General features: G+C 37.9%; 1 pseudogene; it reads right to left on the bottom strand.

Moving 5' to 3' along the window:
- Positions 1-59,348: 59,348 nt before the first annotated feature.
- LOC142855364 (small ribosomal subunit protein mS33 pseudogene) lies at positions 59,349-59,742 on the bottom strand (annotated as a pseudogene).
- Between the last annotated feature and the right edge of the window lie 84,437 nt (positions 59,743-144,179).

Below are 144,179 nucleotides of genomic sequence, written 5' to 3'. Positions count from 1 at the left end.
AAGTTTAAAAACACAGGTCTTTGTGTTTCCATTTTCTCCAACACCCAAACACAGAGGCCAGAGCATTACTAGAAAATATTGCTAGAGAAGAACTGTGTACAGAGAGAAAAATGACTCTTGAGATAAGAACCACATAGGGGTTGGAGTTCGGCCTTCCACTGATATCCCCACCTCTGCTACTGCATGTCTGTAGTACCTGGGCTGAGCAGGTACAGATGAAGCAGCCTATTCTTGATCACAGTATTTGGCTAAAAAGAAGGAATAATGCCCTCCCAGAAGAAAATATAACATGATGGAAACATGACAGGTAAAGTACCTACCTGCCCCTTGAATGTGGCACTTAACTTATTGAACTATAATTGCAGGATTTACTTATCTGTGTTGCCTGCCAGATCATGAGTTCACCAAGGGCAAGAGCTGTATATTTTTTTGTGTTTATAGACACAGCATCTTGTAAGGTGTCTGGAGCAATAAATATTTGCAGAATGTAAAAGGTAACAAATAACTGGGTAAAAGTAAGAGTGTGGACAAAGCAAAACCACTGCTCCTCTGTTAAGTGTCACATCTACATTATTTCAATTAATCAACCCCAGGGTAGGATGTTAACATAGACATTTCTATCCTTGTCTCATAAATAAGGAAGCAAAATTTCAAAAGAATAAAAAGCATGGACAAGTCCACATAGCCATCATTCAAAAGTACTAACTGCCTGGTTCTTAGTCTCAAATCCATCCCCTGTTACCAGAAATTCTTGGGAGGTCTAGTAGAGTGGCCATGGACACTGTGGCAATCGAGGTCTTTTATCGGTTATTTTAGTTTAATTAATGAAATAATTTAAGAACTGGCACAAACCAAAGCTTCAGGGTAATTCCACTAAAGTTTAAAAGAAAAGCCTCAGAGTAGAGATGTAAATCTCTGCAGATACTTCCAGAAGAAAGATGGAGAGGAGAGAGAGGAAAGGCCATGTTTTTTGAGTTAAATCTGCAAGGAGGTCCACCCAATGGTGAACAATCACTATACTGCAGGAACTTTGGGTAAAGAGTAAAGAAACCCAAGGAACAATAATACCATACTTAGGTTCTGGCCAGCAGATCATGGTGCCTTGTGAGAAATGTAGTAAGAGGTGGTAATCTGTAAAGGGAAAATATATTTTCTCATTAAAAGGTTAATTGTCCCTCATATCTCATTAACAGAGCTTAAAATGAGTTTTTCTTCCTAGGGCTTCTCCTACTTTGAGCAGTTATCTCTTAGACAAGTCATCAACTTGCCCAACTGGAAACCTAGGTCTCTAACAAAGTTAGATATAGTGCCTGCAGCATCATTAAAGGCATTTACATGTCCAGACCAAGATTTCCAGAAGGTAATGAGAGTCTACAGACTTGAAAGAAAGGAAAAGAAGACAAAACAATTTGATCCAAAACCTACTGAGAAAAGACTGTAGAAAGAGCTGTGTGCCTCTCCACCCCTAGGCACCATCACTGCCATCAATAAGGAGAAAGAACTGTCTAAAGAACAGGCTTAAGATCATGGTACTTAATCTCCCAGGTTTATGCCAATACTTTGGAGAAAGTCTGTTGTTGGAGAAATACGATATCCAAAGGAGAGGTAAAGTGTCAGAGATCTAATTAACCCAAACATAGCTACAAACCAAGGGGAAACAGCCTGATGAGAGAGGACTTAGAGGTCTCAATGAGTAACCCAGGCTGAGGCACGCTCACACCAAGTCCTTGGATCTGAGTATATCAGCAGCCATCCTATAGGACACACTTTTAGGTTCCAGACTCAGATTTGAATTAGCAGCCAGAAGTGATTAACCAGGGTTCAGAATGGAATAAAAGCTGAGAACCAACCTGAAAGTCAGCCACATTGCCATGAGTTTCCTAAAGTTTAAAGCATAATGGAACAAATAATATATACAAAATATTGACTGTAAAGAGGTACTGAGCCCTGTTTTCCATCTTCCTATGCCTGTGATATTGAAAATATGTGAAAATAATATTGTCTACCATAACAAGGTCAAAGTATTTGGAGTTATACTGAAATATATATTAATTAAATTGATTTGGAAAAGCATTTTAAAGTGCTGCCCACTAAAGTAATAGAAAATAATTTATATATTGGTTTAGAATAATGAAAGAAGTTTACAACCTTTAAAATGTGGAAGGAGGAAGAGAGGGAGGAAGCAAGGGAGAGAGAAAGAGAGAGAAGGGTACTGTGGGATTGTGTCAGTTGTATTTTAATAAAACGCTGATTGGCCAGTAGCCAGGCAGGAAGTATAGGCAGGACAACCAGGCAGGAAGTAGAGGTGGGTCAATGAGAACAGGAGAGTTCTGGAAAGAGGAAATCTTATTCTGCAGTTGTGACCTAGCCACAGAAGAAGCAAGCTGTGACTGCATTGTCAAATAAGTTACCAAGCCACATGGCTAAGACAGAAGAGAATAATGGGCTAATATAAGTTGTAAGAGTTAATAAGAAGTCTGAGCTACAAGGCCAATCAGTTTATAACTAATGTAGAACTCTGTGTGATTTCTTTGGGACTTAACAACTGTGGGAACCGGGCAGGACAGAAACCCCTCAGTCAATAGAATGGGGGAGAGAGAGAGAGAGAGAGAGAGAGAGAGAGAGAGAGAGAGAGAGAGAGAGAGAGATGAATTTTGAATGCAAGTGGAGGAACTGGGCATGTAAAGAAGTGGGAAATGATCAGTGGCCAAACCGGCAGAGCAGCATATGCTGCCTTTCCCAGGGAGGTGTCATTGTTGAAATCTGTGAGTGTCTCTGTGCCAGGAGGAAATGGCTAAAAAGGACAACTTATGAAATGGCCAACCACCCAACATTGAGAGTAGCTGTTCTCAGGAGCCAGCCTCATATGGAATTACATCATTCTGAGATATTTAGTTGTACAAGACAGTGGAGACAAGGATACCATAAAGAAGTAAAGACAAACACTTTGAATAACAGGCAAGGAATGAGAGACAACCAGTCAGACAGAAAAATAAGGGAAATAAAAATGCCTCTGTGTATCCACTGATTGCCTTGCTTCAAAGTATTCAGATGTGTATGAAGAATGATAGTGACTCAACGGAATGTTAAGTTTGATGTTTGTTAGAAAATGCTGGCCAGTTCAAAGCCTCACTGTCTGAATATTTAACACCATCCTTGTCCTAGAGTAAGTGCTGATTAAATATTAGCTTCCCTTCATTTTTCCGCTCCTTTACAACTGGGTACCTCCTCCCTCTTTTCTGAATGTTCACTGAAACTTCTGTACTGCAATATAGTGCCTGCAGCATCATTAAAAGCATTTACATGTCCAGACCAAGATTTCCTGAAGGTAATGAGAGTCTACAGACTTGAAACATCTTGATTATGAAGCATATAATTTATTGCATCCACTTAGGAGAAAAGCAGATGGGGGAGGTGGTCATGCCTTCAGATAGCAAGCAATAGGAAGTAAAAGTGAAGAAACCCTAGAGACTTAACTAAAACTTTAAGGAAATGATGTAAGAGCAGTCAACTGAATGTCCACTTGCATACGAACTACCAAGATATTCATTGAAAGTTTGACCACTTCTAAATGTTCACTATATGTAATTAGACCATCAGACATTAGGAGTAGCATGAGAGGGTTACACAATCTGTGTGTGTATCATTGTCACTGTCAGTCTATTGAGCACACAGACACCTTGAGCTGTAGACGTCTGTCCCATAAACCACAGCTTATTGGTAAGGGGTAAGGGATATATTTAGGCATGAGTTAGTGTCACGTGAACAACATGAGACCTCTACTATTTGTGCTGTCCAAAAGGTTCTGAAGGAAGAAGTGACATTATGTTCATTGGAGCTTTGCATGTCTTGTGTTCCCTCATTAAGTCTCAAGCCTGTTTCACTTGGTGTGGAGGAGATGCTCTCAGTGGCTTTATTCTTTTAAAGGAGCTATGCACCATGAAAGATGAGAGAAAAGAATAACCATGAACTCAGAGCTGTGTGGTTCTCTGCTTCCTCTTTTTCCAGGTAGGATGTTTGCCAATTGTTTTGGTAGTAGTCAAAAAACTTGTTTATAGATAGAGTTGTGTTCTAGGCTCTATTCTTCAGTGTTACCAGGCAAAGCAACCTCATACCCTGGATCACTATTGATATGCCAAAACCCTTCCCCAGAGCATCTGCCTCCATGACTGACCACATAAAATACATTAGAACAGGACAGCAGGAGCATGGGGGCAGGAGTTATATTGTCTCCCCAATCTCTATGAAAAACACCCATTGGCAATAATGGTCGTGTTGTGCGCAACCGAAAGAAATACACTTCTTTATTAAGAGGAAATGATATTTACAGTTACTTATGGTATAAAATCAAAGAGAAGAATTGCTATTTGTCTCTGGACAAACTCTTTTAACAGTCTCATAAATGCGTAAGTAGATACTTAAGGAGATTGATAATATATAGCATCCTATGTGATTGATGAAAATGCAACTTCAAAAAGAAGAATAACTATTTACTACACTTTGTACTCCCGATGCTAGAACACTGGTTCTATTCTTCAGTAAAGAGGATAGAGTGCTTTCTGTTTCCATCCATTTGCATGCAAAATTCAAGAAGTCAATGCTTTTTACTGCTGAGTAGTACACTAATATGTATATATTCCATACTTTCTTCATCCATTCTTCCATTGAAGGGCATCTAGGTTGTTTCCAGGTTCTGGCTATTACAAACAATGCTGCTATGAACATAGTTGAGCATATACTTTTGTTGTATGATAGGGCCTCTCTTGGGTATATTCCCAAGAGTATTATTGCTGGGTCCAGGGGTAGGTGGATCCAGAATTTCCTGATAAACCGCCACACTGCTTTCCAAAGTGGTTGCACAAGTTTGTATTCCCACCAGCAATGGATGAGTGTACCCCTTTCTCCACAACCTCTCCAGCAAAGGCTATCATTGGTGTTTTTTATTTTAGCCATTCTGACAGGTGCAAGATGGTATCTTAATGTTGTCTTGATTTGCATTTCCCTGATCTCTAAGGAAGTTGAGCATGACCTTAAGTGTCTTTTGGCCATTTGAACTTCATCTGTTCAGAATTCTCTGTTCAGCTCAGTGCCCCATTTTATAGGTGGGTTCTTTAGCCTTTTACAGTCTAGTTTCTTGAGTTCTTTATATATTTTGGGGATCAGACCTTTGTCAATTGCGGGGCTGGTGAAGATAAATGGATGGAAATAGAAAACACTATCCTGAGTGAGGTAAGCCAGACCCAAAAAGAGGAACATTGGATGTCCTCACTCACATTTGGTTTCTAGCCATAAATAAAGGACATTGAGCCTATAATTCATGATCCTAGAGAAGCTAAATAAGGAGAACCCAAAGAAAAACATATAGGCATCCTCCTGAATATTAACCTTCATCGGGCGATGAAAGGAGACAGAGACAGAGACCCACATTGGAGCACCAGACAGAAATTTCAAGGTCCAAATCAGGAGCAGGAGAGAGAGCACGAGCAAGGAACTCAGGATCGTGAGGGGTGCACCCACACACTGAGACAGTGGGGATGTTCTATCGGGAACTCACCAAGGCCAGCTGGCCTGGGTCTGAAAAAGCATGGGATAAAACCAGACTTGCTGAACATAGCGGACAATGAAGACTACTGAGAACTCAAGAATAATGACAATGAGTTTTTGATCCTACTGCACGTACTGGCTTTGTGGGAGCCTAGGCAGTTTGGATGCTCACCTTACTAGACCTGGATGGAGGTGGGTGGTTCTTGGACTTCCCAAAGGGCAGGGAACCCTGACTGCCCTTTGGGCTGACAAGGGAGGGGGACTTGATTGGCGGAGTGGGAGGGAAATGGGAGGCAGTGGCGGGGAAGAGACAGAAATCTTTAATAAATAAATAAATTACTTAATTAAAAAAAGGAAAATAAAAAAAGACAAAAAAAGAGGATAGAGTGCCACTTTGCTGCTCAGAAACAAATTTGGAAGGCAAACAGAAAAATATCATAAGGTAAGCATGTTTTCTACCACCTCTACCCTCTCAACTGAGCAAAGTAAGCTAATGAATCAGTGTGTTTCCAACCTTCTTGTTATATGCCAATTGCTAAAATCAGATGAGAAGTCCTTTCTAGGTCCAGACCCAGAACTGAGGCAAAACTTGTCAGTTTTGATAATGTGGATTCGTTCTAGAAGGAAACATTACGTTTCTATGTTGCAGGGCACAGCTGTTTGCCAGTATACATTTCCTGGCTAACACCAGTTTGTCGACAGCATTTACAATGAACTTTAATTGTGTACTTTACCTGACAGTCTTAATTGTAGTCTGACTTCCTTCGGGTAGCAATCAGCCAAGTGAAGTAATCATATCTCCCTGAAGGCCATAAACACAGCCACCTGTGCTTCTTCTATTTCGTTTCCTCCTTTTAACTCCAGCATCACGGGAGAGGGCACACTGAGCCTGAAAGGGTACAGAGCTCTCAAAATAGCTGCTGTTTCCCCCTCATTACCATGCTATGTAATTAAACATGGACAGAGTAACTGAGGCCAAAAATAATCCTATAATTTAAAATTGTAACAGTAAAGATGCAGTATTAGCAAAGATGGACATTTCTTTTTTTTTTTTTTTGAAGAAAGAAAATATTTTGCATGCATCCTTGTGCCGGCCTTTGCATGTCTATGCTGGATCTCAGGATGTAGTTTCCTGTGTAACCATCCGATGTCTTCTCTTTCATTCTCCTGTCTGGACTCTCTAATCAGTCTTCCCGATCTCTTTTCTAAAGGCTCACATCCCTGCTACTCCTTTTGTCCCATAGATCTCCGAAAATGTCTGTATTTGGTTTCTATGTGTCCAAATTCTCTCTGACAAAATGTCACCACGGTGGTAAGTAGGTAACCTATCTAACATGATGATCAGTACAGATCAAGACCAAGATGGCCTTCCAAAAGCTTTCATAAAGAAAGAAAAAGAAATAAATGTCCATAAAAATTTTTATCAATATTAAAACTGACTAACAAACTCATGCTAATTCAAACACTTAAGTGACTCTCACTTCCATGATATAAATGCAAATCTAAAATGTATATATTATGATTTTGGAAAAGGACACCATGATAATTAGCATCAAGAATTTATTTGTGTGGATCATAATTTCCTTACTAAATATTTATCTACAATTAATGACATTCACTGTGGAATGTAATTTAATTGCCTTTCAGAGCAATTTACATATCCAGTTTTCTTTCCTCAAAACTTAATTCCCCCCTAATGTTTAGAAATAATTGAGATAGCAATGTGCGATTAAAAGTTGTTAAACACAAGCAACTATGTCTTGGGAGAGAAATTGCATGGTCTAACCAAAGGCCATGCACATTGTAGAACAGATGAGAGCCTCTATAAACTGTTCTCAGTAAACTGTCCTTCTCCTGATGTCAACCTGTGCGCTATTTTCCTTAGATCAGGATAGAGTTGATAGGTCATTTCACGGAATAACTGACCACCTATATTTCAGGTGGGTGTGCCCATTACAAGTAAATGTCTTTTCATATTTTCATTAGCTTTTAATTCTGTTTCTTTATGTGTGCATTTAATTACAGCCTCCTATCTGTAGTGTACTTTGCACAATTCCAGTAACCCATAGTCAGACATCACCTGGAAATATATAGGAAGTTACAAAACAAGTATTTCGTAAGGTTATGTCTGAATTATGTGAAGAAATCATGAAAAATCCCATTGTGTCCTGCCCTTTATATAAGTCATTTTTATATAGCTCATTGATGCCACACACACACACACACACACACACACACACATTGTGAATCACTTCAGGGCTATCTTCCCTATCACAACAATATTATGGTTTCACAATACTTAAACTCAAGAAATACTTTTGATGCCTGACTTGGCATCAGAGAACCTATGTCATTTAGCCCAACCTATCCACTATAGAAGGTGCAGTTCAACAAGATATAATAATAAATAATAATAATAAATTAATAATAATAATAAAGTAAAACATTGAAGTTATTTGAGAAATCATGTTATTGCTTTGCTATGGCATACAGCTATATGTTTTTTTATTTTACTGTTCTTGCTGCTAATCCCTTACTCTATCCAGTTTGTAATGGAACTTTGTCATATGCATTATTCATAAGGAAAAGCTCTGCACAGGGATGTGCAGTGCTCACAGTGCCAGCCAGCCATTAGAGATCTTGAAGTAAATCCCAACGCAAAGGAGAGAGGTACCTTGCAGCTCTCTTGTTCTGTATGGTTTCTAAAATCCCTTGTAGATATTTTCAGAAATTTTTCCTTATATGGACTTTGCCAAACTTCCTAAGTTAATATTGGTGGGGACACCTTCACCTCTACTCCATACTATATTGAAGCAAATAGAACTTCCTGATTTGTCAGCTTCACACCTACCCTCTCCATATAAACACCTCAATCTCTTAGCTACCATCAGTGCTTCTGTGTGCTAGTCTAAAATCCCTCAGAAATAATCAAAGACTGAACAGCATCCCTGTTCTCCTACCTCCCTTTTATAAACCAGTCCTGGTTTGTTTCCTTCTACAACAACACTTAATTTTGCCGTCTTTTTGCATGCACGTATGTGCGTAGACACATACACACAACATATTGAGTGCCTTACTCTGTGTGTACCTGTTTAGAGGTAACCACTTGAGAATGGATAACCTATCAGAGGACTTTCCCAGTAACATAAACTTATAGAGTGAATTGTGTTTGCTCTCCACTTCCCATTCCCACTTCTCCTTTCTACGCGCCTTCATTTCGCACACTTCTAAAGAAGTCTCCTACAACTTCCATGAATTCTTTCTGTATATGGCTCACTGAGTTTAAATAGAATTTTTGCAGGAGTAGAGGTGGGAAGTGGCTAATTGCAGCAAGAACAACTTGTTGATGACTTTATACATCTGAAGAAAATAACCCTTCAATCCCAGCAACTATTAACTATTTACTGGCAGGGAAATGTATCAAGAAACTCTCCAAAATCCCAATGGTTAGGCATCTCATAGGCTCTGAGATTTAGGGTTTTTTAATTTACCCAGACTAATCATCTCTGATCATGCCTCCTCATTCAATAACATGCATTTGGCTAATATGTCCTTCTTATGCATAGAATGATCCCCTCTGGATAGACACAGTTTAGATTTCAATTTTACCTCTCAGGTTAAGATGTTCTATGATGCATAATACCCACTTTTGCCTTGAATTTCCATCTTACTTTTTTTGCTATATTTTTTCTTCTAGGGCTGATACTGAATTGTATGTTATTATTTTAATCAATTATTTTTGCCACTATTTGAACTTTCCAAACTAGACTGTCATCTCCATGAAAGAATAGAGTTTTCTCAAAGTTAGTCAGTAACTCTTACCCTCACACCTGGAAAATTAATTCTTAGAATATAGGACTTTTTCCAATATGTTTTTGTAGAGTGGACAATCAATGGGGAAGTTAAATATGTAAATAATATAACTGAACTGCTATATATTGACCACAGTCCATACTCACAAATGCTTTACTGAATTATCAAGAAACAAAACAGGTATGCGTGAATATCTGGATGCTACAAGGAAGAGAATATGAGTCTTCAAAGATCAGTAGCTAGATTGATACAGGGCTGACATCCTACAGTACAGTGGATACCAGGACTGGAAGGCAAAAATCTGCAAACAACTGTGGGGGAAAACAATCAGCTTTAAAATCCTTAATTAGTTAAACTACCATTTGTAAGCATGAGACGGAAATCAAGATATTTCCGACATAAAAATGTCAATAGAGAAAATATAATCAACATCTATATAAATGTTGTGATTCCTTTAGGGAATATAATTAACAATGTTGTTTCAGAATAGTAAGAAAAAATAAGGCCCAAATCACAAAAAGTGACTGAAAAAGTAGTTGTAGGTAATATTAGTTCTAGTTAATTTATAGCAAAGTGTTCATTTCAATTATTAAAGAAATATTATTAGACATAAGAATGAAGACTCCAACTGTGATTCTGCTGTTTTCTAATCGTGTAACACTTTCCAGGTTACTTAACATCCTACCAGCTACCTCTTAGTAAGTAGATAATTGGATTACTGTTACATGGGCTTCTGGTGAGAACGCTGAGAAAACGAACACTATTCTATTCACATAATATCATTATTTTCACAAATATTTTATTATTATTAGAAAACATGCAAATCTGCTTCTTTTTAAAGGTTTATAATCATATTTAGATTGGCCAGTAAAATGATATAATATATTAATTTTACATCTCACTCTAGATGAGAAAGCATAGATAAAAATCTTATATCTAGGCACACCAGTGTGCCATTACCAAGTAGGCTATATCTTGGAAATACAATGTACAAATGATTTAACATCAGGAAATCTATAAAGGTAATTTAGTATATTAAAATACGAAAACTGAGTAACTGTGGTAGTTAATATTGACTGTGAACTTGAAAGAATCTAGATTTACCCGAAGAGACAAACCTCTGGATACATCTGGATAGGGCTTAGCCATATTAGAGCAACTGATTTAGGAAGGACACACTGTGAATGTGAGTGATAGCAACCCGTGATCTGTTTAACAAAGGAGAAAGCAAAATGAACACAAGAACTCGTGGAGCTGTTTCCTGACTAGAGGTGTACGGTGCTTGGAGGTCTCTGGCACCTGCCCTCCTGTCCCCACACACTGAAACTGTGACACAATAAACCACTCCCTTCTTTAAGTTGCTTTTGTTAAGTTTTTTTTTTTTTTTTTTTTTGGACACAGCAACATAACAAGTAGAAAATCCAGCAACATTATGTGGATTTCTGATGTGGGAGTGATTTCTTCTTAATAAAGAAACTGCCTAGACCCATTTGATAGGCCAACCCTTAGGTAGGCGGAGTAAACAGAATGGAATGCTGGGAGAAAGAAGCTAAGTGAAGGAGTCGCCATGGTTCTCCCACTCCAGTCAGACGCAGGTTAAGATCATTCCTGGTAAGCCAGCTTGTGGGCTACACAGATTAATAGAAATGGGTTAGATCAATATGTAAAAGCTAGCCAATAAGAAACTGAAACTAATGGGTCAGGCAGTGTTTAAAAGAATACAGTTTCCGTGTAATTATTCTGGGCATAAGCTAGCTGGGTGGCGGGACACAGCCCAGCCCCGCCGCTCCTTAACACAACAGATTTCCACAAGTGTTGATGAAACTCGGCATTTATTTTCGATAACAACCTCTCAACACTATTAGAAGATTAGAAGTTTCCAAACCTGATCAACTTTTCCAACAGGTACATAGGTCACAGAGGAAGATAGTCTAAAAAAAATAAATTTTATTATGAATGCTGTGTGACAAGCAAGTTATTGAATTCTGAACACTCAGGTGATAGAATCATTGAGTTGTTACCAAATTAAATTAGAACATTGTAAGTATATTTTCAATGATGACTTCAAAATTCCTTTAAACTGTGATCAAAGAGTCATAATGTAAGCCTCTACTTTAAAATTTTGTTGATTCATAGTAAGGTAAAATAAACTAAGAAAATAAGGGGGTAGTGGTGAAAATATTGTAAACGAATATTCACATGTTCACTTATTGAATTTATTATAAATACTTATATCAATAATCCTAAATGAGTAATAAATTTTTAGAGCTAATTTAAGGATAGAGTCAAATATCTGAGCATTAAGACAAATACAGAACACTGAACAATTAAATTGCTAATGATTTCAAGAACGTAATTGTAAAAATATCATTAGAGTCTCAGATTAAAAATAGCTACTTCTTTTCAGTAGTCCAGAAACAAGCCGAGAACAGGACATTGTACATGCATATTTGAAGAAAGTATACACACAAATTTCTTATTAGGAAGAAAACATTGTATATATGTGAATTGTTCATATTACCTCATTAAAATAAATCCCAATGCTCTTACAATATTTTTTTTATGTTTGTTCTACAGGTGACAAAAAAATCCAAGATTTCAAAGAAGGCAGCATTTAGAAATAAAGAGGCAAACTGAGCAATTAAAACTTGAAAGTAACTAGATTGCCCTGTGTCAAAAATCTAAGGATATGTATAAACTTTCATTACAAAAAAAAAAAAAAAAAAAAAAAACAACAAACAAATGAAAAGGATAGGCAACTTGGCAACTTGCTGCTTTTTCAGAGAATGGCATTCTTACGGATATAGTGGAAAGCTTCTGAGTGTGTGCATTTTGAAATTCACACATAAGCATAACATCCTTCTCAAATGGAGATCTGGCCATGGAACACATATAGAAGGAAATCTGAGGCAGAGATGGTTTCCATCAACTCCGGAAGAGGCAGCATCCTGACACCTTTCCCACACCATTTTGTATGTCCTGACTCTGATGCCTCTTCACTATCCCCTTCCCTTTCTGCCTTCCCTCTGTTCCTCTACCTGAACATTATTCTGCCAGAGTTCTTACAGGGCTCACTCCTTTCTTCCTGATTTACACACTAGCTCACTTTCACAGAGAATTCTTTGAGAACATCACTTAACCCAGTCATCTCTTCTGCCTGATTAATTTTCCTGATTCCGCTCTTCACTTCCTAGTGTGGCACCATGAGCTCTTGTGTATTCACCCGCTTGTTTAATTGCTTCTCCAACCAGAGGGAGTTGCATGAGATCACAGACCTTGAATTGCTCACTCTTGCAATCTGAGGGTTAGAACAGTTGCTGACACACCATATGCCTTTAGCAAATAACTGAAGAAATAAATTGCCTTCTACCATATCGTTTTTAAAAATCTCTATTAAAATGGATTGCAGATTTAAATGCAAAAAATATATAAAACCATCAGTACAGAGTGCAAGAGAGAGTTTCATCTCATACTGAGTAAGAACTTCCACAAAAGATGCAAAGTTCAGCAAAGGGAAATAGATTTTTATCTAAGAAAAAATTAGCAAATGGATGAATTCAATAAAACCTTATAGATTTAGATAACAAAATTTATACGACAAGGAGGAAAGCAAAGTAAAGACTGGGAAAAGCAGTATAAGGACATTTATACCGTGAATACATTCATAGATGGGCATCATTCAAGACAGCTCACACTTCAGAAATAAACATGTAAAAATCAGATAAAAATTTAGCAAAATAAGAGTTAATCAAAAAGAATGATATTAAAGGGCCTCCAAATATATTAGATCTCATTGATAAACATGAAAGTACAAACTGGCCATTCAGCATCACAAAAATCACCAAGATGATTTTCAAATATGGTAAGAAGATTGCAATAAATTAATTCACACAGAATTCATAAAAACATAAACTTTGAAATTATTTTGGGAAGAATATTTCTGTAAGCTTTTCAAAATAAATATGGAAAAATTTAAGCATCCCTCAAAGAGAATAACTGATTTCAACATATTTATGTTATTGTCTATTGTCATTATTAAAAGAACAGAGAGACCTTTCACATCAAATAAATCACCAAAATATAAATAATATTCATATATAATTATATGGAAATTATGCATTCTAATATACAGGCAGCTATAGCCTGTAAGCAGAAATAGAAGTCATTACAAACATTGTACAAATGACATCTTTAACAATTCTTACCACTCAGTGAGACAAAATGCGGATTAACAAAAATCTGTTACATTTTATTCTATATTTTTACAAATTATAGTCATATAATGTGTAATTTTCTGGTATGTTAAAAACATTTCAAATGAAGGACAATGATATTTAATGCAAGAAAAACACAAGGAAAATTGGAAAGGAGTATCATGTAATTGCCTGCTTTTAGACCACATTGCATGCTAGACACTATAGGACATTTGTGACAGAACTCAATACTCCCATACCTATCTTCTGAGTTAATATTTTTCACTGCTATATTACAGTTTGATGGTAATATATCTATACTTCTAGATATCTAATAATTTCTATTTCCTTGTTAAAATTATTTTCATTAATGACACATGTCTGTAGAAGTGAAAGAATTGTACTAATGTGATATTGGGAGACAGGAAAAAGAAAGGGACAAGGACAAAACCATCAGAAATATCAGGACAGAGCTAACTTAAAGCTCTGCTTTAGTTAGCCAAGCTTGATTCCTGTCCTAGGTACTGACAAAGATCTCCAAATCCTGCACAGTCAATTCACACCCAAAAGTTCTGGACTTTCTAGACATCCCACCTGCATCGGAAAAATGCTTGCCGCCATACACTACCTAGGCCATGGTGCTGTGGAATTAAATTGTCTATAAAAGGTAGAAAAGCCATTTTCCCCCATTCTCTATGATCCAACAGATTGATGTTTTAAAAGCTATTGTCACTGTATCCAAAGGTGCTTCCTAGAAAAAGGGACATCTCAATATAAAATCATCTTACATAGCATTTTTGTCTTACCACCAAAGAGCATACAACTCCACAAGGAATGACTTAACAGATTAGTATTTCTTCAATAATTACACCATGTTTTTAAACATCAATGAAAGATAATCTGTCAGAGAGAGGCTTGTATCACTGCTCAAGTCCACTGCGCTTCCTTTCAGAGAAAAAGATCTCTGACAATCACTATGCCAGTGAAGGGACAAGGAAAATTCATTTAATGGCTTTAAAGGCGCTTAGTGAAAATAATGAAATAGACGAAAGTCAGTTTGCTCTCTATTCTACAAATAGTTACTGAATTCCTGTGATGTGCCAGATACTGGACTAAGAAAAAATAGAAAGCATTAAGCAAATTAGCAGCACAGTATTCCTGATAATGCTTTTGTTCAAGGTAACATGCAATTTCAGTAAACTATAGGATAATATTTTCACTGAGAAATATAGAATACTAAGCAAAATATCAACCAAAATAAAGAATATAAGAAAACGATATTGTAACACGCGAATAGCCCGTGGCTATAATTCTAGCTCTGAAGAACTGAGGCAGAAGAATTGCCATGAATTTGAGCCCAGCCTGAGTTATTCAGTGAGTACCAGGTCAGCCTGGCTTACAGAATGAAATCATATGTCAAAACAGAATAAAACAAAAAGTTAAATAAATCAAACAATACTCCAGAATAATCTGTCAATTGGGGCATAACATAAAATAAAGAATATGGTAAGAAGAAGTGGTTAATTATATTTTAATGTATAAGACTCTAAAATTATCTGACCATCTCACTGAATATCATATACTTATATATTAATCTATTATGTAGAAGATACGTGCTACAGTGACTTGTGTAGTTCAGAAAGAATTATGGAGTTGGATTCCATTCTCTCCTCCCATGATGTAGGTTTTTGAGTCTGAATTCAGGTCATCAGTCTTGATGGCCAATGCCTTTATAAACTTAGCCCACTCATCAGTCCTAGCCGATACTTCAGTAAGAAAACTGTTGTCATTAATTGTAGTCAGGGCTTCTCACACCACCTTTGATTTGACTTCCTATACACCATTATTTTATACTCTGTACAGCTGGCTAAGTCTTATTTTGTTTCGGTATTTCTTCAACAAAATGTATATTTTTGAAACCTTGATGAATGTCTGATTACCCCTCGTCCTGCAAATATTTGTTAAATTTCTGGAATTGGGAAAAGCTGGACTCAAGGGTACGTTGTAAGTGTATAAAGCAAATGAGAAACTAAGCAGGCCTGGCTAGTCGTTTCTTTCAAGATGAAGTGTACATTCAGGAAACTGTAGAACTGCGGCCAGAAAGATGCCTCAGTGAGTAAACACGCTTCCCTCCAAGCTGAGTGAGAGCTACTGGGAAAAGTAGTCTTTTAATAAATATAGTTTCTGTGTGGTTATTTTGGTTCTGGGTGGCCGGGACGAACAAGTAGCCTCCTCCAACAGAGACTGATGCCTCAAAGACAAATAGCAAAGACCCATACAAAGTGGTTGGAAAATTAACATGCTGGTTTTTTTTCTAATTTAATGATGACTAAGTACTCAAAACAATAAAAATTCAACCTAAATTCTACGTACAAGAACATTGAAATGTTTTAAAAGTATTTCCCCACCTCTCACATTTCTTATTACGTTTCTTCTTTTGATCTCACGGATTTCTGTACTTTCCCGTCTGTCATTTCGGTAATTACAGATGATACTTTGCTATGTATATGCAATCCTACCACTGCTTTCTTCTCACAGTTACCTTTTGAATTCTATATTTTATGCTTATATATAATACATATAAAATAAACAAAGTATACTATATAACATATATAATACATAATATTATATATAAAGTGTTTATATTACCCTCTCATTATTGAATATGGTTTACCTCTCTTCTAAACTAAATCTATTAGTTACTTTGTTTCACTACTACACTGATCTATTCTTAATCTACAAAAGTTAACCATGGGTCTATTTGTAAGGGCTTTGTAACATTTCCTTTCAGGAAATCATTATTTTATTCTTCCATGTTGTGTATTATTTTAATTCAATCATATGGATATCTATAGTTTTCATGATTAAGATTATGTGTATCGGTGAATTAGAAAAGTCACACTTTTATTAATATGGCAAGCTTTTGAGTACCATACTGCTTCTCCTCTGTTCGCTTTCTTCCTTTTTATTCAAAGCACCCAAACTTCATTTTGACCTCTATATATCAAAAACATCTTTTTCTGTTCTCGTTATTTTCATTATAGCAAGTGATTCTTTTCTTCTCTCATTTTCCAAGTAAACCATTCACTCTTTGTATTAAATCTCCCTCATCAACCTGCAAAAAGAAGGCTTAGGATTCTTTCAATTCTGGGCTTTTGTTTTCAAACAGCTACCCTGTTGATTCTCAACAGTTTATCTTTCTGTATCAAATTGTCCTATTATTACAATTTACCTGTTGATAATTTTAAAATTCATTTATCTTAATTTCACTGATAAATTAGTTGTTTCCAGTTTTCATCTGTTTTGTTCTCTGTCTCTCTGTCTCTGTCTCTGTCTGTCTCTGTCTCTCTCTCTCTCTCTGTCTCTCTTTCCTCCCTTCCTCACCAATTCATTACCTATAGCCTCATCTCTGTGTACACCAAATATGTGACGACATGTGTGGTTTGTAATTTTTAAACATATTTTTCTCCCCATCAGAGGCTATATTTCGTGGGAGTTCTCTAGTGGCTTATATTGTGAGACTGTCATTTCAGCAATACTTATGTATAATTGGCCTTTTTGTTTTAAACTGTGGAGCCTATAGGTAGATTGAGTCCAGAATTCACAGAAAAGGACCTGGGTTATCACATTGCCTTTTGATCTATTGTTCTATGATTTCAGGCAGGCTGTAAGGTTTTGAGCTACTACAAGGAGAGCTGAGAGTGTGTACATTTTCATTTACAAATGGTCAGACCTTATGAACTCTGACTTCATGTGACAGTTGATTTCTAATTCTCAGCACAGACTCAAGGCCCAGCCAATCATTATTCCCAGCAGATTTAATTGCTTCTCTAACTTGATGCTCTTTAATGTGTATTTGGAGCCAACCTACAGATTTACATCAACAACTGTCATATTCTAAATAGCATTTCTATATGTTGAAATGAGGAAACATAATATCTGAGATGACTTAAGTCCAACTTTGCATTGACAAGAAAAAAATTGTAATTATCAGTTAAACTTCAGTCTTCCACGCAAAGTAGTTTTCTTCAGGGCAAGATTGCAGTCTATTGATCTGCTCTTCTCTTTGTTGAATGGATGAACTTATTATCTGTGTTCTCATCTTACTCTAGTCATTTTTTTAAAAGTAGAGTTTTTGCAGTGTGTGGTTGCTACAACACAAACACGGGACAAGCATTGTGACCTTTCCTGTGTGGTGGGGTTTAATGAAGCTTTGCCTGAATGATGGCTTGAAATCCAATGTAAGAAAAACAGTCCTTCCCTGGTCTGCATTATTAGGAGGAAATGAAAACAGAAGCATAATTATAATGTATGCCTTTAGTAAAGCTGTCGCCTGGGATTAGAGGTAGGCTTCTGTTTATTGAAAATGTTAAATAATTGCTTGCAAAGTTCAATGAATCAATTAACATTTCTCCTTCATATTTAAGCCTACATTTTGGGGAGGGGGAGAAACTTGAAAGTACATTCTATCTACTCTGTTCTTAGGAAGATGCACATTTTGAGTCATAGAACAAAACTGAACAATCTAGTTTTGTCAAATATATTCAATGTCTCAATTCAATAGAGTGATGTTTTAATCTGTCAACTATTACAGGCATTTCTGTTTTTATGGTCGTCTATCAGAAACTTTATTAAAGGTTCAATAGACGTCAGTAGGGCCACAGCTTGTGGCTCAATGTGGTTATATCTACATGAGAGAAAAAGTAATAGAACAACGTTTCCAGGATGTGATGGACTCCAATGACTATCCACTCTCTAGAGCAATAGAGTTAAATCAGGATATTTTACTACTTTCTTATTTCCTACTCCACATGATATTTTCTGAATTACTGGGTATTCTCACCCTCCCCCACCAAAAGCATTAAGATTTCATTTCGAAGGGATATTTTGAAAATACTTTAAAAATCATTCTTCCTTAAATTATGTCTCTATATCCCAAAATGTGTTTCACCAAATTCACTGTCACATATTATAACAATTCCAGTCAATCTCATTCCAGAAGCATTACCCAAATATTTTTCCACAAGGGTTATCCATTAGCAAGACTTGTTTACAAATTAGCAGTTTAAACTCCTGATCCAGGGAATGGTGAGATGGATAAGCTGGTAAAGAAGACAGACATGGAGCTTAATGGCCTGTGTTTGATACCCAAGACCTACACTCTGGAGTGATCCGACTGTAGAGAATTGTCCTCTATCTCCGCTCATGCACCTTGGCATATGTGCCCACCCACAGATGCCCAAACTGAAAGTCTGCAATGTAACATCAATACACAGAGATCAAGGCCAATCCTAGAAGAGAATGCAGAAAGACTCTAAGAGTTGAGTGATCAGGTTGCCTGATGCCTGTTAGTAGCTTTTGTACATGACAGGGAAGCTACAGCCATGAAATCTCAGTGATATTGTCGGCTAAACCAGACCCACATAATGACAATACCTGTTGATTTGCTTGTGTGGATGGGGGACTTTTACAAGGCCTCACGCTTAGATGAGGAGTTATAGGTGATGTTTTCTTTGTGGCCAGCTGGACTGGGACTGAAAATGCATGGGATAAAACCGGACTCTCTGAACATGGTAGACAATGAAGGCTGCTGAGAAGCCAAGGACAATGGCACTGGGTTTTGATCCTTCTGCATGTTCTGGCTTTGTGGGAGTCTAGACTGTTTGGATGCTCACCTTCCTAGACCTGGATGGAGCAGGGAGGACCTTGGACTTCCCACAGGGCAGGGAACCCTGACTGCTCTTTGGACTGGAGAGGGAAGGAGAGGGGAGTGTAGAGTGGGGGGAGAGGGAGGGAAAAGGGAGGCGGGGAGGAGGCAGAAATTTAAAAAAAAAAAAAAGAGTTATAGTTGATAATGACTGCTTAGATAGAATCTTTTTACTCCAGGGACAAGTCCCTGATGACTTATCTAGCCCCAAGTAGTCAGCCCTAAGCACATGTATATAGGACCAACCAACACTAAATGAGTTCAGGAGGTTTATATATGTGTATGTGCATGAATATGATGGGTATGTATATATTACACATAAGAAGAGGTCACAAATTTGAGAAGACTGTGGTGAACAGGAGGGATTTGGAGGGCAGAGAGAAATATGTAAAAATGTATAAATATAGCACTTACTTATGAATTTTCAACAACATATTAATTCAAAAAACTAGACTTTATACCCTTATTTCCTTTGTTAAACACTTACTACATATTAACTGTGCTCATGGATCATGAAACATACATTAATTGTTGAGTAATTAAGGTACTTTAAATATTTATCTTAGGGTAGAAGACTTATAGCACTCCGAGGCATGTTGCAAACAATATCCAGATGTCGTAACCAGGCAAGGACTAACCCATGCCAGTGTAAGCAGACAGTCATCCAAACAAATTCAACGCGTGTTTTGCTTTAGTCCATACAATTGTGGAATGCAGAAGTCTACCTTTGCTCCAATAATAACTAGCAATACTTTTCTGGCTACGTTAGCGGTGTTGAGAAACTGCAAATGAGGCTATACGGCCCGCAAAGAGGAAGATAGCCGCTATCTGGCTCGTTACAGAAAGAATTTCAGCCTCGTGCTCGAAATTACTATGGCTGCATTACAGTCCAATAATGCAGGGTAATTAATTCTTAAAGGGTTTACCACACGCATGGCTTTCTTATTCTAGGGCCACAAATTAGCAAACTGCTTGAAAAGATAAAATTATCATACTAAGTATGTGCTATACATTTCTAGGGGGAGATAATATTTATTTTCTGGCTTTTTCCCCCCAACGAGCTTGGTCCTATAACTTCTTTGTTCAGTGAACTGTGAATTGAATAATTTGTTTCACCTCCAGGAGAAAGCGGGGAAACGCGATGCATGGTTTGTAATTCACCAGTTTCTCTCTCAAGGCGACTGGCTATCTTACTGCTTCCCCTCTCACTCGGGACCCTGAATAAGTAAACAAGGACCAGAACCTCAGCTAACCTGCAGTGGACAAATATCAGCAGAAGTGAGAACGAAGGCTTTGCTTGGTGAGACTACAGAACCATGGTGGCTGCCGCTCAAGCAATAGTTAAGCTTCAGCTGTCTAATAAGAATTTTTCTCACATAAATGACATTTTAGGTCATTCCTCAAAAGATTTGGAAATTAGGAGGAATACCAGATAAGAAATCAGCAACAAATGAATAAATAATTTTTTTAAGTACACCACCCCTAAGTGTACTTTAAAAATAGTATGTTTTAATGAGTCAATATCACATCTTATAATGAATATCAGGGCACACTGAACAGGGAAGACAACACGTGCCCCCATGTATGGTTGGTGTATGTGCGTGTGGTGTTTATATGTGTGTGTGGTGCATGTGTGGTGTGTGTAATGAGTGGTGTCTGTGTGTAGTTAATGTGCACATATACAAACATATAGGATCAGAATCTGGGAAATTTTTATATCATAAAAGGAATGTATTTAGTCCATTTTCATGAACCACAGATGTGTGTGTGTACCTGTGTGTTTGGGTGCACTTCTGTGTGTGTGTGGGGGGGGTGGAGGCCTGGCTTCAGTTTTGGGTATTGGCCTCTATCCATCTCCTCTTTAATTTTGGAGACAGATTTTCTCAGTAAATCTGTCGAAAACTCATTGTCTCACATAAACGGGCAAGGCATCGAGGGCTAGGAATGGGCTTGTCCCCCCAGTTCAGGCTCTGAATTTACAGATCCCCCTTGTACCCCACCCAAGTCTGGCTCCTTCCTGGATGTTAGAGCTCTAAACTCAGCTCCTTGATTGTACAGCCAGGATTTTAGCCACAGAGCTGTCTTCCAGGCCCCTATTGTGTTCTCAGTGATCTCATGTTTATGTAACTTGTGCTTATAAGCACATTATATTTAATGCAAAATACCTCCACTGTTTAACAGTAAAATTTTAATTACTCCTACACTGTCTTCCAAAGTCTTAACTTGTATAAATGAATATATTAATGGAATTGTTGAGACAAAGTAATGAGTATTTGCTAATACTTGTCAAATTTATTTACATCAAGATTGTTCAGTTGAGAGAATGAAACATTCCATGCTCACTAAACGGAAGGACTCTCAAAATAGAGCACAGAATTGCCCTGGGGGCCAGGATTTACTGCATGGGTGTAGTAAGAGCACACAGCCTGATACCGAGAGCAGGAGAGGCAGGCAGGCAGTTTAAGGACTTCCACATGGGGGCTGGCTACACTTGATAATGCACAGCCTGGAATTGATGCATTTTACAATGTACTGCTGCTTTATGCTTGCTAAGCACAGGCACATGTGCATACCCCTGAGTATTTAAAAGATTCATTTTTTAGGCCTATTAAACCACTATTCAAAGACTTATAGTCTAACAATTATATTTTGCATTACACTTGCATCCTTGTGTATTAATATTTTTATCAAATTTGGGGATGAATAAGGCAATATTTAATTTTCCTGATTTTGAACTAATGATTCCAGGATTCATCATCAACTTAATAAGCTTGTTAATAAATAACAATCAGGTGCAATATACACGTGGAATTTGAAACATACCCTAATTTTTGAATATTTAAATTATTTTAAATATTTATTTAGGGATTAAAGATTTATAGCCCTCCACATGCTGAAAGCAGTGACATTCACAAAGGTATTCATGGCAGAATTATTTAAAATAGCAAACTACTATCAGATAAATATTAAAAATTAGAAAAAGGCCTGAGTGACGTAAATAGAATTTAAATCTTATGCAGCTACATAAAATAAATATGGACATATGACTATTTATTTAAAACTATTCAAAGAACAAGATTAATTTTTAAAATGTCATACCTATGCTACAGATGAAACTCTCTAAAGGCATACTTGCATGTAGAAAAACAAAGGAAGACTGCATGGGAAAATATATATATATATATATATATATATATATATATATATATATGGACTATTTTAAATGCTTCTAGCAATGAGAACGGGGAAATGCTTTTTAGTTAATGTCTTTCAATCAACTTTTGTTTTAAGACTATATATGAAATAAAGTGTTGGGGCTGTAACTTGTTTTATAGAGAGCTTGACTAGCATGTTCAAAGATCTGGGGTTGTCCTTTATTGTTAAGTAGACTAGGTAAGTTATCCCAGAAGTTTTCTATAATCCTGTAATTTGGAGGTGAAACAGGAGTTTCAAAACTTTCTTGACAACCTAGAGAGTTGAGAGCTGGTCTGGGATACATAAAACCTTGCCTCAAACAGAGTCGGGGTGGAGAATATATCCATAAAATAGAGAGAACTGTTGGCTTCAGAACTATAATATAAGCAGCAAGTGCTGGCCTTAAATGCTGGGCCTTTATGCCCAGAAGGCTGAGGAAAAGGCAGAAGACACAGGATCTAGAAGGGCATCTTCCCCCTCTTCCCATCTGATAGGTTTGACATCAAGATCTGCCCACCGGTAGATCTAAGTTAAGCTGTGGACGTGCAATAAAAGATCAGAGGAGCTCAGGAGAGCAGATTAAAACTGTGATTGTTTTGAAATAATATCAATCTGATGATCCAGTTTAACATTTCTATGCTGAAGATTAAAGACACATGTAATAAAACCTAAGAATGGTCATAATATTACCCAAAATGACAAAACAAGTTTTTCCTACCATTGTCTTTTCTTGGAAACATAGCAATTTATCTCATATCTCCATTTCTCTGTTTTATGTTGATAATATTGTTTCCTCCCCACAAATTCATAATCAGGAAGATACTCACATTTTAATTTAAAAACAACAACAACAACAACAAAAACCCAGCTACTCAGTAGTTCTCAACCTGTGGGTCACCAACCCTTTTCAAGTTAACTGGCCCTTTTACAGGGGTCTTATAAGACAAATGGAAAATACCGATAACACAGATATTTATATTAAAATTCACAACAGTAGCAGAATTACAGTTATGAATTAGTAATAAACTTCCTTTCCTGGTCCCTCTATGCACGTGTATGCAAAAGCTGAGCAAAAAATCTCCATAGTATAAAACCAGTACTTAGAAGATTTCTGTTCTTGTTTGAGTTTACTTGTGATGTAATCACAAAATGCTACTCTGACAGCAATAAGCAGCAGAATCAGGTACTTATATGGAGAGGCATCAGGAAAGGAAGATCAAAGACTATGCCTAGATTATGTGTGAAAGCAAAATAATCTACAACATTTGACAAAACCCTTGGCATATTACACATAATTTTTATTTTTTCTAGCTTTGCTGTAATTTTTTTATTTTGATAATTTCATACATGAAATTTGTGTTTATATATAGTTATTTCTACCCTTCCCTTCTTCCCTCCAATTCTTCCTGTGTCTCCCTAACACCCTTTAAAATCTTGACCTTTTTTCTTATTATTGTTACATACATTCTCTGCTTCTCTGTCTCTGTGTTTCTGTCTCTCTCTGTCTCCGCCCCCCCCCCCCCCCCCCCCGTAAATCTCCATTCTACTGAACTCATTCAGTGTTGCTCAAATGTGCATGTGTTTGGGATGACCACTTGTGATTAGCAGACAATATTAATTTCCACTGCTACTGAAGAACATTTCTATTCCTTTTCTGCTGGCTAATTCTATTCTTATAAAACTATAAAATAGCCTACACGGTAGTAACAGTAGTGAATAACAAATCAAACAAAGTGATTTAAAAGTCAACAAAATTGAGAGGTTCCCTTTCCCTTGGCAGGGCTGTTTCTGCCTAGGACATTGGAAGAACTCAGACTTTTTCTGCATTTGGATTAACTTACCCTCACTGTCTGAATTTCTGAATGATTATCAATTCTTCACCATTGAAATGAAATAACTGTAAACCTACATTCTAAACCAAAATAACAGAGGCATAGAGACTCATGCCTGGCTAATGTACATGTACTTTTTGACTCTTTGAGCCTTTATTCAGATATCTGGCACAGAATAATATGGAATAGACCACCAAGCATCTTTCCTCTAAGGACAGTTCATTTATTGCTTGTACCCTTTTCCTAGTACATGACTTTTTTCTAGATATAAGAGCTAATTTGTGAAGATGAAGGCAGAAACAACTACAATGAAGTCTATCAGTGTTCCATAAGGTGCTATGCACCCACCTCATCAAAGAGATATCTGCTGTAAGCATTGTGATGGCATAAACTCCACCTGAATTTTTGTTACTGAAATCATATTATTTATGGACTGCACAATCTATCCAAAATAAGCCTTTATACCACAATTTCAAGCATAAAAGTCTTTTAAATAAGGATGATACAATTCTCTGATTCACTAATGTACAAGATGTAAAAAGAAGAGAAACTGACCAGACAATGCGGGGTCACTATGCAAAGTACACAATACTGCACTGAGCTGTCACTCCACAAAGACCCAGAAACTAATGATTCAAATATTCATACATATAGCCATGTAGTAACTAATTGTAGCCTACTATACTTTCAAATTGCTGTCTTTGGCTTATGTTATTTTGCATCTTCTCTACTGCTGCCCAATTAACATTTTCCTATCCATACTGATAAAATTCCTTGTAGCAATGTATTGGTTTATACAAATGATGCAAATTGGAAACTCTTGGGATATTCTTTTTTTAATTGTGCAATAAGTCATGCCAATGTCATACAAGAATGTTCTTTGGCTTTCCCATCATAAAAATGGGTGTGATGCAAGATAATGCTGCCAATACACTGTTCACATGTAGATCTTCACAGAGCCAGAAGAACCACCTGCAGACCAAAGCCTTGAGCACTATGGAGCAGGCACAATGCTATTCTGGCTCTGTAAGGGATAATTGAATAGTTAATCTTGTTCTATAATACTTTGAAAAAGTTTTCAACACCTCATTGTGTTCAATTATTCTCCCAATTGCTTGAATGGAGAGAATTTGGGAATCCTTTGAGATGCTTAACCATAAATTGCTAATGAAGTGTTTTCTTCTTGTCCTTGTTCTTAAAAGGGCAGGATCGAGTTCTTGGGTCCTCGCACAAGCATGTGTGAATTTTAGTTACTGTATTAACAGAATGTAAACTTCATCAAGGATACAAAGGCTGGTTTTTATTCAGGAATACTGACAATGATCCCCCCAATGGCCCTTCCTTCACTTTGTACTTGAATTAAGGACATTGTGTTGTGGGTCAGCCTCTTAAGATGGACAGATGTACTCCATAAAATTTTTGCACCCATTTATAAAGTTTTCCTTATCTCTTTCATCATATCATAAAACCTATAGATTCTATGGTCTTTACTAAATTGGGCCTTTCCAGTAAAGTATGTATGACCCAGAATTTGATTTCCTAATTCCTACTTCTCTTTGAATCCTAGAATATAACTAGGGATGAACCTACTTAAGTTTGTAAAAACATAACAAAAAAGTAAAAGTCACGCAGCCCAGCAAGGCATGCAAATACAAACTTTGGGTTTGTGATCAGAATTTCTGCCTGCTAAACAAAACTTGGGCTGGGGATATTAACGTTGTTTTCTTTTTCAGAGACACAAAAGAAGACTCAAAAACAAGACAATACCTGTTTGCGTTATTTAGACAGAAAGGACCCAGACCTTGCTTCAATCACTTCATGCACCATCAGGAAAGATGCTGGGCAAAGTGAGTCATTTACTATAGTTGCTGCTTTTGTAGTGATGGCCCTGGAAAAATGTGTCTGTGGATGATGAAGATGGGTGCACAGCTTCAAAGGAAGACAAAAGTTTCTCACGGGGAGAAATAGTATGTGCAATGAGATACCATAAATTTGACTGTGAGGAATAAGAACCTGGGAAGGGGCTTGTCTCTGGTACTCCCAGGAGTATGTATACCCAAAATCACAGCAGCTACAAAATAAATGGCAGTTCTAGGATTCCTAAGAGGAATCTCCTATGGACCAAGCCAGCAGAGGCTTTCAGAACTGAACCTATGAGAGTAAGAGGAGCAGGCTCCTAGGGACCAGAATAAATCTCAGTAAGTCATAGGAAGGAGCCATGGTGTAAGGCACAGCTAAACTCTTACAGAGTCAGCACAAAGCACAAAGCTGTCCATCAGGCACACAGTCAGGGAGAAAATCGCCCCTGCCAGGCTTCTTGCTGTCACGTGCTGCTTCTGAAGCCCTGGGCTGGGAATCCAGGTCTCTTCTCAATGCTTCTTGAAGTGACAGGTGCCTAGGGCAAGCTATGGAAGTGGTGCCTGACATCTATATGCTATGCCTTAGTTACCTGTCTCATATTTACAAAGCAAAAATTTCTGTGGGCAGAGTGGCCACTTATCTATCCACAAGTGCATAGTTTATTCCTAATAAACATTTAATCAAATCAAGTACTTCAAAAGCATGATTCTTGCTTCATTAGGAATAAGCTCCCATGGATAGTAAATTCACATTACTTTTTTATCAACCTGACTTCTTCACAAATCTTTGGACATAAAATCAACACGCTAAGAGGTTAACACATACTTTTTGTTGTTTTGCTTTTTTCTCTCAGGCGTAAGTCTTTGGTAATTCATTTCCTGTATTTTTTTCTCTTTTTCATTTCCTGAAATTATACCTTTTTTTAAAAAAAATTTCCATCCCTACAGATTACAAAATCATATAGAGAATTAGGTCACTATATGTTCTACCCAAAGAAATATTCTGAAATTGTAGAAAGGAAAATTAGTTCACCTCCAGGAAGTAATTTTAACTTGACTTTAAAATAAAACCTCCAAACTTTACTGGAACAAAAGAGGACAGAGGAGAAAAAAAAAGACAAAGAGTTCTCTCTTATCTCAGTTTTTCTTTGTCTGTCCACGTTTCAAGCCAGAGGCTCCAGCCACGGGCCCTGATTTTCAAGTTCTTCAGATGCTGTATGCATAAGTGTGAATATGAATCAGCCCCGCCCTTACATCTTCCCACTTCCAACCATGACCCTTTATCTCATTACTTTCTGATTTCCCCAACATCTAGATAGCTAAAGGTATTCAGTAATTAAATGATATTGGGTGAATAAATGGGTGATACCTTATAATAGCTATACATGCTACTTATAAACTTTCAGAGAGAGAGAGAGAGAGAGAGAGAGAGGGAGGGAGGGAGGGAGGGAGGGAGGGAGAGAGAGAGAGAGAGAGAGAGAGAGAGAGAGAGAGAGAGATTATCCTTAGATATGGTGAATGTGTTTTAAAATTTTCTGCTAAGGTTTTTGAGGCTCCTGAAGAGACCCTAATGGTAAAATCCTAGATAAGTTCGTTACACAGTCCACAGGGCCTGGGAAAAGGCAATGAGGTGTGATTTCTGAGAGAACCCAGAGGGCACATCGGGAGGAATCTCTTCAAATAAGCCCAAACTGCAGTAGAATCATTTGCTCTAGAAAATCATAGAGTGGTGCCTTCAGGAACACAGTTCAAAGGCACGAAAGATTGTCTATCACTGCATGCAGAAAAGGGCTACAGGTCCTGAGGTTTCTGTTTATGCCAGACAATATATAGCACTTGACCTCCGTCACCCTGTAATCTATGAATCTCTATTATTTCCCTTGATACATCCGGGCCTCAGATTTAATTCTGCCTTGACTGGCAGGGGGAGTTGTTCACACTCCAATATTTACAGAAAGCATCAATTTCCATAAGCCTAGATATTTATGAATAACATTAGAATTATTCTTGTGATATATGGCAGATATATTGCTGACCTTGTAAGAATTCTTCCAAAAGTGCTTTGTTAGTATATTTTAGAAGTTTATGGTGTAGGGCGGCCTGATTACAACAGGTTCTACTTAATTCATCATGGCTAACTCCATTGACAGTTACTTAAATTTTGGCTCAAGAACAAGCTCATTCAATCCTAAAGATTTGTATATTCTCTCCCTAAGGCAAAATCTCTAAGACACATAGCAGTAGATGCCAACTCTGTCATGGTAGGGTCCTTCTCTGAGTCCCCTTGACCAACTGCATGTCCACATCGCATTCCTAACAATCCCAAAGTGTTCTCAATTTTAAGTAAAAGGCTTTAATTGTTTTGTACACCTATTCAAGATCTCCTATCAGGGACTTTCTTGGTGTTGTTAGATTTTCACTCTTTGTCTCTTTTGGGGGCTTGCCACCCAGCTCCCAAATAAATACATGAAGACTTAATTCTTTCTTAAGAATGCCCAACCTCAGTTTGACTTGTTTCTTGCCAACTTCTCTTAAATTATTTCGTCTGTCTTCTACCTCTGGGCTTTTACCTCTCTCTTTTCTCTACTTCTCTATTTTACCTCTCTGTTTCTGTATAGTGATCTTTGCTTCTTACTCCATGTCTTGCTGTGTAGCTGGGTGGTTAGGTCCTCAAGCCATATCTTCTACTTCTTCTCCTTCGTTTGCTCCTAGATCTCTAGCCAGATTTGTCTTCATATTTATCTCTTTGCCTAGCAGCCCTGACTATTCTTTCTCCTTCTTTGCTATTGGCCATTCAGCTCTTTATTAGACCAATCAGAAATTTGGTACAGGCAAAGTAACACAGCTTCAGAGAATTAAACAAATTCAACATATCTTTGCATCATAAAACAATATTCCATAGTATAAACATATGTGACACATTTTTATCTCATATTCTACAATACTTTCCAAAATTAAGCCTTCTCAGAGAATGATTATAACTCATGTTGAGGATAAAGGTGAAATTAGTAGACAAATTGGCATTCCTGATTTGGGGACTCTTTTAGCATGGTAGGCAGAGATCAGATAATCTCAAGAAAAATTAAAATGATAAAATATTTGACAGTTGAGATGCATTGATGCCTAAGGAGCATTTGATTGGGAAATGTAACACAGGCAATGGGCCTTGGAGAACATCTCCCAAATAAAATCACCAAGGAAGGAGCTAAAAGGGAGAGGTTTTGCTAAGGATAGGATCTGGGAAAAGCATTGCTTATGAAAGCAAAGGAAGAAAGGCTGGTGTGGCTGTATTGTTTGCCTTATAAAAGAAGAGCCTTTTAATCACACATCAAATGACAAGGTTCAATTATTACCTTGAATGATGTCAGTTCTTTCCATATACATACTATGTATATATATATATATATATATTATCATATATATATGATAAAACTATTTATTGAAGAGCATGCTCAAGCAGAATTGAGATAAGCTGTTTGGCATGCCAAGGCACAGTTCTAAAGTGGGTAGTTCAAACCCCTTGCCTTGCACCTCCTTTCCACTAATTTCTATTCCAACAATGTTTTATATGGTCAATTTAGCATACATTCCCTCCCCTTTTACCCTGTGACTACAGTGTCCTCTGTGATTCCAACACGCCTCTACATGCCATACCAGGGAGTTAGCTGAGGAGTGGCTCTTTGAATTAATTTATGCCTCTAATTTGTTGATTGTGATCTAAGAACTTGAGACAATTATAGAGATGTTCTGTCATGTTTATTTTCCTGAGTGTAGATTACAGTGAAGGTGTAGGCTTGTTGGAGCATGTCGTTAATCCCAGATATCCAGAGGCAAAGGAGGTAGATTTCTGTGAGTTTGAGACTAGCCTGCTGTTATATTTACAAGTTCTCTCTCTTTGCCCCCCTCTTTCTTTCTCTTTGTCTCTTTGCCTCTTTCTCTCTCTCTCTCTCTCTCTGTCTCTGTCTCTCTCTCTCTCTCTCTCTCACACACACACACACACATACAATGCTTCAGAAGTTACATCAAGGAGAATAAAATTTAAAACTTGTTTTCACCTACTTTCTGAAAAGGACAGAAAAAGGGTAAAGCAATCTCCAGTATCCAAATTAAATTGAACATGGCAGCAAGAGCCTGAGGGAGTTAATGCCAGACATTTGCAAGAGTTAATCCTGGGAAAAGTGAAAATACTGTCTGGGCTAAACAACTATTCATTCTACTCAAGCTCTGCTCTTCCAAGAGAACAGAATGGCAGAGAGTATTTCCCAACGTGACAGAAAGGGAAACAGCAATGGATATTACAACAGCTTTGCCTTGGAAATCAAGGCAATCACATGGGTGTCTTCATAGGGCCAAAGAGTGCTGTGGGCCTCTGCAGAGAGCCCCACAAAGAGGGGAGAGTTAGCATATGTGGGAAAGCAGGAGCTGCAAAGTAACAGCATAGGGCAGACCTGGGACATAGGAAGAGAAAACCTCTGTACTTTTTTTTTTTTATTGAGAAAAAGAAAAAAAGAGAAAAAAAAGTTTCCGCCTCCTCCCAACCTCCCATTTCCCTCCCCCTCCTCCCACCGTTCTTCCCCTCCCTCCACTCCTCTCCCCCTCCCTCTCCAGTCCAAAGAGCAGTCAGGGTTACCTGCCCTGTGGAAAGTCAAGGTCCTCCCCCCTCCGTCCATGTCTAGGAAGGTGAACATCCAAACTGGCTAGGCTCCCACAAAGCCAGAACATGAAGTAGGATCAAAACCTTGTGCCATTGTCCTTGGCTTCTCATCAGCCCTCATTGTTCGCCATGTTCAGAGAGTCCGGTTTTATCCCATGCTTTTTCAGTCACGGTCCAGCTGGCCTTGCTGAGCTCCCAATAGATCAGCCCCACTGTCTCAGTGGGTGGGTGCACCCCTCTTGGTCCTGACTTCCTTGCTCATGTTCTCCCTCCTTCTGCTCCTCATTGGGACCTTGGGATCTCAGTCCATTGCTCCAGTGTGGGTCTCTGTCTCTATCTCCATCCATCACCAGATGAAGGTTCTATGGTGATGTGCAAGTTATTCATCAGTATTGCTATAGGATAGGGTCATTTCAGGTTCCCTATCCTCAGCTGCCCAAGGAACTAACTAGGGACATCGCCTTGGGCTCCTGGGAGCCACTCTAGGTTCAAGTCTCTTGCCAACCCTTAGTGGCTCCCTTAACTAAGATTTGTGCTTCCCTGCTCCCCTATCCAACCTTCCTTTATCCCAATCATCCTGCTTCCCCAAGTTCCCCCCATCCTCCCCTTCTCACTTTTCTCTCCCCATCTCCCCTTACCCCCATCCCACCCCACCCCCAAGATCCAAATTTTTGGCCCAGCAATTTTGTCTACTTCCCATAGCCAGGAGGATAACTATATGTTTTTCTTTGGGTTCACCTTCTTATTTAGCTTCTTTAGGATCACCAATTATAGACTCCGTGACCTTTATTTATGGCTAGAAACCAATTATGAGTGAGTACATCCCATGTCATTTTGTCTTGTTGACAGTGTCGTTTGCTTGGCAGAAGCTTCTCAGTTTCAGGAGGTCCCATTTAATAATTGTTGCTCTCAGTGTCTGTACTACTGGGGTTATATTTAGGAAGTGGTCTCCTGTGCCAATGCATTGAAGTGTGCTTCCCACTTTCTCTTCTGTGAGGTTCAGTATGGCTGGCTTTATATTGAGGTCTTTGATCCATTTGGACTTGAGTTTTGTGCTTGGTGATAGATATGAATCTATTTTCATTCTTCTACAGGTTGATATCCAGTTATGTCAGCACCATTTGTTGAATAAGCTTTCTTTTTTCCAGTTTATATATTTTGATTCTTTATCAAAAAATCAGGTATTCTTGGGTGTTTGGATTGATATCCAGGTCTTCAATTCATTTCCATTGGTCCTCTTGTCTGTTTTTATGCCAATATCAGGGTGTTTTCAGTACTGGAGCTCTGAGGTAGAGTTTGAAGTCAGGGATTGTGATGCTTCCAGAAGTTCCTCTTTGTGTACAGGATCGTTTTAAATATCCTGGGTTTTTGGCTTTTTCATATGAAGTTGAATATTGTTCTTTTGAGGTCTGTGAAGAATTTTGCTGGGATTTTGATGGACAATGATTTGAATATGTAGATTGCTTTCGACAAGATTGCCATTTTTACTGTTAATTCTACCTAACAAAGAATATGGAGGATCTTTCCATTTTCTGGTATCTTCTTCAATTTCTTTTTTCAAAGACTTAATGTTCTTTACATATAGGTCTTTTATCTGTTTAGAGTTACTCTAAACATATACAAGTTACATGAAAAATGGTGTTTCTCTAATTTCTTTCTCAGTCCATTTATACTCTGTATAAAGGAGGGCTACTGAATTTTTGCATTGGTCTTGTATCCTGCTACATTACTGAAGGTGTTTATGAGTTGTAGAAGTTCTTTAGTAGAATTTTTGGGGTCACTTATATGAACTAGCATATTATCAGCAAACAGTGAGAGTTCAACTTCTTCTTTTATGATTTATATTCCCTTGATACCTCTTTGTTGTCTTACTGCTCTAGCTAAAACCTCAACAATTATATTAAATAAATATGAAGAACATGGACAACCTAGGTCCTGATTTCAGTGGAATCATTTTGAGTTTCTCTCCATTTAGATTGATATTGGCTGTTGTATTGCTGTTTATTGTCTTTATTATGTTTAAGTATGCTTCTTGTATCCCTACTCTCTCCAAGACCTTTATCATGAAGGGATATTGTATATTGTCAAAGGTTTTTTAGCATCTAATGAAATGATCATGATTTTTTTTTTCAGTTTGTTTATATAGTAGATTACATTGACCAATTTTCGTATGTTGAACCATCTCTGCATCTCTGGGATAAAGCCTACTTGGTCCTTGTGGATGATTTTTTTCTGATGTATTCTTAAATTTGGTTTGCCAGTATTTTATTGAGCATTTTTACATTAATGTTCATGAGCAAGATTGGTCTGTAATTCTCTTTCTTAGTAATGTCTTTGTGTGGTTTGGGTATCATTATAATTGTAGCCTCATAGAAAGAGTTTGGCAATGTTCCTCTGTCTCTGTTGTGTTGAACAATTTGAGAAGTATTAGTTCTTCTCTGAAAATCTTGTGAATTTCAGTGCTGAAACCATCTGGTCCTGGAAATTTTTGATTGGGAGACTTTTGATGATTATTTTTATTTCTTTAGCAGTTATAGGTCTATTTAATTTGCTTATTGGTCTTGATTTAATTTTAGTAAATGACATTTATCCAGAAAATTATCTATTTCCTTTAAGTTGTCTAATTTTGTGGAATATAGGTTTTTCAAGTATGACTTGATGATTCTCTGGATTTTCTCCATGTCTGTTGTTATGTCCTACTTCTTGTTTCTGATTTTGTTAATTTGAATATTTTCTCTCTACCTTTTAGTTAGTTTGGATAAAGGTTTGTCTATTTTGTTGATTTTCTCAAAGAACCAACTCTTTGTCTCATTCATTCTTTGTATTGTTTTCTTTGTGGTGTAGGAGGCCCTTGTATATTTGTGTTGCTTTCATTCGTTATTAAAGAAACTGCCTTGGCCTAGTTGATAGGGCAAAACTCAGGTAGGTGGGAAGGACAGAACAGAATTCTGGGAGTACGAAAAGCAGAGACAGGTAGACACCATGGTTCTCTTGCCCAAGATGGATGCTGGTTAGATTCATGTTAGTAAGCCACAGTCAAGTGGCGATACACCTTAATGGAGATGGGTTAAATTAATATGTTAGAGTTAGCCAATAACAGGCTAGAGATAATGGGCCAGGCAATAATTTAATTAATACAATTTCTGTGTGGTTATTTCTGGGGTTAAGCTAGCCTAGCGGTGAGACATGGCTAGTGTTCCTTCTCCATCTTTGTTTTTATTTTGTTGATTTCAGCTCTCAATTTGATTATTTCCTACCTCCTAGACCTCTTGGGTGAGTTTGCTTCTTTTTGTTCTAGATTTTTCAGGTGTTCTGTTAACTCACAAGTGTGGGATTTTTCCAGCTTCTTTAAGTAGTCATTTAGTGCTATGAACATTCCTCTTAACATTGCTTTCATTGTGTCCCATAAATTTGGCTATATTGTGTGATCATTTTCTTTTAAATTTAGGAAGTATTTAATTTCTTCCATGACACATTGGTGATTCAGGTGAACATTGTTTAATTTATATGTGTTTGGGGGCTTTCTGAAATTAGTGCTGCTGTTGAATTCTAATTTTAAGCCACAGTGATACAGTAAGATACATGGGGTTATTTCATTTTTTTTGTTTGTATCTGTTGAGATTTGCTTTGTTATCTAGTATATGGTCAGTTTTTGAGAAGATTCCATGAGGTGCTGAGAAGAAGGTATTTTTTTTATGTTTAAATAGAATGTTCTATAGATGTCTGTTAAGTCAATTTGAATCATAACATCTGTTAGTTCCCTTATTTCTCTGTTAAGTTTTTGTCTGGAAGACCTGTCCGTGGTGAGAGTGGGGTGTTAAAGTCTCCCACTATTAGTGTGTGGGGCTTAATGTGTTATTTAAACTTTAGTGGTATTTCTTTTACATATGATGGTACCCTTGTATTTGGGGAACTAGTGTTCAGCTTTGAGATATTCTTTTGATGGATATTTCCTGTGATGAATAGAAACATCCTTCTTTGTCTCTTTTGACTGATTTTAGGTTGAAGTATATTTTGTGAGATATTAGGACAGCTACATCAGCCTGTTTCTTCTGTCCATTTGATTGGAAATTTTTTCCCAACCCTTTACTCTGAGGTGATGTCTGTTTTTGAGGTTGAGGTGTGTTTCTTAAATTCAGCAGAAGGATGGATTCCATTTTCACATCCAATGTGTTAGCCCCTGTCTATTTATATGTTTATAGTTTTCATTGTTGGTGATCTTATGTGTGTTTTTACCTTCTTTTGGATTTGCTGCTGTGAGATCATCTATTGTTTGTTTTATTGTGAATATAGCTACCTTTCTTGGGTTGGAGTTTTTCCTTCTAGTATTTTGTGTAGGCCTGGGTTTTGTGGCTGGGTATTGGTTAAATGTGGTTCTGTCATGGAATATATTGTTTTGTCCATCTGTGGTAATTGAAACTTTTTCTGGGTATATTAGTCTGGACTGGCATCTGTGGTCTTTTAATGTCTGCATAGCACTTGATCAGGACCTTCTGGCTTTCATTGTTTCCATTGAGAAGTCAGGTGTAATTCTGATAGGTCTGCCTTTATATGTTACTTGATCTCTTTCCTTTGCAGGTCTTAATATTCTTCCTTTATTCTGTATGTTTACTGTTTTTATTATTATGTGGCAAGGGACCTTTTTTTTTGGTCCAATCTATTTAGTGTTTTGTAACCTTGTATCTTCATAGGCATATCATTCTTTAGGTTGAGAAATTTTTCTTCTATAATTTTATTAAATCTATTTTCTGTGCTTTTGAGTTGGACTTCTTCTCCTTCTTCTATACCTATTTTTCTTAGGTTTGGGATTTTATGGTACTCCATATTTCCTGGGCATTTTGTGTTAAGCTACTGTTAGATTTAATATTTTCTTTGACTGATGAGTCTAATTCCTCTATTTTATCTTCAGTGCTTGAGGTTCTCTTATCCATCTCTTGTATTCTACTGTTTATGCTTACACTTGTTGTTCCTGATAATTTTTCCATATTTTCAATTTTAAGAATTCCCTCAGTTTGTGTTTTTTTATTGTCTCTATTTCAGTTTTCAAGTCTTTTTTCTTTCATCTGTTTGATTGCTTTTTCTTGGTTTTCTTTAAAGGATTTGTTGATTTTTTTCCAATATTTGTTTCTTTTTTCTTCCATTTCTTTGAGAGAATTTTTCATTTTTTCAAGGGCCTCAAACATTCTTCTAAAGTTATTTGTTAGATAATTTTCCACTGCTTCATTTGTATTGTTGGGCTGTTCAAGTCTTGTTTCTTTAGAGAAACCAATTTTTGTTGGTGTTGTGTTGCTCTTTGTGGTGTTGAGTGTGTTCTTACTTTGTCTACCTATCTTTTCCTCTAATTGGTATATTTGGGGTCATCTCTTTGGTGATCACTCTTCCAGGTGCCAGTGTATCCAAGGCTCAAATGATTGATTCTCATGGTTGAGTCAGGGCCATGGTTCCAGTCAAGCCGGAGGTCACTCAGCATTCCTGAACGTTGCTCGGCACTTCCAGAGGTCACTTTGCAATCTCAGAGGTCGGTTAGGCCTGCTCTCATGGAGATAGCTTCTTTGGGCCTGCTTCTGTGAAGGTCACTGGCTCAGGGCTTCTCTGGTAGGGAGGTTGCTGGCTAGGGCCTGGTCCCCAGGATGTCCCTGTCTCAGGCATGCTTCTGGGAGGAGGTTGCTGGCCTGAGCCTGGTCCCTCAAAGGTTGCAGGCTCAGTCCTGCACCTGTGGAAGTCCCTCCCTTTGTCCTGCTCTCACAGAGCCAGTCTACAGTATTTTTCAAAAACACTTGATATAATATTGCTCATGTTTTTGGAAAAAAAACACTTGTTATAATAGTGTTCATATTTTGGGATACGTACCTACCTGTAAGTATCTGAGAATCCATATACATTCAATGTAATAAAAGTAAATTAATGGTTCAAAGGTCATCATCATAGAATTTTCCAATGCTATGGAGTATTCCATGCTAAAGATATCAAGATACCATAACATGACAAAACTTCCTTTGTTAATTTTGGACTTATCTGTAGACCCTCTTCTGCATCTATCTGAAAGCTATCCTCCTGCTAACTTTGATGTAAGGATTAAGTGATTGGGAAGTCACTCCCTGTGCTGGAAGGCTTAGCAAAGGTTAGAGGGAGCATTGTTTAGGTACCAGTTGGGCTCATCTGGCTTTGAGCATCATTTGTAGCATCATTTTTAGTCATCGTGTGAGAAAGGACAGTGAGGGCAATTAGACTTCAATAGGTTCTATGAGGAACATTTCTTCCTTGTCTCACTGAGTTATCCAAAGACAAAGGTTTTGCCTCTTTGGATAATTAGTTAAAAAGTCATCTTACATATTTCATTAATGTGTTCTCTATCTCTCATAATTCTCTCTTAGAGGGGAGGAACTGTAATTATTGTTCTATTTGACACACACAAAACAACTTACTATTTATGTGATTACAAACTTCATTAAACTGTGTTCCTTAGAAAAGTAGATCTAATCTTTTAGTTACCCAACAGGTAATTCTACTTTATAACTATAACAACAAAACTGTGTTGTGTAACTAACATTGCTAAATTAATTTTACTTGTAATTGAAAAATAATAGTTTTATGTATTTGCCATTAATGTATGACATTTATACATATATCATGGAATGATTAAATCAAGACTACTTGTACATCCATTGGCTAGCATATTTTTTTTCTCTTTAGTGAAATTATTTGAAATACATTTTTAGGAATTTTGAAATATACATCACAACATTAACTATAGTCATCACACTATAGAATGGATTACTGAATTTTATTCCTTGTGTCGATCTGAAAACTTATCATTATGGCCCTTTTACTTCTCCATCCTACGACCACTCTTGCTCCAAGAAAACTGCTTTTCTCTTAACTAACTCAGTTCTTTGTGTGTCTGTCCAGCTTATTATGCTTAGCTTATATCATCAGGGTTTCTCCACTGAGTTATACCTGGTAGAAGGACAGTGAAACGCTATTTTGCCATTTATCTTTTGATGGATACTGAGGTTGCTTTTATATTTGGGCTATTTTGAACAATGCTACAATGGCAAGAGAGTAAGGGGCCTCTTGGAACTTCATTTATATCCCGCCAAGGGTATAGCAGTGTCGTCATGGCTCTACAGACTCATTGTACTCCACATTATTTTTCTCACATTTTATCATCTCTTTGAAAATTTTTACAATTCATTAGGATTATATCCACTCTGCCCTTCCACTCCTCCCAGATCAACCCCCTTCCCTGCACACCCAACTTTGTGTCCTCTCTTTTAAACCCATCAAATACAGTTCGGGGTTTCAATACACTCTTAAATGTGTGGCCTGGAGGGTAATCAACCCACAGAAATTATACCCTTAAAAAAACTGACTCTTCCTGTTCAAGCAGTTATCAACTGCCAAGAGTTTCTTAAACGGGGGGGAGGGTACTTTGGGCCGTCTTCCACATTCCAGAGTGGAATTTGTCTGGCCTGAATTTATACAATCCTTGCATATTCTATCTGCATTGCAGGACTCATACGTGCAAGCACCCTGTTTTCCTCATAGTCATCTCACCGATGGTTGTTACAATCTTTCTTCCCCTTTTCCCACAAAGACCCCTGAGCCTTGTGAGTAGGGGTATGAAACTGTTTAGGGCTGAGCATCATACAGCCTATTATACTCTACACTTGGCCAGTTGAATGCCTCTGCACCCATCTCAATCTACTGCAAAGGGAAGCTTCTGGTTGGGTGTTGAGAAATACACTATACTGTGGGTTTAAGTCATTAATACTATTTCCAGTTAGTGGAATAGTAATAGTATGCCCTCCCCTGGGTACTATCACCTGTCTACACATGGTTTGTTAGTACTGATAACAATCCCAGGTATGGGTTTCAAACTGTGGAGTGGGCCTTAAATCCTTTGAGAAAGTGATTGGTTGCTCCTATGACACTATTGTATCAGTGGGCATGTCTTCCTAGGACTGTCATTGATGAATCTCAATGGGCTAGCAGCTGGGTACAACTATGATTCCTTTCCTTCTCTGGCAGTGTGCATAGCACCTTCCAGGAGCTGGAAATCCTTCTAGTAGGGATGAAGTGTCCAGATGACAGCTAACTTGATTTCTCTAACTTCTTTGATTATAATCATTCTGAAAGTTATGAGACAATATTGTGCTTTCCAATTGCATTTCTCTGATGATTATGATTAGTGATGTTGATTATTTTTTCACTTATCTATTGGTTTTCTTTTGACAAACGTTTATTCAGTTCAGGGCCCATTTTCATCAGGTTATTTTTTTTCCTGGTATTGAGTTGATTGGATTTTAATTTGGTTATTAATTATTTATCAGCTGTATAGTTTACAAATATTTTTCACATTCTGTGGATTATCTTTTCACTTCATTATTCTTTGATGATTATTTTTTCTTAGTTTGATGCACAAATTGATAAACAAGTATCTACTTTTGCACCCATGCCCTATGCTTTTAAGTTCATATATATATTTATAAAGCATTACTCACATCTGAAGCATTGAGCTTTCTTCTAGTTTGCTTCAGAAGTGACAGTTTGAGAATTTTCCAGAGGTCCACTAGCACTCTACAGTGCTTGCTATATACTGAGCACTGGTCCAAAATCTCCATATATATTAACTTCTTGAACAACAGTCTGCAAAATAGATGCTGGCTATATTTTATGTAGAGAGAAAGATTAAAGCAGAGGGAATGCTACTGCATTGCCAGAGGCACAACCCTAGTAAGTTGTGATGCTAGAACCTTTTTCTTAACAATGAGGCTTTAAAAGTTCATATGCTTTCACGTTATAGCGCATCCCTCCTCCCCCTTTACACTTGTGTTCTGTCTCAGTGTTTAGAATTGTCCTTGGCAAAGAGTACCAAGGAAGTAATGGTGGTCACTGTGCTAAGACAATAAGAAATTATTGACGGTAATGATTTCTCTTCATCAGACTACTTTCCATTCTGTGTTTCATAAAGTGTAAACATTGTATCATTTGGTGTCCTCAACAACCAGGTGTATGTCTTTACCAGCTTCACTTGACTGATGATACCTGACATTTAGAATAATGAGACCACATTAACATTACACGGTTTGTAAGCTACTTCACTAGAATCTGAACCCTGATCTTGCTAACTATAGTACTGATGTTTATCCACTATAACAAAAAGTTATCAATTCTATGATTACTTCCATTATTTATATGCTAAATACTTTGATACTAATTATCTTGCTTTTCTTTATCCAATTTTTATAAGTAAAGGTGAAGTATATTTTCCTCTGTTGGACTGAAAACAGGAAACCCTTGAATACCAATGTAAAAGTCAGTCTGTATCTACACACACATATACACACAATTAGACAGACAGACACCACACACACACACACACACACACACACACACACACACACACACAAACACATGCACACAAGCACCTCTACTACACAGGCTAGCAAGTTGAATGTCACCATACATCAACCGTAAACACTGGTGGATTTAATGGAAAGCGTCTGAGTAACTAAAATTAACATAGTGTGTGCACTGGATAGAATATAATTTGTGATTTAAAATCCACAAAACAGCTCTAAGGGTATTATGATTTACTCTATATTAAACCCATTTCCCAATCCTAATATTCATGCCCACATGTTTTTAATATGCTCCTTAACCACACATTTTACAGATATAAACATCACCATATGAGCTTTCAATTAGCATTGATTTTCATCCTGCAGAAGTGCCTATTGGAAAGAGATGGTAGGAATGGCTGGGAGCTGATGTATGTGGAGTTAAAGTGCTGTTAATTCAATTGCTTTATCTGATCCAAAGTCACTTAGATTATATTAAATTAGCCATCTGCTTGGCTTTCACCTTGGAATGTCTGCCAGATGCTGAATGTGTTTACAGAGTTCATTAGCAGCCCCAACCTGAACAACAACTTTCTTGTGGCACAACATGAGTGACCAGAAGATTTTTGAAAAGAGATCATAGAAATGACGAATAAAGGTACACTAAAATAAGTGTTTTCAGAACAGTGGGCTTCAATATACTATCAGATCCAAAACAACAACCAAACACTAACAAAAAAAGAAACCATTTGTGAGCTAGGGATGTGTCTGAGCACTTAACCAGTATACACATAGCCCTGGATCCAACCCCCAGCACCAAATAACCCAAACATGGCTTGTTATAGCTATCATACCTTAGCATTTGGGAAACTGAGTCAAGAAGATCAGAAATTTATAGAGACATATGCCCACATAACAAAGCATGGGTAGGCTACTCTAGACCTTGGCTTTAAAAATATAAAATAATAAAATTAAATTTAAATTAAAAATATTTCCATTGGAAGAGAATTTAAATCAAGTGTTTGCTCCTACTAGATAGAGAACCATTTTTTAATTAATTTTATATAATGAAACTGATAATATTCTAAAATTAGGAAAGTGCTAATTTCCATAAATTCACATATTTATTATAGTAGAACCATTCATGCAATATATACCGAAAGGAATCTATTTTATCACATAAACCTTTTAGCTTAAATTTGTTGAGCGAATGCACATGAGTGTGTTTCATCTTATCTTGTAGAATATTAATGTACCATAGTCTATGGATGGTGGTATATATGTAAAAATTAATTTCATCACCATCAAAGGGAAACGAATAAGATGAAGATCGTTACACTGTGTGAGAAGGAATTGTAAACAGGTCCATTTGGACTGGATCTTGGAAACTGGCAGTGTTAGAATACCTACCCACAGTGTCCCAGACAGAGGTGATACTCTAGGAAAAGAAAGAATAAAAGAAAGACTTTAAAATGAGAAACTAAACATATAAAGTGGCAAAGGATGAGAGATGAGACTAAAAACCATCATGGAAGCTAAGAGATCAAGATCCTTGATTGTTATATGGGAAATTTTTGTCTATATCTATCTATGTATGTGTGTGTGTGTGTGTGTGTGTGTGTGTGTGTGTGTGTGTGTGTGTGTGTGTATGTACAGACGCACATATACATACACATATGGTACTGGTTACAGTGTTCACAAAACAGCCAAAATATCACAGGACAGAGCATACAATTCAGAATATGAGGAAAAGTTGACTTGCAGGAAGAAATCACTTGAATTAGTTACTTCAGCTAAGAGACTATCCTAATGGTTCTGATGGGTGGGGGCATGTATACATTGTAACAGAAACCTTACTCAAAACAAAGAAAGTAGATATGTAGTGGGGGTGGATTTAATAGCTATTTGGAAGGAAATTCAGTGATGTGTGCTTTACAATTATCAATCAGTATGTAAAGATAGGGTGATGATTCATATAACTTGAATTTCAGGTTTGCATAACAGAATCATATGGATTGAAAGTGGAGATGAAGTTTCTAGAAATTAATTAGAGGCAATATAGTTCCAGGAATTCATTATGGATATTTTGAATTCAATTTGCCTTTTCGATATTCAGCAGGAAATACTCCTAATTAGCTTCGTGTGTCAGAAATTCAAGACAGAGATGCGGGCTACAGAGAGAAATTTGAGACTGATTGGTATGTTCCATAAACTTGGTACCAGGGAAATTGAATGAAGTTATCCAAGAGTCTATGTGATGAGAAAGATGCTAAACTGGTACTCATAGTGGCATTATTATCCGAGGACCAAAACTACTGGTCAAAGAGAAGGAAAGAGATTAGGATGTAGACGTTGGCAGAAAGCATGGAAAAGAACTTCCTCTCTGCTAGAAAGTTGCTGGGAACTTAGCCTGGTTAAAATCTGTATTTCTCAACTGAAAAAAAAATAAGAAAAAGCCTCTCTCCTACTCTCATACATAAGGCCTAACATGTTAAATTAATGTACCCACAAAGCATTGGGGATGAATATGAGGGAAAAGAGGAGGAGATAAGCCATCAATTTGTACAGAGAAGAGTATGGACAAAACAAGCTTCAACATTACATAAGATAGGGTTCCATGGTTTAAGCTTTAATTTATCCTTCTAGAAAATTAGAGGTAAGAAATAATTGATAGAATTAATAAAATAAGAAAAATATATCAAATTTACTAGTATTTTAAAAGGTCTAGTATTGTTCACTGTTATTAAAACATGCCCAACATTATGAGATATTTTGGAGAAATATTATGATACTATCATATCTTTTACAGCCTAATAACCAACAGTGTTTTAAGCAGTTGCTGGCAAACAGTTGCTGGAGCACAGCTGTCTCCCTATCTCTTGGAAGATCTCTGCATGTTCAAGACCAGTCTGGACTACATAGCAAGCTTTGAGGTAGTCAAGGTAACATAAGAAGACTCCGTGTAAGAAAGACAAAAGGAATATTTAAAGTTAAAGAATGGGCTCATTTTCCCGCTGCCTGTGAAGGACAAACTTGGGGCCGAAAGCCAAACAGCTTGACTTTGCATCTGGCTAAAAGCGCAGTGCTTTCAGTGTCTGGTGACAGTGCGTACAGCCGTGGTGATGTCATCTGATCGCCTTCTGAGACTGAAGGACAGATTTAAACCAGATCAATCTGTATTCCTTAAATGTTCTCAAGGCGATACAATTGCGAATGTCCCCTGGTATTAACGAATAGTTACCCAAACTTACAAAAATACTACTTTAAATCCAATTAACTTTCCAAAGAACTAAAGTTTATGTCTTGGAGCAAAGTATTTCGTTTTGATTAATTATCATTCAATATTTATAAAAGTCCATGTTTCGGCTAAGTTAGAGCCCTGGCTCCCATCACAGGTTATAATAAATGATGAAAGATAATTATAATTTCAATTACCTTGCTTTTTTTTCTCAAAGGATTTCACGTGCACTAGAAGTTAAACACCGCACAAACAGCTTTCATGGCTTGATTCCAGAATGACTTGTAAACACTTGTTGATAATGCATGGTGCTTTGCATAAGTAAGATGCACAAAACCTTGAATGGTAAGATACCTGAGTGAGAAAGTCTTCACAACTGGATTGATGAACATTGACTCAAACATCTCTATAAGTTCTTCAACTTGAATATTAGTTTCAAAGAAACTTTAGATTCATAGAAAACCTGAGCAGGCAATAAAAGGAGTTCTTATATAAACCTTTATCATAGTTTTGGAACTCAACAGTCTCTCAAAAGCTCATGTGTTAGAAGTTTGGTCCCTAGCTAAGGGCACTGTAGGGCAGTGGTTGAAACCGCTGGAAATGGGGCCTGGTTAGGGTAATTAGGTCACCAAGATTGTTACATTTGAGGAATATTGGTTCTACAACCCCTTCGTACCCTCCTCGTTTCATGGCAGCCGTAGGTGAGAGCGTTGTCCCACACTTGTCCTGTCCTATAATGTCATTTGTTTTCTTTTTCTTCTAAAGAAGCCAGGCCTTCTTTCCATGAGCTAAAAATTCTGAAACGAGAGTTCTAAATGGCTTTTTACTCCTGATAATTAGGTTACCTTCATCATTGCAACAAAAAGGCCACTAACACATCATACACAGACACATTACCTTTGGTGTAACTAGTAAACCAATATCAGTCTATGACAACGAGCTTAAAGATCACAGGACGCTAAGTCCCAATATTGACCAGTTTTATAAATCAACTCAAGCGCCATTCAGAGATAATTAGTGCTTTTGTTTTCTGTTTTTCCTATTGTTATTTTTGCATTCCCACATCCCATCTGGAATGCCACGTTACCTTTAGCTGCCGTGTCCACTCATGACTGTGACCCTTTTTTAAAGTTTTCGTATTTATGATGGCTTTGACAGTTTTGAGATGTTCTGGTCAGGGAAATGATAGGCTGTCTGTCCCTTCATTGGTATTTGTCCGATGTTTCTGTGATGGCTAGACTGGGATTAGGGTTGTAGGGAGCGCGAATAGAGGTGACGAGCCATTTCCACAGCCTCACATCAAAGGTAAATGCTAGCAATGTAACCATGACTCGAGCAGCCTGAAGTTGAGCTCAATCAGCTGCTCACTGGGGTCATGTTTGATCCAATTCTCTGCAGTAAAGCTACTCTCCCTCTCTCTTTCCCACACTCTGGAACCAAGTTGTTAAAGTTTAAGGAGTTCAGGCTCCTACTCTTTGAAGATGGAATAGTTACATATATTATTTTGGATTCTTCTAAATAGAAGATTTGTCTCTTCTTGTCCACAGTTAAAATTAATTAATTCCTTTAAATTTATAGCAATATTGCAACAATATTATAACAGTACTTAATTTACCTTATTGTTCAAACTAATCCTGCTTTACTCCTGAGGCATTTTCTTTTCTTTTTTCTTTTTATTGAGAAAAGGAAGAAAAAAAGTTTCCACCTCCTCCCAGCCTTCCATTTCCCTCCCCCTCCTCCCACCCTTCTCCCCCTCCTCCCAATCCTCTTCCCCTCCCTCTCCAGTCCAAAGAGTAGTCAGGGTTCCCTGCCCTGTGGTAAGTCCTAGGTCCTCCCCCCTCTGTCCATATCTAGGAAGGTGAACATCCAAACTGGCTAGGCTCCCACAAAGCCAGCACATTGCATAGGATCAAAACCCCGTGCCATTGTCCTTGGCTTCTCATCAGCCCTCATTGTTCGCCATGTTCAGAGAGTCCAGTTTTAACCCATGCTTTTTCAGTCACAGTCCAGCTGGCCTTGGTGAGCTCCCAGTAGATCAGCTCCACTGTCTCAGTGGGTGGGTGCACCCCTCATGGTCCCGACTTCTTTGCTCATGTTCTCCCTCCTTCTGCTCCTCATTGGGACCTTGGGCATTTTCTTTTCAGTTGGCTCACTTGCTTTGTTTTATTTGTTTTTGAATCAGCATCTCTCTGCATATTACAGGATAGCCTCAACCTCCCTTTGAAGTCCAGTCTGGCCTCAAACTCTCAGCTCTCCTGCCTGAGACTCCCAGGTATTAGATTATAAATTTGCATCCCCCATATACTCAGGTAAAAAAACACTTGGTCTCCACTTGGTAGCCAGGAATTTTAGGCAAAAGTTATGGAATCTTTATGAAATGGAGCCTTGCTAGAAGAAATACATCCTTGGGGACAGGCCTGGAGATTGTATAGCCTGGCCCTACTTCTTTTCTACCTATTTTGTATGGGTTGACAAACTGTGACCACTTGACTCTCTGACTTCCAAGGAGGCCTTGCCACCATGCTTTCCTTGAATGATGAGCTGTACCACCTCTGACTGGGTAATAAAAATAAATCTACTCTTCCCTGTTGTGTTTTGTAAGAGCAATGGAAAAGTAACTAATACGTTTGCCTAGCTACTTGATTTATTTCTTATAACTACCAGTGCTTTGACAAAAAGAGGACAATGGTAAAAAGATAATAGGGAGAAAAAAATAAGGGTTTCAACAATACCAAGTATTTGACAATATTAGGCACATTTTCTAGTTAATAAGCAAAATGTATACAAGTTAAATTTTTATGTCAAAATAGCTCAAAACTACAAAAATGTGAGGTAACATTTAAATTAGTGATGATAAGAACAGTCCCATTCTTAAAATGTTCTAAACAAATAATGTTAATGTACTAGAATGAAATAATTTAATTAAATGTAAGATACTAAGCAAATTTAAGCAACTTTGTTATGTATAAGTAATAGATGAAACAAAAATTACAGTGAAAAATAACCCCGAGTCACAATGCATTTTTTATTAGGAATTAATTCAAATTATTTTCCTTCAGCAGCATATTAACAGACCAACTGTAACAATGAAATATATAAAAGAATATGAGTTAATTTGTTCCTTTTTTCTTGTGGACTTTAAATATAGATCAAGATTCTTAGAAATTCACTTATGGACATTAAACTACGGAGAATCACTTTCTAAAAACAAGAAGAGTGAAACAAGCCTATTTTGGTATGTACAAAATTTTGGTTGTCAAGGCAAGTAGGTTTATATTTCTAGCTTCATGGTAGACTGATACCCTGCTAGCCAATTAGTGGTGATTAAAAAATAGTAATATTTATCAGGCAGGAAGGAAGCAATCATAAGAAATTATGACGACTACCTTGATGACTAGGTACAAATTGAAGATAACACAGAGATCAAATTAAAACAATACAACAGCCATTTAACTAGTTTAACACAATAGTCTTCATCCTAATGATGTCTGAATCTTAGACCTAGATATGAATCCTACGCCCTGCAGTACTAGGGACTAAATTCTTTAAGATTTCTTTTTTCCTTGTTTTATTTATATTTCTTCATGCAACCTTTGGGAGCTTCATGTAATGTGCCTCATATTCCCAGCCCTCCATATTCCCACCTCATCTCTGTTACATCCCATTTCCATGAAAGAAAACAAAATAAAGTAAGTAAACTACCAAAACAGAAGAAGAAATCCAATAAACCCCAAATTAACTAAAACCACACCAGAAAACAGAAAAATCTCAGCTTCTTTCTCTCTCCTGACTCTCTGTCACCTCTTTTTCTGTCCTGGTGGCATTGGAGGCTTCATTGTGTCATATGGTATACACCTTTGTCCCCCACGATTGACTGGGAATAGTTCATTGCAAAGAGTCATTGGTATGGTTCAAGGACTCTGGTTTTTGGTATACCATCCTTGTTGGTTCCTCACTGAAGCTCTTCTGGAGTATCTTCAAGATTTCTTACCTTGCAACTTTCTAACTTGTAACTTTGGGGGTTGGAGGTGAAGGGTGGGCTAATATACAAAAGAAGCTATTGAGAAAGGTTGACATAAACCTAGGTCCAGGAGTTATAGCTTGAGTGAAGTAGAAGCAACTCATAACCTGTTACAGAAACATAACTAGCAGGGAAATGTTACACCCAGATGTACAGAATGGGGTTAACTATCATAGAGAGAACTATTTGCCTTTAATCCCAGTCCTCGGGAGTCAGAGGCAATTGGATCTCTGTGAGTTCGAGGCCAGCCTGATCTACCGAGCTAGCTCCAGGACATGCTCCAAAGATACGCAGCGAAACTTTGTCTTGAAAAAATAATTAAAAAGTCAATGGTTCGATAATATAATTTATCTACAACTGGTAGTCACATTAAAAGATACATTAATAATCAAGAAAGGACAGATTTATTTTAGCTTTATATTTCAGAAGTCTCCCTGTAAGGTCTCATGGCTCCACGTTATGAGCCATAGATGGAGCAAAGACTGACGAGGGAAGGAACAGAGCAGTCAGAAAGCACAAGGAGACTAAAGGAACTAAGTAAAGGATGCAGATCCTCTGGGATGGCTAATCGTGATTGTCCACTTGAGGTTCGGACCCTACTAAAAGACGCTGCACTGGGAGCAGGGACTCTGAGGGCTTTCCCAGGAAAGATTAACTGTGGGGAGAAGCCACTCTCCAACACTGGACACACAATGACACCAAAGAAAATAATCAAAGCTTGCCTGCCAGCCTCCACTTCTTGCTAGTAAGTGCAACCATTCTTTCTACTAGTATTACTGTTGCTTCCATGCTTAGCTAAGACTAGACTCCAGCTTCTTTAGTCTTCTTCTGCAAAGTGAAGATTAGTAACTCTCTTAGACTCTCTTAGGCCTTCAGCACCATAGTAACCCTGATGAGGAATCTAGATTTAAAGACGAGGCACCTGTCTGGGACTCAATCTTCCCAGAAGACATTTTTCTACTGTTAATTACTCAGCCTGTATCAAGTAAAAGAGTTCAGTAAATCCAATCTTATACATATTCTATAAATTCTACTCTTTCAGAGACTGCTAAGTAATGCACCCTCTGAGGCTGAACTCCCAGTAACATGGGTTTTTTTGTTTTGTTTTGTTTTATTTTTTCTGTATCCAGATCCTACATTCCAATAGACCTTTGAACTGTGAATTTAGTGATGTACAAACTCATTAATGAATTAAAGGTTGATTGTCAAAATGCCTCACTTTGACAATCAAATCTTTAACATATGAAACTTTAGGATTATTTATAGCAAAATATAAGAATATCCAATAACATCACTGAAAGAAATCTCTAATTGATGGTATAGATAAGTTACTGCATACAGAAAAGACAAGTGTTCCTTGGAAGAATACAATTTGTAACTCAATGGTCAATATTTTTATCAGAAAGTTTTAGGGAAAAAATCCATTGTTGTTTAAAAATTGAAAAATAAAACACATATTACTTGCTTAGTGTATAGGTCATACGCAAAAATTGGAAGAAAGAATATGTCTTTGAGATTATAAGAGACAGAGTTAGGGAATCACAGGAAACCCCACAGAAATGGTTAGCCTGGGTCTTGCGAATTCACAGGGTCTGTATCACCAACCAAGCACCCAGCATGGGAACAATCTAGGCCCTCTGCATATATGATAGTTGTGCAACTTGGTCAATAGTGGGACTCCTGGCAATGAGAGCAGGAGCTGTCCCTGGTGCTTTGACTGGCTCTTATGAACCTGTTTCTCATGCTGGATTGTCTTGCCCAGGCTGAATACAGAGTGAAGGACTTGGTCTTATGGCAGCTTGATATGTCATGCTTTGCTGAAGCCCATGGGAGGCCTGTCCTTTTGTAGGTTATTAAGGAGGAGAGCTGGATTGAGAAGGGTGGTGTGGAAAAGAGGAGGAAGGGGTGGCTGTGGTTAGGATGTAAAACAAATAAATTGTGTAGGTAAGTAAATGTAGAACTAAAAAAGTATGTATCTTGTAATGAGATGCTAATTTTTAAATAACATTATGAGCTAGGATATAGAAAATATAAGTGATTATTATAGTGATTGGGGAGAGTATAAAATTTTCTATACATTTAACTGATAGCAGATTCTTGGTATAAACTGGAAAAAAAAATTTGAATATAACTAAAGAGAGAATTGGTAAACTAGATGGCACAATAGATATAATTATACATGATATCTGGTGGTAAAACTGAGCTATGAAAACTTGAAGCATAGAACAATAAATACATATCTGAGATAACTTTCATAAGTTCCCTAATGAGATCATGAAAAATGTGTACATGAATAAACAAATAATTAAAATTGTCTGTCCATAAAATATACCTCTATTAACAATAAAGAAAAGAAAGTCATTTAAGTGTCAGAGAATTCTTCTATGACAGGATAAAGAACATATACCATTTTTAAAAGTCCTACACTGCCAGAAGGAAATGATGGGTAATCCAATTATTGTTCAAAGGAAATATGTCATTTTGCAAATAGACATTAAATTCCACATTGGTAGATGTAAAGGCATTTATTCTGATTAAATAAAAATAATAAAAATAGAATAACAAGTTATAAAACCTTACCTGTCAAAAATAAATAAAAATAAAGAGCTCACTTATAATGAAAGCAAGGCACAATGGAAACTTTCAGAAATTACACATGACAGTGTAAAATCCTCCACCACTTGAAAATATGGCAAACCCTACACAGTCTAAAATATGCATAGTTTATGTTGTCACATTTTTACTCATATTTATCTACGCAAATGCAAACATTTGTGCTATTTGACATAGAGCCTGAAGTTCTGGATAGAGCAATAAGACAAAAAAGGAGATCAAGGGGATTCAAATTGGTAAGAAAAAGAGGCAAACTTTCACTATTTGCAGATGATATATTAGTATACATGAGGGACCCCGAAAACTCTACTAGAGAATTCCTACAGCTAATAAATACCTTGAGTTGCTATAAGATCAACTCAAAAAAATCAGTAGCCCTCCTATAAACAAATAATGAAGCTGAGAAAGAAATAATAGAAATATCACCTTTCACAATAACCACAAATAACATAAAACATCTTGGGATAGCACTAACCAAAGAAGTAAAAGATCTGTTCAATAAGAACTTTAAGGCTTTGAAAAAAGAAATTAAAGAAGATACCAGAAAATGGAAACATCTCCCCTGCTTTTGTATCGGTAGGATCAACATAATAAAAATGACAATCCTACTGAAGGAAATCTATAGATTCAATGCAATCCCCATCAAAATCCCAAGACAATTCTTCACTGACCTTGAAAGGACAATATTCAACTTTATATCAGAAAAAAAAACAGCATAGGCAAAACAATCTTGTACAATAAAAGAACTTCTGGAGGCATCACCATCCCTGAAATCAATAAAGAGTTACAGTTTAAAAAAAAAAAACAGCTTGGAATTGGCTTAAAAACAGAGGTTGACCAATGGAATCAAATCAAAGACCCAGATGTTAATTCATACACCTATGAACACCTGATTTTTTACAAAGAAGCTAAAATTATACAATGGAAAAAACAAAAGCATCTTCAGCAAATGTTGCTGGCATAACGAGATGCCAAGATGTAAGAGAATGAAAATAGACCCATATCTATCACCACGCTCAAAACTCAAATCCAAATGGACTAAAGACCTCAATATAAATCCAGCCACACTGAACCTAATAGATGAGAAAGTAGGAAGTAGCCTCCATTGCATGGGCACAGGAGACCACTTCTTAAATATAACCGCAGTAGCACACACACTGAGAGCAACAACAAATAAATTGGACGTTTTGAAACTGAGAAGCTTCTGTAAAGCAAAGGACACAGTCAATAAGATAAAAATGCAGCCTACTGAATGGGAAAAGATCTTCACCAACCCCATATTAGACAGAGAACTGATCTCTAAAATATATAAAGAACTCAAGAAATAAGACATCAAAATTCCAGACAATTCAATTTTAAAAATTGAGTACAGAACTAAACAAACAGTTCTCGACAGAAGAATCTCAAATGGCCAAAAGACATTTAAGGAAATGTTCAACAACCTTAGGTATCAGGGAAATGCAAATCAAAGAACTCTGAGATACCATCTTCCACCTGTCAGAATAGCTAAGATCATAAACACCAATGATAACTTATGCTAGAGAGAATGTGGAGTGAGGTGAATACTTCTCCACTGCTGGTGGGAGTGCAAAATTGTACCAACACCCTACACAAATCAGTATGGCAGTTTCTCAGAAAATTGTAAATCAACCTACCTCAGGACCCAGCAATATCACTTTTGGGCATATACCCAAAAGATACCCAATCATACCACAAGGACATTTGTTCAGCTATGTTCAAAGCAGCAGTATTTGCAATAGCTAGAACCTGGAAACAGCCTAGATGCCCCTACACCAAAGAATAGATAAAGAAAATGTGGCATATTTACACATTAGAATATTACTCTCAGAAAAAAAAAAAGACATTTTGAAATTTGCATGCAAATAAATGGAACTAGAAAAAAAATCCATCCTGAGTGAGGTAACCTAGACCAAGAAAGATAAACATGATATGTACTCACTCATAAGTGGATACTGACTGTAAAGCAATGGATACTGAGTCTATAGTTCTAATCCTAGAGAAGCTAAGTAACAAGGTGAAACCTAAGAAAAACATATAGATCCACCTGGAAAGAGGAAATAGACAAGATTGCCTGATAACACTGGGAGCATGGTGGGAGGGAGAAAAGAGAGTGGAAGGGGAAGAAGAGTGGAGAAGGAGAGGGGGAAGGAGAACTTGAGGGAATGGGATAGTCGAGATGGAGGAAGGAGAGATATGAGAACAAGGAAAGAGATATTTTGATTGAGGGAGCCATTATGGGGCTAGCAAGAAACCTGGGGCTAGAAAAATTTCAAGGAATTCACAAGGATGACCACAACTAAGACCCTAAGCAATGGAGGAGAGGGTGCCCAAACTGGCCTGTAGTCAGACTGATTAATATCTTAAATATCACCATAGAACCTAATCCAGCAACTGACAGAAACAGAGGCAGAGACTCACAGCAGAGCACTGGGCTAAGCTCCCAAAGTACAGTTAAATAGTGGGAGGAGTAAGAATATGAGCAAAGAGATCAAGTTCATGACAGGCACTCCCACTGAAACAGTTTTCCTTAGCTAATGGGAGCTCACCAACTCCAGCTGGACAGGGAAGGAATCAGCATAGGTCCCAACTAGTCCCTCTGAATGTGTCAGTTGTAAGGCTGGGGCAGACTGCAGGGCCACTGGCAGTGGCACCAGGATTTATCCCTACTGCTTGGACTGGCTTTTTGGAACCCATTCTCTTTGGAGGGATACCTTGCTCAGAATAGATATAGCAGGCGGTGCCTTGGACCTTCCCCAAAGCAATCTGCCTTACCCTGGCTAAAGAGCGGATGGGGTGGGGTAGGGAGTAGGTGGAGAGAATTGGAGGAGGGGAGGGAGTGGGAACTGGAATTGGTATAGAAAATGAAAAAAGGAAATTTGTTTTCTTTTTTACAAAAAAAACAAAATAAAATAAATTTTAAAAAATAAAACAGTAGATTCAGAATGTCATTGTTTCTAATAAACCAAACTGCAAAAAGTCAAATGTCTATCAATCTGGATCATTATATCAATAGAATGGGAGCTATATAAATTCAGAAATCATTTAGGTATCAATCTCATCATCACAAATAGGCCACTCAGTAAATTAGAAGCCAAATAAACAATCAATACAAAGTATGAGATCAGTGGTAAATGTATAACATATCGTATATACATACACACATATATACGTATATGTGTGTGTGTTTGTGTGGTACATCTATGAATATCTTTATTATATATATATATATATATATATATATATATATATATATATATATATATATAATCGGAGCAAAAGAGGCCGTTAGTTTAGAAGGAGAAGGAGGAGTATGGGATGAGTTGAAGGGAGAAAAGTCAAGGGTAGAAGTTAAGTATTTATATTGTAATTTAAAATATGTAAGTACAAACAATATTTGGTGTTTTACACAGAAAAGGCAATGAAGAAGCAATTGGAGAATCAGATCTTTGGGATTAAAAAAAGAATAATGCTTTTAAAAATCAGAATATTGTATTTTTATTTGGAAATTTTTATAATAAAGTTTTCAAAACATAAAAATATAAAATTAAAAAGAAAGATGATACAATAACCTTAAAATTATACTGTTACATGAAATATTTTAGAAGGAATGTAAAAAAATAATATTTGAAGATTTATAAGACTTAAAAATTTCCCATTCAATAGAACAGAAAGATCAAATATAATAAAGTAGCAAATATTTTTTTGATATTTATATTTGGATCCAAAAATTCTAAACTGAATATTATTCACAGAAATAATATGGCAATTTTAATTTTACATGAATAAATTGTCCTGTTCTAAAATTCCAAGACTAACCATACACAAAGCAGTGCTCAGTTTTTGTCATATACATATACATATGCAAGTTACAGCTGATCTGGCCCTCCAAACCCAAAGAGAAAGGGTCCTATGTGCAATTGTTCTTCAATAATAGGCTATCCTTCAAAATAATTCTTATTTTCTCTCACCCCTATGGACAATAATGTTAAATGAAACAAATACTTAATTTTGAAAACAGATCATGAAACTTTCAGGAAGTAATGAAACTTACATTTATTTTCTTACCAGATGTTAAGAAAGTTTTTTTTAACGTGCAAGTGTAATTAAACATCTATTGCTTTGATAAATCAATTTTAAAAGGCAGGTTTTAGACCAAGAAAGGCATTTGAAGATAATTAAAAATTCATATTACATATATTTTCTTAACTCAAAAACTCCAAAATTTTCCCAATGAAATGGAAACAAAAAATCTGAAGAGGGAGTAAGAATGAACTATTACAATGTAGAGATAGAGTTTATATAATTGGTTATAAAAATATTTAAGTTAAATTGAGAGGTGGTAAAAATTAGGTACCATTTTACATTCCTATGATCCATAAACACTAAAAATTAAAACAGTACAGATGGAGCAAATGCAAAAACAAACTCCATCATGTATGGTTGTACTGTTTATTGTTCACAGACACATACAGTTTAGAAAAATTTCTCCAAGTGAAGTTGACCAGATACATACCCATCCATTCTCCTCTCAGGAATGCCACATCTGGCTCAAGAAAGGATGATTATTCCTTCATTTTCACACAATGGCTAAAACTGCACACTAGTTTGTTACCCCTGTGGACAAATAGCTGAAGCATCATCTTGCTGCAGAAGCAAGTCAAAGAAGCAAGGGTACCCTACCATTTTTGAGGTGTGCATGGACAGATAGATGATCAACCATGTCTAATAAAAGCAGGGGACTGCTGTTCAGAGCTCCGAACAGTGGGTACGTAGGTGGAGAGCATGCAGTGTGCAGATAGCTTAAGGGACATGGTGACACTCTTCCAAAGGCTCACAGCAATCTCGATCTTATCCCTGGTCTTAACTACCTGGCTAATCATCTTATTACCATATGTATTTCCTAAACTTTTATGAGTATGGTATATTATATCATAACAGATTTAAATTAGTATGATTTAAATATAGTATGGGGCTATTTTCAAAATTTGAATAAAGTCTTTTGAATCTCTCAGATGTAAAAAGAATAACTTAAAAGACTTTTTTGAGATATGTCTAGAAACTCAAATGCCAGAAAATTTTTATTGGGAGAGTGGTGAAATCAATGACACAGTGAAACTATATATGCAGTTTACAATGCCAAATATATTCCTTTTGAAATTTCTGTGTACTTTTTAAATTATTATTATTGGGCAAAGTCTTAGTATCTAGACCAGTCTGAACTTTAACATACAAAGATCTGCCTGCCTCTACCTCCACGTCTTGTGCCACCATGCCCAATGTCCTGACTGTTTTGTTGTTGTTCATTTTGTTTTCTTTTCTTTTCTTTTATGACAACTTGACATACGCTACCATCGCCTGGGAAGAAAGAATCATAATCAAGAAAATGTCTTCATAGGGCTGCCTGGTAGGCAAGTCTGTAAGACATTTTCTTAATTGATGTTTGATGGAGGATGGCCCAGTTCACTTTGGACATCCTTTGGAAGGCAGCCCTGGATGTATACAAAGCAGAGTGAGCAAGCCAGTAAAAGGTACTGCTTCATAGTAGTCTCTGCTTCAGTTCCTGCCTTGAGTTCCTGTCCCAACTTTCTGCACTGCATGCCATGTAAGACTAAATAAACCTCATCTTCCAAAGTTGTCTTTGTTCCCTGTGTTTTGTCACTGCCACAGAAACCCTAAGGCACGAAGGACCCTTCTGTGTTTCTAAGGTAGCATCTCACCTATTGTCCAAGCAAATCTCAAACTTAGTATCTACCAGCCCTAACTCCACAGTATTCCTTGGAGCCAGAACCTTGGTTTATTTCCTTGTGTGCTCCTACAGAAGTAAGTTTAAAGATCTCAGCTGAAACTTGAATCCTGTTATCAGCAAAGCAGCTGCTTCTTACTTTTCCCCACCGCTTGACTTGTCCCAGTTTAGGGCACACCCGTGTGTAACACTATTAAATTTACAGACAAAAAGAAATACTCCCTCCACTACGTACATCTAGCACATTACTGTCTGTGGACACTTCCACACCCAAGACTGGCGTGTTTAGCTAAGAATATACCTCCAAGCCTTGTTCTGGGGAAGTTGTTTTCTAATGTATGTGCCGTGTTGAGCAGTGTGCCTTTCCCGAGCGTCTGATAGTTATTCTTCTCTGTAAGGCAACTGTAAGTCTGCCTTGTAGAAGAGGCAGCAGGCTGCATTCCAGCCCGGATCCCAGCTAGCTTACCCCCAAAATAACAACACACAAACTGTATTCATTAAAACACTGTCTGGCCCATTAGCTCTAGCCTCTGATTGGCTAACTCTCATATCTTGCTTAACCCATTTCTAATAATCTGTGTCGCACCATGAGGTGGTGTCTTACTGGGAAAGATTCAGCATGTCTGACTTGGCAGCTGGCTCCATCACATCTGACCTCACTTCCCTTCTTCCCAGCATTCTATTCTGTCTACTCCACCCACCTAAGAGCTGGCCTATCAAATGGGCCAAGGCAGTTTCTTTATTAACCAATGACCTTCCTCCATCACTACCTCTTTTGAGAACTTTTAGACGATGGTACCAGAGCAGAAAGAAGCAGATTTTATTTTCAATCATAAGGCTCCATCAAAGATAGAAACTCAGAGTGTTATAGAGTCAGGGAAGAAGAGCTGTCGGGATCAGGATCCAGCTGCATCACCATGTTGTGCCTGTATCTCTATATTTTGAGGACGTTGTTAGGCCTGTGCTGGTCTAACAAACTTGCCTCCCAGGGATGTTCTTCTGGAGTGCCTTTGCTCCTTATACACATTGGCTTTCCATGTCTCCAGCCTTCCTCATACATCTGTGGCAAACTACTAAGATATGGAAAGATTATTAAAGAGCAGATTCCAGGCAATGTTTTGTGCACATTAACTTAGGAAGATTAAAAAATATTTAGCCAATCCAAAAAAATAGGCTCACCAATAAATTAATTACAACAGTATTTTAAATTCATACTTTAGAAAACAAAAATATCATGATATGCTATACAAAGACTTGTAAAAGAAAACTGTAGCATCATCAATATATAAATGTGAAAATTTTTTCAAGGTCATTTTCTATATTCTATAAAGGTAATTTAGTCTATCAAAGCCAAAGAACCCAAATCCTATGCATAGCCAGCACTACCACCAGCAGCAACAACAAAAACAGAGAAGTAAATGTTGTTTAGTATTAAAAAATAATAAAATTAAGAAAGTAAATTGTGTTTGACAACAAAATGTTTAATAAACTGGAGCATATCAGCAAATGAAATGCAATTTTAAGGTTGTGGTACTCAGAAAAAAAATGTTTATCATATAAAATATGGATTATATACAGAAACTATCAATTTCACAGAAATTGTAATATATTATGAATCAATACATTAAAAGACCTGCATATTGAATCTGATATACATTTCTGGAAGGATACTTTGTTTTGGAGCATAGTTAGAATTCACTTCGGAAGTTATTTGCTTACACAATATGAAATTCTCACATTTGAAGTTTTCCTGACCTCATAAAGGCAAATAGCATTTAGTTATAGCTAATATATCGAGAAGGCTGCTTTTAAAGAAAATTGGCATTCAGCTTTCCTCTCGGGGAATTGAGTGTGAGCACTTATAAAGGGAGAGAATTAGGCATCTCAGGCTTCTCCGTCCTTCTTCTGTTTCATCATAAACCCTTTGACATTTTAAGATGGACCAGGAAAGTTTTTGAAATTCATATTCTGTTTATTTACTATACCATGCTAAATATTTCCCAACCTTTCCCTCACAGATAGCACCAGGTACTTGTGCCCATGAAGAACATAGGGCACCTAAAGATAGACAAACCCAGATTTTTAATAAACTTTCATGGTATTCCCCCCAACAAAGTGCCTCAGACCCAACATGCTGGGCATTGAGCTCCTCCTGCCTATGCTAACCCGTTTGGCTGAGACAACCTGAGAAAACTAAAATTATTTTCAGAATTCACTGCAAGTGAGTTCAAGCATGGAGGACTCATTATTCATAATTTGCTGCCTATGGAAAATATCAGCACCAGTCTGTTCATTTCCACTTACTTATTCACTTAATAAATCATCCAGGAGACATGATTTTCAACCTCCCCCAAGAAAGACGAAATTCCTTCAGAAAATAATCACTCAATGATTTAAGCTCAAAATATAAATGTAGTGCACAGGGTACATAGAAATCGCTGTCAGCTATATAAATCTCACACACATCTTGCTTGTCTCCTGGTGTATGACAATACTAAAAGTCCACAGAATATTTATAATCAAGACCATTTTCTGAAATTCACAATGGTAAAGTATTCTCACGGACGTTAGAAAAACAAACAACAACAAAAATATCAAGTTAGGTACAAGTTCCTATCCCACTCCTTCATCAATTGTGTCAAATTGGAAGAATACTTTTTTTTTTAAAACTCAGAATGTAACCAAATTCTTTATAGAGATTTTTGGATTGAGAATATCAAGTAGTCAGATACAGATGAGCAGAAAATTCAGATGATAAAAGAAAGGAATAAAGGAAGGAGGGAGATTACGCATCACATATTTTGCAAACACTGAAAGAAGATATTGATGCAATTGACAAAAGATGGCAAATTAGTTTGAGTGTGAACGCTGTCCAATATCTGCATAGCCTTCTTGTGCTATGGCACTGTCATAGTAACAAATCACTGACAATCTTAATACTGGCTTTGGGAGAAGATTTATTTCTCACTCTCCCTAACTATAGTCCAGATTAAAGTGGAACCTTGCTGCCTTTGGAGTGTAGGCACTCACAGAGAGAGCATACTTTCACTGATATTGTGTCAACTGAAGCAAGCCACAGGGTCAATGGAAGGAGATGCTCACTTCCCCCACAGGCAGAGGACCTGCAAACAGATTTGGTAGAGGATCGCAAATGTATAAAATATTACACCATGATTTTCTAAAGTACCTAGACATGCTTAGTTTCAAAGATCCGGTGTGCCAGTGGATACTCAGTTGAGGAACTGATCAGAGTAGAAGGTGTTGTGAAGAGGCCAGAATCATCTACCATGAAGTAGACCTATTTTTTTTAAACAAACTACAAAACAATGAATAGTTTATTCATTCCATTAGAGAATTAGGTAAACTTCATATTACAAAACCAAAGTAAGTATAATTTTGAAGAATTAGAATATCTTCAAAAAAACCAGTGACAGTTTAACTGAAGTGGATGTGAACACAGGGTTGGTGTCTACTGAGGAAGGTCATGTTCCTCAAATATATGAAAAGATAACGAGCTATACTTTCTTAGTCATCAAGGAAGAAATTTTCTTTCTTGACAAGCTGGTACTATTTCTATTTTGTAGCTCTTTTCACTTCTCCTTTCTTTGGTTTCACCTTCCCACGGAGCTTCTTTAGACGTCTTTGCTCTTCCTTAAAATCTTGATGCTCATCTCCGTATAGGCCAAGGAAAGGAGTGTGCCCATGACTGCAAAACACATGTTGTGATTTGGATACCAGTCGTAAGTCTCTTTCTTTTTGGCCAAGGGCTGCTCCCTGAACATATTCACCACTTTCATGTACTTTGAATCGGTAGGCCTGGCCACTTCGCCAAAGATCCGGGCACTTAGACGAGACATACGCAGTGCATATTCTGAAAGCAAAGCCGTGAGGTACAAGATTCCCTGCATCTGACCTTGCTCGCGCACGTCCCGGAAAGCCCCAAGTAGACCTATTTTTATGATCATACTTAATATCAGAGTCACAGCACATATTGGAAATGATTATCATGTTCCAAGTTATAGCCTTATCATCATATGAACTATGCTTAGGGGTTTAAAAAATACCAAGAATGGCTCACTCTCTTCCCTGAGATTGAAACTGGTTATGAAATAGACACAGAAGAAACAGAGATGGAAATGCAGAAAAATTTATGGGGCAACCATCATATCAAGGAAATATAACTTTGAATTTGCCAATAAAAGAGTTTTATATCATTTATCCATTTTTATCAAACAAAAGTAATCACCTCTCATTTGTAAAACTGGGTATGTTCACGCATTAGACCAGGAAGCAGTGTTAGACCAGATGGGCTACTCAGAACCAATTCACCCCATTCTCCTTAAGGACCAATTTAAAAAAGGGGAGGGGGACAGGAAATGGAATGGGCGTTAATGTTCCATTCTCAACCACTTCTTCCAAAGTCATAAATCAATTCAAGGGAATCTAGGATTGGAAATTGAGGGTTAAAAAAGGGTGGGGAATAGAGACTGCATAAAAACTCTACAAATATTTCCTCTTTCTCCATCTCTCCCTACTACCTTCCTCCCTACTCCATCTTTCTCTCAATTCTCCCCAGCCCAATATAGGATCTTATTATGTAGCCCAGTACAGTCTCAAACCCGGATTCTTCTGCTTCAGGTTCCAAAGCACAGGGGTTACAAATACTACACCTGGCTTCAATTTTTTTAGCTGTCAATATTCAACATTAAATCTGTGGTCAAGCAGGGGATGAGTCATTCTCTGGTTCTCCTTCATTCGGATATTCCCACAGAACTAAACTTTTTTGGCACAATTTCTGGAGAGCTTCCATTTTTACCTAAAGTGAGCCCATATAGTCCATGCAGTGATTCTAAGGTCTTTCTACACATAAGGAAAAGAATTACTTTCAGCTCCATTTATGCCAGTGTTCAGTTGCCGCACCCTAGGCTGTTTTACACAAGAAAGAATACTATGCCTTCAGGATCGCATAAGTTGCAGAGGTTCGGTGATGTCGCTTTTCTTATGCCTTTCACATTCAAGAGAATTTAAGATAGTCACACCACACACAGCAAACAGCTCAATCCTAATTCTAAAGGATTTATCCAAAGGCAAATTATGTCCCCAGAATACATTACTTAGAGATACCAAAGAGCCTTTTACAGAGATGATGAAAGTTTCATGATGTATCATTTTCAGCTGGGGATCCAAAGGAAACTGATATACTAGGAGGAGCCTCCTAAATTCTTCCTCCTAAATTCATCAGCCAAGTAATTCACTCCTCCTCTTTGCCATACAGGAGAGAAAAGCCAGGCTTGCTTGTCTATCTGAAACACTTGTCATACCATGTTCATGTGAGAAGTGAGGAATGTGTACTCTGTCACAGTGCCATTGGCACACTGCGCTCCTTACCAGGATAGTCAGAGATAAGGCATTTTGTTTTGTTTTTATTACAACTTCGGTAAGCTCTATACTTCCTAGGTATTGAAAATTGTAAGATGCTTCCTCTATTTTCATCAATCAATAGATAGCACAAATAGATAAATGATAATACAAATTAGTCTCTAATTAATTAAGGCCTCCAATTGCTGAGAAAGTAATTCTTTCTAGATGCAATAAAGACTACTAAGTTAACCAAACAGTTCCTCAAAAAAAACTCCTAAGCTAGCTAATCTGTTTCTCAAAGAGAAATCAGAAACACCACACACACACACACACACACACACACACACACACATTATTGCTTAATAAGTGAAGTATAGGAGAAATATATGGTAGATAATTGTGTTAAATACAAGAGTGAAAAATTATTTTCATTCACATGTGTGAGAGTAACTTTGAAAAACGCACCTAATAGGAAAGAGATTCAAGTAGTGCTTACTTTACCTGCAGTGGTTCATTCATATTCGAATTCTTTCTCTCTACTCATATCTAAATATATGGATCAATTATCTCAGAACAAAAGTATATAAATGTTTAGATTCATATTCTACACCGCTAAGTTTTGTATGAAAGTTCCAATAAAAGAAAAACAAAACAAAACACTCTGCTACTACGCCATAAAAGAAAGCCAGTAGATGTGAGCTCAAATGCTCGGAGGTATGAAAGTCACTAAAGAAGCTTGCTTCAAGATGCCTATCTTCTATATTTTAGAAAAGTCTCCTGAAGCCTCCCAATTCATGAACAGATAGGCCTGGAAGGAAAACATATGAATACGTAGCATTATAAACACACTTGTGTGTGTGTGTGTGTGTGTGTGTGTGTGTGTGTGTGTGTGTGTTCTCACAGCATATTCTAGAACCATAAGTGAGCACACCCTGATGTAACATGCAAGGTGGCTATCCCCAAGATGCTCTGGGGTCATTTATTAAATCATTTCAGGTGGTCGAATTCCAAAAACAGACATATTAGAATATATTTGGAATCATGATCATAACAATCAAGGAAAGATCAAGGCAACATCCTAGAGGAACCTTAGATGTTTGTGTATCTGAACAGAGGGGGAAAAAAAGGCCAGATGGCAAACCTGACATTCAATATGCAAATGGAAAGGCCTGCCTCGCTTCCTGGATAGCAATGCTGCTGTACTAGCCCCACACTGTGCTCCTGGAAGCACATTTGTTTTTCTCTAAAGTTGCTCCTATGTTCTTCCTCACGGGCAGAAGCAGGATAACAAGGGTCTGAGCATTTTCAAGTCAAGAAAACTGTCTCAGAATGGCTCTTGTGGAGCATATGAATTTTGACTATGTCTATTTTTCCAAAATGACTCACTGTAAACAAAGTCCCTAGTAAATATTTGGCAGAACTTGATGTTTGCTCATTTCTATGCTGGGGAATGAACGTTGCAAACCAGGTTTGTGATTTGGCTGTAGCTATTGCTAAAAACAATGTCTCTTTCCAAGGATGACAGATAAGTCCTAAAAATGCAATTAATAATTTATCGGGTAAAGCAATATTTGCTAGTATGTAGAGATTCTATGCTAGCAATTATATATATAAAATAAAATAGATTAAAACTATGTGCATTAATAAAGGAAGCCTAATATCACAACCTAAGATGTTCAATGTTTAAGTAATGGTCCTGTTACAGAGGAGGGTTCATAGGGGGAGTCTTTATATGTTTTTGTTAATAATATTCAACCATGTTTGAAAACTGAACTCTATCGTTTAAACATAGATAAATGTGGTAAAAGTATGGGCTAAAATCTGACTATATTACTTTTTAACTCTACTTATATAACCAATGCCCCTTCTTTCTGAGAGTCATTCTGGTAGCTGTAATAGTCATACCACTTGAAAAGGCATGCTGATATCATGGGAGAAGCAATACACACCTATAATAAATTCATATCCTTGAACCTTACTGCAAGCTAGGCACAATATCAATAATCAATATTTAGAAAATATGTATTATGTTCACATGAGATACACAGCAAAAATACATACATGTATCAAATATTGATTATGTCCTGAATGACCTTTCTGTAGCATTTGGATATTAACTATAGTTTTCATTACTTTTGTTTTTTATTCACCTTCAAGTTTACACAAGAAATGCTGTGACAATCAGGAGCTCATTAACAGATTGAATATGGATTATGTAACTTACAATGAAGAATATTAATCAGATTTTTTTTTAGGAGATTTGCCTTTTAAAAAGTTCTGGAATCACTTAGAGGATTCTGCATGATGTCTGCTCAATTTCAAAGTGTCCTTCTACAACAATAAGAGAACCTTCAAACTAATCCTGTACAGGATTATGCATTGTTTGGTGTCACCCACTGGTTTGAATTGTCACATTAACTCTTGGGCATTTAGCCCCACCCCAGCTTCAATCCATAACTCATTAAGAAAAGGTTCATTATGCAAAAGAAGGGCATTATTGTCCTTAAGTCACCTAAGACTCCCTTCTATATCCCCATAGCTTTACAGAATTATAAACTGGAAAACTCAGAGTCATAGCCTTAGCATCAGCCCTGAGCATCTTAGTTAATGTCTTCTGCAGGCTTGGCTCTATACTAGCCAAGAAATGGATGAGATACATCTTGGTGCCTGTGTCCATTGAATTTGTTCTTTGTCTCTCTTATTCTTTTTCGCCATTCTCAGAAGGGTTTGATGGATGACCTCTTCAAAAGGGATTCTATCATTCAAATATCTGTTCCCTACAACATCATCCATATGAAGTACATTGGATCACAATTAAAATTCATCTACATTAAAATGTAAATGAATTCAACTACAGTGAAATACTGGCATGTCTGTTTCCCTCAATTTTTCAAGCTACAGAAAGGACCCACCTTGACATCTGAAACATCCTACACACAATTTACTTAGGTAAACACCTAATTATCAAAGAAGAACAAAATGCTTCGTAAATTTACCAAGTTGATGTTAGCATGGATTGGTCTTCAGCCAGGAAGCATTTCCCAGTGGGTGGTTATAAAATGATCTTCTCTGTGTCTGGATGACATGGCAATCGATTAGATGCTTAAAGCTATTCTGGTGTGCTGGCAAAAAGTGCTACACATCACCTGCTCGATCTGAGATGCAACGAGTGATAATGATCTAAGGCTCTCTTCCATCCTCACATTCAATTTGGGGATCTTCCCGGATAAAAAGGCTATTACGCCCTGAAACGTCACTGTCATCGCAGTAGTCAATAGAAAAGTCATCTATTTTTAAGGAGCTTTCTACTTTAATGTTAACCTTTCTGGACTGGGGCTCTAAATTCTGCAGGATCAATTAGGATTAATCCAAAACACAATATTAGACTCTGCTTCCTTTTTATTTATTTATTTTTTAATTCTACAGCCAGAAATAGACAATTGATGCCAAGTTTGCTTTTGAATAGTTCCTGATAAAGAAAGCATTTTCTGCCTGTGTTCATTACACAATCCAAATATTTTCCTGAGAATCTCATAATTCATCATGCTTAATAGGAAAATAATGTGGCTTACATGCTGTCAACACTAAGTACCATAAAGGAAGCTCATGGGCATCCTGTTGAATCAGGACCCATGATGAGCTGGTTGGGAGTTACTTTCTCCATCACCACCTGCTGTTACCTCACTCCAGTAAGAATTAACTGACTTGAACTGAATTAACTGAGACTCTGCGCAATTGCCTGATGAGTTGATGATGATCTCAACTCTACCACTGATTAATCCCTTGGAATGCCCAGGTGAAAGGATAATGGATTCAAAAGAAATTTGAATTTAAGATAAAAAATAAAATCTAAACTTTTGCTGACAAAATGGAAGTGTAAGATCACAATCAGGGAAATCCCAAGCTCATAATTTACTGAGACAGATACAGAGTTCAAAATATCAGTTCTATGCTTAGTGTGCCTTAGGCACCAAAGGTATTTCTGTCGTCCATGTTTTTGCTTTGTTTTGTTTTCTCCAACAACTAGAAATGGTTAAAATATTGTGAAAGGATGTACATATGACCATGATCAGTGAATCAACACCTGTGAGGAAGTGGTATGAGGAGCCATATTAAAGATGTACCAGCTGAGAAACTGGCAACAAGTAATTATGAAGCTTATGTATACTCAAGGTTTGTAAAATGTTCTTAAAATAGAATTAATCCTAACTAGCCACAAATGTTCCTGTACTAGATTAATGCAACTATTCACAGGGGCTGATCATCTCCAAGGATGTTCACAGTACATCAAACTAATACTGTTCACTAAAGGGCAATTATATTTGGTAGAAATAATCCCCTTGCAAGCAGAAAAGGAAAAGAGAATCAATCACTTAGTGATTTAATGGACTACCCAAAAGCAATGCTGGCCTTTCCCAAGTATGAACTGCTAATAATTAGGACATATCTTGTTAGAGAAAGAAATTTCAGAGTTTGTATTATTTTAAATTAAAAACTCATTAAAATTTAATTCACATGGTCTCCACAATAAAAATTCAGCAATTCCGAAAGTTCCCAAATTCTATATTTCCATTAATGACCTGAAATTTTATCATTCATTTAAGAACTACTTAATGACTTTAGTAAGTGCTTAGTCTCTTATACACATAAGGGAAGTTATCTCTTAATAGGGGCACATATCCTTCTGATCAACTTTGGGCTGAACAGTAACAATTAAATTTTATGTTAACATGCAACAATGTATTCAATGGGATGGAGGACTTCTATCTAATCACCTCTTCTCTGCCTGGCTCATTGTAGTGTTACCTTCCATTGGTCTCTCCGTGTACCTTTTCCATGAGTGTTTACCAGATATATTCCATGCTAACGCATGGGATCCATCCCTTTCTTTCACATTCTTATTTACACTTGTCTTCTGCCTATCCAACCCAACATTTTCATTTACTATCTGTCAAAGTCTGTTCTTCCATCTAGGCCCTACAACGTATCCAAACAGACTTGTAAATATTGTCGGTCACTGCTACTATCTCTTTTTCTACCTTTTCTAGTCACTGAATGGATACCTCTTAATTGGAAAGCTCAAAGTGTCTCATAGTGGCTTAATTCACCAAAGTTTCTTCCCTCTTGCCTACCATTATGTCTAGATCAAACCCTGAAATTCTAAGTTAGAATAATGAGTACAGAGAGCTATGAATGCCTCAGAAAGAACCCATAATCCCTCAACATTGCATGGAGTACCCTGGTTTTTAAGAATTTAAAGCTAACAGTCACAAAACATAATACAAATACAAATCAAAATATTATCTCTACTATGTCCATATGCTACAATCATTTATTTGTATGAAAGTTGATGAAATATAATTAGAGACAAATTAATGCCTTCCATCAATATGGATCTGAAGTCTGGGCTGTATCATTTACATTGAGAAGAGGCAATTTTTTTTAACTTTTTAAGTCTCAAGAAATGTGGAAATATTAATGAGGAGACTGTTATTTAATAAAACTTTTGTAACAACTTAGTGATCTTGGTACACAAGGAACAGTGGATCAGTGCTAGGTTCAACATACAGTTGCTCAACTAGGCTCATGAGCAGAGTTCCCATGAATGCAACTAGCATGCATTTCATGGGTGATCACACAGAACATAAGAGAATATGCAGATATGTCAATAGAATTGATGCAGTCATCAAAGAAATCTTTGGGAACTATTTTTACTACCTTAGAGATCTGTATTATATCTTTCCTCAAAAACTGATGCCCAGTCAGAGATCATATACTCCATGGCATGTTTTCTATCATTTTCTCTCGATTATTCACATCATAGACAGTCTACAGATTAATAGGTGTAATGTTAGAAGCTTATTAGCCTAGACAATATAGTTACAGTTTTTTATGCAAACAGAACACTGGATTTATGTAGACACTGGAATAGTTTGCCATCTCTCCAAACTCAGACACCTAAGTTCCTCCAGGAATCTGAAGATATTTTAGTCAATATGAGAATATTAATTGTTCACTATTATTAACAGAAAGACAGTAATTTCATTTAGCTTTATTACTAAATTTTATAGGCATTATTGATGTAAATTAACCAGAGGGCTACTTTCAGAACATGGCAAACATAAAGATTATATTATCATGGAATTAGAAAAATCAAGAAAAATACTTCCATGCATATTTTTTCTCTTTTGTATTAAATCTTTGTTTCAGTATTTCCATAGTTACAGGAAGCATGGGTCATCTTGGGAAGAACTGTATGCGCAAAGAACTGTTTACTTTATACTAGGGGCCATTTTTCTAGTTCAAGCAGAAGAATTGTCTTCAGCACTAAGGACCTTGATTTATGCCTGTGAATAAATCCCCTCCTTCATTTTCCTAATGAGCAAAGCCTGGTAGGAAATAAAACACATTTTGATTAATAGTGCTTTGATAGTTATCACTTCTTTGTTTATGAGAAAGCTTGCTAGTTGCCTCTTAGTTGCAAATTAGAAAATGATACTTTAGTCTTCAGATCTTTTGTAAGACTTTTGAGTTCAACCAGTTATAGGTAATTGGCCATTAAAGGGCTCCTTTCTGGGCTCCTTATTTATTGAGTATAGAACCATGAAAGACCAAGGTACCTGTCTTCCAAGAGCTTACAGTTTAGTCATGGAGACAGACATGTGAGCGCTAGACCCTCAAATGCCTAATCTCAGGGAAATGGTGGAGTACAAAAGCAGAGAGCTCTATCTTGAAGTGGTAATGTCTCCCATCTAGAACTTTCCTACTTGCACTTAGGGAAGACACCCCATTCTGTTGATAGTTGCAGGAATGCTTTTAATATGTTATGAGCAGTTTCTGAAGAATTCCTCTTCTCTAAGCCAGCACACTTCTTTTACTCGCTCTTGTTTTCTGTACCATCGTATACTGTTGTGTGAAAATCTGTAGTTTCCTCCTTACTGATGGGTAAGAGGTTTCCTCCACAGGATGCTTTGTTACAGACTACACAAGGCTCCTTGCAGCAACACCCCCCTTCCACATGCCATGGGAGACACACTGTGTCTTGTGTCCCATTCTATTATCTGTCATGGATTAACAGCAGCTCCAGTATAAAGACTGCTTAGGTATGCTTTGCACCATGTCCTACATGACTTCTTTAGCCTTAATATCCAACTACGGCTGCCTCCTCTTTTAGATTCAATAGCAAACAGTAGCTGCAACACACAGTCAGAAACGGAACAATCAAAAACTTTCTATGAATTCTTTTCCTGAACCACAATCATGAATGACTGTAACTAGTGTAACATGTGAAATACATGACTACCAGCTAATGAAACATACACACAAGATAGAGATAGATGATAGATAGATAGATAGATAGATAGATAGATAGATAGATAGATAGATAGATAGGGTAGATAGAGAGATCAACTGACTGTCCTAATAGACTGACCCCAGGTCTCACTTAGACTTGATCTCTGTCATAGCTCTAATAAATAATCAAGCCTGGATTTAAATATATGTGAAATATAGATATGACATTCAGGTAGAAGAATCATGTGGGCCCAACACAGAATCGCAGACAGTGCAGTGTTAAGGAAGTATGAGACATTTAACAGGACACGAGAAATAATGCCTCAGAATAGTAATGTTTGGTTGTTTTCCCTAGAATTACAATACTTTTAGAGGTTATATGAGGCAGTCATTACTCCATTTCATCTGCAAGAAATAATAGTGATCATTCTAATCTGCCAAAATATGAAGACTGAAGGGCTAGGGAAAGGCTAGACAACTTGCTGCTTTTGCAAAGGACCTGGATTCAGTTTCCTGCACCCATATAGATGTTTACAAACATCTTTAACTCCAGTGCCAGTAGATCCAGTGTCCTCTCTTGACCTCTAAGAGCTCTGTACACACATGGTATGCATAGATATTACATATAGGCTAAACACTGATAGAAAAATAAATATTAATTAAATATGAAGGGTAAAATGGAGACTGAAAACAAACACTCTTGAAAAATAGAATTGTATTTGGGAGATAATGGCAATAATTCATGAGTTTACAAAAACAAAAATATAGCTTTGACTGTATGATCATCAAGAGGTCTACTAGGGAAGAGTAATAATTATCATCCCAGTGTTTCTAGATTGGTTGACATCATGTTGACAATCAGTAACAAAACCAAAACAAAGAAGTTGGAGCTGAAGTATGTATGGGAGAGGGGAAAAAAGACAAACATAGCAACAGTCATAAGAACTTATGAAACTATTGGAAGTGCTAGAGAATGTTTGAATAATGATAACCTGGATCCTAAGAGGAGGGTGGTTGGTATCATCAAGAGATGTAAGTTTTCACTATATCATTTCATCAGAGTAGTGTATCAAATTGAAAAGTGCTTGTCACAGTTTGAATGTGAAATTACACATCCTTCCCCCAATTTCATTCATTTGGGTACATGGTCCCCAGTTGGTGGTGTCTTCCCAGGTTCATGCATTTGATTACATGGTCCCAGTTCTTGGTGTCTCCCCAAGTTCAAGCATTTGATCTCATGTTAGCATGGGCTATGTTAGCAGAGCAAGCCAGAGGGCAAATGAGCAATTTCCCTCCCTGAGTTCTGCTTGAAATTTCTGTTTAAGTTCTTGACCTGAATTTCCTCAATGATGAACTGTGCCCTACAAGTTTGAGCCAAAGAAACGCATCCTCAGTTTGTGGTGTCTTCCTAAGTTCATGCATTTGATTCATATGGTCCCCAGTTAGTAGTGTCTCCCCAAGTTCATGCATTTGATCACACAGTCGTCAGTTGGTGGTGTCTCCCCAAGTTCATCCATTTGATCACATGGTCCTCAGTTGGCAGTGTTCCTTTGAGACCTTTTTGGAAACTGAGTCCTAGTTGGTAGAATTATACCCCTGGACAGCACAGTCTAGCTCTACCTCCTGATGGGCCCAGAGATAAACAAGCTTAACTTAATCTTGTAACACTACATATTAAGCACTAGGCTGTCTTGCTTAGATTTATTGTCATCTTGACACAACCTAGAATCACCGGAGAAACAAGAACTTCATTTGAACAATCATCCCATCATCTTGGTTTGTGGGGATGCCTGTGACAGTATTACCTTGAATATTAATTGATGGGGTAAGACACAATCCTCTGTAGGTAGTAACATTCTTAGGCAGGTGTTTCTGGGCTCTGTTAGCAGAGCAGGTCAGAGGGCAAACCATTGAGCAATGTTCCCCCCTGAGTTCTGCTTTGAACTTCTGCTTAAGTTCTTGACCTGAATTCCATCAATGATGAACTGTGACCTACAAGTCTGAGCAAAAAAACCTCATCTACAGTCTTTTGATTAGAATGTTTTATCAAAAAGTAACAGAATGAAGCTATGACATCATTCCTACCATAATAAAATATAGCCTTTAAAAATGTGATCCAAACAACTTCTCTCCTTCAAGTTGCTCTGTCAGGCATTTTTGTCACAATGATTGGAGAAACATCTGATAAGTGAGAGGGGATAAGGCCAAAGAAAAGAATTCTTAGGAACATCAAAAGTATAAAATGAAAAAAAATTAGATTAATGCATGATCCCCAAAGTGATTTATCCTATTTTTTATGGTACTTGGAATTGAAAGTATAACATCACACAGGCTAGGCAAGGTATCCTGATCCATATTCTTACCCTTTTGGCCCTAGTCACATAATTGACTAGTATATCCAATTGTTTCCAATCTTATAATATTTTCTATATTTTAAAACCTCTATTTGTTCAGTGTTTTATTTTTGTTTCTTTAAAAAATAGGTCAAGTACATGCTATATGGTTGCTTATTTTTTAAAAGAATGGTTAAGAAATCAGACTAAACTCTCTCCCACAGCTTTTGTGTTCTGGTAATTCATCCCATGTTTCATGACACGATTCAAAGACAAGGCTAAATTTCCATACAGTTATGCTCTGTGCTGCTCCCTTTATCAACACGTGGGATGTGATTAACGAGGGAAAGTCACAAGGCAGAGGTATACAGACTTTTCAGAGCATAATATCTCAGACTAAGCCGTTCTTTGCAACACTTTTACTATGGCGATAATTACACAGTAGAATTACAAGCAAGTAATGTCCCCAAGTTGTTCAGCCAAGATAGGATGTGAATTCACATCCTTGATCAAAGTGTCACATGCACTGATTGATGATGCCACTTTTGACAGTGGGTCCCCAAAATTTGTTCCAAATCATTGGCAAGGCTTATCATAGCAGCAAGGTTGACAGGTTCTCTGTATATCTCATTTGGACCCTAGGGGCTCTTCACTGAGATGACTACACGAAAGAAAATACACTTTGTAAAACTCCCTCTGGACGGCTGCTTTTTGAGCTTTTTGGTTCTGCCGTGCTTCTTGCACACTATCAGATGGTCCCTGAACCAAGAGAGGAAGTGTGGACCCTATGACCCAGAGGAGAGAACAATAGGAGACATGCAAGTATCTCTAGGCTCTACAACCTGCCAATCCAGCTGCACTGCATGCTCTTGTTGCTTGTGAAGCTCATCGTCATCCTCCAATAAACCACACACCTGCATGTGCCATCATGTTGATTACTGAGTCTTCTGCAGAAACTAAGCCCCATCTGGCTCCCACCATCATTGCAAGGCCTCACAGGCAAGTTAATGAAGAGTTTAAGTCCAAGTAGCTGAATAAGTAACAACAACTTCTTGTCACTGGAAATATATATACTCAATATGCAGATATTGAAGGAACAATTAGAAATGTGTTGTTTTCTTTTTAATTCCTTTTGGTCTTCATTGATTTTTTTTTTAAAGCTTAGCATGTAAGATCATTCCTATTGGAGCACACAATGTACTTTGAACACAGGCCCTCACTCCCCAATCCTCTCTCTTTTCTCACTCTTTTCCATTCCTAATAGCTCCCTTTTCCCAAGTTTCCCTTCTACTTACTTTCATCAATACATATATGAGACTTTGTATCTATAATATCTATTATTTACAAGTGAGAGAAAACAGTATTTGTCCTTCTGAAATTGACTCAATTCATTTAATATATTTATCTCTAGCTGAATCCATTTTTCTGCAAGCAGTTTGACTTTTTTCTTCTTTACAAATTGAAAAAAATTAATTTTTAAAGTAACCCCAAAGACTAGCATATGGAACATGAGCCCTTAGGGATCCTGTCCATCTCCTCAGACCTTAGACTTAGATTGGACATGATATACTCACACACATAATTCCCTGACTGCATTACTATCTTGTTTCTTTTTCAAAGTAGCACTCCTCCAAAGGCTCAGTTGTGTGTCGGTGTCATAACTGAAAGCAGCTCAGTCTAACATAAAGTATGGGGTGCCTTGAGATGGGTCATGGGGCATTATCTAGGCTCAGTTGTGTATCTATGACTAGCTGAAAGTAGCTCAATCTAACATGAAAGTGTGGGGTGCCTTAAGGAAGGACACTGAACAATATCTAGGCTCAATTGTATATCCACAACATAGCTGAAAGTAGCTCAATCTAATATGAATGTGTAGGATGATTTGAGACAATGTCTAAGTGTTGGGATTTCCTCAAATGCTTAAACATTCTCATAATGCTCAAGTGAACTTGTTGTAGCTCATGGGACACTTCAACAGACATCTTTTAGACATGATAGAATAAAGAAGCGACTATATAGTACATAGACTTTTTCTATAACAGTCAACTTAGGGTTTGGAATGACACTATGGTAGAATGGAATAAACAGGGGAAAACAGCATTTACAGTTTTAAAGAGGATTGATAATTCGTTTTCAAGGAAAGTGGAAAAATAAAACAAAACAGTGGCTCAAACCAGAAACTTAGATGACCCTGAAAAAGAACCTTTCCCAGAAACAAGCAGTTTGTCATGGAAATGAAGCAATGTTTTCATTTGTACCTGTTGCTCTGGAAAGCTTGTGGGTTATCTCTTCACAAAGCCTTTGTAGGGAAAAGAAGCCAAATCTGTGAGAACAGGTGTTTCCAGCAGGGGATAATCAAACTCTAGCAGAGACAGGAGTTTTCTCTTTGTCAAAATTTACCTTTGAAAGATGGAAGAGGTAATTACAGGCACAGATTTCTGAGCGTTGAAAATCCAATGGAGAAACTTGCTGAACCCTGCTCTTTGTCATGCAGCACATGTCTGGTCCCTGTCCTTCCCCTGCTCCTAAGGACAGCTATCAACTTCTACTTCCCTTTCCATTCACTCACTCAGTCGTTAAACATTCATTGATTCTCAGCTCTAAGCCAGGTGTGCTATTTTAGACTTTGTAGGAAATGAAAGAATGGGACGTTGGGATGAGATACCCTAGGAACTCAAAGATTGGGTCATCTTCCACTTTTAAAATATTATCTTTGATTCTATAACTCAAAAAGCCCTTAAGAGTTTAGTGAATTCCAGCAGGGGGTGAAACAAATAAATTGAACAGTTCAAATGCTCTTTGTTCATGGAGATGTGTGTAGATACACATTCTCCTGGGCTTGGTTCCTATACAGTGATCTTCCCCTTGGGTACCAAAGATGAGTGCCAGCCACCTGTTCTCTGGATATCATAAGGCCCATAATGGAAAAAAAGGGGGCTCAGGTGATGGTACCTTTTCATCTTCGCTTTCTGTACAGCAGCATCATTTTTAACTTTTCTACCTTTTGGACATAAATAAAAGATTTCAAGCGGAAGGTTTCTCTGGATGAAAGATTTGACAAATAAATAAAATAGAAAGCTCTTGCTCTCCACCCTTCTACTTCCCCTTCATTCAGAACAAAAAGGGCTCCAGTAGGGTAGTTTAAAACAAATCATGTACTTAGGTTTCCACATTCTTGTTTGTTTGCCCTCATCTGTGGCCATCCTCACACATGACTCAATCACAGTGCAATCACGTAGATGGGGCGAATTACTATGAGATTCTTAACTAAAGCAAAGGAGCTCAATGGAGTGAGCAGGGGAAGTATGGAAAGTCCAACAATGTACAGACAAGAACTTAAGTCACAGTGGTTTAAGGGCAGCTATCATAACAAACTACACTCTGACAACCCCTGTGCTTGTGCCATTACAGTGAGAGAGAAGTGACATAGAAAGAAATGATCACTATGTCATATCTGGTACTGATGAGGCTAGGTTAGAGAACTCAGTTTAGTCTGGTTAACAAAGTGGACTTGTTACTGCTACATCCTTAGACTGAAATTACTCACGGTGTCATACTCATTGCTATATAGGCCCTACTTGCAGGTCAGCACACTATCTAGCCAAAGGCAGAAGGTAGCTGAAATGCTCTTCAGTCTGACAGACCTCATAGAAATTCGAGTATGTTGAGTTATTCTTTCCAAAGCATGAATTGGTGTTTTCTCCCTCTCGAAACATGGCTATGAAGTTATGGACAATAGGGTGGGAACTAAAAGGGGGGAAGTTGCCTCAGTAGAATCAGAGAAATATAAAGCAGCAATCTGCATCATTATCACATAGCATCATCTTAAGGGAGGGATCAGAATGTGCAGTTTTGGTTAGTAGTGGAGAGTAGGGTTAGCAGGGCTGGGTGAACTGCCAACAGGCAGACAGCTGTAAGACTACTGTAACACTGACTATCACACACAGTTTAGTCCAAAAACTGCAAGAAACTAGATCAGTTGACCTTTTATAAGGGAAAACAAATTAATAGTCAACTGGATTTTTGGTAATGGACAAGCACAGAGGAGTTCCATAAATATTAAGAGTATCACATCTCAATGATGCCTAACACTATCTCCAGGGAGAATTTGTACCTGAACATGATGAACTAAAAAGCATGTTGAATACATTCCAGTGATTACAATAAAGTATAATAACAACTAAAGCTTCCTGAGATGTAAAAGAGGACTTCCTGGAAGAGCAAAGAGGAGGAAGAAGATTGGACACAATGATAATAGAAAGGCTTCACTTGATGTTAGTCATCTTTAAACCTTTGAGGAGATTCAAGAATTCCTTTACAATTTTTTTTTTTTTGGTTTTTTGAGACAGGGTTTCTCTGTGGCTTTGGAGCCTGTCCTGGAACTAGCTCTGTAGACCAGGCTGGTCTCAAACTCACAGAGATCCGCCTGCCTCTGCCTCCCGAGCTTTGCCTCTCTCCTCCTCTCTCTCTCCTCCTCCTCCTCCTCCTCCTCCTCCTCCTCCTCCTCCTCCTCCTCCTCCTCCTCCTCCTTCTTCTTCTTCTTCTCTCTCTCTCTCTCTCTCTCTCTCTCTCTCTCTCTCTCTCTCTCTCTCTCTCCCTCCCTCCCCCTTTTTATTTTTTTATTTTTTTTTTCTTTTTTTTTTTTTTTTAAATTTATTTATTTATTTATTAAGGATTTCTGCCTCCTCCCCGCAACCGCCTCCCATTTCCCTCCCCCTCCCCCGATCAAGTCACCCTCCCTAATCTGCTCGAAGAGCAATCAGGGTTCCCTGACCTGTGGGAAGCCCAAGGACTGCCCACCTCTATCCAGGTCTCCTAAGGTGAGCATCCAAACTGCCTAGGCTCCCCCAAAGCCAGTACGTGCAGTAGGATCAAAAACCCTCTGCGATTGTTCTTGAGTTCTCAGTATTCCTCATTGTCCTCTATGTTCAGCCAGTCCGGATTTATCCCATGCTTTTTCAGACCCAGGCCAGCTGGCCTTGGTGAGTTCCCGATATAACATCCCCATTGTCTCAGTATGTGGGTGCACCCCTCCCCCTTTTTAATAAACATTTATGGCAAAAAAAAAAACAAATTCAAAAGTGATTTTGACAAGAGAGAATTAGGAAATAGAATCATCATCTAATCTTCCTCATCACCAGCCCCTAAAAACAATGTTTGTTTTGATTTAGGGAAGTGATAGCCTGTAAAAGGAATCTGAGCCAATTTTCCATTCTTCTCTAATACCTGGAGAAGTTTCGCTCTTATCTGGAGAGTAATGGGCTGCAAAAACACAGGAGGAGCCTGCCTGTTGGTGCTGGATGCTGAGTGCTCTGATGGTCCCGGAAGAGCCTTTCTTTTTAAGTCTGGTTTTGGCCAATGGCATTAATGATCAGGTGATCTTAGTGAGAAATGCCTATTTCTTTGTCAAGTTCAGGTTTCACAGCAGTAAGCAATCAGTATTTGAAAAACAGGAAACTGGCTATTCACCTGCAATTGGGATAAATGCACAGGTTTGTTAAACAATCAAACATACATTTTTAAAAAGTAGATTTAATTTTTACTTCATAAGTGTATATGCTTCTATGGATATAAGTACACTATGCATGTGTCTGGTGTTTTTGGAAGACAGAATACGGTGGAGAAAGTCATTGGAGTGATAGTTAGTTATAAGCTGCCATGTGGGTGTTAGATACCAAAGGCCCAGATTCTCTAGAAAAGCAACAAGTGCTGAGCCATCTCTTCATCCCCCAAACCATGGCTCTTTTTTAGAAAAGGATTCTAACACCCCAAATACTCATCTCACATAGTTTTTTTGTGATAATTTTTCTCTTTATTTTTGAGCCAATGCATACCAAATTAATTTTTGGATATACATTTCAGATATGGGGTGGTTGTAAAAGTGCTATTCTACTTTCCACAAAAGCCATAATATGACTGACATGAGGAAAATATACAAGAAAAGTCTATATTTCAAGTAGACCAAAGTTCACAGAGATAAAGTGAACAAGTTAAATGACAAAACTTAAATATTTATAACATAGTAGGAATAATTTATGAAGGCAGCTTACCTTGATTATATACATAAATGAATAAGAAAATATTTTTAGAGTATGTCTTTGAGGACAAAAATACACTAGTTATATAATCTCAGCGACAGAGACTTTTCTTTATGAACAATGATTTGGACAAATTTTATGTTAATTGACTTCTCCCTGTCACAGTTCAGCAAACAGAATTCCCTCAAAGGGTTCAATGAACTCTCTCCCACTTAGCTTTCTAAATAACCTGGCTTATATGAACAACCTCATTTACTAAACAAAAATCTCTTATTGTTTTTATTTCAATTATGTATACAAAGAAATATGATCACATCTACTCTAGTTACTATTTTCCTCTTCCATCTTTCTCCATATTTCTCTCCAATCTTCATATATTGTGTGTGATAACCCAAGTCCAGGTAGAGCTGCCAATAGGAGGAGGGGTCCATCTGCTGCAGCATGGAAACCTACGGTAATGATAGCCTCAATAGTGATTCTCCATTCCTCAGCAGCAATCTACTGTCATAGCTCCTTAGAGATCCCGAGGAAGCAGATCATCTACCCATCTATGCTGCGCTGAGACTGTGGGAGTCTTGTTCAGGTAACCATAGGACCCGTGGGACTGTGATCAATAGCTACATCATCTCTAGAGGACAGCATTTCACAGTGCCTTCCCCATCCTTTATTACTTAAGCTTTTGACTTCCTCTTCCGCAATGTTCCCTAAGAGTGGCGTGATAGTGGTGTAAATATGTTTGCCCCTATTAGGGCTGAGCATGGAGTGTTTAACTTTTACCAGTTATGTATCACTCCACTAACTGCTGCCCAATGAAAAAAGAAACTTCTCTGACCAAGGCTGAGACTATTTCAGGTCTCTGGGTATAAACATAATTATTTAGAAAGGAATTTGATGCAATTCTTTCCTGTAATCAATTCCAACATATAATTTGAAGGCGATCACTTGATGACTGTCTTAGAGTTTTATGAAGAGGGAACTTAGACATGAATGAAATAAACATGAAAAGTTCATCACAATGCTGTCCTATTTCACGTCATTCAGCATCTCTCCGTTGCCTGAAGAACAATGTAGGTCTTTTTACTTTGACACCAGACCCCTCCCTACACAGCTCCCGCTTCATCCCTCACCAGTCCTCTGTACAGCATGGACCCTCAGTTACAGTCATTTAATCCCTGCTCTGAAAACCCATCATGCAACTTCATTACTTAAATCTTAGCAGAGAATGTTCCCTCTGTCTGGAATGACAGTTATTTCATTTGATTTCTGGCAAGTGCTAATTCATTATTCAAAACTCCTTAATGAATGAAATAGAGGTAGAAGCAACTAAGGAAAGAAATATAGAGGGAAATGCATATGTTCTCCTTCTAAAATATCTTTAAAGTTTTGATTCCCATCAAGATAGTGGGCATCCCATTCCCTCATTAAACCAAAAACATTTATTAAAAGCAACTAACCAAAGATTGACTTAAAGACAAGTCTACTGGAATTTTTCCCATACCAGAGGCAGCTGGACATTTCTTCATTCTAGAAATGGACTATTTTCCCCACTTGGATCTCATCTAACTTGGTAACTTATTCTGATGAGCAGAATGCAGCAAAGGCGATGCTGTTCCAGGCCTGGGCCCAGCCTTTGAAAATCCTGGCAGCTTGTGTGTCATGCTCTTGGAAAGCAGCCTTCTTACTCCAGGGAAGCCTGTCTACATCGCTGGCAGGAGAGAGAGCATGTGGAGGACCAAAGTGCCCAGCCAACAGCCAACACTGTCTGACATAGCTGTGAATGAGGCCTTCTTGGACTCTTGAGGTCTGGCCCAGCTCATGGTGCATAGCAGAAGGAGACTGCCCATCAACTCCTAAAATTTTGAGAAATGAGACATGTGTTTTAAGCTACTAAATTTGGGGACATTTTGTAAGGCAGCAATAGATAATTGGAACATTAAGCAACTGATGATATGCCAGCCACTAAAGATAAAGGTATAAGTATACATTTTCAAAGAAGTCAGTAACTAGCAAAGAGATGGGGGAACATAAATATTTAATGACAAACACCAAACATGCATCCGTGTGATGGAAACTGTCATATTAGTAACTTATTTTTGGTGCAAAATATTAAGATGTACCTCCATTTGTAAATGATAAAGAATTAGTCAAACAAGGAGTAGGTGGCATGCAGTTTACAAGTTTCACGATGGAATCATATAGGTTCTTTGGTTTTCAGTTCAGTATTTTTCTGTAATTATTAAAAAAATCATAAAGTTATATTTCTGAAAATCCCATTTGACAATCTGAGAAGGAAAACAGGAATTGTGACAGAATTTATTTTATATTTTGTCTCCCATCTTTTACAGAGTCCTCCAAATTCCTGTTTCTTTAAATGATTATTAATAATTTCCAGTTTACGCTTCTGGAGTTCTATTTGGATTATTGTGTAAAAATCTAGAATGTGCAACTTATTTTCATGTCTTAGTTAGAATTATCCTTCCCAGAGAATGCTGTCCTCGGGCTTTAATGTTAGGCAGACTCTTAGACCGCCATATGTGGCTGGACATAAGCAGGGAGTAGGAGGGAAGACTCAGAAGCTAGGATGAAATGCATGGGCAGGTACGTAGGTCAACAGGTAAGCTGTGGAGATGTTGGCTTATCTTATCTCACAGAAAGGGGTTGCGATACCTGTGTGATGGGCATAATTGCTACTGAAGGACAGGACGAGGAATGAAAGGATCTGCAGTGGTTTCAATAATGAGACTGTCTCCCATAGACTCAGATGTCAGAAAACTTGGTTCTAGTTGGTGGTGCTCTCTCTCTCTCCTATCTCCTTCCTTCTCCCCACCCTCTTGATCTCTCCATTTCACCCTTTCTTTGTCTTTCCATCTCTTCCTCGCTACTTCTCTCTCCCTCCCTGCCTCACCCTTTCTCTCTCCCTGCCTTACCCTCTCACTCTCCTCTTCCATCTCCCTCCCTCTCTGTCTCACTCCCCATCTCTCTTTCCCTTTCCTTCTCTCTCTCTGTTTCTCTCTGTCTCTCTCTGCCTGTCTCTGTCTCTATTTTTCCCTGTCTTTGTCTCTGTCTTTTTTCTCTTTCTAACTCTGTCTCTCCCTCTCCCTGTCTCTCTCTTCATCACTATCTCTCAATTTCTGTTTCTCTCTGTCTCTGCCTCTCTGTCTCTCTTGTCTCTACTTTCTCCTTGAAATTCCAAATATGAGCTCTGAAATTCAAATTCTAGTCATCATGTCTGGTACCTGCTGCCCTGCTATCTTTGCCATTGTGCCTAAACTGCAACTATAAGCCAAGGTAAACTTGTTCTTCCATAAGTTGCTTTTGTCATGGTTTTCTGCCACAGCAATAGAAAGGTAAGTTGTACAGAAATCCGAGGTTTAGGCCCAGGCTTGTTCTTCTTTGAAGTTATTTTCTAGGGGAGGTGGAGGAATGATATGCATATGTAAATAATTCCATGCAGTGCTATTACCAGTAGCAGTAAAAAATAATTCCATAACAATAAGAATGGCTCTCTGTAAATATATTTTACATTTTAAATCAGAGTAAGTAGTGCAGCCAACTCTGTAGCAAATAAAATTTATATCAAGGTAGAGGAAACTGACTCTAATTGTGGGGAATATTTTTCTACATCCACATCTGCAAGTGCTGAACTATAGAACTTTAAGTAAATATGATACATTAATGTTAGTTCCTAACACATCACAAAAGAGACATTGTGTTCCTGCTGTTTTATGGCACTGCTTGAGGGCTGAGGGTTAATATTCATTTTAAAAGCAATGCTTTCAACAAGCATCTCTTGTATCTTTGTGATGTCCAGCTTGCCTGAGAGGGTATCACACAATGCTTCAACTCTCCAAGGACTTCAAAGATATTCTGGAAAAGATTGATTTGAGTTCACAAGGTTTAGACTTCCTAACCTGGTATTGGAAGAATGGGGCCAAGAGTTTGCTGTGCACATATAAACATCCTTCTGGGATCTCTGTGTACAGCAAATTCATGTCTCTGTACTTTTGATATTAGAAGTTATTTTGGACTATTCTTCCTGGTTCATATGTTTGAGTTTTATTGACACTAAGCTTAAATCATCTTTAATTACTTAAAAATAAGCAATGAAGCAAGTTTCTATAAGACAACTCTTACATTCTAATGTAGCAACTTGATTCTTTCTATGTCCAATATATTCTTTCTAAAACTTTAGTAAAAGTATAGCAATATTAATGAAAGCCACCATTTAGAATGTACTTTTATTATTGAAAACATTTCTAACTTTCAAGTTATAACTCATAAGGAATTATAATGTGTTAATCCCTCAAAGGAGAAAGTTTGAAATGCTTTCAAAATCTTGCTAAAGAATTTAATATACTTAAATTAGGATTTTACACATGTTCAGCTTTAATGACAATAAAAATAAAGCCAATAAATAGAGATAAATATCCCTTCATATTAGCAAAAGGGTCATTCAAAAGAGCCACAAGGAAATAGCATACACACAGAGCTTCACCAATAGCTTTTCTGCAGAACAAGAAAGAGCTGGTGCTAGCCCAAAACCTTGAGTCTTAAAACAGCATGTCGATAATTACATGAATCAGAACCATGTGCAAGACTCAGCCAGGCAGAATGTGCATCCTTTTTGAGGTTGACTGACAAAATTTCAGTCAGGAGACTAGTTCTTCGAGCACTAGTTAGTCTGAGACATCCTAATACACATTATTGACATTCGGCAAGGTTTCAAATGGGGACAGCATCTCTGTCCTTTATTCAATAGTGGTTTCCTATCACCTGGGTGATAACTTTAGAGACCTAAGGATTCCTGCACAGAGAGACGGCAAAAATACTTTTCAAGTTTTTGCTTGCACCTTGTTCATTAATTTTTCATTGGTTGAAATAATTCATGGGCTAAGATCATATGCAAAAAGAATAGGGCAGAGTTCTTTCTAATAGACCAGTATCAAAAATTTGTGACCATTTCCTGTATTTGAAGAGAATATTCATAGCCTTTGTATTTTATTTTCCTGTCTGACTATAAAAATATAAACACGCAAGATTGCTTTGTATACAGAAATTTCTGTCTTATATACAAACAATGTTATACACATGACCCTATGTCATTTTCACATTCAGGCATTAAATAAAAGGTATAAACTATTAAACTAAAAGGCAGATGAAACATTGTCTAATATCATAAAACTTGCCTACAGTGGGACCCACCCTAAGATTTATATTCCTAACCAAGGTTCTAAAAACTGAGATAGATTGTTTCTTTACTTCATAAGATAAAATTTTAAGATTGGTAATCTAACTAAAGAAATAAATATGACCATTTAGTCAATTCAGAGATGATATTTTTCACATTACAAAATGCCTGGAATTAAATTGATCTTATACATGCTGGCATGTCATCACATGGTTAGTAGTACTTTTTATTTCATGAAAACCTGAGAGTAATGGGCACCTTGCAATTTATAGCATCTTATATGCTATATCCATGAGGGGGAATCATCATGTGCCACTTAATAAACTTATGGTGTCAATATATTCAGCATCAGAGGCATTAAGAGCTCTGTATAAGCCAAGTGGCTTGGATATTTCTTCGTTTATGGTAAATGATAAATGAAATTCTTGTATGTTGCAGTATTGGCATTTCTTTGCATTTTATTATAAATGATGTCATTTTAAATGAAAATAATAGTTTTATGGTATGCTGCTATATGAAGCCAGGAAAAGCTCCATAAGAGCCATTTTAATGAAAATATCATAGCATTTGCATTTCATATATTTCAGTAGCTTATGTAATAAACAATTTGCCCATTTTAAATATCAGTGAAAATCCAATATATAAAACTAATGAATCCAGAGTGGCTTTGTGCAATGATGATTAGGTGACGACTAAGGAGGTAAATAAGCAACATTGTACCTGCAATTCAAAGGATATAGTTTCGAGAGGGGAATCTGGAGCCCAATTTCCTTAGTTTGTGGGTTTATTTACTTACTGCTCTTGAAGATGCCATCTTTCTTTATGGCCAGGTGTGCCTCAGTCTTATGGAGATCATTCAGTTTCAGCCTCACAAGTCCGTGGAATTCATGCATGTGTCACCACCGTTGGCCCAAGACTGAAATCTTATGTCATCTCACCATCATGTAGCAATATTTTTTGGCATGAAATTTTGCACAGTGCATAGAAATCATCAATAAATACAAACTATTATTAGAAATAGTAGTAATACTATGCTTTCTTTTACATGAAAGCTGGGGTAGGGATGTAGGAGAGTTTATCAACAATAGGACAACACCTTCCAAAGCTAAGATCTTTGGCAAGCAATATGAGTGTTACTATGCAGATGTGACCCATGATACAAATAATAGCTCCTTGTTACAAAGAAGAAAATAGGAGCAAAGAATATTTGGTTTATAATAGCCTCAGTGGTAGGCAGGGAGTCTCAGAACAAATTATCCAGTGCCTAACTTGCAAGTTACCGAAAGTCACAGGACACAAAAGAGAAAGGAGAGACGACAGTGTGTGGCAGCTGTAGAATTGCCAGAGTCAGCAGATTCGCCATCCTTCTCCTTTCTCCATCATAGATTTCTGTCCTTTCTGTATGTGATGCTGCTGAGCAGAAAGAAAAGACTAACATAATGAACGCCTTCCTCTTGCAACTTTCAATCTGTGAGTCAAACGGGGTTTCAGGAAGAAATAATCTTTGCCAAGGTTATACAGCATATTCATCAAAAAAGGTTTCAGGTAAGTCAGCTAATGGCAGGGACTGAGATCAAAACTTTGGGGTTGGTTCTGGGGAATGGTCCTTCATGAAAATCTTGTTTTGTCTTAGTGGCCATTAACTTAGAAGAGCACATTAATGAAGGAGCAAGCAAGGTCAGTCTCTAGTTGGCTTTCTCCTCCATTAAATGACACATGGTACCTATATTTTTAAATTATGCATGGTAGGTAGTAGGTTCCTGAACACATTCCAAAATGTATCACAGAGCAGGTGTTAAAGCACATTGCCATTAAGCTCAATGCATGAGCCGAAATCACAGTACATTAAAGTCAGAGACTTCTATAGCTGTGCAATACGTGGTGTAATTTTATTTTTCTAACACTACATAGACAAAAGCAACCACCCTCCCAGGGTAGTCTGTGAATGGTAGCTGATGGGGTAGCAATTACAAGTAAGGTAATTTCCCTAAGCAGACAAGGTTTGAAACATATGAACCCACAGAGAAAGTTGTTGGGGTGACCTTTGCAGAAGCAGCAGGCTGAGAAAGCACACACACCCCATTTTAGCTACTATCTATTATGCATGCACCTACCTGAGCACTGCTTTCCAAGGAGGTCTGAGAACCAGGTTAACAGGATGCCCTGAAGAAAGGTCTTAGTACAGACTACTGGGCCTCACCCTGGAGTCTCTGTTTCAAGATATCTGAGAGAGGCTAAGAAAATCTAAGTTTGCAAAAAATACCTTGAATAAGTTCAATTGAGATCTACATTGGGAAGCCAAATAGAAACATTTTTTTATATCTATAGCAGGCTTAACATTTTTTCCAGACATCTTCCTAGACTCAGAGAGTTCTGGAGGCCAAGACTTAAGTGATTCTCTTGAGAGTTCATCACAGTAGCTGGTACAAAGCAGGCATTTGGGGATGTCTGCTGAGTGAATGGAGGGCTGTGTAAAGTAGACTCCTTGGCCTTATACCAACCAGAGTCATCTATTCTCCCTCCTTGCCTTTTTGGCTCCTACAGTTCTGAGTTGGGAGGTAAATGCATTGGAGAGAAAGAAGGAAGAATAACGGTGGAGAGGACAAAGCTCTGGATGAAGACACTAACAGTAGTGAAGAAGATATAAGAAGGTCTTCACTGAGAATCAGTACTGGTCCTTGTTCACCATCCGACTGCTTACAGAGTCAACCAAGTTTGCAAAGAGGATCAATCCACTGTGTGATTCCTGTGTGATCAGCTATGGATCGTCTGAGCACTTGTCTTTCTTTGTACCAATGCCAGGGACACATGATGGTGACATACTTATCTTTAGAAAATGGAAAGGAGACTAAAGAAAACAAAAAGACTTGGGAATATATACAAATTCTTTCATCTCAAGAATGTTTTTAAACTGTGCATGGCAGCTCATGCTTGCTTATAATTCACGCAGGAGGTTGGAGCAGGGGGATTATGAGAATGAGATGAGCCTAAGTGAAGGTATAGCAAGACTTTGTCTCAAAACCATTCTCTCACTAAGTTGCTAGTACTGAGTACTCAGTCCTCTGGCACTGAGTCTCAATACTCCACCAATTATAAACAAATCTGGCTATAATGTCTTTTCATTTCAAAATATCTATGAAAGATGTTTTTGTATCTTATCTACACATTTGTAAAATGTTGTCTTGTAAACAGATTATCTGTATGCTTGTGGATAGAGATGCTTAAAAAATAAAAAAAAAATTATACACATTAGTCGTCTCCAAAGGACCTTGGTTATTCTGCATTTCCCATGGACCTACAGGGAATTCAGGGCCCATTCATTCTCTTTATTTTCTTCACAAGAGCCCTGTGTACATTGACTGATATGAATAACTCCTGATTGTCGGCCCTCTGCAATAATCCTATCAGATGTTTAAGAAACTTCTGATAATGGAACATTACCCAAGTTCAAGTGCATTTAACCTGATTTTTATACTCTTCACTGATATGCATGGCTGCCTGCCTTAAGATTCCTTTTGAAAACACGATACTGTGCCTTACTCAAACTACTGATTTCAAAACTTCATCTATGTTTCCAATTCCTAAAGGGGGCAAAGGCATTAAGGTGGCAGATGTGGAAAGAATAATTAGTGCTTCATTTTATGGCTACATGCTGTATTTATGTAATTTGAAACCTTGTTGCTGCCAATTGTAGTGAATTGGTTCTTCGTGACCCAATAATTCCAGATAGGAAGGTATTAGGTAATCAAGATATTAGGAATATATCGTTTAAGTTTCTGATCTCCTCCATCAATTCATTCTGAGAAAGATTATACCCGTATCTAGACAATAGTGGTGCCTGAATAAATGGAACCACACATACCGCTGGCCATCTTTGCTCTGCAAGGAGAGAGTGACTGTAGGTATAGAGAGCTGTTCCTGTATTTCATTATAACCACTTCCCTCAAAGAGAGTACATTTCATCCAGCACCTCTTCCTCTTGTCCCACTTCCTAATATCAGAGACCATTGAATATCAGTACAATTCCTTCCCAATATGAGCACTCTTACATGGCTCAGGTTAAAGCAGATACTCAGCTAATACACAAATGCCTCGTGTATATTAAGAACTTCTTCATTACTAGAAGACTAAGAAAAGAAAGTAAAATTGCCCCAGTGTGAAAAATGAATCAGTTCTTAAATACCTATTGAATATGTCAATATTCAAGCCAACCTCTGCTTTGTAGGACTTAGATATAGGTATGAGGAGGCAGAGCAGACAAAGTTATAATCAAGTAAACACACAAGCAAGCAAGCCAACCTCAAGTTACAAAAGCAAAATGGCATGAAGGTTTAAAAATATTTGGTTATTACATGCGGGTGTTTCTCTCTCTCTCTCTCTCTCTCTCTCTCTCTCTCTCTCTCTCTCTCTCTCTCTCTCTGTGTGTGTGTGTTTATGTTGTGTGCACGTGCGCATGGGCATGTATGTGTATGTAATGCGGGGTGGGACATACATGCCAGAACTAAACGGTATAACAGAGGACACCATTGTGAAGTTAATGTTATTGTTCCTCCTTTACATGGGTTCCTGGGATCAAACTCAGTCAGCCAGAATTGTGCATAAGCACCTTTACTCAATAAACCATCTGTACAGCACGCAAAATGAATTGAATGCTTTGTAATCAAGAGGCTGGGAAGATGAGGAAAGCTGCATATAGAATAGTCAAAGAAGGACTTGTTACTCGGAAGTGATCAGAAAAAGAACTCTCCCAATAAAGGACCAAGACACAGTGAGGCTCCAACACATAAGCTTAGAGTTGTATCACAGGTCACACAGTCTCTGCTCACTCCTGGTCCTCTATATTCCCCACTCTCTGTGCCTGGGCTTCCTTTCAACAGATTGCTAAAGGAACCACAGGCTTTACCAGGCTGCCAGGTTTCTTTATACATATATATATATATGTATATATATATATATTACATTATATATATATTATATATATATTACATTATATATTATATATATATACTACATTATATAATCATATAAGCAAAATTATACATATATTTTTTTCAGGGAAAGTATGCCTGATTTTATCTATTGTTGGTAAAGTGACATTTCTGACTAGGTAGTGAGTCATTGTGAAGGGTTTTTTGGGTCTTTGACGTGCACCCCTAGGAAGCAGTCAGCCGTTCTTTTGCCCTCACTGTTAGTTAAAAGCTGAGATAAAATGACACGCTGCTCTGTAATCATTCACATATCTTCCTTGGCATTTGTATAGTGCCACGAATGAAATCTGGGGCATGGAAAATGCAGAGATAAGCTGAATGGAGGAGCCTTTGTCTCGCAGAGATACAAAGACAACCTTGGAGCCGGCAGGTGGGTAAGCTGAAATTACTGCAGCATGCTTTGGTACCTCCAAGGTCTGCAGAGGTTCCTGGAGGAGGACAGCAGCATGTGTACATAATTCGTTCTGGGAAGGTCAAGGCTAATTCCTGCATAAGGTGATGCTTGCTTGACACGGCTCTGGAAAGCTAAATAGACGTTGGCTAGGAAAGCAAAGATGCAGCGAGGTCTGGGCTTTGTAGATAGGTAAGGCGCACCATGTGGACAAGCCTCATAGCTGGCAAACTTGAAGCCAACCTGGTACATCAGGATCCAGTGACTCAAATGCCAGTTATCTGTCACTACGATGTTTCTTCTGTTTTCCTTAATAAGATAAATATACCCAAAGATAGTCATTTCTTTCCTCTTTGGGTCTCTTTATAGCACAGCACCCTTTCCTTAAAGGCACTCACCAAAAATTTTAGGTTTTCTTTTTTTTCTCCCATGAGTCAGAAAGAGGTTTTCAGTGTTTCCTGAAACATGGAAGGTACTTGGGAGCCATTGCCTCATATTCCAACTGGGAAAAGACATTGCTGTTCATCATTCAGGGCACTAAGGAAACTGAGGCACAGGAGAGATGCCACAAGGAGACAAGGTGTTTAGGTTCTACTTCAAATCCAGTGCTCATTTCACAATGCTGGGGCAGAGCTGGCTGTCAATCGGGCTGACAGACCACTGAGTGTTTTTTTGGCTGGTGTGAGGACATTGAAGAAAGGTTTGTATTAAGATGCTCTATGATTTTGGCATAAGAGCTGTGGAAACATATGGGCCCCTGGAGAGGTTAGCAATATGAGCGAGAAATAAGAGGATGAGATTCAACTGGAAAAATGCTAACGAATACATCTGGAGACAAACAAGCAGAAGCAGGCATGGTTAATGGGGAGCAGAGCAGCAGGGACTGTGAGAGTTTGAAGAAAGTGGACATTTTATCATGAAGACATTGCCAAGAAAAGATGGGAGCAGATGAGCAGGAATCACTTGAGTTATGGATGTAAAAAGGAGGAGAGACCAAAAAGAAAAAGAAACAGCCTTTGCATGTCTGATGCTTGAGATCTGCAATGGCATTTTCGCTTTGAGTCTCTGCATTTTAAACAGAGGCCAGACAGGGCTGGGGAATTCAGGGAGAGAGAATGACACACATAATTTAATACCAAAGGAGAGGAACTCAAGGGGAACAAACAAACAAGCAAATAAACTCTTACATCACTACAATTCTGAAATTGTAGCAAAAGCAAAAAGGGATAAAAAGAAAACAATCAAGTATGGAGAAGCGAAGGGTTAATGTGGCTCTTATCAGTGCAATGTAGGGCCCTGGCCACCCATCATTATTTTCTCAGCCTGTGCCACCATCAAGAAACATGTCTCTTAAAACACAGGGCTGAGATCCTGTCCAGTTAAAGAGTTCTGAGCTTCCAAGATAACTGAATGCATCTCTAACTGGCTGTTCTTACTTGATGATCAGTCATGAATGAAGCCTGGGCATGTCATGTGGTGTCCGTTCTCTGTAAAGTGTAGCAGACCTCAATTCCAGAGCGAAACCTACAGAGCAGGAAAATAACACCATTTCCCAAATTCCACTGTATTTTTATCTCCGTTTGTCATTGGTTACCGGGTGGACTGTAAGTGACCCAGGTATGTCTTAGCAATTTCTCAACCAAATGCTGTTTCCCGATAACCATCTATCAGGGAAACAGTCTCTCCCATTATCTTTTTTCTAACTGCTTGAAACAGATGGTACTTTATACCTTAAATTTATGTCCAACTCATTTCAGCTACCGCTGCCCTGTGATTTGGGACTTGAGGTCGGAGAGGAAAAAGCACGTTCACATCGTGAAGTGTGCAAAAATGTGTTTGATTTCATCCAGGAGCAGGTGAGGGTGATTTGATAGGTTACATGCTTCTCTGTGCAATAAAGTTGGATGTCCTTGGTGGAAATACAGAAAGTGAACCTAGCAGGCCTACATTGTGGCATGAGGTTCTCAAATGGACCACAGGAAAGCTGCTACAGCCTCTAAGTGACAGGAACAGAATTAACTCACCACCCTGCTATAGGTATACAACAATTTTATTCAATCCCTATTGTTGCAACAGAATGCATGATTCTGAGTACTTTTTAAAGAATGAAAGGTTTGAGAGATGCTCTCATATGAGTATAGTAATGAGTTACTGGTCATTACTACACTCTATGTCTGTTAAGCATCATAAAAATGTGTTCTCCCGTGTGGGTCTCGGTTTCTGTCTCTATCTCCATCCATCACCAGATGAAAGTTCTAAGATGATATGCAATATATTCGTCAGTATTGCGCTAGGATGGGGTCATTTCAGGTTCCCTATCCTCCGCTGCCCAAGGAACTAACTGGGGACCTCAGCTTGGGCACCTGGGAGCCCCTCTAGGGTCAATTCTCCTGCCCACCCTAAAGTGGGTCCCTTAACTAAGAATTGTGGTTCCGTGCTCCCCTATCCAACCTTCCTTTATCCCGATCCTCCTATTTCCCCAAGTCCCCCCTCCTTCCCTTCTACCTTTTCTCTCCCCATCTCCCCTTACCCCCTTCCCACCCCACCCCCAAGATCCCACTTTTCTCCCCGGCAATTTTGTCTACTTCCCTTATCCAAGAGGATAACGATATGTTTTTCCTTGTGTTCACCTTCTTACTTAGCTTCTTTAGGTTCGCCAATTGTAGATTCTGTGACCCCTATTTATGGCTAGAAACCAATTATGAGTGAGTACATCCCATGTTCTTCTTTTTGGGTCTGGGATACCTCACTCAGGATAGTGTTTTCTATTTCCATCCATTTGCATGCAAAATTCGAGAAGTCATTGTTTTTTACCGCAGCGTAGTACTCTAGTGTGTATATATTCCATACTTTCTTCATCCATTCTTCCATTGACTGAGCTCCCAAGGTCCCAATGAGGAGCAGAAGGAGGGAGAACATGAGCAAAGAAGTCGGGACCGCGAGGGGTGCACCCACCCACTGAGACAGTGGAGCTGATCTACTGGGAGCTCACCAAGGCCAGCTGGACTATTACCAAAAAAAGCATGGGATAAAACTGAACTCTCTGATCATGACGAACAATGAGGGCTGATGAGACGCCAAGGACAATGGCACGCAGTTTTGATCCTACGCAATGTGCTGGCTTGGTGGGAGCCTAGCCAGTTTGGATGTTCACCTTCCTAGATATGGACGGAGGGGGGAGGACCTAGGACTTACCACAGGGCAGGGAACCCTGACTGCTCTTTGGACTGGAGAGGGAGGAGGAGAGGAGTGGGGAGAAGGGGAGAGGGGTGGGAGGAGGGGGAGAAGAGTGGGAGGAGTGGGAGGGAAATGGGAGGCTGGGAGGAGGTGGAAATTTGTTTTTTTTTTTTCCTTTATTCTTTTATCAATAAAAAAAAAAAGTAAAAAAAAAAAAATGTGTTCTCCCTAGGGACTATCACCTGCATCACTGGTTCTCAACCTTTCTAATGCTGCAACCCTTTAATACAGTTTCTTATGTTGCAGTGACCTCCAACCATAAAATTATTTCATGGCTACTTTCTAACTTTAAATTTACTACTGTTATGAAGTGTCATGTAAGCATCTAATATGCAGGATATCAAATTTGCAACCCCTGTGAAATGCTCATTCAGGACCCAGAGGGGTTGCAACCCACACATTGAGAACTGTTAGCCACAGGTTCTTAGTTTCTTCAACAGCACTGGGTATGAATTTTATCTCATGGCATGGACATCAAACTTCGTATTAGAAGTTTTTTCTTGCAGCAGTTTGCAGTTAATGTAGAAACCCACACACCGAGACAATAAGAGATTGGAGTCCTCAGCCTTAAACTGGACATTCATATCACAGCCCTCTCTGCAAGCCTCATGGATCTTTCAACAATCGAGTGAAGAGAAATTTTAAAAGACACAGGTGGTCAATAGAATCAAGGAAATAGCGTTTCTCAGACACAATAGGGCAGAAGCATATATGAACTCCCAGCAATTGCGTCAACATGAACAAGACCTTCAGAAAAGACCAGACAAAATCTCAGCATGGAGACAGGAAGGTGGGAATGATATCCCATCACCACCTGAGGAATTATTGGCATTTGATAGCTGCCGTAAGATCTAGAGTCAGTTTCCTCTGATAAGGTGATCCTTGGTAGGTCTACCACATGCTAGGGTTGACTCTATTCCCAGGCAACACAACTGGTTTGTTGTTGCCATTTTCACAATAGCCAAGAGAAAGAAACAGCTTGAATGTCCTTCAACAAATTAACGGATAAAGAATATTCATTGAACTCTTATTTCTAAGATCATTCATTCATATATATATATGTATGTATATATACATATATATACATATATATATATATATATATATATATATATATATATCAGTACTGCATCTACAAGTTGGAAATATGTGCTTTCCAAGAGCTTCGTCTTCACTCCATGCTGACTCCACAGGAGGCAGATACAGCTAAGCTCCTTCTGGACACAATTTCACATTTGATCCTCTAACTTGGAGATTTTCATCTGGCACTAAGGACATAAAAGAGAGTCTACTGCCTTTCCAAATTAGTTTTATGTATCAAATGAGATAACATATCTAAAACTCATTATAATTCTTGAATCTTTTATAAATGTATGGGATTATTCTCTATCAATTATCTTATTTGTTAGTTAAGTACAATAGTAGTAGACAGAATGAAGCTTTGATTTTGGAGAACCAAACTATAAGGGAAGCAACACCGAGACTTGAAAGCTTAGTAGATGACATTAATTTCAATAGTAGCATCTGACTTTATTATGTTCATATATATTTTTTATTTCTCCTGCTTAATGTGATATTTTTGTGGAGTATTTCTACAAGAAATACTGGTGTGTGGTGTGTATGTGTGTGCAATCATGATCCTTCATTTTCCAAAGCACATGATACTTATCTCTATTGATGGACTTATTATATTTTATTGAAAAGATCCAGGAAAGCCTCTCAGCTGTAGGCTTGATATAACATTTATGAAAACATACACACAAAAATGTTTCCAAGTTGAAACAGCATCACTGGAAACTTGAAATTTCTCAATGCACTGTCAAAACCCTGGAGGAATTTCTATTACCCCAAATCTCAGATAAAGTCTTGAGGAAATAACAATGTCTAGGTGAAATGGTGAGATCTGAAGATCTGGAAAACTGATTGCTTCCTGAGTTGTAGTTTCAGTACCTGGTTCACAGTAGAAAACTACTATAGGATGCATCTAATCTTTCAGAATTAAAGGAGTGTTTCCTGTACCACAAGCGGATCAAACACGAGAAGATGATTCCAGTAGATATTCATCGTGGAATACAATAGACCCACGCTTGTGCAGCAACCCTCCACCTAAGAGCAAAGTGGCTTCAATATGTTTACTAAATATTTCTAAGCCTTGATGTTATATCTTTAAGGGAAAGGTAATCTTAATGTCTCTTTTGTGTGGATTCTATTAAAATACATCTGAATTCCTTTACATAGGGAAATAGAAAAATATTTTGCCACTTATTTATATACTAACTTTATATGCTGAAGATGATATATTGAATATCAGCTCTGAGTCCTGCAAAATACAACACCACACACACACACACACACACACACACACACACATGCACACTTTCCTAAGCCTTACAAGGTCTATAAGCCTGGAAATTTCTTTTCTGGTATTTGAGTTTGGGCATAGACTCTATTCATGAAACTCTCCTAGATGAAATAGGGCAGGCAAATCAGAAGGGGATTATTTTTTCCTTCAATGGAAGGCAGATCAGCAGGAAACAGACAGTGTTAGAGTTCGGAGAACTCTCTGGACATGCTCATCTGAATACTATTCTGAAGCTAGGGATCTTGGAGATTATCTGTAGAAATTCCTCTAATTCCTACACTCTCCAATTCCTATAAAACCAGCTGCTTTAAGTGATTTCCCTAAGGTTTTATAAACAGCAAATCCCTTGTATAAAATCCTCCCTGTGTGAAGATTCAGACTTGCACCCACCTGATATCATCCTGAAAGTTTTGCTCATCCTACAAGCGTGATTGTTGTTTGACAACAGGGTCTAGAAGATGATGAATGAACAGGAGATGTCAATTTGCCCATTGTCTATGGATTTTAGCCAGCCCTCCATCTCAGTCTCCAAGTGAGAAAGTCTCTCTCACCTTGGAGATTTATTTTTCACTACACAGAGCACAGAAGGATTTGAAAATCTGTCCTCATTAAGGAATGAGTAATGAGAAAAATCACCACCACAATTTCAACAAATTTAGTGACTAAAATGTACAGCAACCTTGCAATCAAGGAGCAGAGGAAAACAAATTATGAATTTTACAAAGTGTTCTTTTACCTATGAAATAAAGTAACAATGTTTCCAAACAAATAATATCTCAGGAAAATCCAATTACAATATGAAGTTGGTATTTTTATTTTTACTCTTTGTATTCCTCTGAGCAGTTTGATAGAAAACTCATATCTAATCTATACTTACATCTCAAATATGAGGCATGAATTGTGGCATATACACACTTTGTGAACTGAAGAAAAATGTCACAAATTCAGAGTTGGCCTATATTAGGTTTGGATCATCAGTGTGCTCTAAAACCTTTTGTCTTTAGTTACCAGCTTGTTTCTTTTCCCACAGGAAGGGAGGAAGTTTATTGAGAGCATGTAGTGAGGACATTATCTTCGGGAGACAGGATTACTGTGTATACAAGCCTGTACCCTTTTTTCTTTGCTGCATTAGTCTTGACCATCTTCTCTGGTGTCCACCTTGGCAACATGGAGTCTGTTCTTTGAGTATTCAGCAGCACAGGCTCTTGATTCCCTCTTACGATCAGGAACTCAGCTTCTCTATCTGTATCACATATAAACAAGCCAGGCTTAATGGGAAGAGTCTTCTGTACTGGCACTCATTGCTTTTGATGCTCTTGGCTTCCTAAAATAAAAGTTTTTTTAAAATATTGAAGAAAGTTTAATTATTTAAAAGATGTGCTTTAATTTAACGAGAAGGTTACAATAATGTTTCCTCCCTCCCGGAGCTGACAGGCAAGCTAGAAGTCATCTAGAGTGTTATACAGTTTGTGATGAGATAAGTCTTTCTTCTCAGAGTCATAATTAACTTCTTTGAGAAGGCACACTAAGTATAAATGCAAGGACATTTATTTGAAAACTTCTGAAGGTCTGGGATTCTGCACCATTAAATCTAGGCAATGAATTTTATCTTCTATTACAGTATTTCAATCCTTACCTCTTCCTTCCCATGCATTTTTGGTTTCAATAGTCGTTGAAGTTACCTTTAAGTAACTGCAGCAGGGGAATGGAAAGATGGTTCAGAGGTCAAGAGCACGGGCTGCTCTTTCATAGGACTCAGGTTCAACTTCCACCACCCACAGAGTAGCTCACAACCACCTACAAACCCACATCAGGGGAATTCAACACCCTCTTCTGGCCTCTTTGAAAACCAGGCACTCATATAATTCACAAATAAGAATCCAGGCAAAACAACTATCCACATAAACTGCAAAAGAGCAGAGAATAGAGACAATGGTCTTTGAAGCATCTTTTTACCTGGCTGTGTTAACACAGAGGACCACATCTTCTGACCCTCCTCGGGAAATGGCAGGGATAGTGGTGCTATCAGCAAAGTTGTGCCTGTCAAACGCTTCTGATCCATAACTAATTAGTAAACTTCCAGAGTTCCTAGGGAGAGCGCATTTCTGTCTTCATCTGCCTTTTTAATATTTCTTTTTCTATCTTGTGGTCCAGAAGCCCAGCCCTTACTCTGGCTCTTATTTCTGATACACAGTTCAATTGGAATATCCATTCTCTGTAGAGGCTGGCAGAGCAGCTACTGCCGTAAAGCTTAGCTTCTATATTTTAAGAAAAATGTATTTTACAGATGAGTGTTTACATAAAAGAAGAATCTAGAGGATAAGGATTTCAAGATGATGGATCATCCAAAAATTATGGCAGTCAAAGCTACTAATGACCCACCCCCCAAAAGCTTGTGGATAGAGTGTTGGTTTTATGTAACCACACTGAATTTCGAATGAGACACAGTTATCATAGGGAAACAGAAGGTTAATGTGGCGTTCTTCTGTCTCTGTGACAAAAGGATTGAAAGCATCAGTCAAGAAAGAAATGTAGGATATATAATAGATGCAACCTGTCTGCAACTGCAGACGTCAGGATTGCCGAAAAGGGGCCATTCTTCATGCACGTACAAGTACACTGTAAACAGAAGCATTAGTGCTTTTTGGATTCAGGTGAGAGCTAGAATTCTGCACGTCTGTGTTGCAATAATCCATCACTGTCTGCAGCATGATTCTCTGGTAGTTTTGTGTATGAAATATAACAATTAGAACTAATGATTTTTTTTTGGTGTTCACAATTTCAGAATGCTTTATAATTAATTGTTTCAGACTGATAATTCTGATCTTAAGCAGGAGGGATATAAATCAATACTTGTGTCCTTTTAGAAGGAAGTTTTATATTTCCTTTGACTAATAAAAAATGTAGATTAGATAAATCAAGACTAGGTAGAACAGGGCTACTCTTAGCTAAAGAAATCTAAAATATATTTGGCGTTTATTAGGTCAGAGCCTCACCACACTCTTTACCCCTTGCCCCTCCACAAAATCTGGAGATCCCTGAAAGAAATTTGAAAATCCCTCTCCTGTTTCCCCAGTGAAGCTTGATTTACCCATGAAGATAACTATTGAAATTTCTGTGCCCGAGCAGTCACTGAGTCCAATAAGACTATACCGATAGTCTAGACTCTGACAGGATAATATGTTTTGCCTTCTGTTCTTGATACTGTAAAACCTTAACAATGACTTAGGACAGCCTGGAGATTCTCAGTACTGTCAATGACTGTCCCCGTCACTAATCCGAGTCTTGTAGCTCCCGATATCCATGTGGAAACTCATTCAACGTTCCTTTGGATCTTGGTGGCGGGAAGATGCACACAGAAGTCTTGTGACTAACGAAAGCCTGAGGTCTCTGTGATCACATCAAGAGTGGTACCACTTTAGCACGGCAGAGGGAACGGTAGTGTATCCCATATTTCCCATCATAATGTAAATTCTTTTGAAAGTAAAAGCTGCATGAACCATCCAACTCTGAGCAGTCTCTAATACTTAGAACAGGAAGCTTCACTCCCATTAAGCATAAAGAAATTACTCTGGTCCCTCACTAAAGTGTTATTTTTGATTATTATAATCTTTACGCCACATCTGAAAGTGTGACTAAATGTGATATTATTCACCAGACTTACCATGTGCAATATTTGAATTTATTTGGACTAGACACTCTGGCTTTCTTCCTCTTCCTTTATTAGAGGGCTAACGCAAAAACTTTATAAACCATTTTCTATGTTCCAATGTTGGCATTTTTTCCTCACACATAAATAGGTATCTAGGATAAAATTTAACTCTGATCCTGAATCTTCAAAACAACAATAACTTGATCACTATCTTAGAATTAAAAATTACAATGTCAGAACTGAGGTAGTATTGAGGATCTCAAGTCTTTGAAAGCACATATTATTTCAAGATATTATATATCTTGAAGCAAATGCTAGGGCTAGAAGGAAAGACACATCATGCAGTGCATAAAGGGGTATTTTGGAAGTAGGAAGCAGTAGCTATTGGTGTGTGTCACTACTTCATGCCAGCCTATGACTCATGGTCAGTGTGCTTCACCGTGAGGGATGCAAGGCAATAGGTGGAGGGTAAAATATGTATTTTTACGACAAATAACCCAAGCTCCTCTTAAAGAAAAAAATCACTGCTATCAGATAATGTAGTCTATAAGTCACTAGAGACTGGGAGAGCAAATATTTGTAGCCAAACACCCAAGAAAGCCAAGCATAGCAGGCTAGGTAAAGGACAGCAGCCAGAGCTGAGGTATGCTGCAGTCCACATGAGAAGTTAGTGAAGGGATGGGTGCGGATCAGTATGGACAAGAAGGCAAGGAGTAGCCTTGAAGTTTCCAAACTACATTAGACTCCTTTCGGCAATGAGACTTCTTAGCTGTGCAATGGAAGAAAATTGACATTCAACTCACCAAGCCTCTGTTTTCTCAGTTGTTACGTAAAACCTCCTTTAGGATTGTGATGTTGTGGAGTTAAAACAACACATACAAATTACTCGTGTACTCAATACCATCAAGGCCCACTTTCAACCCCACGCTGATCTAACCTGTGGGGTAGATAGCAGCATAGATTCAAAGAGTAAAAAGCTTCTTGTTCAAGGGTAATAATCCAAGAAGCAAAGATTGAATGATCTAATCTGTGTTTGTAAGACAATACGACATAAGATACAGTAATATTGGAAAAGCAGAAAATAAATACATAAACATTTAATGCTACCAGAGCCCTAACGAGGAAATATGCCAACACATCACATAATAGCTAACAGGAATCTCAGTTTTTTGAGGAAAAATAATCAACTTGGATGTAACCCTAATCAGACGAGGTGTTGAGAAAATAACCACCTGTCAGATCTGTCAGCTACCTCTGATGGGGATTCTTGGGAATGGTTGTGCAGCTGAGCTTGCAGTCTTTGGTGCTCTGGTCCCAGAACATGCTTTATTGGTGGTGCAGAAGACTCAATGCAGTTATCACTGCAGAGGCACAGGGCTAAAGCTCTGTGAGCAACGGGAAAGCTCTGTTTCCTCTCCGTTTACAGCACCAGGGACAGCTGCTAATGGGCTTGATCGGTTAGGTACAAATCTACCATCCCTCTTATTTGTTCAAGCATGAGGAAAGAAGCCCGACACATAGTTTCAAATTAAAAGTTCAATTCATGTGTTTAAAAAAAATAACAACAGGGTTACAAAAGAGCAAAACTTTATATAAAATATCAGCAACGTTTTAAAAAATACGAATGCTTCTGGGATACAAAAGGTTGAGATTCTCTGCTTCCTCAGTTATCCAGTCAAACCATGATGATGGTGACTCTGTTAACTGATGGCAGAACCACTCAGAAATGATTTTAGGGGAGCTTTGTGAATGAAATCGCATTGTAAAGGGCCCCTGATAAATGACAGACACCTCATGATGTTACCCAGGAAGTAGTCCACAGTAACTCTATGGTATACACTTCTGGGAAACTCTGTCCTTTAGGAAATCAGATGTTTCAGGGGAGAGTGGGGAATAGAAGCCAAGATAGTGGGATTGAAAATGTAGTACATTAAAAATCATGTTATGGTTTATCATCTCATTTTACAAGTGATGGGAATGAATTGTAAGAAATTTTAATATAGAAAAACGTAACAAAGAAAATAAAGGCTTGGCTTAACAAATGACTCCACATTAAATACATATGTGTGTGTATGTGTGTAGATAAATAGATATATTTATATACACAATTGCATGTATATACTTTAAAGTAGGAGTATACTATGAATATTGGCATACTACTTTTTTTTTTTACATTTCTTTTATACAATAGATGCTTTTCTATCTGAAGCATTCACGGCCAATAACTGGCCAATTAATCAAGCAAGGCTGCAAAACAGAGAATCACTTAAAAACACATTCATTCTCCCAAACACTTTATTTTCACTTAAAACTTATCACAGTGTGCATTCATTAACTTTGCTTGTCATACAAAGACAAAGCCTTTCTCAACATTCAGTGTTGGAAACGATCATACTGTACATGGCATATAATGAATTTTTTTTCTTTCTTTCCTCTCTCCCTCCCTTCCTGTTTTCCACCCTTCCTCCTTTCCTTCTCTACTTTTCTCCTCCCTTTCATTTTCTTTTTTTCTTTGATGTCTTCAAACGAGAAAGAAAGTTATGTAGAGACAATATGAGCCTAGAAGGCTGGAATTCCTCAGTGTCTTCTCCGTCATTATATTTATCTAACAACAAGTATTGTGCAATTTTTTTGCACTGAATGTTCCTAGGAAAAATATCTAAAATGTTTTTCTATGCACTGATAGTTAATTGATTTGCATAATATTTAACTGAGCCATCCATTTGGATGGTAAGGATGACTAGCCTAAAAGTGTTTACTGTCTTATACCTGGGTCATTTTTCAGATGTAGATGCAAACAAGCAAAAGGAGAGGACTGTAAGGTCCATGGACAGTACTCATGTGTTTATGGAGAGAGTCAACTGTGTTATCTAGTGACTCGGTTACACAGAACCTGGTTGTACTACCTTCTTTAACTGTCAGCTTCATTGTTTTCCAGCAATGAAAATGTTCCCTGACATTTAACTGAAAGAAAATGATATATAGGTGTCAGAAAAGACAGGCAATTCTCCACTCCTGCTAAAAAATACCTTTAAAGTAGCACAATTACAATTTTAATAATAGTCTTCATAAACCTAGTAGCAGCTACCTGTGAGCCTGAGTTTCCAGAAGAAAGGTAGGGTTGAAACTATGGATTACAATAAAGTAGGGATTTGTATTTATGGTAACAGAAGAGGGTCTTTCCTAACTGAAACCAATCCTTCTGCTGAGAATGCATTTTAATATACAATGGTCCACTGCCATCTATGGATTCTTCATGAAAGGTCAGAAAGACAGCTCAGGGCTTAAAGGCACCTGCTGATGAATCTGATGACCTGAGTTTGCCTCCAGAACCCACACAGTGGAAAGAGAAAAACTATTGCATGTTGCCCTCTGCATAAGCCACACTCTATGATCACTTTCACACACACACACACACACACACACACACACACACACACACACACACACACCACACCACATCACATGTACATAGCTCAGGAGGAACTTTTAATGCATGTTAATGTCCTGATTGCAGGTCTATATTTACCATGAGCTTTCTACACTTTTACTACCAACGTATCTTCTCAGGAGTCAGCAGGGTTCTCAGAAATACACATGGCTAAACAGTGCTCAATGATGTATTCATTAGGAAGGGCATTAACACACCCAATGACCCTTAACAGAGTGTTCACTATGAAGATTTTGCTCCACAACCTTTACCATGTTATTTACTTTCAATTATTTACTGAGGAACAGCAATCATTACCTCTTAGTCAAAGGCTGCTATAAAATTGCCAAAGAGCTACACTATTGATAATCTTGCATTTGTTTTCCGACCCGTGTGCTCAGAACCATAGCCATATAATTTCTTTTTCAACATAGTATCATTGTCTATTTCTCTTCTTTCTTCCATTTTTTTAAACATATGGTCCATTTCTTACATGTGTCTATTGTCTACTGAAAGCAAAACTGCTTCAGGGCATCTCAGCATGGAATTAGCCTCTGTTAAACACTCTAGGTCTCAAACACTCTGGCTGCTCCTCCAAACACTGCAGATGTTCTATATAGTGATATAGTTTAATGGTGTGCATGTGTGTGTGTGTGTGTGTGTGTGTGTATACATTGGCATGTATACAAGATGGAACATTTGCATTAGAATATATAGAGAGACATATAGATGGACATACATTCAGGTAAGATTTTAACAGGGACATTTTTCTTTTTGTTTCATCTTCCTTTGTAGTTCTATCCTACAAAGAAGTAGATATACTTCTAGAATAACATTGGCAATTCTCTTTCTTTTATCTACTATATTTAATAGGTCTTCATATCATTAAGAATTTACTTTTGAAATGCCTCTCACTTCTCTATCCATTTCCTACTTTCATGGCTTTAATCTGCTGCTGTATTTTTTCTTGGGCAGTTGCTCATAGTTTCAAGTTTTCTTTTTATTTATTCATTTGGATTTTTTTTGTTTTTTATTAAATTTTTAAAATTTTATTTTACATACCAACCACAGTTTCCCCTTATCCTCTCCTTCCATTCCATTCCCCAACCTCCTTTATGTCCCCTGCCAATATACTCCTCAGAAAGGGTAAGGCCTCGTATGTGGAGTCTACAAGGCACGACATATCGAGCTGAGGACAGACCAAGCTCCTCATCCCTGCATCAAGGCTGAACAAGGCATCCCACCATAAGGGACTCAAAAAACCCTGCTCAAGTACCAGCGACCGATCCTGGTACCACTGTCAGAGGCCCCACAAACAGACCAAGTTACACAACTGTCACCCACATGCAGAGAACCTAGGTTAGTCCCATGCAGGCTCCCTATCTATCAGTCTAGAATCTGTGAGCTCCTATGAGCTCAGGTCAGCCTTCTCTGTGGGTTTCCCTATAAAGGGGGGTGTCAAGTTTCCTTAACTTACCTAAGTTCTCTTCTTCCTTCATAACATAATCTTATCATTTCCATTTCATATGGTTTTGACTCAGATGAGAAGAATTGGAGTAGTCTGGGCATGAGGACGGTGCTTGTGAAACAGGAGGCAGGCAATGTTAGTTATATCTTCACAACCAGATGTACAAAGGTATGAGCAAGTCCAGCTTTCTATAGAAATCCAATTATTAAGTTGTGGATAAAACAAATCTAGCTCTGACAGATACTATGTTTTCTTACAGGTGGAGTTCCACCTGTCTCTGAAAGTCACGTGTTAAAGTCTTGATGCTGAGTAGAACAGAGTATAACTGTACAAAGATAGATCTCTTAGAGACGATCAGATCAAAATCAAGCTGTTAAAGTTGGTTCTATCCCAATATGCCCAGTGACTTCAAAAATAACATTGAATACCTAAGATAGCCATGGAAGAGTCTCCAGGAGAAGCCGCCATCCCTGCCAACACCTCCCAGAACTGTGATGAGATGTAATTCTGTTATTTAAGTCACCTGGTCTATACTATTTTGTTAAGGCAGAGGCAGAAAACCAATACAACCTTTCTTCCTCAGTCCTAGGAAGAAATAATGTTTTTTTTATTTGATCATACCCTACTTAAAACCCTGTGGAGAAAATCATTTTCAAACTCCAAAGGACTTAAGGCTGTGTGAACGTCAAAGGAGAGCATGTTAACAGGAGGTTTGCAGCAATTAAACATTAACAAGCCTCTCAAGATCTCTTCCATTTAATGTGCCCCTTTTCCTAAAGCCAAGTACCAACAAACATATCCCCTGCAGAACACACACCTTCTTTGCTCCCTCTTGATACTAATAATTTACTTGATAACCTCTTATCTCAACTGGAATCCCAAGGCAGAACCTTGTAGTGGCTGAGGTGAGACTATAATGAGCTACGTTGGAGGTATAAATCTAAATAATAACAATAATAATAAACCTAGGTGGCCCAAAACGACAATTCATTAGCATATTTAAAATAAAATATAATAAAATAGAGTCAGACCCAGAATGTTTTAATCCCAAGACATTCTTTCAAGAATCTAAATTCAAAGTTCAATTGTTTGTTGGGCTGTATGACAGACTAAGGAGTGGATTCTGTACTGGCCTTGTGTCTTCACCACCCCTATCCAAGGCCATCTCTCCTTCCTGATGGCCAAAGGCCCAGAAACTTGTATAGTCTCCTGTGGTGCCTATTTCTAATCCCTGGCTGTTCACATCAGGGCCATTGTAGTTGATATCCCTTCAATGGACAGTACTGTCCATTAATCCATAATATGCACTGGGCTGAAAAATCACGGTGAAGAGATTCATCTGTGACTTTTTCACCTTCTAAAAATTGTTTGCCACTTACAAATTTAATCAAATTTTCCACTATAAGTAATGTTCCCCTATTTCTGAAAGCTTTTGTTTGGATGGTATAGCATCTTGTTAAAATATACCTGCATGTATAAGTTGAAGTGCTTACATGTGGAATGGGTGTACCCTCACTTTCTGTACTCTTCAATGGCCCTCACCTACCCCTGTGTTCTCTTGATGTGCCTGAGGGAACCCTGAAGAATTCTCAGTTTTTAAGGTCCTTGATAAGGACTGAATTCTCTAACCCAGTCAACAAAGAGGCTGTGGATACCACTTGGTCATCCAAAGCAGCTACATTCTTCTCAACTTTGCCATTACCTCACCAGCACACTAACTCCAATGTGACTTCCCACAAAGTCTCTTTCAAAATGTAAATATGTAGGCTGAAAAAGGATAATAAATCAATTTATGAGATTGGGGATCTATGCTATTTCCCAGAAGTAAAAAAAAAAAATCTGCATATCATTTTCTTCTAATGTAAGATAGGGAAATACTGAATGAGAATCGAAGAAGCCAGGCTGGGAATAAGGATTGCAGGGAAGGGGCTGCCAGTGGTCAATGTTAAATAACCATCATAGAAGGTCATTGTTTTGACTAAGTTTCTGACCCAATATCAAATCTGCCTAAATATCAAAATTGAGTCATCAAGGCTTAAACTCTGCCATTAAATCCAAACCACATTATCTGACCTAGGGAAGCAGGAGGAGAATTATAGACAAACCAGTGACAAAGAATTCATCTCCATTTCAGTCCTTATGACAGAGCAATGGGAAACCTGGAGCCAGGCAGTTTCAGCATGCTGTCCTCACTCCATGGTCTCATCCTACAAAAAATTAAAAAATAAATAACATCCAAATGATCGGTCCCCTCTCTGGCTCTTGTTTCAGTCCTTCTCTATCTCTAAGTCCTCCTATTTCATTTTATGACAAAAGCATTTCTGTTTTCTCAAACCACCAAGCTAATTAAGATGTTCAAACTATGGTTCATGTAATTTTACCCTTTGATATCCAAAATGAAGAGTTCGTGAAAACAATCCATCCAACTTCTATACTAAACAGTAAATTAATTCTTCTTTGATAAATGCAGGGATCTAAGAACCTGAGTTTTCCTGTGTTATTTTAGTCTTAGACACTGTTCTAGATTGCTTTTAAGACTATTATATTGCTAGTTAAACATATATATGTGTGTGTATGTGTGTGTGTGTGTGTGTGTGTGCGCGCGCATTCAATTTAAATTGTATGTCTGAGACTTTTCATATAAATTACTGTGCCAAGAAATAATACTTGGAAAAGTTAGAGAATTTTATTCATAAAATGTGTTCAACATATTCCTATCTAGAAAACAACCTAAAACATTATGTCCTTCTTTGTGCATTCCAGATACAGTGAGGTTTCTAGCTTGCTTTCTCTAGATTCTAAGTGTAGAATTCCCAACTTGAATTGTGAAATGTCAATTGATAATATGTCAAAGATTAATTATGAAAAGAAACATCAACAAAACTTTATGCAGGATTGGGTGGGATTGTAACACATAAGTCAACCGTGTGTCCCAGGGTAGCATTTCCGTAAACACAGCTTAGACCTGTCTGTGACACACCAGGATAAGTAAAATCATTCTTTTTCTTGGCAGCATTAAGCATAGGTATAATAATATCACATCTACCATAAACCATATATTCAAAAGAATTTGAAAAACAATAGTTACATAGTCCTTAGCAAATAAATACCCTAGCCCTCAGCTCCTACCTTATATATAATACAACATCTATCTTCTGCACATGTGAACTGCAAGACAGAGCTCGGACCTTCAGCAATTTTCTTGAGACACCCAACCACAGACATCACTGTTAGAATCTTACAGCTATCCATGGAGTCCTGGGAGGGGTGTTCACCAACCGCTCCTTACTCATGTCCCATTTCTAACATGAGATCTCTCTTTTTGGCTTCACAACTGTGGTGCTGGGTGTCTCCATTTCATTTATGTGCTTCCCCATGATACCTCTCTCAATTTTTATTTGTATATTCCCTTCAATATTATAGAATTTTTTGACTTGTTCTCTTTTTTTTCTGGACAGTGATTCATTAATTTATGTCTGAACATAAACCTGTGGGTTTCTCCTTGCCTCAGAAATGAGCAAACTCGTGCTCCCCATTTATGAGTTGTAGTCTTAGAAACAACCAACCTTCCAAATTCCTCTCACAACCTGTACCTGTGTTAGATATCCCTCCTATTTTAGTTGGGTATCATTTTCAAATTCTTATAATGCTCTTCCTAAGAGGAATCAAATTAATGATATGTTCTTTATCTAAATATTTTAAACTGCAGAAACCCTACACGCTGACAGGTGGATAGCAATGGGGCATGATGGAAAGTCCAGCCCTCATCTGGACATGGTTCTCACTCTTGATGTCTTGCACTCCTTAGAATTATAGAGTTAGTATTGAATATAACAACATAGAAAATATGCCTGAGTGAAACTGGAGACTTCTATGAAGCAGGGCTTATGTCAATATAGAAAAGTAGTAATGTTCAGAGTTCATTCTGAGACCAGCACTGGGAAATCAAGAGGATAAAGAGCCAGCTCAGTTCCATCATGGATCATTCCAGAAGCAGAGCCTCTATGCATCAAGGCTTCCCAAGACATTTACTCTCTGATGTTCAATCTCAGTCTGCACTGTCACTCACATGAGTCCTCAGCAGAGAGTCCTGTAGAATTCTACTTCCTAACTCCTAATAGCACAGCATGAAAGTACACCTTTGAACCACACAAACCCACTGCTTCAAAATGCCAATTTCATATTCTCCCTCTTTACTGATGAGAACAGAGAAAGCACAACCTCAGCGTGGGGGTCTTTTAAAAATTAGCACTGACTCCCAGAGGCTGGTACAGACTCGTCCCTGCAAACCCTCATACAGTCACAGAGCCTATAGTAATAGTGTTGTCATGGCAACCAAGGGACCTGCAAGAGCAGAATGGATCTTATCACCCCACAAGTGGTGCTTCACGTCTTCCATCTCATCGCTCTTTCCGTGTAGCAAACTACATCTTTAAGAAGTCCCAGATAGTAATTAATTACCAAGTGTGTTTCCCACAATCTCCAAATATGGGCATGCCAGAATCATTTTGAAGGCACAGGTAAAACAAGTTTTATCTACATACATGGTCTAAAACTTCAAATGAGCATGCAAAGGAGGAGCCTAGGGAGGATGAAGTCTGGGAGTTCTCTCCCTCACTGCCCTATTCAGCCCTTGTGTGAGCATAAAGATGAAAAACTGGGGAGTGGAACATATGACTGGCCTTTCCAAATTCCCAGAACAAGATGCTATGAATCAGCAATGCCCCTGAAGTCCATCAGAAAAGCCCCTGAGACAACAGTGGAAGACTGGCCATGAACTCTGGTTATCTGTTTTCCCTGGTTCAGTCAAAGTAGCCCTGGGATGAGAAAACTGGAATAGCTAATCCTTTAGGGGCAAGTTATTTTAATATTGAGTCTATTTTGTATACTTTAATAAAATTCAGATATATGTGGTGTGCTTTTCTCCCCTTTCTATTTATTTCCTTCATAGTCTCATGACTTTTATTTTTAGTCTCCTTATTTTTAGAGGGCAAGTGGAAAGGTCTGTCTTGCTATGACTCATCCAAGATACCCTGAAAAAAAAATCCTGATGTTTATAAAGGTCAGGACTTACTGCATCATGGACAGAGAGCATGCTGGGTGAGGGATGAGAGAAGAGATAGCCACCACTCCTCCCTCCAGAGTGACCAAAGAACTTATTAGCACCCTGGAAGAGAGTGAGTGAGAAATAGGGGAAGGTCACCTTAATCTAAATCGTGGGAACAGCAGAAGAAGAATACATATAAGCAGCAAGAACAAATGGCTAAGTGGGCAGAGTCTGGTCATGACTAGTTTTATCTAGCTATATAAAAAGTTTTGATTTTGTTTTCGTAGAATGGGCAGACATTGATCAAATTTAGTCTTGGCATCAATTACTTCAGGTAGGAGTTAGGTCTTAAAGAAAGAATAAAACCAGAGAGATAGCACAAATGCCTAGCGGAGAACAGAAATGCCCTATATTATTGTATGAAAGAGTTGACTTTCCTTATGACTGATGGCTATAGAATCATTGCTTGTTTAGCTGTGAATGAGCAAATTCCAAGTTTACTGTAAGGAGAGGGTGGAGTGGACCATTCATGGTATAGCCATAGGCTTGTGCTGGTGGGGACGGAGTACACCCAGAACCTATTAATTTCCTTCTTTTTTTTTTTTTGCCTCAAAGCAAAGCACCAAATCTGGCCCAAAGGGTTGGCCTACAGATGGTCGAATAGGACAGCATATGCTCTGCAAGCATTTCCAAAAATCACCTATATCTTGGCGCTTAAGTACTTTACAACAGAGAAAATGTGCTGTTAATTTATATATCCAATCTGTGTGTACATGCCCAACACTCACACACAGCCTAGGCTTTGGAAGCTGTAGCAGCAACACGTAGCTTATTGGCTTCACTCCTCTTCTGCTGCTTCCTCTATTCCTGATGTCTTCATACCTCCTTGTTTCTCAGCTCTTCAACCCTTGGGGAAGTGTTCTTACATCCAATTCTTATCCTTCTGGAAGGCTCTAAGCTTCTTAGGAGTCTAATTGCTAATCCTTGTCATACGATTGAAGGAAAAACCATTTCCTCTTGTTAAGGAATTGAATGCCTGGGTAAGCCTGGAAGAGGACGCTGTTCATTGACCTCATAGTACAGAGTCCATTTAGTGCTATGTATGTTCGTACATTCATGTAAAAGTGATGTTGAGTGTATAACCAATGCAAATCAGGATTTTTTTCAGGGATGAGCCCAAATGTCAGCTTGCACACTCTAACTTTTTCACTTCCTTACTTCCCAGTGGCTCCAATAAGTGGGATAATGGCTGTCTTTTCTCCACAACAGTGCAAGTAAATGACGTGGAGTACACACACACACACACACACACACACACACACGCACGCACACACACAGCCTGGCGAAAACTGCCCAAACCTTATTGATAAACTGCCCATTTTGATTACAACATCCAAAACTGATTGTTACTGTATGGACTTACAAATTCATTCAGTCTAATATAGCTCTTGTCACTCAAAGTCTGTATTTTGTCTCTTTCACCTATAGCAGACAGAGCAGATCACATTTCTCAGTAAGACTTCTTTTACAAAAGCACTCCCAGGATTCACTGTCTTCTTTATGCTTCCATGTATTGCGATTAAGTAGAGCAGGCAGTAAGTTCACATGTCCTCTTCATTTTGTATTGAATCTAGCTCATTCTTACCAATGCAACCATAAGCATGACAGCATTCAGGTCTTCCTCACACAACCACTCAACTCCCCATCCATGGACCCACACATTTCTATTCCCCTTCCCAAGACAGCTGACTCTGCCTTTCCCCACACAGATGCATCTATGCACATAAATATGTTCCATGAGTACAAATACAGTCTTCACATAGATTCATGCATGTGTTTTATAAACAGTTAAACCTTGCTAATTCACAAGCCTCTTTGGCTGGCGGATTACTGGTGTGTACGGATCAGAGCTAAAACAAATGCTTACAAAATCATGGCTAGCCCACTGCCAAACACATTCTGTTCTTTTGCTTCAGTTAAGAGTTTTGCCTTAATTTATGGTAATCCTACCCACGTTCAAGTTAATGTACTGCTGGTCCCTAAATGGAGTGCTATGATTCCAGTTTGGTGGCGGGGGGAGGGCACCACCATGTTTTATACAATGGTTTAACTATAAAATGATATGACCTTCCTTCTATTAACGTGAGAATGACATGTGGAGAGTTGTCTAGACTTGCAATGAAACTAGAGAACTTTTGAGTAAGAACTTTTAGAGTTTCATTGCCTTAATGAAAGATACCTTGTTTCAATTTGAAAGAGGTCAGGGTAGCAGAGGAAAAAGAAGAAAATCGACTGGCTTCTGCAGCTTCATTGCATAAGGAATAAATTCCTCACACCCATTATACTTTTATTCTGTCTTTCATCCCATGTTGGATTTGAAGACCTCACTGACTTAGTTACTTTCTTGTTACTCTAACAAAATCGTCTTAATCACAACTTAATAGAGAAAGGGTTTATTTTGGCTTACAGGTCCAGAGGTCTACATTCCATTGCAGTGGAGAAGGTATGCCAGCAGACAGGAAAACCATGATGGAAGAGCAGGAAGCTGGCTGATAGCTGGTCACAGTATTTTCACATTCATGAAACAGGAATTGGAGCAGTGCTACAAAAGACATACACACACACACATACACACACACACACACACACACACACACACACACACACACACACAGTCTTAGGGTTTTTCTGTTGCCATGAAGAAATACAATGACCACAGCATCTCTTAAGCAGGAACACATTTAATTGCTTGGCTCATAGTTTTAAAGATACAGTCCACTATCATGTAAATCGACATGATGCTGGAGAAGGAGCTAAGAGTGGAACAGACTTCAAAGCCCACCCCTACAGTGACACACTTCCCCCAACAAGGCCACACCTACTTCAATAAGACCAAAACTCCTAATAGTGTTACCACCTTTGGGGGGGCATTTTCTTTCAAGCCCCCACAACACACACACACACACACACACACACACACACACACACACTGGCAAGGTCCCATCTCTTCAATATTTCACAACCTTCTTAAGTGTTGCCATTTACTGGGTACCAGCTCAAAGATAGGTACCAATGGAGAGCATTTCATGTTCATATCATCATAGACCCTTCTCTCCCTTTGTCATTCTACCCATTCCACCCACTTCAGTCTCTTTATCCTGGCACCAGATCAAACTCTTCTAGTATTCTCTCTGTAATATGACATACAAAACCCAAAAGAAACTCCTTAAATTAAAATTTCACTGGCCCTTTACATCAAATAACATTTCCTTCAATTCCCAATCATTACATATACCTCAGTCCAAGATCATGTTATAGATGATTCACTTTGACTTGGCTGAGCCCCTGATTCTTCTCAATTGAATTCAAATCTGTATCAAATTTTCTTAGCCTGAATTTATTCCTTGCCTGGGAGGAGGTCAGAATGTCTATTTTCCATGAATCAAGTTTTCTAATAAGTTTATTACATATTAGAAGTAAAAAAAATCTTAGTCATATCTGAATCCCATGTAGCTTATCAAATAATATTTAATACTTTCTATAGAGAAACAGAGTGGCACACAGATAATAAGCTTTTAGGGGTTTTTTTGCAGAATTTAAATATACACATGCCTTATTCATCTATCTTGAGAGATGGAATATTACTAATATGATAGAAGTTACTTCATGATCTCTTGTGTTCATTGCTACTTCTGATGGAAGTATAAAACTACCCTACTTTCCATGAAAACAAAGTTATTTTACCTATCCTGGGATCTGATGTTAATAAAAACTAGGGCTATTTTTTTATGACATGTTCTGCTTTCTTTGGTCAATGTTATATTTGAAAGTCCATTGTATTATTTTACATAGTTACAATTCATTAATTCTCTCCAATAGTAGAGTTTCCTCTTGTAAATAAATGAAACTCAATTTATCTCTCTGCTGGTGGACATTTAAGTAATTACTTATTTTATAGTATTATGAGTACTTCTGCTGTGAACATTTTTGTGTATGCCTTTTGGTAGATATGTATATAAATTACTATAGGAAAATTCTAGAAGTGAAATTACTGAGACACAGGATATGCTTAAGAGAAACCATAGCATACACTGCCTGTAATTCAATCTACTTGCAAGGATGTTCCACCACTTAATAATTATATGAATGTCCCAGTAAGTTTTGCATACTCGCCAACATAGCCACCCACTGTTCTCCACTCTTCTCCCTTTTTCCTTTTCTCCTCTCTTTTGCTTTCTTTATCTTTTTATCTCTCTTCCCTCCCTCTTCTCCTCATACATTATACTTTTGATACACTCTCCTTTTTTCCGATAGTAAATCTTTATGTATTTATTCACCATTTTTATAACTATTTATCTAAATGCACAAAATGAGGAGGGCTTTCAGTACTTCTCATACATAAAAGTCATATCTTCCGTTTATTTCAAACTAGAGACTTTCATTTGCATGTTGGGCATAGGGAAAATGACCAAGGAGTTGTCAGTTTTATCATATAAAATTTCATTATATGATTTATACGATGCTCTAAGAATGTGAGACATTATTTCCTTGTACCTTTAGAACTGTTAACATCATTGGCAATGATTGTGCCAAATGACTTTTAGACTTAGCACTGAAATTGTTAACTCTCCACACTCTATTACAGATACTAATGAAACTCTACCGGCAAGCTACTCTGGTGAAGATTGATGTAACACATCATTTCATTGCTTGACTTAGTCTTAAAGTAAGAAGCCTATGATCATTGCATGTATTTATATTATTATGCATGCATTTATATTATTGCTCCTATGCATCTCTTCTATTACCCTCTTCTCTCTTCCTATTTTCTACTTCCATATTTCCAACCCAAACCCTTTTACATCCTCTTTTGAGACATGCCCACAGAAAATTAAGCAACTTTGATTTTGTCTATTGTCTATTTGTATGTTTTCCTTTGAGGAAATATTGCTTAGCTTTCTCCACATCTTGTACTGCATCGTCTGCCTTTGTGTTCATTAAACTGTTCTATAATCACAGAAGCTTCCTGACTGCATAGCTATATTCGGAGTACCATCTCTTAATTGGGTTACCCTTTTCATCACTCAATGACTTCTTCTGATAATCTCTAAGGAAAAAAGCAATTATAATACAGTTAATTTACCTTTTAAAGTTTCACAGTTAGTATTTTCTGTTATATTTAACAAACCATATATATGAACTTAGAGGTATAGACCTGTAATCTTAGATATCCAGGAAGCTGAAGTAAGTGGATAACAAATTCTTGACTTGCCTAGGCTACAGAGTACAAGACCAATCTGGGCAATTCAATGAGACCTTGCCTGAAAATAAAAAGCATAAAGAGAGTTTTGGATATATACATATATATTCTTTATATACAGCTTATATACTATACATAGAATCATATATAACATGTACATTTAATATTTACATTATATATTGAAGTCTTAACATGCCCAGAAAAGGAAATGTTTCATGCTCCAGAGATGCATTTATTTTTCACAAACTGTCCTCTACTCCACTTAAATGCTATTTATATCTTCTATCTGACTTGATCCTCAGAACACAACTATGACAAAAGCAGAGGTAGTATTGTGTTTATGTTGAAAATAAAAAAAAATAATTAAAAAACATGGACTCCCAAAATAAATGAAAAGAGCCAAGAATGTTTTGAAAACTAATCTGTATCAAAATTTCGTATGATTCTTGAACATGGATGGGTCTCCGTTTACACCAAAACTGTACCACTCCACAGCCTATAGGGGAGCTTCATGGGAAATATAAAGCCAAGAAGAAAATGAAGAACACGGGTTTTAGTGACAAACAATATATACCTTAAACAATGATGGACTCAAAATTTTATTAGCCCAAGGTCTTTTATTCTCTACAAAGATTAATACAAAAAAACTTTTATGAACATCCAAAGCCCACCTTTCTCTTACTATTAAGAAACTTCATTGTTCCTTCTGAAGTTTTTGCCCTCATTGTAGCCATTATGGTAGGAATATAAAAGACACGAAGAAAGGAATAGAAGAGAGATGGTGGGTTACAGAATGAAGATAGAATGAGAAAGACAAATGTCACTTGGTTGGGAGATCTGGTATGAGAAATAATTTATGTCTGGGCTGGACCCCTACAGGGAGAGAGTGTGCGTATGTGTGGAGAGAGAGAGAGAGAGAGAGAGAGAGAGAGAGAGAGAGAGAGAGAGAGAGAGAGAGAGAGAATGAGAGAGTGCACTCCAACATGTCTCACCATGATTATATATATATATATATATATATATATATATATTACTTATCACCTTTCAAGAATTGACAATATTTTACTCTTTATAAGGCTTTTGTTGGACTTAAAAAAATACAATGCAGTTCGATATGTTTGCCTAACAATCTCTTTCCCTTGGTGGTTAATTAAAAAGTAATTTAAACACAACTGTTTGAAAAGGCTACAGTTCTGGCCAAATCCTGAAGCTATTGATGGATAGCGTGCTTATACCTAGAGCCTAATAAGTTGGAATTCTGAGCCCTGCTATTAACAAAAACTGATTTGACGGCTCCTTGAAGGTCTCTCTCCCCTGCATCTGGAAGGATCTGGACTCACTCTGTGCCTAGCTTCAGGGATGATGAACAACTTCAGACTGACTGCCAAAGCTCAATAACCAGCTGAGTTTCATTAAGACACTTAATAATGATCATATTACATGTGAAACAGAAAGAAAATTACTTTTCTCGATGACAAATAAGATGTCATAATCACCAGGTATAAAAAATAACAATAATAATACCTTCCGGTAAGATATCAAAAGAAGATTAAAGTGTAGCAGTTTTCTCCCTCAAGTACTCTGAAGGGGTTTCAACTAAGTTCTAGCGTATGTATGCATGTGCATGAATACACACACAGAGGTATCATATATTTACATGACTCTTTTTGCTTTTCTGTGCATTTGATTATTTTTATAATTGTTTCATATATATATATATATATATATATATATATATATATATATTACATATATAATCTCACATATCCCAGGCTAAATTTCAACTTTATATGCAACAAAAGATGACCTTGAATTTGAGACTATTTCTTCTACCTCCTAAATTATCGAATTGTAGGTATTTACCACTCTATCCAATTAATCCATTCATGAGATTAAACTCAAATATTGTGTATGCTAGGGGTGCACTTCACCAACTGGTCTAAATCCACATTCCATTCAAAACAAATTTGTTTCTAACAAACAATGTCAAGCACTCCTTTGGGATAGCAAAGATGATGGAGGTGTAATGTTACAAATGTTCTTTTTCATGTTTCTCAGAACCTAACTCAGGTATCAGTTTCTTGGAGAGATAAAGAGATAGAAAAGTGTTTGCAAGTGCAGGCAAGTCCTTTGTTGATATCATGGAGCTCCAGAACTAATAGGGAACATGAGGTGATTCAGAAGTAATCCCACAAGTCTCAGAATTTATGTTTTGACCTCTACAAGCATTAGAGCAAGTACCTGATGCCCGAGGCATCAAATGATCTCAGCTCTTCCTCTCTTCCGTGCACTGGGGAAGTCAGATTATACCAAGGCATAAAACAACAAAGAAAGAGCTTTGCATTTTCTTTTTCTGATGCTCAAAAAATGTTCTCTTCCTTCCCCTACTGACTCAATTCTCACATGAAAGGAAGAGAGAGTTCTTCAAAATAAATAAATAGAAGTTTATCAAAAGCTAAGGCCAGTCTGTAAAAGCAGTAATGATTTAAGGAGAGCTAAAATCTGCTGCAATACCTCATAGAGGGCAATTTAAAAGGATTTTCAATGTGCAATTAAAAAAAAAAACAATGTATTCAAGCAGTAGGAAAGCATAGGTCTAGCTAGCTGTGACACATAGGAACGGGAGTATCAGACATGAGAAAGGAAAACTTCTACCCCCCATCCCGCTGGGATACATTAGGGAAAAGGAGGAGGAGTCACCACACTGCCCCAACTGTTAGTGTTAGGTATCTGTAAGCTTCTGAACCTAAAAGGACTGAGGCTAGAAAGGGCTTATGACGTTTATGTCTAGGGAACTGCTGTATGTGTATATGTTCATGTGTATGTGTGCTGGGGCAGGGGAGATGGAACAGAGCGGTGTAGCTGTCAGATGACAATCTTGGGTGCTAGGTCTGTCCTTCCACATTGCTCGAAACAGGATCCTTTAGTTTTGGGGGCTATCTATAAACTTCAGCCTAGCCTAGCTGTGCGTCTGGCTTTTGGGGCTATCTATGTACTACAGACTAGGCAGCCTGGGAGTCTTCAGACACTTGGGTCCATGCCTCCCATTCCCCACATAGGACGAGAAGGGCTACAACGATGTATATTACTGTCACAGCCTTTCAGTGGCTTTTAGAGTTCGGAACTCCAGTCCATACCTTCACACAAGTGCTTTATGAACCAAGCCATCTCCTCAGTCCTGGAATATGCATTTCAATGGTGACCAGAGAGTACTGTATCTCTACATTGGTTCCCATTGGTTCCAAGGTTTTGTTGGGCTTTGAGAACATGTTTTGCACAGAATGAAGCACAGATGAGGATCTGACTTCCAACCTAGGTTGAAAACTTAGGTTGTCTTTCATCTATTCTTTAGTCCTGTGTCCTGCAGTCTGTCCTCCTCACATGGCCCTGCCCACCCCTGCCTTGCAGCTCTGGCTTTCTCATCTAGCCCTGCAATCTGCACTAGAGCACAAAATTGACTCTTTTCTCTTCTCCCTGCAAAATTCCAGCCACTGGCTCTGATCGCAAAGGTCAGTGAGGTTGAGACTCAAGTTACCTTGGAAACATCTCAACAGGGAGAGAAGATGAATGGAGAGAACTCAGACGACATTGTGGTGGCGCGGGGTTTGTTTAGGTCCTGCTTGCCTATTTGCTTGTGCTGTTCTTAATGCACTGTGCCCTGCTTGTCACAGCTCTAGGCGAGTTAGCCACACTCACAACTACATGCCTTTCCGTGCACAGACACCTAATACGTAATTACCCACTCCAGACAAAAGCAGCATACTACAAAGTTCTTTAACAAGGCTACACTTTGCCACATCACGTGGCAAGTGAGTTGACTGTGATAGATCCATCACACACACTTAATGATCATTTCTGTTCGTCTAAGGATGCTTCCTACGTTTTGAGCAAACATCATGTTTCTCAATATGGAGCTGTAATCCTTTCTGCCTCTACCCTAAAGCACGTGCGAGACAGTCTTCAAGGGGAACAAACACCAATCTGTTGCAAATGTGGGAAGGAGGTCAAACCGACAAAGATTAAATGCCTTTAAAATATAATTTGTAAAAAGGAAAAGGAAATCCTTTCAGATTTTGGCAGTGAAATCAGAAAGAACTGAGTTTTCTTGACTTGGAGGCTGAGAAGTTGTCTGGCTTTACATATTTGTGTGTATGTGGTGGGATGGATTTCTTTGTACGGATGTTTACCTAAGGCCGTAGTCCTTTGTCAATGACTGTTATTTTTATGATTTATCTATGCTGGGGTGCACTCCTTCCAAACAATCAAATACCCTGACACCTTTCTTTTCCAAATTGCAATAACCATCTCTTCTACCACAGAGTCGTTACATCACAGATAAAAGTCTGATAATTCAGCCATGTGTCTCCTGTTTCTTCCCCAAAAGAGAAACGATTGAATCCTGTTTATTAACTTTTCACTTTGAAGAGTATATGAAGTATGAGGATCCCCCACATACATACAAATACACACACACACACACATACACACGCACACACACACACACACACACACACACACACACACACTTATGTTGGGACTGTAGGTAGATGCAAAGTAAAAGATAGCAAAAGATTAATAAAGCAGAATTAGCATTTAGAGCCATAGTCAAGTCACCCCAAGTCCTCCCTTGGGGTATTCCAAACAAAATCAAAGGACCATACTTACCCAAGTCTTCCACAGCTTTTTTTCCCATATGGCTAGTAATCTCTTAAGTCATAGGTTAATTTCACTCCTGCCAATAAAAAACCTCCAGCTTAGCTATTTGGCCTCATCATAGCACACCTGTTGATAGTCTAGTTCCAAGGTTCACCGTGGAATTAGTCTGATAACTATTCATGCCAAAGTATTTGTTTATAATTCATATTGAAACTAGGGTTCCTTTGCTACTCCCCAACCCCAGGGTCCTGAACTCCCTGCCCCCACAGATTACAGCTTGCTGTGGTTATCTTTTTTGTTTTTAATTTTTTCCTTCTCCAGGAAAAGCCAATATATGAGTTCCCTCAGGAAAGAAATGGTTCTTCCTCTTTATTTCTCTCCTCAGCCCCAGGATATTTCTCAGATGCAATCCTCTATAGCGCAGCTTATTGCTGCGTAACTTATTTATGTCACCCCGATTAGCTATCAGGCTTTGAAACATCGGAGAAAAAGAAATTGGGTAGCATCATTCTCTCCCCAAACTCATGTCAACACATAGCATACTTTTATCTTATCTAGCAAAAAAAAAAAAAAAAAAAAGTATGAGAACACATACTTTTAAAAATCTACTTAGTAAGGATGAGAATCAGTAATACCACTTTATTCATTAACGTATCTGTCTGGCATGTTATGATCATGAGGCGCAATAGGCACATGCCAGACATTGGACTCTGCCAGCTTCGATTCCGTCTCCCCACTTCTGAACTTCCCAGCAGTATTATGCACTTCCTCGACACCTGCCAATGAAATCAGATTTTTAAATAGAAATAAGCTGCCGAATGTTTCAAAACACCTGGCTACTGATGGCAAACGTATCAATCGGCTGTTACAAATCAAGATCTGAAAAACAAAGACCTTCACGGTAAGTCCCTTCACAGTTGATGTTTGCTGATCAAAACCATCGCATTTTGCTGGTGCTCCGGTGACTGTCTCAAGTGATTGCCAGCAGAATGGTCACAGCTCCCAGGCAAATCCTCTGCTGCAATGATTTCATTGCTGTGGAAGCGTGTTGTTGCTATGGGAAGAACCTGTCTCGGGTTGGAGAGAGTACAAGCCTCTGTGCCCTTAGGTATTAGAGGAAGCTTTGTTTCAGCTCAGCTCTTCCTTTGAGGGAAAAGGTACAGAGTTCAAGTGCACAGGGACCTCCGTGGTTTTAAACAAGTAAAGCCAACGCAGCACAATTCTCTATACCTGGCCTACAGTTGGGGGTGCTCCTGGGCTAGGAAAATCAGTCCTCCACTGCTGCGGGAGAACCTTCTGCTCCTTCAGCCAATAGTCGCTGAAGTACGAGCCCATTGGCTGAAGGAGCCTATTGGCTGAAGGAGCGTATGGGCTCGTACTTCAGCGACTATTGGCTGAAGGAGCAGAAGGTCCTCCCACAGCACTCCACTACCGTATGATTTTATGCCAGGATGAGGGACTCACTTTCCACATTACTAATGTCTCATTGATTGTGTCTGACTGAAACAGGGTAACCGGCAGGGACTCATTCAGAACAATTGTCCAGAAACATTCAATCCAGGGCTTCCTGTTTCCTCCTCTTAGTAATACAAGCGTCTCTATGGTTTTGAATATACTAGGAATGGACAGAACAGTAACATTATTGTCAGTGAACAAATGAATGAATGAATAATGGATGGATGTCTTCTTTGGGGTTTTCATGTGTACCCAGCACTACCAGTATTCAAATGGTACAACCTCTAACCTTGTACCAAATCTCGAGGGTTCCCCATCATCTCAACTGCTTCCCCAGATTCAACATGAGGTGAATGGATCCCCTATGCCTGTAACTAATTCCTCTGTGTTCCTTAGTATGCCAGTGCTCTTCTTCATCATGACATGGAAACAGCTTAGTTGTCTATCAACAGATAAGCTGATAAATACCATGTTAATACACATACACAATGGAACATCACCTAGCCGTCAAGAATAATGACAGCAAGACACTTACAGGGAAATGGAGGTAACTAGGAATCACTTTGTCAAGATGACTCAAAATGACAAATGCCGTGTGATTATTCTCATATGAAGAACCTAGGGTTTAATTTGTGAGTGTTTGTGGGTGTGACCCATGTGTATTTTGTAGTTCGAAAGAAAATGGCCCCCATAGACACATAGGGAGTGGCTCTATTAGGAGGTGTGGCCTTGCTGGACTAGGTGTGACTTTGATGGGTGAACTGTGTCACTGAAGGAAGGCTTTGAGGTCTCATAAACTCTAGCTAGGCCTAACATTGCTAACGGTCTTCTTGCTGGCTGCTAATCCAGATGTAGAATTCTCAGCTACCTCTTCAGCACCATGGCTGCCTATGTGCCACCATGCTACCCACCATGATGACAATAGACTAAATCTCTGAACTGCAAGCCCCAGGTAAATGTTTTCCTTTAGTGTTGCCATGGTCATGGTGTCTCTTCAGAGCAATAAAACACTAAGACTCTGTGTGTGTGCGTGTGCTCACATGTGTGTGCGCATGGTGCGTAGATCAGGAAGATAAAAGACACCATGGCAAAGTAAGAAGAAGTAGTAAGGGGGCAAGGTTTAAGGAATACATGCAGTATGAAAGAAGTAGGGCTGTCTGACAAGCAGGAAGAACAGAAAGTGGGAGGAGGAGATCAGATAGCACAGTGGAAAAACTGCATAAATAAGATCAATGTGTGACCAGGTAGGTATAGTGATACATGCCTTTGATCCTACTGGTGAGACTTGGGTCTGCAAAGAGAGAACAATGTATGAAAATACTGCAATGTAAGCAATTACTCAATTGCTATCTTAAATATTAGCAAAAAGAGAAATATAAGCATTTAAAGCTAACTCACATGCATGCAAGCATGCATGCATGTACACACACACACCAATTTATACCCAAGAATACTGGGTTTTTTTTGTTTGTTTGTTCATGTTCTGTTTCCCTTTACATCCCAGCACATCTTCCCAGATCACTGCACACACTACATTATTTCACTGATTCCTGAGAACTGTATTGTCGTGTCCACACCTAAAGCAGATGCCTGTGACCCAATGCTAAGTTTTGAAGGGCTCTGCCTCCTCAAGCATGAACAACTCTTTCAAGACTGGACATCTCTGCTCATTTTCTGAGGCTACCAAAGCAAGATACTGCAAAGTGTCTTCAAACTATATTGTTCCTTTGTAGTATTAGAGGCCCAAAGGCTAAGATTAAGGTTACCAGTGATGCCATGCACTCTCTAAAGGTTTGAGGGAAGGGCATTTCATGTTTCTCATACTTCTAGGACCGTCTTCAATCCCTTCATTCCTTGCCTTGGAACTGCACAGGCTTATGCTTCATCTTCATGGGGCCATCCTTTCACAGAACCCGTTATCTTTGTGAACGCTCTATGTTCCATTCCATATAAGAAAATCACTCATGTTGGATTACGGCCTCTCCTGCACAATGTGACCTTTTCCTACCATAATTAATTAGATCTGTAAAGATTCCTTCCAAATAAAGCCATATTTTGAGGGTTTGAATAGATACAAAATCAGGGCAGGGTACAATTAACTCCCCAGTCTCCTGCTGCCTCCGTATTTTGATGCTCAGTGTCCTCCTCCATCCAGGAGGGTTTAATGATTCAAACACTAAGGAGGAAGGTCTGCCTGTGAAGCTTATTTGTGTGTGACAATGTGTCTCTGCCTCTGCATAAGCCTTGGCTGCACCAACTGTGGCACACAAAGACAGTAAGGCTGCCTTCCTGGAAGTCTCTATTCTACTGAGAGAAAGCCAGTCCCTTTGTTATGGTAATTGCATTCGACCTGCTCTTCTCTAGGCCATTGCCAGGCACTATGGAGCTCACCAACACAAAGCTATAGTATAGAAATCAGCAATAATTAAGAGTGGGAGGGTGAGGAGAAAAACTATGCCATAGAAGTCTCATCTCAAAGCATCAGAAATGTCAAGTTGGATTCATTCTGTGTAAAGGTCAGCCCTAACATGCCAACCTTTTAAAATTTCATTAGGAGGACTGTGTTTAAAATATCATGCCACAAATTAAAATAATAATAATAAAAATCATCTAAGTAAACCCTTCTCTATAGCCACAGACTGTAGCTACCACATTAGAATGCTTCACTAAACAAAAACAAGATAAACTCTTTGCTGTTCTGGGGAAACAAATAAACAAGTCCACACAAGACTAACCTTCCAGAACTCTTAAGCAAAGGGAAAACATGCAGCTAACAAACCACAAAACTAACTGATCTTCGATTACTACAACATTAGGAACTGTATTGAAGGGTCACCTCATTAGGAAGGTTGGGAACCACTGGGCTAGGTCTAGTCAGCTGAATCAGTAAGACCCACCCTAATTGCTAAATTATTTTTTTAAAAAAAATAAATTAATTTAAAAAAACAAGAGAAGGAATAGAGCTGAGTTGAAGTTTACATCATGACATCTTCGTGACACTGAATAAATATGACCATAGCCTCACAAGTCCCCTGCCACACCCTCCCTATTGTCCTGGGCTTCCATTCTATATTTAAGCCAAACAAATCCTTCCTTTATGAAGTTGATTTGGTCAAATATTTTGCCACAACAACAAGGAAAGTAACTACCACACACATGTTTAAAAAAATGATTATTTCTATGGATGAAAACACGTCCTCGCCGGGACATTCAGAGGTCTAGACAGAAGCAGTGTCTGTTGGAAAGGGCCAAAGAAAATGTAACTCAGGAGAGGAAGGAAGTGTTAAAAAAATCAGAATGGAATTTCGAGTTACAAAAGTGGATGCTTTTTTAGAAGATTGAACAGAAGGAAATGATCAGAGTGAAATTAGCTGGCTTGGAACAATGCTCTCTAAAAAGTGACCTATTCTGAGATGGGAAGATCATACCCCTTCGAGAAGAGACAATCAGCCTTTGTGTGCTATGTCAGTGTAAAAGCTGCTTCCAGCCGAGAGCAATGCAGCCCAGCACTTGCTTTTGAGAGGAGACGGTAAGATGACAGAGCGATGAACTTTAATGGGCTATCAGATATTTTTAAATAGCATTTTCCATTTTAAATGTGGATCCAAATCCAGTGCTAGGAGAATGGGGAGCTAAAAGCTTTGGTTCAAACCCGCAAAGCCTTCGCCAGTATCTGCACCGAAAGCTCTCTGACAAGAATACACTTGATTTTCAACCAGCAAGAGACTAGTTATTCCATTTAGGGAAATGACATTCTGATGACCTAAAATTACTCTTGCCGTTTCCGCAGCTCAGAGCTTTGGCAGTGCATCTGTCCCAGGTCATGCAGAAAAATTTTGATAAGGCTTTTAGGGATCCCCTTCCTGAAAGGGGGTGCCAGTTCCTCTACTGCTTTGCTGAAGAGGATATAGATTTAGGTCAATGTGGTACCTACCAGTCACTAAAGCTAACTATTCTTATATTGAGAAATCACTAATGTTTACTACGTAGTGGCCTTTGTATTAGATACTGGTAACACAAAGATTGGAAAGGACAAGCTTGTCATTAAATATATGGCCCTGTGGGGAGGAATTCAAGCAAACAAATAATTAGAGAAGGCTTGGAAGGACAACCAACTTGCCTCCAGAAAGGGAAGGGAAATTAACTGGACTATCTCTACTGTCTTTCTAATTCATTCCAGACTCTACAGTCTAGACCATGGCTTTACAGGATTTTCCTCTTCCTAAGACCAGTAGGACTATTTAACCAGTAATGATATCTGATGACCAGTTCAGTCTTTGTACACCATTTTCTGACTTTTGTCACTTTATGTCAGCCATGAATTATTTTCATTGCTTTTCAAGACTGTTACATCTTGAATTTTCGTCAAATAAACATTATTCCTTCAGAATGTTCTGGGGTAAAAATTGTTTCCCTATTATTTGGCCTAAAATATTAAAGTTACATTGAGTATTATTTTTTCTATATGTGCTTGTCTAATATAATTTCATCCCACAGATTCACAAGTAAAATAAAATCATATTATTGGCATCTATATAACTTGTTGTGTGTCAGTGAGACTTTGGGAATGCTTCCAACTTTCCATTTGAGGTGGTAAACTGAATCCATATATTTAAGTGTGTCATAGTAAATTTTCATCTATATTCACAATTATATATATATATATATGTATGTATGTATTTGAAAATTGTATTACTATGACCAAATGAAAAAAAGATGACATTCACATATTCAGTATTGTATAGATACTTTGCCAAAGCATAACACAAAGCTGAAAACACTAGATAGAAAAATATTACTAGCTTATGGCTCAATATGTGGAAATGCAATTCCCCAATTTACTCAAACACATATTAGAAAGGATTAGACAATAAGAAAGTCCCAGGTAATCAAGGAAATCCAAATATCACACTGCAATCATTTCCAAGAAAACCTTCGCTGCCCAAGTTTATGTTCCTAGCCCTGGACTTGGGGTCACAGGCAATCTCACAGTGAATACCAAACAAAATTGGGACAGTTCTTTAATAAGATATTGAGAAAATTTTCCCACTTCAGTATTTTCTGTCACTTTCTTTAGCCAGGTAAGAGCACTGACTATAATTGAGTTGTTGGAAGGAGCTGGACTTGCAGGTGTTTGTCCATCAGGAAGATGCCACTCTTGTGAGTGGACACGTGTGTTGGCATGTCTTTATAACTGCATGTATCATATCAGCATACATTCAGCAGAACCTGAGTCTTGTTTTCCAAATGATACAATGATCTATGGCTCAAGGTTATCAGTAGTTGCTTCTTTGTAGCATGCACACCACAAGACCGATGCCTCTCTGTCTGAAATTCACTCGCATCCACTCATTCGAAGAACGACAAACATAAACATACTGCACTCAGATCTTCTCTTCCAAACACTGTTATAATACCCAATGTTTCCTTAGCACACAAGTTACACTATACAATTGGATGTAACAAATTAAGAAAATGAAAATTGTTGGTATTTTCAAACATAGGGTATTGTATTATTCATTCATGAATTCATTCATTCTTTCATCAAGTTTGTTTCAGCACACCAAAGTCAGCTCACTTTACTATTGTCTTTTACTAATAGGAATGGTTCTCTCTGCTCCTTGCAGGGAACTGGATGCTTGAGACTCCCAAGTTCCAAAGTGAATTCTTGAAAATGAGTTGCTAATAAGAAGCTATTAGGAGACTGGAGAGATGGCTCAGCAATTAAGAGCATTGGCTCCTCTTCCTAAGGACCTAGTTTAATTCCCAGCACCCATATTGGCAGACCACAATTGTCTGTAGCTCCAATTACAGAGGATCTGACACCTTCACACAGACATACGTATAGGCAAAATACAAAACATATTTATAAATAGATAGATAGATAGATAGATAGATAGATAGATAGATAGATAGATAGATAGATAGATGATAGAAGCCATGAGGATATAGTGTTTGTGGGAGGTGATTAGATCATGAAGGCAAAGCCCTGATGAGTTTAATTTTCTTTTGATGCTAGCCTTGGAGCACTACCTTGTTCCTAACACCATGTGAGCAGAAGTTATTCTTTATGAATGAAAAAGCAGACATCACCAGACTCTGATACACTCTGGGTTCATCAGAGTGCTGATATTGTACTTTTCACTCTCTTAAAAATCTGAGTGTTTTTGTTATATACAAGTTATCTATTTAAGTTATTTTCTAAAGAACTTCAGATAAACTGAGACACATGAAATTTTTTCTCTGGTAATGTTCATTTGTTTTCTTGCATGTTTATGCATACATGCATATTTGTGGAACACAGGATTGAATCTACAGCCTTTGCATCCTTGCGGAGAACTCCATTATTCTACTATGCCCCTCACTCAGAACCTCATAGATAATATGGGTTCCAAGTCTGCTGAATCACTAAATATTGCCATATTAATTTTCCATGACAAGGAACAACCCAACCTTGATGAGATACAATGGGAATCATTGATTTTTTTCTTCCATCTGTCAGTCAACTTTGGCCTATCAAGGATAAGATGGTCTTGGCTATGGGACAGAGTCAGACCATTCTAACCATTTATCTTGGAGACAGTGAATATCTTCTGTAGTTTGAATGCAATTAGCCCCTATAAGCTCCCAGGGAGTGGTATTTTTAGGAGGTGTCGATTTGTTAAGCGTAGCTATGGCCTTTTTTGGGGAAAATGGGTCACTGTGGAAGCTGACTTTGAAGTTTCATATATGCTCAAGTCATGCCCAGTGTTTCAGACCACTTTCTATTGCTTATGGGTCAAGATGTAAGACTCTCGGGTATTTATCTTGTACCATGTCTGTCCGCACACCGTCATGTCATATCGTGATGATAATGGAGTAAAGATCTGAAATGGCAAGCCATCCCCAATTGAATGCTTTCCTTTTGAAGTGTTGCTGAGATCATGGTGTCTCCTCACAGCAATAAAAACCTGAAGAAAACACCTGTGGTGTGGGTGCATGTGCTTCCCTTATTGGACCACAGAAACACAGGGCAGTAATCAGAAACATGAGACAGTAAACAGGAGAGCATGAAGGAACAGGATGCTCAAGAAGTGGGAAGGACATAGCGAGAAAGAAAGGAAAGAGATATCTTGATTTAGGGAGTCATTAAAGGGCTAGTGAGAAACATAGCGCTGAGGAAATTCCCAGGAATCCACAATGATGACTCCAGCTAAGACTCTAAGCAACAGTGGAGAGGATGCCTAAACTGGCCTTCCCCTGTAATCAGATTGATGACTACCTTAATTGTCCTCATAGAACCTCAACCAACAACTGATGGAAACAGATACATAGATCTGCATTGAAGCACTGGGTCAAGCTACCAGAGATCAGTCCAAGTAAGGGAGGAGCAATAATATGTAACAGATTTGCTTATTGTTTATAATTCCCTACCCTATCTCTTTCAGTAATGTTGTTGGGGTTTCTGTCCTGCCGAGTTCCTGCAATCATTAAGTCCCAAAGAAATCACACAGAGGTCTACATCTAATCATAAACTGATTGGCCCAGTATCTCAGGCTTCTTATTAACTCTCATAACTTATATTAGTCCATTATTCTTATCTATTATAGCCACATGGCTCAGTACCTTTTTCAGTGAGGCAGTCACATCTTGCTTCTTCAGTGGATGGGCCAGGACTGCAGAGGAATGGGCTAACTTCTTTCCAGAATTCTCTTGTTCTCCCTGACCTGCCTCTACTTCCCGTCTGGTTGTCCCACCTATTCTTTTTGCCTGGCTACTTGCCAATCAGCATTTATATAAAATATAATTGACAGAATACAGACCATGGTCCCATACCACAGTAATAAGGATCTGCATGTACACTTTTCCTAGTAGGGCTTCATGGCTATTGGATATTGGATTATAATCAAGAGTAGTAACTCGTAATCTGATTCTGTCAATATGTCAGTATGCATACTTATTTGTGTCAATGCAAATTTTTCCTAGTTTGCATGTATTATACAAATCTCTTTGTGTGTGTGTGTGTGTGTGTGTGCAGCAGGCGACACATATCACATATATTTGATGCCTATAATGTATGTGGATATGAAGCATACACACTATATATATATATGCTCATACACACACACATACACACACGCACATATATATACATATATATATGTATATATATACATGTATGTATATATGCCTGTGTATATATCCATTTCTATTCCATTTGACTTGGTAGAGTAGAGTAGGGTGAGGGAAGGGAAAGAAATGTATTAAAAAGTATAAAATTTAAAATGCCATCTTCCACTAAATAATTACATGTGTGTTTTTTCCTAACTTGTTGACATACATTGCTGTAAAAAGAATTGTGATTTATTACATACGATTTGTGACTGATCACGGTATTAACTAATGAAACTAATGATTTGTTTCAAGATCAAACATTGTGTCATGTCTAAAAACTTAAACATTGTACTAAAATAGTACATCTCTATCCCATTCCCTGACGCAGGAGTTTGACTCTTTTGCTCAGCTTACATTTTCCTCAGTTCTGTGACTTCTCCTTTGAGATGGAACAAAATATGGACCCAATAACTCAGGTCTGTGGACACCATATTCCTATCCATGCACATAAAGATAGACTATTTCCTCATGTTTTTAATACTATGCACAACAGTTGTGACTTTTTTTGTCACTTCTGGGCCTTATAAATTGTCTCTTGACAGTTTTGGATATTTTCCAATGAAAATAGTTTGTGCAGCTATCTTCTTTTTCCCGACCTGCCCTGCTACATTAAGTGAAATAATATTTGAAAATATGCTTTGAGGGGGAAATAGTTACACAAATATGCTCTGTAATTATTAAAAGAAAATATAATAAATCTACAGATTATAATTTAGAAAGTAAATATCACTTGTGTCTCTCAGGGCAAGGGGAGATTAAAACTGCAAGATATATAAAAAAGCTATTTTTAGTTCACCTCTGTCAAGCAAACCTGATTTTAAACACAACATATAACTGCAGAAGAACTTCTGCTCCACACAAAATGCTTTCCCCATCATCTCTCACCTACAACTCATATCAAAGAATGAATGAAGAGACAGAAAAATATGGGAATATGACTATTAGCCATGGAGGAGGGGCTCCATAGGATCTGTTTTTCACAATATGTTGGATTCACTTGACATTTGGGGTTCCAGCTGATGCATTTTGACAAGGAGGGGAGTTCATCCGGATTACAAAGGTCCTCTTGACAAAGGGAGTGACTGCCCTCCTTCAGCAGCCATCAGCTGTCAATAGCTCCTCCTCTTGGGGTAGGACGTGAGGGACCCCTGTCCATTAGTGCCAGAACTTTACCTGGCTTGGTCACGTGAAGATCTTGTGAATTTAATCTCTGCTGAGAGTTGACGCCTGCACTAGTTGTGTCATGCTCAGAAATCTGCCTTCTATAGCTCTCCTCCCAAGCTTTTCCACATCCCTCTGTTCTCTCTACCCCTCTTCTCCAAAGTTTCCTTAGCTTTGAAGGGAAGCAATAGCAGATGGATGTGATCAATACACATTGTAATGTATAAAACTCTTATCGAATTAGAACTATTGCTGTTGTTGATGTTGCTGCTGCTGTTGTTGCTATTTCAAGAGAGGGTATCATTGTGTGGTCCTGTAGGTTCTGGAACTTGCTCTGTAGACCAGGCTGGCCTCAAACTAGAGATCTGCCTGCCTAAAAGAATATATAAACTTTTGCTCTACAAAAAAGTATTATTATGAAGTCTGAAATAATACAAACTGCAATATTTTAAGCTACAATGCTTTATTTTTAACTGAAGGCAAGTTTAAAATCAAAAGAAGAACAAGAAAAGTAAATCCTTTTACATAACAAGGTGTGAGATGATGGAACAATAAGACAAACCCAGACTTAAGGCTTTCCCAGGGTGGAATTCAGATCTGATGTTCCATCTGATTCCAAATAATAATAGTCTCCCCTTGCATTCCCTTCAATGTCATCTATATTCTAGAATCAGAAAAGCAAAACAAACAGACAAACAAACAACAACAACAAAACATTCTATGAGAGACTGAACACTATGATGAGGGGCCAGTTCCCAGAATAGTACATAACAAGAAGAGGTTCAGAAGTCCTTTTGCAATCAAAGGACAAGCATTGAGAGTGGACACCACAATACCAAGGCCAGACTATAAGCCTGGTGAGGACCACACTATTTAGAAATCCCATTAATATAGCAGCTCTAAGATATTTCTGTAAAGGATTTTAAGAGAAAATACTAATTAACCCAGATGGGGAAATCTACCAAAGCTATAGTCCTTCTACTGATGAATATCCTCTATTGGTATTTTTGTGAACCATTCCTGACATTTTGCCAGTTCTGCTGTCAAATTTCAAGGGGTGCTGAAAGAGTGAGTAGGTTTTTAAAAGCAAAATCTATAGGACTAAGTCTGATTACAGAACTGCTGGCTGCCTTAAAAACAAAACCAAACACAGGGGGAAACGATCATTAAAAACCAACTTGCAAAAACCCTCCTATCCTCTGGCAACCTTGGTGGAACTCTGAAACACAGATTTCTCTAATACTGAGGGTAACTTAAGAGGTGAGTGAACAGCCATAAGGCAGGATGCCCCAGTCTATAGGACCTCCCCAATGGGACAAAACCCCAAGTCCCTCCCCCAACTCCTTCAGAATTCTACCAGAATTTCCAAAGAGCTAATGCCTATACTCTTCAAAATGTTCCGTCTAATAGAAACAGAAGGAACATCGCTTTTATGAAGCTACAGTTACCCTGATATCAAAACCACACAAAGACTCAAGCAAGAAAGAGAATTACAGACCAATCTCACTCTTGAACATGGATGCAAAACTACTCAATAAAATACTGCCAAGCTGAATCCAATAACACATCACAAAAAAAATCATCCACCATGATTACGTTGGCTTCATCCCAGAGATGCAGGACTGGGTCAACATATGAAAAATTATAAATGTAATTCATCATATAAATAAACTGAAAGAAAATAACCATTAGATGCTGCAAAAGCATTTGTCAAAATCCAACACCCCTTCATAATAAAGATCTTGGAAAGATCAGGGATACAAGGAACATATCTTAATATAATAAAAGCAATATACAACAAGTCAAAACCAACATCAAATTAAATGGAGAGAAATTCAAAGCAATTCCACTAATATCAGGAACAATACAATGCTGTCCAGTCTCTGAATATCTCTTCAACATAGTTCTTGAAGTTTCAGCAATGGCAATATGACAACAAAAGGAGATCAAGGGAATTCAAATTGGAAAGGAAGAAGTCAAACTTTTGTTATTTGCAGATAATATGATAGTGTACATAAGTGACCCCAAAATCTCTATCTGAGAAGTCCTACAGTTGATAAATACTTTCAGTGATGTGGCAGGATTAAGACCAAAAAAATCAGGAGCCCTCCTATACACAAATGATAAAGAAGCTGAGAGGGAAATCAGAGAAACATCACCTTTGACAATAGCCACAAATAACACTAACACTTGGGGTAACACTAGCCACAGAAATGAAAGTCCTATTTGAAAAAAACTTCAAGTCTTTGAAGAAAGAAATTGAAGGAGATACCAGACAATGGAAGGATCTCCCATGCTCTTGGATAAGTAGGATCAACATAGTAAAAATGGCAATCCTACCAAAAGCAATCTATAGATTTAATGCAATCCCCATTAAAACCCAAACACTATTCTTCACAGACCTTGAAAGAACAATAATCAACTTCTTATGGAAAAAGAAAAAACCCAGGATATCCAAAATAATCCTGTACAATAAAGGAACTTCCAGAGGCATCACCATCCCTGACATCTACAAATAGCTACAGTAGAAAAAACAGTTTGGTATTGGCATAAAAACGGAGAGGTTAACCAGTGGAATTGAATTGAAGACATGGATATTAATCCACACACATATGAACACCTGATTTTTGACAAAGAAGCTAAAATTATTCAATGGAAAAAAGAAAGTATCTTCAGCAAATAGTGCTGGCATAACTGGATGTCAACATGTAGAATAATGAAAATAGACCCATATCTATTACTATGCACAAAACTCAAGTCCAAATGGATTAAAGACCTCAATATAAATCTGACCACACTGAAACTGATAGAAGAGAAAGTGGGAAGTAGTCTTTAATGCATGGGTACAGTAGACCACCTCCTAACTATAGCACCAGAAGCACAGACAATAAAAGTAACAATAAATAAATGGGAGCTTCCGAAACTGAGAAGCTTCTGTAAAGAAAAGGACACAGTCAATAAGACAAAAAGTAGCCTACTGAATGGGAAAAGGTCTTCACCAACCCCACAACAGACAAATGGCTGATCTCCAAAATATATAAAGAACTCAAGAAATTGGACATTAAAATTCTAAATAACCCAATTAAGAAATGTGCTACTGAACTAAACAGAATTCTCAACAGAAGAATTTCAACTGGCCAAAAGATACTTAAGAAAATGTTCAATATCCTTAGTTATCAGGGAAATGCAAATCAAACAACTCTAAGATACCATCTTACATCTGTCAGAATGGCTAAGATCAAAAACAAAAATGATAGCTTATGCTGGAGAGGATGTGGAGTAAGGGGAAGACTCATCCATTGCTGGTGGGAATGCAAACTTGTGCAACCACTTTGGAAATCAGTATGGTGATTTCTCAGAAAATTGAGAATCAACCTACCTCAGGATCCAGCAATACTACTCTTGGGCATATTCCCAAAAGATGCTTAATAATACTACAAAAGCATTTTTTCAACTATGTTCATAGCAGCATTATTTGTAATAGCCAGAACCTGGAAACAACCTAGATGCCCTTCAAATGAAGAATGGATAAAGAAAATGTGGTAAATTTACACATTAGAGTACTACTAAGCAGAAAAAAAAATGACAACTCTAATTTTTCAGGCAAATGGGTGGAATTAGAAAACACCATCCTGAGTTGGCGTAAGTCCACAAACAATCCCACACCAGTTTGGAATTACGATTAATAGAATGGTTATTTATTGAAGGGGGAAAAACTTACAGATCACCGTCCCAGACAACAGTCCTCTGCATAATCAGGAAGGGAGCCTGGTATCTCAGCAGCTATTGGCTGAAGGAGCGGAAGGAGCTCCCACAACACTGAGTGAGGTAACCAAGACCCCAAAAGATAAATATGGTATGGACACAGAAGTGGATACTAGCTATAAACAAAGGGCATTGATCCTATAGTTCATGATCCTAGAGAAGCTAAGTAATATGGTGAACTCAATGAAAAATATATAGAGATCCACCTGGAAATTGAAAACAGACAGGATTGATGGGCAGGGTTGAGAGTATAGGGGTGTGGGAGAGGGGAGGGGAGGAGGAGAAGAGGGGAAAAGAGAAGGGGAAAGGAGAACTTGAGAAAATGAGATGGTTGAGATGGAGGAAGGGCAGAGATGAAAGCAAGGAGAGAGAGATCTTGATTGAAGGATTCATTACATTGTTAGCAGAAACCTGGTTTTAGAGAAATTCTCAGGAATCCAAAGAATGACCCCAACTAGGACCCTGAGCAATACAGGGGAGGAGGCCCAATTTTGACTTGCCCTGTAATCAGACTGATGATTATCTTAAATATCTCCATAGAGCCTTCATCTAGCAACTGATGGAGGCAAAGGCAGAGGCAGAGACCCACATTGGAATACTGGACTGAGCTTCAAAAGTCCAGTGAAGAGTGGAAGGAATGAGAATATGAGCAAGGAGGTTAAGACCATGATGTGTTCACCCACTGAAATAGTTTGCCTGAGCTAATGGGAGCTCACCAACTCCAGCCAGGCTGAAAAGGAACAAACATAGAACCAAACTAGTTCCTCTGAATGTGGTTGTCAGTTGCATGGCTGGGGCATACTGGGGAGCCACTGATAGTGGCACTGCGATTTATCCCTACTGCATGTACTGGCTTTTGGGGATCCTATGTTCTTTGAATGTATACCTTGTTCAGCCTAGATATAGTAGGGAGGGCCTTGGACCTTCTGGAAACAAGGTTATGTCCTTTACCCTCTCCAATCATTAGATGGGGGTGGGGTGGGAGGGTGTTTGGAGGGGATGAGAGGGACAGAAAAAGTGGGAACTTGGATTTTTTTTGGTTTAAGTTAATAAATTAAAAAATAAAAACAATTCTCTGTAAGGCCTCCACCAGTGAACTGTTTAATCCAGTGAGAAAGGGCTGGATCAAATTAAATTACAGTGTTTTTCATGTTATAGGATGAGCATTGTGTGGGTTCGTTGGTATTATGCTTTCATGGGTGAGTCAACAGCCATGTGTGTACATACAAAGGCACCTTCCATGTTTCCTGAACATGTGTGCCAGACACTGCTAATAAACCATGAAGAGAACCACAGTCACTACCTTTTAGACAATACTAGCAATTGTGCTACAAAAGGTATATGCTAAAAGTTGAAATGTTTATCTTATGATTTTGGTAACCGAACTCTTTTTAATATAAATAACACTCATAACATCATTTTACAAGTAAGGTATAATAGCAGCTACAGGTAAGAATGGAGTATTTCTTCCCTGGTCCCTAACTTCCACAGTTCCCGGCCCCTCTTCTTTGGAAACTCTGTACAATGCAACAATTTAAAGATTATTATGTACAAACAGAAACCACCTAGAATTGTAAATGACTTTCAAGAAGGATGAGTCACACTTCACAGTTGAAGCCATTTTATTTATTCAATTCACAATCCATCAAAGATCCTGGAGGAACACTTCCTGCATCACTGTATCCCCCAACACTGCAGAAAGACAAGAGGAAACCAGACCTCCCTTCCTTCTATCTGATTTTAAATCACAAGCCAAGATATAAAACCATAACGAAGACACAAACCTCTATCTTATCGGGAAGCAAAATAACACTTGACTAAGAACTTAAAGGAACAGTCAGAGTCTAGTACATGTTTATTGTTGTTGCTTGCTTTTATTTTTGCTTTTTTGTTTGTTTGATTTCTGTTTCTCTGCTTGGAAAGTGGATCTTTGAAATGCTACTGTATAAACCACAGAAAGGAAGGAATTGTTGACATTGAATTATTGCTCATCTGTTAGCACATGGACCAGAAATTTGGCCAAAAAGCAGATGCCTTATGTTGATATCCCCCTTCATATCCGGATTCCAACATTTGTTTTGCAAAACAAGCAAATAAACAAAAATCATAACAGACAAACACCAAACCTAATTTTCACCTGCCATGTGCTACACACATGGGCTTGAGAGAATTTATGAGCAAAAGGAGGGTGTTTACTCTGGATAAGTATGTATATGGGGAGTCCCCAAAGCACAGAGACTTGACAAATAACACAACTACAACCAATAAAACCCTCCAAAACTCTTTGAGAAGGTGGCCAGAGACCCCAGCCCTTCTTACGTATAAATGTCTCTTATCAAATGCTCAGGATGACATAGTGCAGGTATCCTTTCCTCGTGCATGCCATCTGCTAACTCTTGTAGCTTCAGAAGAAAGTGGGGCATAGGCAAGGGTCGCTTCATCTGCCTGTCTCACAGCTTCAGCACTCAGCCCATTGGCCATCCCCCTAGCTAGCACTGTGTAGACCATTGCTGAAGAAAATGGTCTCTGGGCAGAGTGTGTTGACAGTAAGGCTGGCCGAGAAAGAGATATAAAAGGATTCCTCTACCCACATCATATTTCTTTCTCTGCCTCAGTAATAGCAAGAAGAATACTGAAAATGACTGGCTGAGTAAATTGCTTTTGGAATAAATGTGTTTCCTCCCACTGACCTCCTCCTCCTTTTGGTCTATTTCTCTTCCCAATCTCCTTGCTTCCTCCTATCCCTCTGCATGCATACAAACTTCTCCTCTCCCTTTCAGATAATATAGATGACCTGGCAAGGATCAAGAAAAATGCATACACATATTTAGCACTAACAATTCAAAGTGCTGCACTCAGTATTCCAGGCTGAAGAATACAGAGTATTGGTTAGCAACCATATCTTTACCTTCACACACCCAAAGAGCATTTTAAAATTACTGGCACCCTGCTAAACAGATCACATGGTGTAACACCTAAGTTTTAGGCAAAGTCCCTCTCTTGTAAAACATAATTGCATATAGAAGGGTAGTACAATGTGCAAACGTTCTGGTGATTAAACAGTTATCTTGGCTGCAACCAAACTACCTCCAGGTTTCCCCTCACTTCTAGCCTGGTTTCTCTCTGATTCTCACCTTCAGTAACCTTTCTTATCAGCCGCAAAGATCTTATAATCCAATCTTCCAGGAGCTTGACTTTTTCTAATCAGGGTTAAAATTACAGAGATGCACCTATATCTGAGGGATGTGGTTGCGAACTTCCTTTTTACTGGGGAAATAACGTAATTTTGTTTTTGAAGCAATTGTCTGCCAAATTAATGAACACAGACTTTATTGATGTCTGACAACAAATTCTTCACTCTCCAGAAACTAACTAGTTACCCTGCAATTCAATTCTGACACAATGTAGTGTCAGAGTCTATAAATTAAAGATTCAACTGTACCAGTTTGTCCCCAATTCAGATAATGGTTCCAAATCACAAGTTGTTGTCTCCACTTTCCACCAACAGTCAGTAATTCTGGGGGTTTACACAAAACCTCTTTAGATATAATAATTAACTAAGACTTATTTATAGATACACCCCAGAAAGATCCCAATGGAAAAGGTCCTAAGAACAATTGATATATAATGAGCAGGGATCTAAATTCTCACCCTCAACAATACCTTAATGAGTTCACCAACCCAAAAGCTCCTCAGACTTCATGCTTTATGGTTTGCTTGAGGTTTTATTGGATGTGGTGATGAAAGCCATTGGTGATAGATCTCCACCTCTCATTACTTGCTTCTCCCCAGAGGCTATTGAATACATCTCAAAATGCCAACTGCCTAAGCCTGGGAAGAAGCTCCCATACCTAAGCTGTTTAGGTACCTTCTGCTACAGGTAATTACTTTAGCATACAAAATATCATTTAGGAAATCTCAATAGTTTTAAGTACCATGTGCCAAGAACCAAAGATGAAGACTGATTGTGTGTGTGTGTGTGTGTGTGTATTCTATCACATAAAATAATGAAAATTATAAAGCACAGTACCTGCCAAATTAGTGAGCATGAAGACAGACCAACAGAGATACCCTGGTCTCTCTCTACCCATACCCACAGTGCTCCTAAAGACCCCTCAAATGAGGACTGGGATGATGGCTGAGCATTTCAGAGCTCATAGTGTTCTTTCAGAACACTCAAGTTCAGTTTGAAGCCACCAAATCAAGCAGTTCACAACTTGCCTGTAATTCCAGTTTCAAAGCACCTTTCCCTTGTCTGACTTCAAAGGGCAATTGTTTTCATATGCACATACTCCTACACACACACACACACACACACACACATACACACACACACACAATCAACCAATCAGTCAATCAAAAATAAGGCTTTAAAACAAACTGTTAGTGAATTTGTTCAAGAGCTCTGGACCTACCTCATTGGATAGCCACATAGTAACTTTCTCTTTATATGTCTCCTTTACCTGCCATCACCAAATGAGACTAAATTTGGCTTTCTATGCTACTCTTGGTCTCTTTAGCCCTTAGACCAACTTACATGTGTAATTGTGATTGTGACAAATTGTGATTTGTAGCTCCTCAAATTCCAAGTGAGCTTAGACATGACCTTGTTCAAAATATTTTTTCTGGCAAGCCATAGCATCTAATTTAGAATCTTTCCAGGCATTCATAATTGTTTGTTAATTAATTTAACAGGTTTATGAAATGACTAATTACTGAGAAAGATGGTGGTGGTGATAAAAATAATATCATTTAAATAACATTTATAACTTGTCAGGAACCTTAGTAGACATTTTATGTTTAATAATTAATTTAATTTATATGAACCAGCTATGAAAGAGAATAAGCACATTCTCTGGACAGCAGGAAACTGAAACTTAGTGAAAAAAGATGGAGGAGCTGCCCCAGGTCATTCAGACAAGATGGAAAAATATTACCTGGCTCCTGATCTTCAGAATGTTCAGACAAAGTAGAATTCTTAAGGCATGATTAATAAGAACTTTTTCAATGATCACAAGGGAAGATTGATCCCCCCCCCCACACACACACAAATGGGTTTCTTCCTATATAAGCTCTTCTAGAAAGTTCTCTCTTTCTGGCAATCAAGATTCACAACAGGCACATTCTGGTGTTTGTAGCTTATTTTAAAAGATCATCTGTCTATCACAGAATGACTGAGAGAAGACAAATCTAACTCAGAATTTAGCTCGGTATATTTCCTTCCAAAGTCCACTTCATATTACTAAGATTCTGCAGGTAAAACATGCCTTAGAACTTGGATGTGATGTGAACTGAATAATCCTGCCTCAAAAATGATGCCATTTGACAGAAGGAGTTGAACCTTGTTCTACCCTTTCCTTTACAACCTTTGTACATGGACTATGTCTATTGTTTTTCATCAATTTTTGTTGCTATTTCGACGTAGCTTTTAAGATGACCTGATTGAAGATTTTAGTATCTCTCAAAAGAACTCAAATCATACATGTTGACTGTCTTCCTGGAGGAGCTTTCTTTTGAAAAATTAGTTGGTAAGGAGTTTTTGGTACCATTGTTGGAGACATATTATCACTTTATTTATTTTAGTTTATTATGTTTAGACAGAAACATATAGCCAATTAGCTTGATGAGAATAAACCAAATCATATAAATTTGATAATGTTTTCTATCTTAGGTTAACTACCCTTACAATGCAATGCTTATTGTGTCTTTATAATTTATGGTATTTTTATGTGAAAACATGCATACACACACTAAGACTCATAAAGAAGGAAAAACTTTCTCTTCACCATCATGAGTATTCTAATAACTAAACAACAAAGACAAGGAAATTAACAAAAGAACACAAAAATAATTCAAGAAGACTTGGGATAAAATCCATTATCTAAAATAGTTCAAATTTTTACTCTGACCAAGAATCGGTGGTGGTGCAAATCTTTAATCACTGCACTCAGGAGGCAGAGGCAGGCAGATCTCTGTGATTTTGAGGCCAGCCTGGTCTACAAGAGCTAGTTTAAGGACATGCACCAAAGCCACAGAGAAACCCTGTTTCAAAAAACCAAGAGAGAGGGAGAGAGAGAGAGAGAGAGAGAGGAATCAAAGTGAAAGAATGTAAGTAAGGTAAGTAAATCCACTCTCATTTCTGCCTTCAGAGACAGACACTTGCTGCATATTCCTTTTGAAGATTAAGTTTTCATCCATATTCCTTCCCCAGTTAGTGTTCATAAAGCCAACTTCTGAAGGTCAGGGACACACAGCATCCTCAAGCTTCCTTTCAGTATAATAGACCACTTTTCTTTGCCTAAGTCCAATCACACACACACACATACATACACACACACACACACACACACACACACACACACACATATATATATATATATATATATATATATATAACATCAATTACTTTTTCGAACCCTCTTCCATATACTATAGATTGTAGTTTGTAATCATAATGTTCACAAACATTTGAATAAGTTGATCTAAATTGCTAAAAATGTTTCCTTTGGGCGGACAAATTAACATTTTTTTCTGAATGAGCCTAGCATTCATGAAAAATCCCATTGATTTAAAATCATATCTTATATTCATATTTTCTACTAATCTCAGTACTTCAGAGGCAGAGACAGGTAGATCTCTGAGTTAGAGGCCTGCCTAGTCTACAGAGCAAGTTCCAGGACAGCCAAGGCTACAAAGAGACCTTGTCTCAAAAAAATATGCTTTGAAATTATTGGCAATATTGTTACTTAAGTCTGTGCACTATCTTTACGTAGAGACTAACTTCATGCTGAATTTTAAGTTTTCCATTATCCAAAGATATAAAATTTTACATACTCTTCTCAAATGTATAACCTCCCATCTTTGATTCCTTCCATTATATTTTTCTTTTGCTCTTTATTAACTTTATATTGTACTATTTGTCAATTAATCTTAGTTTTTTTATTATTTTTCTTGCTCTATTTCCTTCTACTTATATTTACTTTTTCAGTGCTTTCCTTGGCTGAACCTAAGTCCTTGTCCATGCTAAGCAAGCCTCTAGCACTAACCCACATTCTCAGCAGTGTTTTTTATATTATGTGGTCAGTAGAACTCTAAATCTGGCCCTATGCCTATGTCTTTAGAAACTATCTATTCTTAGCTAGCAGTTTGATAGTTATGCTATACTACATGAGTATACCATAAGGACATTGTCTTACATTACACAGAGTATACTCTGATCCTATTGGCCCTTTTTAAAGAATGGCCTTCTGTCCCTGGTAGCAGAAGTGATAGTCAGCAATTAGAAGAACGGGGGGGGGGGGGGTAGCGAGGACTGATGTGCCATTTTCAGAAATTGCAGGGGTAGCCGGTAGGCGCCATGTGTGTCAATGTGATCAAGTTATGAATTTTAGCTTTAGTATGAGAGAGAAGGTACTAGAAGAACTTTCAGATCACATTCCTAAAGACAAGATGCGTACTTTGAAATATCCAATTTCCATTGGAATCAGACAAAAATTTGGGGTAGGGGCTAAGGGATAGAAAGGAGGGGAGAAGGGGGGTTGAGGAAAACTTGAGGGAATGGGAGAGTCGAGATGGAGGAAGGACATATATGAGAGCAAGAAAAGAGATATCTTGATTGAGGGAGCTATTATGATGTTAGCAAGAAGCCTGGCCCTAGAAGAATGCCCAAGAATCCACAGGGATGACCCCAGCTAAGACCCTAAGCAATAGAGGAGAGGGTGCCTGAAATGACCTTACCCTGTATTCAGACTGATGATTATCTTAAATATCACCATAGAATCTTTGTCCAACAACAGATGGAAACAGAGGTAGAGACCCATGTTGGAGCACCGGACTGAGCTCCCAAGATACAGTTGAAGAGTAGAAGGAGTGAGAGTATGAGCAAGGAATTCAAGACCATGAGGGGTTCATACACTAAGACAGTTTGCTTGAGATATGGTAGCTCACCAACTCCAACTGGACTGGGAGTGAATGAGCATGGGAACAACCAAGCCCCTTTGAAGGGTGTTGACAGTTTGGGCAGACTGAGGGGCCACTGATAGTGCACCGGGATTTATCTCTACTGCATGTACCAGCTTCTTGGGATCCTATTTCCTTTGGATGTAAACCTTGCTCAACCTAGATGTAGTAGGGAGAGCCTTGGACTTTCCACAGGACAGGGTGCATGGCCCTTTCTTAGGATTGGAGGGGATGGAGTGGGAGGGTCTGTGGAGGGAAAAGGAGGGAAGTGGAAGGAGGGCAGGAAGTGGGAATTTGGATTGGTATTTTTATAAGAAATAAATAAATAAAAGAAATATCCAATTTCCAACCATCATAATTGGTAAAATGTAATGATATTTACCAACCCTGAAAAACATACATCAAGGACCCTGAAAAACATGTATCAATAATAATAGAAGGTACCCATCATTTTCAATTTTATTTTATTTATAGGCACTTATTTGGAGAGAGATAAGGACTTCATATTAATGCCATGGTATTTAAAAGTTTGTTGATTATATCATCTTTGCCTATACCATGACTAGTAAACATAATTAGAAGCAATTCACATAGTTCTCAAATTTTCTATCTACTCATTTTTCTATGACAATTTCTGCTGTCATTGTATGTATTGAGATTGATCATTCTTTTAGCTAATTTCCTTTTCAACTAAGTCTAATTCAACATTTCGATTGTGCCTATAACCACTGTGTTACAATCATAATTATTTCACTTTTCAAATATCCACTCACAAACCTAACAACCCCTGTCCACACTGTTTTTTACCAGTTTCCTCTATTTCTTGAAAAATATTACATGTTCCAATAATCTGAATATTAGTCTCTAATTTTCTGGCTCCGTATTGTGTTACTCCTGTTATCTAGTTTATTAGTTAATAATCTTGTGTTCTTAGTATATGCCCCCTTGTTATTATTATTTGGGAATTTGTTAAGAACAGATCTAGATTTAAAATATGTAAGTCCAGGGGTGACAGTTTATTGCTTTTGACTAGCACTTGGATCACCACCAATTTAGAAACATTTTAAGCTAAATTTTCCTTAGCACAGGGCTTGAAAAGCAGGGGAGTATAAATTCTAAGACTGGGAACTCCAAGAGAGAAGCTTTGTGAATTGAAATTCTCATTAGTTTTTCTTTATTAGTATTTATCATTCAAAAATTGTAGCACGTTTACATACCAATACACAGATGGCACAGTTCACACTGTAGAACATGTTTCTGTTCCTTTGTCTCCACTGTGAGTGGTGGCCTTAGGTACCCCAGATATGTAGAGTTCTCTCAGTGTTCTGTGCATCAGTTCATGAGAAGCAACAGGACCCATGAGAGCAATAACAGGTCTCACTTTCTGCCCTTGATTTAGGCATTATTACACATCTCAGCCTAGGACATATTGGCTTGTTTGTTTGCTTCTTACCGCCTCAACAAAGCAACAAAAATAAATAATTGAATATGAATCATTAAAAACATTTTTTTCTGTTTTTTTTGAGACAGGGTTTCTCTGTAGCTTTGGACCTTGTCCTGGAACTAGCTCTTGTAGCCCAGGCTGGCCTCAAACTCATAGAGATCCACCTGCCTCTGCCTCCCAATTACTAGGATTAAAGCCATGTGCCACCACTGCCCAGCTAGAAGCATATTTTATTTAACTGAGCTTTCATACTTCACAGTAATTTTGTAATTCCATCATAATTAAACATAATTGTTTAATTATGTTAAATGATATTTTTGGTTATTGTCTGTGTCTTCCTCTTTACCTTATGACTTCACAATACAACATCTTAATGAGTATACTTGTGGTTGTATGTCATTAGTGCCTACACCGAAGCCTGCGAAATAGCAACTGCTGAAAGTGAAATCCAAAAGGGAAGATATGAGCTTATGTGTATGCATATAATTATGCCTGTGTTAGACATATGAATATACATATGTAAAAAATCTGTGTTAAATTAAATTGAATGGTTTACTTTTAAAACCATTTATTTGGTCACGAAAGACCCAAATTTTATTATGTGATCAATGTATTATTAAGACTAAGAGAGAATCATAAAAATTAAGAAATTCATTACATTGAGTATGAAGTGAAAAGATAAATGGATATTCTTTGGACAAAATTAGTTATTACTATGACAGAACCATCAGATAAATGAAGATGTGTAAAGCCCTGACTTATTGTAATATATACTCAGTGTTAACCTTAATTTCAGGCTGTCATTCGCGTTTGCATCGTTAACGCACCATTTCCCTGGTGGGACTGAAAGGTTCTGTATTAAATATTGTCACTTGCAGGTTTGAGGTACCTGGCATTACTGTACTATGACTGACATGGGCACTGGGCAGCCTCTCAGAGCCTCTGCCAGCATGTCTTTATCTTGAGAAAAGAAAAAGATTGGATAATTGGATGGTTGAGCAAGGAGTCATGAATGTGCATTGGATGAAAGCAGAAGCATGTGTTCAAGAATGCAAATTTGAGGGGGAGCACTGATTTCTGGGAAGGACATTGGTAGTGAGGTCTGAAAGACAAGAGTTTAATGCTTCCTCCTATATCTCAGATTACATTCTACACTTCAGTCAGTTTATCTGTAAAATAAAAAGTCTTCCTAGCACATGTGCTTTCTAATCCTATATAATCACCATCAGATATTACTCACACTTGGAGATCTCTTTGAAGAGCAAAGTAAATGTTGGAGTAAAATACTCTTCATTTGTAGAAAGCACTATAATGTAAACTTTCATCAGACTTTCCAATACTTAAACTATAAATGCAATATACCTGCTCCCACGTATTTCCCCATTGCCATAATCACAACCCAAATACAATTTTAAGTTTTTTTTAAAGTAATATATGTTCAATCAAGAGGAATGAGAAAAATTAGGTATGCTAGAGTTATTCAGTTACTCAGCATCCCTTATAGCTAAGAGTTTGATAGGGATGATGATTACGACTTTAGTGCCACTAATATTTTGTTGTCCTCACGTTATTCTCCTTTCTTTCACTACTAGTGTACTCTCATTGAGTAACAGTTCTCCATGATTCCAATATGTCTACTTCATAGTATCTAATAATCAATAGTGAATGCATGAAGATTCTTAGCATGTGACAATCCTAGCCCATCAAAATGTTCTAAAACAAACATCACCCCCAGCCTCATCTACTTTTCACAAAGAGAAAAATTAGGGACAAAACACAAGTAAATATCAGGTATGAAAGTTAGGTTATTCACATCTTGTTATTAATAAAACACAAAAAAGAAATATATCCGTGCATATATATATATGTGTGTGTGTGTGTGTGTGTGTGTGTGTGTGTGTGTACATATATATATATACACACACACATATAATTATTAAACCAAATTGACTGGTACTGTGAAACACAAATAATTCAAACTCATATTTTTCTCTCCTATAAGTAGACTGTGTAAGGCGATATTGTATATTAGGATCAGGACACTAGCTCCAAGATAAGGGTGATATCTGGAAGTCTGATATTTTTAGAGGCTCTGTGGCTACTCTTATCATTTTCCCATTTATCAATATTGGTTCAGACTACACTCATCTCTAGAAATTGAGATTCTACCTATGACCAGGACTTTGGCAGATCTCAGCCTTACTTAGCTTTTTCTTGCCTTACTGCTTAGCCTTACTACTCATTATCTTACTATCATGAGACCAAAGCAAGCTTTTTTTACCCATAGTTATGGATGAAGTTCTTATCTTACACAGATTGGTGGGCCAAGCTCATGATGCCAGTGGAATTCACACTACAAGACTGTGTTTGCATGACCCCCTTACTAGTGTAAGTAATAAGTCCTACCTCCACACCATCAAACATACTAAGCAAACAATTTCCTTGACTCCACAATGCGTACCAACATTCTCAACATAATGATGCTGGTCTCCAGTAATTCTAAGTTCTCTTTCCTTTTCTGCATCATGAAAATCTCCCAATAACAAACTATGTAATGAGTTTTTTCCTTTTAATTTCTCTATCTCCAAATTCAGCATAAAACCTAAGTCAGTTTAATGCCTAATCCAGTTGTATGTCAAAGCTGTCAAGGAATGTATGTCATAGAAAATAAATCAGCTTTAGATACCTAGTTCTTTTTAACACATGACCTTGACCTTAGACCATAAGTAGTCATTTTTTTAATCAGGTCTTACCTCAGAATACAAACATCAGCATTATTTGAATCATATAAAGATGAAATTATATTGCACATGTGTACAAGATATCTCTCACACCTATTGTAGACTAAACAGAACATATAAAAATTAAGTCAAAATATGATCTAACATTCTCTTTAAAAATAGCTATACGTTTGTCTACTAAAAACACTTTTCTTGGGTCAATCTTGCTCATTCTATTTTTTTTAAATACTTCTGTACTCTAAGTACAATTCAAAGAGATGAGGCATTGGTCTTTTGTTGATTAAGGTAAGTAAAACAAAGTAAGGAGAAGGGCTGATGTGGCTGATGAGGTAGACTTTTGGAAGAGTATTGAAGGTATTATTTTCTCTACAGATCATTAAATGGGAGACTATAGGTTCATTGGTTCAACACTTTGTTGGATCTGATTAAGGGGAAGGTAGAATGCAGGAAAAAAATAACAACAACAAAAGAGAAAAGCAAAAACTCTAGTTACTTAAAGTCTAACTACTTATCTTACATTTATTAGCCAATTACACCTTTACAAAAATCCATAGCAGTTTCTGCAAAATTCTTAACATACTCAAGTACTCTAAGACACAGCCTAGGTCTCACCAACACACTTTTAAGTGTAGAATGCTAAACATTTAGGGTTCAGTGCAAGACTAACCTTAAGCAGCAAACTATATATTTTAAACAAAAATAATGTGGAGGGGGAAGATCATAGATGAATCATTATAAATTAAGATAGTGATGAAATATATGGAAAATTGACAGAGTAAAATTGGATTTCATGTGTATGCATGGACCACTTGCCTAGGGTACAATTGCATATTTTGTCTCTTTCTAGCGGGACCTGCTAGTCACTTTAGCTCGAGCTATAATGAGGACATACAGAGATGATCTTCACTATGGCTAACTTAGAAAGCTGCCATGTTATAAGGTTTTCTCTGACCTGGTTCCATTTTCTGCAGTTCAAACAGAATACCCAAGGCTGGGTAATTTATGGAACAAAATGAATT

Source organism: Microtus pennsylvanicus, chromosome 8 (genome assembly GCF_037038515.1).
Source record: "Microtus pennsylvanicus isolate mMicPen1 chromosome 8, mMicPen1.hap1, whole genome shotgun sequence".
Lineage (NCBI taxonomy): Eukaryota > Metazoa > Chordata > Mammalia > Rodentia > Cricetidae > Microtus > Microtus pennsylvanicus.
The sequence above is the reverse complement of the archived record's forward strand: the minus strand, read 5'-3'. Positions and strand labels throughout refer to the sequence as shown.